This window comes from Delphinus delphis, chromosome 6 (assembly GCF_949987515.2).
Source record: "Delphinus delphis chromosome 6, mDelDel1.2, whole genome shotgun sequence".
NCBI lineage: Eukaryota > Metazoa > Chordata > Mammalia > Artiodactyla > Delphinidae > Delphinus > Delphinus delphis.
This window is the reverse complement of record NC_082688.1, coordinates 79,989,574-80,118,806: the sequence shown is the minus strand read 5'-3', so window position 1 is coordinate 80,118,806 and position 129,233 is coordinate 79,989,574. Positions and strand designations below refer to the sequence as shown.

At 46.0% G+C, this 129,233-nt stretch overlaps 2 protein-coding genes and 1 non-coding gene across 5 annotated transcripts; all 3 read left to right on the top strand.

Annotated features, from left to right (window-relative positions):
* The first annotated feature begins 1,699 nt into the window (after positions 1-1,699).
* Positions 1,700-1,868, top strand: LOC132427807 (U1 spliceosomal RNA). The gene has a single exon (XR_009520012.1). It is a non-coding gene; the product is annotated as a U1 spliceosomal RNA (small nuclear RNA).
* A 47,004-nt stretch (positions 1,869-48,872) lies between these two features.
* B4GALT1 (beta-1,4-galactosyltransferase 1) lies at positions 48,873-99,581 on the top strand. 3 transcript variants are annotated; one of them, XM_060014886.1, is made up of 6 exons: positions 48,883-49,421; positions 76,133-76,368; positions 89,965-90,152; positions 92,603-92,725; positions 96,330-96,434; positions 96,672-99,581. In XM_060014886.1, exons 1-6 carry the CDS (start codon positions 48,998-49,000, stop codon positions 96,802-96,804), a joined length of 1,209 nt encoding a protein of 402 aa, XP_059870869.1. In that variant the 5' UTR covers positions 48,883-48,997; the 3' UTR covers positions 96,805-99,581. The 3 variants fall into 3 exon arrangements, with proteins under 3 accessions (XP_059870870.1, XP_059870871.1, XP_059870869.1); XM_060014887.1 differs by lacking the exons at positions 89,965-90,152; positions 92,603-92,725; positions 96,330-96,434; positions 96,672-99,581 and adding an exon at positions 77,506-78,124 and having other exon boundaries at positions 48,873-49,421; XM_060014888.1 differs by lacking the exons at positions 89,965-90,152; positions 92,603-92,725; positions 96,330-96,434; positions 96,672-99,581 and adding an exon at positions 77,528-77,668 and having other exon boundaries at positions 48,876-49,421.
* An 8,034-nt stretch (positions 99,582-107,615) lies between these two features.
* Positions 107,616-128,285, top strand: SMU1 (SMU1 DNA replication regulator and spliceosomal factor). Its single transcript, XM_060014872.1, has 12 exons — positions 107,616-107,721; positions 110,792-111,002; positions 112,581-112,733; positions 113,834-113,944; positions 116,992-117,120; positions 118,826-118,945; positions 120,394-120,510; positions 121,139-121,266; positions 122,062-122,188; positions 124,515-124,682; positions 126,315-126,467; positions 127,767-128,285. The coding sequence occupies exons 1-12, from the start codon at positions 107,696-107,698 to the stop codon at positions 127,863-127,865; spliced, it is 1,542 nt and encodes a 513-aa protein (XP_059870855.1). The 5' UTR covers positions 107,616-107,695; the 3' UTR covers positions 127,866-128,285.
* Positions 128,286-129,233: the final 948 nt, after the last annotated feature.

Below are 129,233 nucleotides of genomic sequence, written 5' to 3'. Positions count from 1 at the left end.
GAAGTCAAGTTCCTTTGGCATAGGAGGACAGGCTTGGGTGGCTAAGAGCTTCCATGGGGCTGGAAACAAGTGTATGGAAGTCTGAAGCCTGCAGAGCCAGTTGAACTTTCATCCCTGGTTGGAGAGTTTTCAAACGGAAGGAGCTCGTCTCTACATAATTTTCTTTTCACTTCCCATTTTTAAACATCCCAGAGGGACCCTGGGTGATTTCCTTCTCCTTATTTAACTCAAATTGAATCTCTGAATAAACTATGTCCCTCTTAGGAGCCTCAGACACATATTTAGAGGAAATGTGTCATTTAAAGTGCTTTTTTTTTGAAGTCATGTGAGAAATTATCAGAGTAAGAATCTCCTCACCACCCTCTCTGCTCTGTGCCTTCTTTAGCTCAGAGCCAGGAGAAAAACTTTCTCCTCTTCCTCCCCCCCCAGTCCTTTTCCCTTCTGAGTCTGACACAGAAGAGACTTGCACACAGGTGGTAAGTGGCAAGCATAGGGCAGTTGCATGTGTTGAAGTAAGTGTGGCATGTGCAGGAGTGTGAGAGATGATAAAACGCATTCATGTGGGGAGTGAGGCTGAGCAATGATAATCAAGGGAGCTCTAGGGAGAAGTGGACATTTGTGGTCACCTTAAATGATTAACAGGATTTTGAAATACAGTAAAGGAGTCAGCTAAGTTTCTATCAGTTTCTACTCTGGCCTCACTGGTAGGTAGAGAATCCTGGTTCTCTGTGTTGATGCCAGAGACAGTTATCCATCCATCCACCATCCATCCTTTCATCCAACCATCCATCCACCCATGCACACATGCATACATCATCTGACATTTTATTCATTCATTTGTTCATTCTTCCAATGTTCCCTCCATCTTTCCATCCATTCTTATGTTATCTATCAAGGCCCTACTCTCTGCAGCACGCTGAAGGCAAAAATATATTTTTTTATCTTTTTAAAAAATAACTTCATTTATTTATGTATTTTTGGCTGCGTTGGGTCTTCGTTGTTGCGCGCGTGCTTTCTCTAGTTGCAGCGAGCGGGGGCTACTCTTCGTTGCAGTGCGCGGGCTTCTCATTGCAGTGGCTTCTCTTGTTGTGGAGCACGAGCTCTAGGCATGTGGGCTTCAGTAGTTGTGGCTCACGGGCTCTAGAGCACAGGCTCAGTGGTTGTGAGGCATGGGCTTTGTTGCTCCGTGGCATGTGGGATCTTCCCGGACCAGGATTCAAACCCATGTCCCCTGCCTTGGCAGGCGGATTCTATTTTTTTTTTTTTTTTTGCGGTACGCGGGCCTCTCACTGTTGTGGCCTCTCCCGTTGCGGAGCACAGGCTCCGGACGCGCAGGCTCAGCGGCCATGGCTCACGGGCCCAGCCGCTCCGCGGCATGTGGGATCTTCCCGGACCAGGTCACGAACCCGTGTCCCCTGCATCGGCAGGCGGATTCTCAACCACTGCGCCACCAGGGAAGCCCGGCAGGCGGATTCTTAACCACTACGCCACCAAGGAAGTCCCGGCAAAAATATTAATAAGACAAGAGTTTAGCTTTCAAGGAGAACATAGTCTAGTGTTAGGCTGGACAACTTAAAAATAGGTCATAATACTGTGCAATAAGTCCACCCTATAGGAGTTTGTTTAAAATAAGCCTCTATGAATGCCCCTTTTCCCCCAAAAGCCTTACCTGACCACTCAATCTAAAATAGGTTATTGTATACTTACCTGGCAGGGGAAATACCACGATCAAGAAGGTGGTATTTCCCAGGGCGACGCTCCTCCGTTGCACTCCGAGTGTGCCGACCCTTGCGATTTCCTAAAATGTGTGAAAGAAACTCAGTTGCATAATTTGTGGTTGTGGGGGACTGCGTTTGTGCTCTCCCCTTTAAAAAAAAAATAGGAAAAATATAAAATAGGTTCTTGTTACTATTCTTTTTCATGATATTCTTTTTCTTTTCCTTTAGAGTGTTTATCACAATTTGTTAATATAATAGTATGTTTATTTGCTTAATTTCCGTGTCCCCAGTGGGGGTAGGTTCTATGTCTGCTTTGCTTACAGTGAATACTCAACCCCTGGTCCCGGCTGGCACACAGCAGGCCCAAAGGAGACATTTATTGAGTGAATTAACAAATAAGCACTGATCGTACCCAGGCATGATGATTTCTTGCACTAAACCAGTGGTTCTCAAAGTGTGATCCTTGGACTAGCAGCATCATCAACACCTGGGAACTTGGTTTGGAGTGAAAAGTCTTGGCCCTACCTGTTCCTTCACAAACTGGTCCCATACCCAGAGGGCAGGGAGAGACCAAAGAAAGAGTCAGACCACTCCAGATTGGTAGGTGGCAGATTTAATAAGCAAGAGTACTTACTTCTGAGGCTTGTCTTTGGCGCCTGCAAGACGAATAGATCCCTGTACCTGCCCACCAAAACCTTAAAGTTAAAGAGACCTTAACTGGATTCAGTCATATATTCAGTCCAGACAGTCTCAAAAACACCTTTCTCTCTCAAGGCTACGTCCTTGAAACAGCTCCCACTGTGGGAAAGTAGGCTGAGCCTACATTCCGAAGACAAAGGGTGTGGGAGGAGCCTGCGACTGCCTGAGTCCAGCTGGTGGGTCAATCAGTGGTCATGCCCTCTCGATTCTTCCTCCAACACCAGCCCAGACCAGAATAGAATCAGAAACTCCGGAGTCAGCAGTCTGTGCTTTAACAAGCCTTCTGGGTAATTCTGATGGAGACTGAAGTTTGCAAGCACTGTACTAAAGTGATAAACGGCCATTCTCGTCTACCGTAGACATCTGTGGATTTTGGCACAGAGATAAGAGTAATTATGTCTGGACTGGGAAATACTTCATGGAGAAGGTGACATTTTTAAGGAAGCCTCAAGCTAGATAAGCCAGAGAAAAGCAATTCAGGCAGAGTACTGTGTACCCAAAGGCACATAGGCATGGATTAGCCTGGCCTTTGGAGGAGTCTATAAGTAGTTCTAAGGGAGGGTCCCGGACATGGCAGGGAGATTAGGCCGGAGATGGAGGCAGGCGCCTTGAATGCCAAGTTTCAAGCAGGTAAGTAACTTGGTACCCCGTTTCCCCTCCCCACGGCTGTCCAGACTGACCCGAGTCAGACTTCCGCGGGCTCACTTCCGTCCCCGCCTGCCTTTTTCCTCCTTCCCTCTTTTCCCAATTCTCCCACCTCCTCCCTTCCCCTGGGGGTGAGACGGCCTAGCTTCCAGGCCAACTCCACTCCTCCCCGACCCGTCCAACTCGCTGACGTCAGCTGGGCCGGGCGCGCCTGGTTGGCGGCTTTGGAGCCAGGCCCCGCCCCACTGCGCGGCTTTGGGGGAAAGCCCAGGATGCTGGTCTGCGTCGAGGGAGCCGCGCAGGCGCCGTTGGTACAGGGCGTCGCGGGGCTTTCAGGGCTCGCGAGAAAGAGTCCCTGCCTCAGGAGGCACCTTGCTTCCGAGGGAGCGGTCCGTGGTGTCGGTGTCGGTTGCTCGGGACCCATGCTTGCGTCATTTAGCGCCACCCCCCACCCCCGCCCAGGGGAACTGGCTTCCAGTCTGCGCCCTCTTCTCCGCGACCGACCGCGCTGGTGACTCACAGAAGGACTGGTCTCCAGGGTCCTCAACCCAACGGTGCCTGGAGGCGATGAAGGGTGATAACAGACTTCCTAAAAATAGGTACTGTTTACCGAGCACTTCTTAGTGTGCTGGCATTGAGTCACCTACACCTTGTAGTTCTCAACTATGCAACCCAGTGCCCTGTTCTTATAATACGTTTCAGTGCCACTTCAGCATTTATAGATAATGTAACCAGCCTACATCCCAGTTCAATAATATTAAACCACAAAATGCCACAATTAGTGTAAAGGGGGAAATAGAAAGAATTTATAATAATAGAACATATAGTTCATGCTCACTTGGGCAGCACATATACTAAAATTGGAACCATACAGAGAAGATTATATGCATATATACATACACTTGTTTTTTTCAGCAGGGAAATGCTTGGGCAGACCCTCACTAGAAGATATAATGAAGTAATTATTCCCCGCCAATCTGCAACAACTGCAAATGCAACCCTCACTGATACAGACATGTTATAGTAATGGCTCGAATACCACCAGTACTGTTGCAATTGCATTATGCTTTTCTGCAGTGGTGAACTCTCCTGCTGAAAAATTCCAAATAAAACAGAATCCAGTCTTCCCTTGATTGACATGGTGCCCTGCTGCCTTTTGTTCACCCCTCCAGATCCATTCTCCCTCATTCTCCCCAGGGCAGAGACCACTGGCACATCATATCTCACTGAATCCTTACAAACACATTTGGACTGGGTATCATTATTTTACACATGTAGAAATAGGCTCAAAGAGATCCAGAAAGCTGCTTAGGTCTGTCTGTGGTGGGTCTTGAGTTCAGACTCAGATGTGACTGGATTTAAGGCCTCTGTTCCTAATTGCAAAGCTGCACTGCCCCTTTGCAGTTTGGGTCTTTGTCAGAGTCAAAGGACAGAGAGAGTGTTAGAGGAGGTCAGGTCTAATTCTCCATAGAGAAGAGGGCCTTCACCAGAGATGTACTAGTCTAGGTATGCTGGGCTATGGATAATAACATATAGCCTCAAAATTTCAGTGGCTTGGAATTCCCTGATGGTCCAGTGGTTAGGACTCCGTGCTCTTACTGCTGAGGGCCTGGGTTTGATCTCTGGTTGGGGAAGTAAGATCCTGCAAGCCGTGCGGCAAGGCCAAAAAAAAAAAAACCAAACTCAGTGGCTTAACATACAGTAGAGATTTATTTCTTGCTCCAGTAAAGTCCACAGCAGATCTTCTTGGTAGGGTGGCTCTCTCCTGGGCAGCTCTCCTTCAAGCGGTGAAATGAGAGATTCGGCCTTCTTCCATTAGGAAGCTCTGCCACCTCAGAGCCTTTTGCTTCCAGCCTCACAGATGAAAGGGAGAGGGTGTGGAAGATTACTTGGAATATTTTATGGGCAAATGTGGAGGTGGCTTGCATTTCTTCTACCCTTCTCCTATGGGCTGAACTCAATCACATGGTCCATACCTAGATGCGAGGGGGCCTGGGAAATGTAGTCTGTGTTTGGTGAGCACAGCCATGTCTCTGCAGAAATGTCAAGCTCTTCCAGTCCCTATACTAAGAGCATAAAAAAAGGAGGCTTAAGTTCGTGTCATCTTTTTTTTTTTTTTTTTTTGCTATGAATACATTTTACTGAAATACTGTAGGACTCACTTTCACAGTAAGGTACCTAAACTGTTTCTAACACAGGAGCCAAGTAACATCCAACTCTCCATGTACAATGTCTTGCCATTTCTAGAAAAATCCTTTCACATTTTTAAAAATTAGCTTCGGCTGGAAGGCCTGGGGTAATGGTTGAAGCCCAGAGTGTCTCTGAAGATGCTGCATGAGAGTTTTCATTGCTGCTTCGGAGGCTGGGAGCCCCACTGGCCAATGAGGAGGCCAGAGCCCCACTGACGGATGAGGAGGCCAGGCAAGATGAGCTGGAACATGTGGGGGGAGCTGGGTTCTGCACTTATTCGGACTATGGATTTCTCATCATCCTTCCTAGATGGGCTCTGGAAGATGGTCTCTTTATGTCTACATGTTGTGCTGCACCCCACAGGCCTACAAGGCCTGTGCTTGCCCTGCTTCAAGACTGAAGAAAGAGCCCGGAGTCAGCAACAGAGACATCAATGATTTAATGGATGGGGGAGCTTATACATCTGAAGCAAGGTCCTGGAGCGACAGCCCACCATGTGCAACGGGCAGCAGGCAGGACATGGCGGCAGTCTTCACTCCAAGTGTTATCTTTGCTGTTGATCTGCTGAATGACTACGCCTCCTATCCTGCCCCCTTTCAGGGCCTTAGTTTCCTCATTTGTTACATGGTTGTGGAAGCCCAGCCCTCAGAGCTGCATGATGGCCAGATGTAATTGGTAGGATAGAGTGGTTGTTGGGGGAAATCATGGAGAGAGCTGCCTCCTCCTGAGGTCTGACCTTGCCTAATGTCTCTCCGGACTCCACTTTCCACCTTCTGCAGCCAGGAAGGCCCAGCAGGACCTCCTGGTTGTTGAGGAGGCCTTCCCTGCGAAGCCTCAAGTGCCCATGGTCCCTCTGAACACTGGCATTGTTGGGGAAGAACGGTTCTGAGTAATTAATGAAGAGTGAAATCCAGATACTAGAATCTACCAGAGGACTCCAGCAAGCTCCCTGGGACCCAGTGGAGGCCCCAGAGAACCTGGCATGAATCCAAGGAGATGCTGGAGCTGTGGCCGAGGAGCTGGGCTGGTGTGTGTTGGGGAGCCCATGCTCACTTCAGTGGTTGTCCACAGTTTGGTCTGCCCCAAACCTCTCTTCCAGGAGTCAGCTCTCCCACACCCAAACTACAAGGTTGCAGTGGGAACTGTCATGTTTCTACAGTAGGCCCCTGGCCCCTGGTCACTTGATTAGTCCAGGGTCAGGCACTTGACCCACACTGGAACAATAATTTTTCTGCTTGGGAATTTTGGAGAGAGAAAGAGCTATTTTAACTTCTCTCCAGCTGATTGGTCCAATAACATATAACCCTTAGGTTCTCTTGACAGTCATATTTTTCTCACTGTGTGGAAGTAACAAGCAGGGGAAGCTGGTCTGATGAGAGAGAATGAAAGATGAGGAGACTTCCAGTGGTGTTTGAGTTTCTGATTCTGCTCCATTCCTGAGGCTAGGCTGTAATCTGGACTCTGATATCATTAAAATTAAGTTTCCCCTTTTTGCTTAAGCTAGTTTAGATAGATTTTGTTGTTGTTGTTATTGATCCAAAGAGCTAAGGAATAGTATGAACTTCCTTATCAAACACATTTATTCATTCAAGAAATATTTCTGGTGCATCTACTATGTTCCAGGTACTGTGCAAAGTACTGGAAATTTGGGACTTCCATGGTGGCGCAGTGGTTAAGAATCCACCTGCCAATGCAGGGGACACAGGTTCGGGCCCTGGTCTGGGAAGATCCCACATGCCATGGAGCAACTAAACCAGTGTGCCACAGCTACTGAGCCTGCGCTCTAGAGCCCACAAGCCACAACTATTGAGCCCATGTGGCACAACTACTGAAGCCCGTACGTCTAGAGCCTGTGATCTGAAACAAGAGAAGCCAGCACAATGAGAAGCCCGCACAACACAAGGAAGAGTAGCCCCCGCTCGCTGCAACTAGAGAAAGCCCACACACATCAACGAAGACCCAGTGCAGCCAAAAATAAATAAATAAATAAATTTATAAAAACAAAACAAAAACGCCCCCAAAACCCTCAAAGTACTGGAAATTTAACTATGAATAGGATAGACCTTATACTTGGAGGCTAGGGCAGGACAGACCTGGAACAAGTACTATACAGGTAAAATCCAGGTTTATGAGAACTGTCAAGAAGGAAAAAAATTTTCCTCTACCTTTCTCTGCTCTTCTGTCTGGTCTAAGAATTAAGTTGACACGAGACGGACTAACAGGAGAAAATCAAATTTAATTACTTATGTACAAGAAATCCACATTAACATGAGAGATTCCAAATACAGGCAGCATGAGGTATATATGTCATTCTGGACTAAGGAGAAGGGAGCACGTGTCTGGGACTTCAAAGGGAAGGAAGGCAATTTGTAGGAAGATGAAAAAAGAGCAAATGTTTGTTAAATGTTTGCTGGGCCGTGTAGAAACAATGGGACAGAGAGAGGAATTTTAACAAACTGACTTTGCTAGTTTCCTGCCTGTCTACCACACCTAGTTCATATTATACTATAGATAGCTCTGGTGATAGTTCTCTTTCCTGGAGAAGGCCCTCTCTCTGAATTCTTTTAGGTAGTTAAGGGGGAGGTGAAAAGAAAACAAAGAAAAAAACTTCTTGAGTCTTTTGTTTCTTCCTCATGCCAAAGAGACGTATTCTGGGGTGGCAAATTTTGCTCCCCTACAAAGTATATCACAGGGTTGTGAGAACATACAAGCTGAGAACTGAAGGACGGGGCAGGGGTTGGGTGGAAGAAGATTGGAATTAGGATGTCGAGGAGGGAGAGCATCCCAGGCAGGAAGAAGAGCACGAGTGATGACAACTCCATCATGAACCAGTATCCTCTGGAGAGAAAACAACACTCCAGCTGAGCTGGACCAGCTAAGGGGCCTGATTTTTCACCTCCCCCCATTTTGAGCCCTCAGGTAATGCATTGGTAAGAAGACTCTTTCCTTTTCCCCAGAAGCAGCCTAGCAGGGACCACTCCCACCTGTCCAGACTGTTCTATTCCTTATTTATTTTTTTTTATAAATTTGTTTATTTATTTTTGGCTGCGTTGAGTCTTCGTTGCTGCACGTGGGCTTTTTCTAGTTGCGGCGAGCGGGGGCTCCTCTTGTTTGTGGTGCGCGGGCTTCTCATTGCGGTGGCTTCTCTTGTTGCGGAGCACGGGCTCTAGGCACGTGGGCTTCAGTAGTTGTGGCACACGGGCTCAGTAGTTGTGGCTCGTGGGCCCTAGAGGGCAGGCTCAGTAGTTGTGGCGCAGGGGCTTAGTTGCTCTGCGGCATGTGGGATCTTCCCAGACCAGGGCTTGAACCCATGTCCTCTGCATTGGCAGGTGGATTCTCAACCACTGGGCCACCCGGGAAGCCCTGTTCTATTCCTTATTGAGCTGTTGCATGGGGAGAAACACAAAACACTTCCAGGAAGGCCTTGACACACTGAACATGATCTGTATATGCATTCTTCCCTTTCATTCATACCCCTTTCTGCAGAGAATGCTAACTTTCATCCTAATAGCCATTATCCCCACCTTACTTACTCCTATGTTGGGGGCACCATGTATCTGGCTAATAAAACCACATTTCCCAACCTTCCTTGCAAGTGGGGGTGGCTAATGAGAGGTCAGTGGAAGTGATTAGGTGGGATTTTGGGAAAGCTGTTTAAAGGAGTTAACTCAGCAAGCACCCCTTTTCCCTTTCCCCCTATTCTTTCTTTGTCCCTGGGACATGAATTTGATGAGTGAGCTCCAACAGCCATCTTTCACTCATGAGGTGATCTTGAAGATGGACATCATGTGCTGAGGATGGCAGAGCAGATGACAGATTCCAGCTTCTGAGACCTTGTAGAATCCCCGTACCAGCCTGACCTGCCTGCAGATGGTTTATCATGTGAGAGGAAAATAAGTCCCTACCTTGTTTAGGTCGCTGTTGTTTTGAATCTCTTACCAGCGACTGGACAAAATTGCTCATTGGTGTAATCCTAAAAGCCCTCTTGTAATTCAGTTTCTCTCCACTAAATAGTCCCCAAGTCATCCATTCAATCATTTAGTCATTCGCTCACTCAAACACTCTCTGATTGAAGATAGCCATCCCATATTCTAGAATCAGATGAGATTATGTGGGTATAAAAGAGTGTTGTAGGGCTTCCCTGGTGGCGCAGTGGTTGAGAGTCCGCTTGCCGATGCAGGGGACACGGGTTCGTGCCCCGGTCCTGGAGGATCCCATGTGCCGCGGAGCGGCTGGGCCTGTGAGCCATGGCCGCTGAGCCTGCATGTCCGGAGCCTGTGCTCCGCAATGGGAGGGGCCACGGCGGTGAGAGGCACGTGTACCTCAAAAAAAAGAAAGAAAGAAAAAAAAAGAGTGTTGTAAATACCAAAGCATTAAACACATATTAGATTGTGTTATTATTTTAATTAATATTATGATTTGTTGTTGCTCAAGTGTCACAATTAAGGAGATTTTAGTGTGTAGCAATTTGCTAGAGGGAAACTCCCATTAAGTGGTGTGAAATTCAGTTCTATTTGATGTTGTAATAAAAGAAGCAAGGGGTAACCCAGTGCAAGTGCTTCTCAAACTTTAATTTGCACAGAGAAATACTTGAGGATCTTATTAAAATGCAGGTTCAGACTCAGGGGGTCTGAGGTGAGGCCTCAGATTCTGCATTTCTCACGAACTCCTGGACGAGGCTGCTTGCCGCCCTGGACCTTCGAATAGTGAGGACTTAGATCTTTGCCCGTGCTGGGGAAAGAAATGAAGAGAGAGGAGAAAGGGAAGCTAAGGGCAGAGAGGAGAGCATTTCAGAAAATGGGAAACAGTTTCTTTTAGAGGCTGTATCTCCAAGCAGGTTGGTAACTTAATAACAGCCAGGAACTCTGCAGACCTTATTTTGTTTAATTCTTACAACCGTATATAAGGGGAATTCTAATTCTTAGTCTACAGTTGAGAAAGCAAGTTGAAGCTCAGAGAAGTTAAGGGATATGACCAAAGTCACACAGCAGGTCAGTGGCAGGGATGGGATTGCCACCCAGGTTTTTCAGAGGCCAGAGCCTGTGTTTCTTTCCAGGCCCCTTGCTAAAATTCCAGGGGGACGTTTACTCCTTTTGCTGAATTCTTCCTCCTCACCCAGGAAATGCTGGTCAGGGGAGGAGGACGAGGCTGCCCTAGGGAACCAGGCCCCCGGTACTTGAATGTTTGGCTCAGCTCTAATTTATCTGAAAGGTTTTCTGTGGCTGCTAAGCTCTGTATTTTTTGAACACTGGGGCCTTGGTAGTGGGAAGTAAGGTGGGTGCCGGTGGGATGTTTATAAGTTTTGCTGGACAATTTCCATTTCGTAAGCCCAGTCTCCTTTCTGGAGGTTGCCGTGGTCCAGAGCAGCAGGAGTATGTCCTGGGAAGTGGAGGCCACAGAGGTGAGAGCAAACCCTGCTCCAGCTCTGACCCGGGACCATCGCTTTCTCCCTGGATGCCCTTGAAGGACTACTAAAACCTGACAGTTTGGCCCAGCAATCAGCAAACCGGCAAGTGCCAGGCCCCAGTGAGGATCCTTGCTTCCTCCCAAGATAGGAGATAAATGGGCAGTTTGTGTCCCCATAAAAGTTCCACCACTCAGGGTGGAGCCTCTGCCATAGGCTCCCACTGATGGTGCTGTTCCCCAGGGCTCGGGTGTAAATCAGCCATTTCCTTCTCCAGTTTCCCACATGTGACTAGCCTTTGTCTAATTTCAGCACCGTGGGGAGCTGGGGAGGGTTCCCTGCACAATAAATCTTTCATTGGGAAGGTGGTTTTATCATTAGAAAGGATGATTCTAAAAAAAGAGAGGATGTAAGTGACTAATGTGTTCAGGAATGATGAAAGGAAGGGCTCAGGGTGAGAAGAAAGGGATGAGGCTGGGATCGCAGAGCAGAGTTGAGGAGGTGTGGGTGGAGAGAGTCATGGAGACATGCCAGGAATGCCAGTGCAAGGCCTGATTGCAGAAGAGCATGAAGGAGCTTCCTGGTGAGAAGAGAAACCAGGATACGTGATGTGCTTCCCTCTCCTCTCCTGAGGACTGGCTGTGGTCTGCTTGGACATTAGCTCCACCGTTGTGTGGAGGCTATTGGACGCACTGGTTTCAGGTCTTGGATCCAGTCACAGCAGCAACACCAGAAGTGGGGACGGAGGGGCAGCAGGGGCAGTCGTCTCATGGAAGGATGTCCAGGGCACCCTAGTGTGTGGTGTCTGAAGGGGAAGGACTTAATTAATAGTATCTACTCTGACTGAGCCCAAAACATCCTCCAGCCTTCATTCCTTCAGGGACCTTTCCTGCTCCCAGGCTCCCCTTCAATGCTAATTTTTGAGACAGCATCAGCATTTCCAGGGCAGTGAAGGCCAAAGCCACCAGTTGGGCTGCAACACTGAGTGGTACTGGATATCTCAGATTACCCTAACTCTGGCTGGTCTAGTCCTAGAAGCAGAGGAAGGCTGGGAAAATGTTCCCTGGAGCCCGTGGCCTCCACTCTCTCCTGGCCGCCACTCTCTTCAGGGCCATGCTATTCTAAATAGTTGATGATCTTGCTGCCTCCACTTCCTTGATTCCCATTCTTCTGGCACTGTACAGTGTAGCTTCTGTCCCACCTCACCCCACTGCACTGAAACTGCTCCTACTAATGGCATCAGGAATCTGAAGCCAAATGCAGGGGCCACTTCCCAGTTCTTACTTTTTCTTTAAATTTTTCATTTACCTGTCGATTACAATTGTTTCTTCTTGAAAAATCTCAACTCTAGGGCTTCCTAACTAGGGATCCATGAGAGATTGCCTTAAGGAAGAAACAACATGCAGTCTTTAAAATTTTTATACCAAGTGTTGTACAAATCTGCATCTTTCTAGGGAGGATGGTCCAGGGCATTCATTGGATTCTCAGAAGGGATCAGTGATCTGCCAAAATGTCAAGAACCAGTGCCCTTGAAATCTGTATTGGTTAGAATTCGGTTCTGCTGACAGTGATCCAAGATAACCGTGGTTGATTTGTTCTTCATGTATACAGAATCAGTCATCAGAGCTGGAAGGGTGACTCTTTCTAGCTCTGCTCTGCCAACACCAGGGTGTAGTCCTCAACGTCATAGTCCAAGGTGGTGCTCCAAGCAGCATGTTGGAAGGAGGGACAAAGAAGAATATAAAGGACATGCTCCTGCTGTCTCTCAAAGATTCCCAGGAGCTGCTATGTGACACTTTCACTTTTATATTATTGGCCCAAACTTAATCTCATGGGTCAGATCTATCTGCAGAGAGGCTGGGAAATGTCCTTATACTGGGTAGTCTATTGCTATGGATGAAAGGGAGAATAGATATTGGGGGGCAGATATCAGCACTTATTAGAGCTTCTGTGACACCACCAGTGGTGGATACTGTGATTCACACAATATCCCTTTCTACTTCCTTCTAGTTTAAGCTGGGAAGACACACTACCTAGATGCCCTTGCAGCTGGCATTCCAAATGTGATTTAGGAATTGCTAATTAAGTGAACTTGCACAGGACTTGAACCTGGAGCTAAGTGGAGAGAAGGGGCAGGTGAGGCATCAATTTTGCAGGTGTGGATTGTGGCAGACTTGTTTCCTGGTCACTAGCTTCCTGGTTTAGCAGCTTCCTGTAGCAGAGTGGTCGTGGCTTCTTTCCTGATCGTGATGATAGAGGCATGATGATCCTGAGGGCTTACAGTTATCTCTGGAAGCTTCGGTTTTTGTTTTTTTTTTTGTGGTACGCGGGACTCTCACTGCCGTGGCCTCTCCCGTTGCGGAGCACAGGCTCTGGACGCACAGGCTCAGCGGCCATGGCTCACGGGCCCAGCCGCTCCGCGGCATGTGGGATTCTCCTGGACTGGGGCACGAACCCGCGTGCCCTGCATCGGCAGGCGGACTCTCAACCACTGCGCCACCAGGGAAGCCCTATTTTTAGTTTTTTAAGGAACCTTCATACTGTTCTCCATAGTGGCTGTATCAATTTACATTCCCACCAACAGTGCAAGAGGGTTCCCTTTTCTCCACACCCTCTCCAGCATTTGTTGTTTGTAGATTTTCTGATGATGCCCGTTCTAACTGGTGTGAGGTAATACCTCATTGTAGTTTTGATTTGCATTTCTCTAATAATTTGTAATGTTGAGCAGCTTTTCATGTGCCTCTTGGCCATCTGTATGTCTTCTTTGGAGAAATGTCTATTTAGGTCTTCTGCTCATTTTTTGATTGGGTTGTTTGTTTTTTTTTAATATTGAGCTGCATGAGCTTTTTATATATTTTGGAGATTAATCCTTTGTCCATTGATCCATTTGCAAATATTTTCTCCCATTCTGAAGGTTGTCTTTTCGTCTTGTTTATAGTTTCTTTGCTGTGCAAAAGCTTTTAAGTTTCATTAGGTCCCATTTGTTTATTTTTGTTTTTATTTTCATTACTCTAGGAGGTGGGTCAAAAAAGACGTTGCTGTGATTTATGTCAAAGAGTGTTCTTCCTATGTTTTCCTCTAAGAGTTTTATAGTGTCCAGTCTTACATTTAGGTCTTTAATCCATTTTGAGTTCATTTTTGTGTATGCCGTTAGGGAGTGTTCTAATTTCATTCTTTTACATGTAGCTGTCTGCTTTTCCCAGCACCACTTATTGAAGAGTCTGTCTTTTCTCCACTGTATATCCTTGCCTCCTCTGTCATAGATTAGTTGACCATAGGTGAGTGGGTTTATCTCTGGGGTTTCTATCCTGCTCCATTGATCTTTATTTCTGTTTTTGTGCCAGTACCATATTGTCTTCATTACTGTAGCTTTGTAGTATAGTCTGAAGTCAGGAAGTCTGATTCCTCCAGCTCTGTTTTTTTCCCTCAAGATTGCTTTGGCTATTTGGGGTCTTTTGTGTCTCCATACAAATTTTAAGATTTTTTGTTCTAGTTCTGTAAAAAATGCCATTAGTAATTTGATAGGGATTGCATTGAAACTGTATACTGCTTTGGGTAGTATAGTCATTATCACAATATTAATTCTTCTAATCCAAGAACATGGTATATCTCTCCATCTGTTTCTGTCATCTTTGATTTCTTTCATCAGTGTCTTATAGTTTTCTGAGTACAGATCTTTTACCTCCTTAGGTAGGTTTATTCCTAGGTATTTTATTCTTTTTGTTGCAATGGTGAATGGGATTGTTTCCTTAATTTCTCTTTCTGATCTTTCATCGTTAGTGTATAGGAATGCAAGAGAGTTCTGTGCGTTAATTTTGTATCCTGCTACTTTACCAAATTCAGTGATTAGCTCTAGTAGTTTACTGGTGACATCTTTAGGATTATCTATGTATAGTATCATGTCATCTGCAAACAGTAACAGTTTTACTTCTTCTTTTCCAATTTGTATTCCTTTTATTTCTTTTTCTTCTCTGATTGCTGTGGCTAGGACTTCCAAAACTATGTTGAATAACAGTGGCAAGAGTGGACATCCTTGTCTTATTCCTGATCTTAGAGGAAATGTGTTCAGATTTTCACCACTGAGAATGATGTTTGCTGTGGGTTTGTCATATATGACCTTTATTATGTTGAGGTAGGTTCCCTCTATGCCCACTTTCCAGAGAGTTTTTATCATAAATGGTGTTGAATTTTGTCAAAAGCTTTTTCTGCATGTATTGAGATGATCATATGGTTTTTATTCTTCAATTTGTTAATATGGTGTATCACACTGATTGATTTGTGTATATTGAAGAATCCTTGCATCCCTGGGATAAATCCCACTTGATCATGGTGTATGAGCCTTTTAATGTGTTGCTGGGTTCTGTTTGCTAGTATTTTGTTGAGGATTTTTGCATCTATATTTATCAGTGATATTGGTCTGTAATTTTCTTTTTTTGTAGTATCTTTGTCTGGCTTTGGTATCAGGATGATGGTGGCCTCATAGAATGAGTTTGGGAGTGTTCCTTCCTCTGCAAATTTTTGGAAGAGTTTGAGAAGGGTGGATGTTAGCGCTTCTCTAAATGTTTGATAGAATTTGCCTGTGAAGCCATCTGGTCCTGGACTTTTGTTTGTTGGAAGAATTTTAATCACAGGTTCAATTTCATTACTTGTGATTGGTCGGTTCATGTTTTCCATTTCTTCCTGGTTCAGTCTTGGAAGGTTATACCTTTCTAAGAATTTGTCCATTTCTTCCAGGTTGTCCATTTTATTGGCATAGAGTTGCTTATAGTAGTCTCTTAGGATGCTTTGTATTTCTGTGGTGTCTATTGTAACTTCTCCTTTTTCATTCCTAATTTTATTGATTTGATTCCTCTCCCTCTTTTTCTTGATGAGACTGGATAAAGGTTTATCAATTTTGTTTATCTTCTCAAAGAACCAGCTTTTAGTTTTATTGATCTTTGCTATTGTTTTCTTTGTTTCTATTTTATTTATTTCTGCTCTGATCTTTATGATTTCTTTTCTTCTTCTAACTTTGGATTTTCTTTGTTCTTCTTTCTCTAGTTCCTTTAGGTGTAAAGTTAGATTGTTTATTTGAGATTTTTCTTGTTTCTTGAGGTAGGGTTGAATTGCTATAAACTTCCCTCTTAGAACTGCTTTTGCTGCATCCCATAGGTTTTGGATCATCGAGTTTTCATTGTCATTTTTCTCTAGGTATTTTTTGGTTTCCTTTTTTATTTTTTCAGTGACCTCTTGGTTTCTTTTTTTTTTTTTTGGCGGTATGTGGGCCTCTCACTGCTGTGGCCTCTCCTGCTGCGGAGCACAGGCTCCAGACGCGCAGGCCCAGCGGCCATGGCTCATGGGCCCAGCCGCTCCGTGGCATGTGGGATCTTCCCGAACCGGAGCACGAACCCGTGTCCCCTGCATCGGCAGGCGGACTCTCAACAACTGCGCCACCAGGGAAGCCCTCTCTTGGTTTCTTAGTAATATATTGTTTAGCCTCCATGTGTTTGTGTTTTTTATGTTTTTATTCCCTGTAATTTATTTCTAATCTCATAACGTTGTGTTGGGAAAACATGCTTGATATGATTTCAATTTTCTTAATTTTACCAAGTCTTGATATGTGACCCAGGATGTGATCTATCCTGGAGAATGTTCCGTGCGCACTTGAGAAGGAAGTGCAATCTGCTGTTTTCAGATGGAATGTCCTATAAATATCAATTAAATCTATCTGGTCTGTTGTGTCATTTAAAGCTTGTGTTTCCTTATTAATTTTCTGTCTGGATGATCTGTCCATTGGTGTAAGTGAGGTGTTAAAGTCCCCCACTATTATTGTGTTACTGCCAATTTCCTCTTTTATAGCTGTTAGCACTTGCCTTATGTATTGAGGTGCTCCTATGTTTGGTGCATATATATTTACAATTGTTATATCTTCTTCTTGGATTGATCCCTTGATCATTATGTAGTGTCCTTCCTTGTCTATTGTAACATTATTTTAAACTCTATTTTATCTGATACAAGTATTGCTACTCCAGCTTTCTTTTTTTAAATATATTTATTTATTTATTTGACCTAGTTGGATCTTTGTTGCGGGACACGGGCATTCTCTAGTTGCAGCGAGTGGGGGCTACTCTTTGTTACGGTGTGCGGGCCTCTTGTTGCAAAGCACGGGCTCTAGGTGTGTGGGCTTCAGTAGTTGTGGCTCACAGGCTCTAGAGTGCAGGCTCAGTAGTTGTGGCTCACAGGCTTAGCTGCTCCATGGCATGTGGGATCTTCCTGGACCAGGGCTCGAACCCGTGTTCCCTGCATTGGCAGGGAGATTCTTAACCACTGCGCCACCAGGGAAGCCCTCCAGCTTTCTTTTGATTTCCATTTGCGTGGAATATATTTTTCCATTCCCTCACTTTCAGTCGGTATGTGTCCCTAGGTCTGAAGTGGGTCTCTTGTAGACAGCATATATATAGGTCTTGTTTTTGTATCCATTCAGCGAACTTCTGTCTTTTTGTTGGAGCATTTAATCCATTCACATTTAAGGTAATTATCCAAATGTATGTTCCTATTATCATTTTCTTAACTGTTTTGGGTTTGTTTTTGTAGGTCCTTTTCTCCTCTTATGTTTCCCACTTAGAGAAGTTCCTTTAGCATTTGTTGTAGAGCTGGTTTGGTGGTGCTGAATTCTTTGAGCTTTTGCTTGTCTGTAAAGCTTTTGATTTCTGCGTCGAATCTGAATGAGATCCTTGCCGGGTAGAGTAATGTTGGTTGTAGGTTCTTCCCTTTCATCACTTTAAATATATCGTGCCACTCCCTTGTGGCTTGTAGAGTTTCTGCTGAGAAATCAGCTGTTAACTTTATGGGAGTTCCCTTGTATGTTATTTGTCGTTTTTCCCTTGTTGCTTTTAATAATTTTTCTTTGTCTTTAATTTTCGTCAGTATGATTACTATGTTTCTCCTTGGATTTATCCTGCCTGGGACTGTCTGTGCTTCCTGGACTTGGGTGGCTCTTTCCTTTCCCATGTTAGGGAGTTTTCGACTATAATCTCTTCACATATTTTCTTGGGTCCTTTCTCTCTCTCTTCTCCTTCTGGGACCCCTATAATGTGAATGTTGGTGTGTTTAATGTTGTCCCAGAGGTCTCTTAAGCTGTTTTCATTTCTTTTCTTTCTTTTCTCTTTATTCTGTTCTGTGGCAGTGAATTCTACCATTCTGTCTTCCAGGTCACTTATGCGTTCCTCTGCTTCAGTTATTCTGCTATTGATTCCTTCTAGTGTATTTTTCATTTCAGTCATTGTATTGTTCATCTCCGTTTGTTTGTTCTTTAATTCTTCTAGGTGTTTGCTCTTTAATTCTTCTAGGTCTTCGTTAAACATTTCTTGCATCTTCTAGATATTTGCCTCCATTCTTTTTCTGAGGCCCTGGATCATCTTTACTATCATTATTTGGAATTCTTTTTCTGGAAGGTTGCCTATCTCCACTTCATTTAATTGTTTTTCTGGGGTTTATCTCGTCCCTTCATCTGGTAGATAGTCCCCTGCCTTTTCATTTTGTCTATCTGTGAATGTGGTTTTTGTTCCACAGGCTGCAGGACTGTAGTTCTCCTTTCTTCTGCTGTCTGCCCTCTGGTGGATGAGGCTATCTAAGAGGCTTGTGCAAGTTTCCTGATGGGAGGGACTGGTGGTGGGTAGAGCTGGGTGTTGCTCTGTTTGGCAGTGATCAGTAAAACTTTAATCCGCTTGTCTGCTGATGGGTGGGGCTGAGTTTCCTCCCTGTTGGTTGTTTTTCTTGTGGTGACCCAGCACCTGAGCCCATAGGCTGTTTGGTGGGGCTAATGGCAGACTCTTGGAGGGCTCACACCAAGAAGTACTTCCCAGAACTTCTGCTGCCAGTGTCCTTGTCCCCACGGTGAGCCACAGCCACCCCCCGCCTCTGCAGGAGACCCTCCAACACTAGCAGGTAGGTCTGGCTCAGTCTCCTATGGGGTCACTGCTCCTTCCCCTGGGTCCCAGTGCACAAACTACTTTGTGTGTGCCCTCCAAGAGTGGAGTCTCTGTTACCCCCAGTCCTATCGATGTCCTGCAATCAAATCCCGCTAGCCTTCAAAGTCTGATTCTCTAGGAATTCCTCCTCCCGTTACCAGACCCCCAGGTTGGGAAGCCTGATGTGGGGCTCAGAACCTTTACTGCAGTGGGTAGACCTCTGTGGTATAATTGTTCTCCAGTTTGTGAGTCACCCATCCAGTGGTTATGGGATTTGATTTTACTGTGATTGCGCCCCTCCTACCATCTCATTGAGGCTTCTCCTTTGTCTTTGGATGTGAGGTATCTTTTTTGGTGAGTTCCAGTGTCTTCCTCTCGATGATGGTTCAGCAGTTAATTGTGATTCTCGTGCTCTCGCAAGAGGGAGTGAGCGCATGTCCTTCTACTCCACCACCTTGACCCAATCTGTTCTTCCTGTGTTTGTCCCTTAATACTGGTGTATCCCAAGACTCAGGATTAGGATCAAACTACAAACTTCCTGCATGATCCCCTTCATTTTCCAGGCTTCAATCACTATCTGTATGTTTCTCAAATCTTTATTTCCAATTTTTACTCTCTCCTGAGCCCCAGATTCTAGTATCCACAGCTGAAAAGAACTGAGTTCTACAGACAAGTAGGACATGAAAGAAAGCTTCCATGGTCAAATAAGTTTGGAAAATGCTGGGTTAAATAGAATGAAATTGACTTTTTTGCTGAGGTGCTCCTAGAACTGTGAATGTGCTATTATGCATTGCAAGTGTTTAAGAGGGAGTGTGGGACTTCCCTGGTGGGGCATTGGTTAAGAGTCCGCCTGCCAATGCAGGGGACACGGGTTCAAGCCCTGGTCCAGGAAGATCCCACATGCCGTGGAGCAACTAAGCCCGTGCACCACAACTACTGAGCCTGCACTCTAGAGCCTGCGAGCCACAAGTACTGAAGCCCGCGTGCCTAGAGCCCGCGCTCTGCAACAAGAGAAGCCACTGCGATGTGAAGCCCACACACTACAACAAAGAGTATCCCCCGCTTGCCGCAACTAGAGAAAGCCCGTGTGCAGCAACAAAGACCCAATGCAGCAATAATAAAATATAAAATGAATAAATAAATCTTAAAAAAAAAGAGGGAGTGTGTAATACCTTGTATTTCTTAAACTTATTTGACATCTGTATTGAACATAATCAATACATTTCCTCAGATTCTCTCAGCCCTGCCTGAGACCTGGATTCTTGACTTATTGTTTTTCCTTAACTGTTTAACTGTAGCCAGTGGTGTAGTTCTGTGGCCAACCAGCTGCTGCTGCCTGCATCTTGCATTGCTTTCCATCCCTCCATGCCTCTCTTCCCTTTTATATCATTCTTTCTTTTCTTTTTTTTGTTTTTTGCGATATGCGGGCCTCTCACCGTTGTGGCCTCTCCTGTTGTGGAGCACAGGCTCCAGGTGCGCAGGCCCAGCAGCCATGGCTCATGGGCCCAGCCGCTCCGTGGCATGTGGGATCCTCCCGGACTGGGGCACGAACCCGTGTCCCCTGCATCGGCAGGCAGACTCTCAACCACTGCACCACCAGGGAAGCCCTATATCATTCTTGAGGCTTTGGTTTTGTGCCTCCATAAAAAGCCTGAGCATATAATCCTTGCCTCAGGCTCTGTTTTCTAGGGAACCTGGGCTAGTACAACCTGCAACAGACCCCCCCCCCCCTTTTCCTGGAATATTAACATCTCCTGGAACTTGGGGTTCCTAGAACACACTTTGGAAATGTGGCATTGGTTATTTTATTTTTCCCTGGATATCTGCAGGCACCTGAGACTCAGCGTGTCCAAGTCCGAATCAATCTGTTTTCCTTTATATCTGTTCCTCGTTTGGCCTTTCCTGTCTTAGTGACTGCATCACATTTGCTCATCACCCAAGTGACCTGGGCATTGTTCCTGACTCCTCCTTTTCCTCTTCCATCCAATCTATCACCCCCTCTTGCTTCCTCCTTTCTTCTTCTCATCTAATTAACAATTATTCATTCTTAAAGAGACAGTGTAGATATCATCTTTTTACCCTGTCTCCTCAGTCTGTTGGGGTCTGGGTGATATACCACTCTGAGTTCTCATAGGCCCTTAAATTGTTTCTCTTACAGCACTTATAACACTGTATGGTAATTGATCTTTTAAAAATGAATCTGTTTCCCCCACCACCTTTGGTGTCTTATTCAATTCTTAATCCCCAGCACCTAGGATAGAGAATTTACTGATTTATTGATTGATGGGAGTGGATGAGGCAGGTGGGAGAGAGAGAGCTCCAATTTGTAAGTCCTCAAAGGGAGGAAAAATAATTTCCCCTCTAACTTTCTGAGTTCTTTGCTGAGACCTCCGTAATAAAAACACAGATTAACAAGAGAAAAGCAAAGAGAAATCATAAACATGTATACCTTATGCATACATGGGAGATCCCCAAGGGAAAATAAGTGACTCCCTGAGGTGGCTTAGAATTCAGGATTATATACCAGCTTAATAGAGAAAAAAGAGGGGGAATGTAGGACTCTCAGCGGAGAGGAAATGATTTTTAGGAAAGATGAATGGGCCCTTAGAAGAGTAGAAGGGAGGTATGATAGTTTGTGACCAAGTTTGTCAGCATGTTGTATCAACTTCTAGCCTCCTTTCCTGTGATAAGACTCAATCTTCCCTTGTCGACGATGCCTCTAGGGAGGGTATTTTTGACAAATGAGTTCCTTTTGGAGGATCTATCTTTAGACAGACAAGGGGGGTTCAGAGAAAGCTCTACCTGCATTTGCCATTTTTTCAAGTGCCTACAGCTCAAAATAATCAATATACCAAAGCAGTATATTTTGGGGTAGCATGTCCTGAACTCCTGCAGTCATATTTTGGGGCAGCATATTCTGCTACCCTCATTCCCCACCTTTGAAAATTCCTCAAGAAATTTCACAGTCTAGAAGCTGAGTTGGTAGATCTCATTGAACCAGTCTCTTAGTCCTGAGAATAGGTCAGTTCAGTTAAACAACTGTGCCTCATTCCAGGAGGTGGTATTGCAGGTGGGATACTAGCAGGTATCTGATAAGAGGCATATCTTTGGAAACAAAACAAATAATAGTTGGAGCACACTATAAGTCAGTTTCTGAGTCCAGAAGGCAGCCATGAGAAGATTTCTAGATACTGGGCTAGAAGCACCTTTCACAGTTTAAATGTTTCTGCTGATGTCATTGGGTGTTCCAGTGAACTTTCTGAGTGATCCAGACAGCAACAGACATGAAGGTTGTCCATACATGATCTTTTGTGGTGATATCTCTGAGGTTTATATCAAGTTGTCCAGTTTCAGCTTCCAGGGCTTTTGGAAAAGGGAAGTTTTTGTTCTTAGTGACTCCAAGTCAGAAGGGTGAAAGAAAATTGCAAGCATTAGATTGGAGAGTTTTAACCAGATATTAGAGAAGACTAGAATTCAAGATCCAGTCCAGTTTGCAGGTAGATAACAAAACTTCAAAGACAATGCACAGGGCTAGAATCTCATACCCACAAGGATGTGTTATAATTTTCTATTGAAACATAATTTTTCTCTGTACAATCACCCCCATTTCTAGCAAAGGTAATCACGGTAAGATGAATCTGTTTGCAGACTAAGTCTAGTCTCACTAAACTTGGCCTGATTATTTACATAAGTGCAGCAAGTATAGCAATTGACCATATAGGTTCTTTTAAAATCTGCTTTGTTGGAACTTTCATAAGGAATCTCAGATTGGACTTTTAAAAGACTTTCAAGGCTAGGAAGCCAAACCAAGAACTCATCATCAGACTTCACATGCCTATCTATGCATTTGGGTGAATTCCTCTGTGCTCCAAGTCACCAAAATATCCTGAGGTTCCTGGGTCTGCCAGGAATTGATCTTCCTTACTCACCTGGTAAGGCTGGAAACCCTGAAATCAAGGAACCAGGAAGTTTCTCAGAAGGGGACTTAATAAGCATTGGCTCCTTAAAGTCAACCTTATTTCCATAAAGCTGTCTGGCCATATCTGATTCTATGTACATCATTCTCAAATTTGATATCCTAGTCAAAGCCTTAGTAATATAACCAATGTTTCCAATTGTGTCCTACAAGGAGAACAGATTCTTATCAAACTTACACAAATAGTTATATTGCCATGAAAATAAGAATACTCAATAAGAGTCTGAATTCTGGAGGGATCAAGTAGGGAGAAAAGATAAATGCCTCAATTCTGTTTACAAAGGTACACTTTACCAAAGTGCCATAAATCATAGATAGCTTAAGAGAAAAGAGAAAAGTTTTCTTAAATCTGGAAAACAAAACATTAAAGAACTAGCAATGTTTCAAACAAAAAGTCATAATTATTGTAATCATACTCATCAGTTTATTCAGTCCCAGGTAATTAATTCTTGTTTGCTTGATCTTGAGCTAGTTGTTTTATGAATCATTCTGTTTTTCTATTAGAGTTCTGGAAATTCCTACCCAGTTCAATGGTATGATCTCAAAGTTATTGGAAACTGATATTCTAGAGTACTTATCAAAGTCCTTTCCATGAATCTGAAGACAAAGTGTTTTTGGATCATAGCTACTTGCAAAAGCTTTCAGGAAACATCAGACTAAAACAATAACTGTCTGTGACTGACCAAAAGACTTAAAAATGGCCATGGTTAAAAACCTGATAAGAGTTCATTTAAACACAATTGACAAAGAAATTTGGTTATTTCTGTGTCGTACAACAGTTTAAGATGATAACTAGAGTTATGACTGATAACATTATACCAGGACATATCAGATTCTAGGAATTTCATATAATTTCTGGAACACCTATATTGATAATATAACACCCATACAAATATAACTTAAGAAGGTTAAACATTATTACTTTTTAAAAAATAAATTTATTTTTGGCTGCTTTGGGTCTTTGTTGCTGCATGCAGGCTTTCTCTGGTTGCGGCAAGCGGGGGCTACTCTTCGTTGCGGTGCGTGGGCTTCTCATTGCAGTGGCTTCTTTGTTGTGGAGCACAGGCTCTAGGCACGTGGGCTCCGTAGTTGTGACTCACGGGCTCTAGAGTGCAGGCTCAGTAGTTATAAGCCCAGCACTTATTTTTCTTTAAGCCAATTAAATAGAGCTCTTTTACAAATCAATTTTGGCACCACCATCCAGAGGTGGAAAAATATCACATATACATAACATACATGTATAGGCATACATAAACATACAGACAAATGCAAACTGAAATCTTACAGCTTTCATTTAAAAATTTTAGCCATATGTCAGGTACATTAATTCAAAACTCACTAGTACATGAAAGAACAGTTGGACCCAAATTGTGTTTCTGGCAGATGAATATGTTACGGTTACCCACTAGATGGCTAAAGTTTTCACTTGTATTTGTGGAGAAGTCTTTCAAGAGTTTTCACTTTCCCAACTTCCAAAAGCTCCTGTTTCCTTTTTAGCCCCAAGTAGTTGCTTTTATAGGTCTTTGAGCCCCTTGAGAGCCCCTGATGGAGGGTATGGGGGCCTAAAGTTCAAGTGACTGTAGGGAGTTGAGGGGCTGAAGTGGGAAGGGAAAGGTCTGGCAGGGTGGACAGAGGGCTGGAGGAGGTAGGAGTTTGAGGGGGGACATAGCAAAGGATTCAAGGGAGATGAATGGAAGATGGAAGGCAGCAAAAGGAGGAAGGAGGAGCAGGGGATATGGGAAGGAAGAGGTCTTAGAGGAGCCAGTCTAGGGAGATCTTAAGTTTTCCCAGTGAAGTTTCAAATTATCCTTAGCAAAATCATGTCAACAAAAAGGAAGTGGACACAACTGGCAGAGAATGCAGTCAGCAGGGGTCCGAGAAGAGGGTTTCAGTTGGGACTTCCCTGGTGGCGCAGTGCTTAGGACTCTGCACTCCCAACGCAGGCGGCCCAGGTTCAATCCCTGGTCAGGGAACTAGATCCCACATGCATGCCACAACTAAGAGTTCACATGCCACAACTCAGGAGCCGACAAACCACAACTGAGGAGCCCTCAAGCTGCAGCTAAGGAGCCCACATGCCGCAACTAAGACCCAACACAACCAAATTAAAAAATAAATAAATAATAAATTGAGTAAGAGGTTGCTAAAAAAAAAAAAAAGCGTTTCGGTTGACCAGAAAGTCCTCATGGGAGGAACACGATCAAATAGAGAGAACAGAGAAGTCTTTAAAAAAAAACTTCTCAGCTGCATCGCACAGGGAGATCAGCTTGGTGCTTTGTGACCACGTAGGGGGGTGGGATAGGGAGGGTGGAAGGGAGATGCAAGAGGGAGGGGATATGGGGATATATATATATGGGGATATATATATATATATAGCTGATTCACTAACACAACATTGTAAAGCAATTATACTCCAATAAAGACATTTAAAAAAATTAAAAAGCTTCTATCAGGCTCTGAATATCAGCTTCCAATTAGGCCATCTTCTGACCATAGAACTCTTAAAAAAAAATCCTTTCGATATTATATCAGATTTCAGCCAGGACAAACAGTAAATATTTCTGACAATATTGAACTTCTTTAAAACTTATCTCTTTCCCTTTTCTTTTATACCAAAGGTATAACTATCAAGTGACTCAAAACCAAAACTTTTATGAGTTAACTATGGACGCAAGAGCTGTCCTGAAAAAGGGTGCAAAAGATGCAACTCTCCCAAGATCCAGAACTACTCACAAATATCGCTGGAAAAAAAAAGGCTTAGCTCCCCTGCAACAGGAGGCTAGCTGCAAATGGGGTGTGACCCACAGTCTTGTCTGGCCACATTCTTGGGGCCCCCAAACTGATGTTTGAGCCACTTGTACACACAAGAACCAACAGCCTGCCTGCAAGCCAAGGTCTCAGGACACAAAGTAGACAAAAAGGAAAGCAGTAGTTGTTTCTGGGAGGGAAAGGATAGATAACCAAAGGGTACTCCAAAAACCAAATTCATAAGAGTCACAATTCAAAGAACTAATCCTTAGTAATGTTTTTCTCCTGCTAATCTGACATTGGAAAGGAAGGGACCACACGAAATTTTATCTTCCTCCCTTGATTGGGCCCTCCAGATGGAGATCCAGGAGTGCCAACTTTGGTAAGAATTCTCACCCTTCTGCCAGTGTTCCAAGGATTCCATCTGAGTAGGGTGTCTCAATGGTCCCATCTCATCCCCAGAAACTGTAGGAGAGGAAAAATGATTTTCTCTGTACCCTTCTGAGTTCTGGTCTGAGACTCACGTAATAAAACACAGATTAACAAGAGCAAAGCAAACACAAGTTTATTAACGTGTCTACCTCATGCATATGTGGGAGATACCCAGGGAAAAATGAATAATTCCCTAAGGTGGCTTAGAAGTCAGGATTAAATACCATCTTAATAGTGAAAGGTGAAAGGGGATTTAGGCCTAAGAGGAGAGGAAATGATTTTTAGGAAAGATGAATGGGCCCTTAGAAGAATAGATGGGAGGTATGATAATTTGTGACAAAGTGTGTCTGGATGATTTATGGCCTCCTCTCCTCTGATAAGAGTCAGTCTTCACTAGCTGATGCTACCCCTGGGGAATAGATATATGACAACTGAGTTCATTTCGGAGGTTCTGTCTTCAGACAGATAAGGGGAGTTCAGAGAAAGCCTCTCCTTGCATTTGTTGTTTTTCAAGTGCTTACAGCCCCAAATAATATATCAAAGCAGCATATTTTGGAGTGGCGTGTCCTAAACTCCTACAGCCACATTTTGGGGTGGCATATTCTGCTACCCTTCAACCTCCATCTTAAGCAAAACGGAAGTATTCTGAGATGGTGAGAAGTACATGTTTGCTCTACCCTGGGTTAAGGTGGCTGGAAACTACATTTTATAATTAGCTCCAAAGCACCATTCAAAGATTTGAAATAAAGCGTTCAAGAGGACTACTGCCACACACTCCGACATAGCCAGAGGTGCCCAGCTCTCAAGGAGGCACCCACCGTAAGGATCGGCCCTTGTAGGAACTTGAGAGTGATTGCATCCAGCAATGGTGGGCCCTGGCACCTTATGGGTCTCACCCTAGTCCTTGGGCCTGTTAGCAGTTAAGCTGGGAGATTCACTGACTCATGATGAAGATCAGAAATTCATGCCTGTTGTAAAATAAAGTTCCATTTAGGGGAGTGTATTAGTTTCCCCGGGTTGCCATAACAACGTTTCACAAACCAGCTGGCTTAAAACTGAAGAAATTTATTTTCTCACGGCTCTGGAGGCTAGAAGTCTGAAATCAAGGTGAGGGTAGGATTAGTTCCATTTGAGGTTCTGAGGAGGAATCTGTTCCATGCCTCTCTCCTAGCTTCCCATGATAGCCAGCAATCCTGGCGTTCCTTGGCTTGTAGGTGCATCACGACAATCTCTGCCTGCGTTTTCATGTGGCCTTGTCCCTGTGCCTTTCTGTCTTCACATGACTGTCTTCTTCTAAGGGCACCAGTCATATTAGATTAGGGGCCAGTCCTACTCCAATGTGACCTCATCTTAACTAATTACATCTGCAATGACCCTATTTCCAAATAAGCTCATATTGTTGGGGTTAAGACTTCTACTTTTCTTTTCTTTTCTTTTTTTTTTTTTGAGAGGGGATGACACAATTGAACCCATAACAGGGGGGAAAAAAAAGAATTTTATTTTACATCAATTTTTGAGAGCTGCTTTGTTCTAATTACCCTTATTTTTGTTTAGAGCAGGGGTCACAGGCTGGTGACCCAGGGCCAAATTTGGCTTCCAAGAGTGTTCATTAGGTCAGGGTCTCCACCATTCCCTAGTGTCTTAAGCTGGCCACTTCACAAATTTGCATTACCTGAGGGGCCCTTGAAGGCATCTGCATAAGTGACAGGGCCCTTAAAGGCATCTGTGTAAGTGACCCTTAGTTTAGAATTTGCTATCTCAGAACATCTTCGTTGTTTTACCACCTTAGCCTCAGAACTACGCTGAGAGGCAGAACAAATGTGTTCCCATTTCACTGACCAGGAAACAGTCTCAGAAAGTAAAGGTGATCTGCCTGGATCACACTGATCACACAGTTGGAAGTAGCGGAGCTGAGTCTCCAACCCAAGTCTCCAGCCTCCCAACGCAGCTTGAACACTGATCAGGCCCACATCTCCACATCTCCAACCCTGCAAGGCAGCAGTGGGCTCTCAGGACCCGCCTGAGAGCCCATTTCCCCAGCTAGATTTTCAGAGTAGCAAATGCCAATAGCATTCTTGAGTCTTAGAGACTTTTTAAAAAGCAGGCACATTCCTGGAGGAAAACCTCTGTAGATGTTCCTCTCAGAGAGAAGAAAATATAATAATGTGCTGTCTGAGTTAAGGGCAGTCTGGTTTTGAGCTTGGTCAAACATTCCTTGTGCAGGTATGCAAGAAAAAGGAGTGAAAGGGACTACACCCTCTCTTCTCTTATTCTGGAATTCCTATTAAACAGGATGGCAGACCTTCCGGATCTATCCTCCATGCTTCCTAACCGTTTTTTTTTTTCTTTTTTTCCCCTATGGCAGCATGAGGTATTTTTTTTTTTATTAAAGATCCAGATGTGGAACACCTTTGGGGGAGGGTGTCACTTAGGGGGTCAAGCCCCGTTTCACCAGCGCCCCTGTTTGGAGAAGTTGCCTTCACAGAGGCCGGTGGTTTTTCGACTTCCTTTTTGGTTGTTCTTTCGAGAACTTGATACTTGTTCTGGGCCCCCTTCCTAGAAATATGCACTTACAAATGTAAGGAGATGGAACAAAACTTCTTGGAATTTCCCTTATGCTCGGTATTTTGAAATTTCATCATAATTAATCCAGGTGTAGGTCTTTTTAAAAAAAATTATTCTTGGTGCTCAGTGTGCCATTTTACTGTGAAAGCTTACTCCTTTCTTCACCTCTAGGAAGTAGGACATAATTTACTTCTTTTTCTCCCCCCCTCCATTCCCTCTGTTCTCTCATTATGGAATTCCTGTAAAACAGGATGGTAGGACTTCTGGATCCATCCTCCATGCCTCCTTCTCCCCCCTCCCCCGACTTTTTTTCTATGCCAACATGAGGTATTTTTATTAAGAAATAAAAATAACTAAATGAAATCCCTTAAGTCCCTTTAAGACTTGGCCCTGCTGTGTGCACAGTAGTGCTGAATAAACATGACCTCCTTCTTCTTCATTCTCAGCACCTAGATGAACAAGCACATCAGCAACAACAATAGCTAACATTTATTGGCACCTTAGTGTGTGTAAGGCAATGAGCAAAGTACTTAACACATTACCGTATTTAATTCCCAGAACAACCCTATGAAGTAGGTATAATTATTGTCCCTATCTTACAAATGAGGGCGCTGAAAGCCATAAAGCAGAAGTTGGCAGACTACAGCCAGTGGGCCAAACTGGCTGCTGCCTCTTTTCTTTTTATTATTATTATTTTTTTAATTATTATTATTATTATTTTTTTTGGCCATGCCATGTGGCTTGCAGGATCTTAGTTCCCAGACCAGGCATCGAACCCAGGCCCCAGCAGTGAAAGCACCAAGTCCTAACCACAGGACTAGCAAGGAATTCCTATCTAAATTTTCTTTTATACTTCCCAACTCTGGTCTTTTGAACTGCATTTTGAGAGAATTTCTCCACTTGATCTTTCAACTTTGTTTTTCACTCTTCAGCCATATCTATTTTGTGATCAGTCCATTGAATTTTTATTTGGAAAACTGAGTTCTTAAATTTCCAAAATCTCCACTTGATTCTTTTTAATATGTGAAATATCCTTTCACATTTCTTGTGAACCTATTAATTACACTTAATCTGAAGGCTTGTTTTTTAGTAGTTATTAATTCTGTTTCTTGATGTTAGTTTTTCTGATGGTGGATTTTGATGGCCCTCTTTCATAGTCTTGACTTTACTCAAATGTGTAGTTTTCTAGACGTTTGTCCATGTTTTAATTGTGCATTCTTGTTCTGTTTGTTTACTGAGTTTGTTTACTGTTTACATGTCTGTTCTGTTTACTGAGTCTGCATGTAGCAACTTGGTGGGAGGAGAGGAACGTGCTGGTTGGGTATCGATGGGGTATGTAAGGAAGAAGAGGATCTGCCTTGTCTTTGGGGTACGACAATCCTTTCCCTTCCTGGGCATTAGTTTTTTGGGACAAGACTTTGCCTCTGGTCCAAGAGCCTATGCTCAGTGTTTTGGTCTGGGATGAATCCCCCCTGCAGCTGGCTCATTAGTACAAATGTGAGAAGGGGATAATTTCATTAGATACTCCAAATTCAGTTTCCAAATTAACCATCCCAAGGAATGGCCCAGGGCCCATTAAATCTGAAAGTCTGATATTGAAGTTCTTTCTTAATATTTCTACTTTTGTGCCAGGCTTCTTGTGCATGATTTTTTAAAAATTATTTATTTTTTGGCTGCATTGGGTTTTCATTGCTGTGCATGGGCTTTCTCTAGTTGTGGAGAGCAGGGGCTACTCCTTGTTGCAGTGTGCTGACTTCTCACTATGGTGGCTTCCCTTGTGGAGGAGAACGGGCCCTAGAGTGCGCGGGCTTCAGTAGTTGTGGCACGTGGGCTCCATAGTTGTGGCTTGTGGGCTGTAGGCCGCAGGCTCAGTAGTTGTGGCACACGGGCTTAGTTGCTCCACGGCATGTGAGATCTTCCCGGACCAGGGCTTGAACCCTTGTCCCCTGCATTGGCAGGTGGATTCTCAACCACTGTGCCATGAGGGAAGTCCCGATTTTTTTTAACCAATGTCAATCTTCTCTTTATTATCTGCCTTTGGTGTTAAACTTCTGTACTCCCCTTCCCCTGCAAAATGATAAATATTCATCTATCTTCTTCTTTTACTATTTTTATGATTTTACGTTTTACATTCAAAGCTTTTAGCCATCTGGAATTTATTCTAACATCAGCCATGACTTAGAGCTCTAACTTAATTTTTTTCCTAATGGTGAGCAAGTTGTACCCACCATGCTTTCCATGTGTGGGCTTTTCAAAGGCAGCCCAACCCCCAGAGCTCCATAAAAGCCTAAGAGCTAAGAATAGAAAAGCTAGGACTATAACTCAGTCAGATCCTAATCTCTGCTCCATTACTGCTCACTCTGGGACTCTGGCAGAGCTCCATTCTCCTTAGGGAAAAAGCTCTGGCCAATGATGTAAGGCCGAGTGGGCTGAGGCAGTGAGAGAAGGATTTGCAAAGTACCCTCTAGAGGAGATTAATAGTTGCTGCATCCCTGCCACTGGGCATGGCCTCATGGGAAACAGTTGCTCAGCCTTGCCAACTATTGCAAGGGACCCCAAGCTCTACCCCTTAACTGTATTTTCTTTCTTTAACCCCCGTGTCCTTTCCTGACTCAAAGCCCATCTCATGCGTCTCCTCTGTGAAGCATAAGTGCTCCTTCTCCGGGTCCCCACTGCATTTTCCACAGATCTCTAGTGCAACTTTTGCAATTGTTTGTTGATATGTCTATTAGATAACAAATAAACTAACTTACCAGGTATGAAGGATGCTACCTGCCACGTACAGGAGACAAAACCCAAAACACCAGAAGATAGAAGGTGCTGCTGCCCCTGTAGTATTTGCTGAGGCCCCAGGTGTTTGTGGCACCATGGTTGGCACCATGGAGTGGCTGTGACTTTGATTAGGCTACCTGAAGCTAAGGAGTCCATTCTTTTTGACAAGTGTCAGGCCCTGGAGAGAGCAAGAAGAATCAACTTTTTCTCTTTCCTCAGGGAACTGATAACCTGGTGTCTAAAGTGTGTAGAGAGAATCTTGGAAGAAACTTCAGGAGAGGAAGAAACAAGGCCATCAAAAGCTTCAAAGCGAATAAGGAATAAAGTTGAGTTGGAGAATGCTCCCTCATCTATAAAATATGTGCACCAGCCGTTCTTGTGTGCTGAGTGTGTGTGAGGCACCAGACTCTTAACACACCTTATCTCATTTGATCTTCATGAAACTGGGTGGCATTATCAGTTGCATTTTGTCAATGAGGAAGCTGACTTTCAGAGAGATGAGATGATTTACCTGTGGTCACCGTGAGGAGGCCACAATCAGAAGCCCAGGTAAGGAGGGGGTTAACTTCAGAGAGGAGAAGGACCCACCCTTGGCTGTTTGTACTCCCTCTTCCTCTCCTCCTTCTGCTTGGAAGTACCTGGTGGGGCTGAACAGAATTTTCAGTTTTGTTCTCTGGACCTTTGCTCGGTGGTTTCCTCTGCCTGCACTGCCCTTCACAGCACTTCTCCTCTGGTGAAATCTTAGCTTTCTCTTAGAGGCCACCTCTAATGTCCTGGTCCTGGTAGGGCCTCTTCCCCCTCCTCCTCCCCTTTCTGTAGCCCTTCAGGCAGGGTCCAGCCGGGCTCTGGTTCATGAGGTACATATCTCCCCAAAGCCTGCCTTCCCCTAGGCTGTCCTCACTGAGGAGAGACAGACTCAATACTTTTTGGTCTCTCCAGGGCCTAATACAGGGCCTGGCACACATGCTTGTTGACTAAGGGCAGGAAGAAAACCAACATTTTTTTGAGCAGTGTCAATGTGTCATTCTCAGAGCTTGTGCTGTTCAGAATTTACCCCTCTAAATCCTCCCCTGGAGATTATGTGAAACTTAGACAGTAACCGCAGAAATACTCATTCCTTTGACTTGTCTTTTGCACTATTTCCTTGGGAATTATCCTTTTTTTTTCTCTCCAAAAGATATTTTACACTTTGAGAATTAACTAAGAGAAAGTTTCTTAAAATACGTATAATATAAAATTTACCGTCTCAACCGTTTTCAAATGTACAGTTCAGTAGTGTTTAGTATATTCACATTACTGTGCAAAATATAAGATGAACTTTTTCATTTTGCAAAACTGAAAGTCTATACCCATTAAACAGCTCCCCATTCCCCACTCGTCCCAGCCCCTAGAAACAACCGTTACATGTTGTTTCCAATGTGGTGTGTTAATTTGACCGCTCCAGATACCTCAAGTAAGTGGAATCATACAGTATTTGTCTTTTTGTGTCTGGCTTATTTCACTTAGCATAATGTCTTCAAGGTTCATTCATGTCTTAGCATAGGTCAGAATTGCCTTCATTTTCAAGACTGAATAATATTCCATTCAGGTGTAGTTTTTTGTTTGTTTCTTTTTGCTTAATTTTCAACTTTTCTATTGCTCTTCAGTTTCTGTTTTTGCTATTACTTTTTGGTTTTACTGCATTGTGATTAGAGAACGTTATCTGTATTCATCCTACTTTTTGAAATGTATTGAGATTTTGTTTGTTTTTTGTGGTCTTTCATGTGGTCACTTGTTAATGATCTCATAAAGAGTATATTCTAGGTTTTCAAGGTACAGAGCTTGATATCTTTTAATTTGATCTACCTTACTAAGTTAACAAATCAAGTCCTCCATATCCTTACTTATTGTATGATTTATTGATCAGTCATGGGCTAAAAGAGGTGAGTTAGAATTTTCTACTATTACTGTATTTCTGTCCATTTCTCCATGTACTTCCTAATTGTTTTTGCATTATAAGTTCTGATACTATATTTTTGGTGCATAAATATTGATGCCAGATCTTCATTGTGGCTCTCAGCCTTTATCATTACAACATTTTCTCCTGTATCTTGTTTTCTGATTTTCTGTGAATTCAACCATGTCTGATGTTAATACTATAACCCTTGGGGTTTTTTTGTTGTTGTTGTCGTTGCTTGTATTTGCATATGTGGTATTTGTTTTGTTTTCTATTTTTTCCTTCTCTTTTACTTTCAGTCTTTCTGAGGAGCACTATTTTAGATGTGTCTCTCACACATGGCACTAGTTAGGTTTTACTTTATGAGTCCATGAGCTATTTCTAAAGAGTGAGGTGATCAGGTCAAAGAAAGCTCTTAAAGCTCTTGACCCTCATGGCCAAATAATTTTTTCACTGGTTGGACCACTTTGTCCTGTCACCAGCATTTAGAAGCAAACCATCTCCCCACCACTGCCAGCATGACTATTACACAGCTGCTTAGATATTTAATAGGTGAAAATGGGACCTCATTGTTCTTTCATGCTTTTCTTGGCTTTGTCTAATTCTACTTTAAGTAAATAAAGATGGAAGAAAAAAGAAGTTAAAATGAAATATTCCTTTTCAGATATTTTCAGTGAGATTAAGATGGGTGGTGGTGTTTCTTATTCCAGATTTCCATGACATTGGACCAATCACTTTCCACAAGCTCCTCAGCTCAGGCCTTGGATCTCCCCAGGAGAAATTGTGTAGGTTTCTTCCTCAGAGCCCTACACCTTGCTTTCTCGCCTTCTGTAGTGAATAGGCAATATAACAGAACAGGAAGATATAGGGTCTGGAGCTAGATTGAGTAAATTTAAATCTCAGCTCCATCTTTGCTATTTACTAGCTGTGTGTTCTATGGCAGTTACTCAACCTCTCTGTGCTTTGGTTTCCTGAGGTAATAATTCTCAAGGGTAACAATGATTACAATATTAACATAGTAACACCTGTTGGGGTTGTTGTGAGGAACAGTTAATTTATGCAAAGCACTCAGACAGGATTATTACTGTTGTCTCTTCCTCTGGGAAATACCCATTTACCACTTCTGCTAAGGTGGTTTTGGTGGAAGCATTTCTTCCTTCCATGCCCCTGCTTCCGGGTTAGCCACTGCATTTAGTCTTAGGCCAGGGGCAGGCTCCTGACAGAAGCAGAACCAATCAGAGTCCTTTCCTGGGAACTCTGAAGTTGGGACATGAGAAAAGAAGCCTTTGGTGCCTTTCTGGTGGGGAAGCTCCCTGAGGTGAGACCCAGGCTCCTGGCAGCCATGTTTCCAGCCTGTGAAAGGAGCCCAGCTTCGAGAGTGAGGCTGACTGACCAGTGGAGAAAAGCTGACATTAGAAATGGCAAGAGTCTGACATTACTGGAACCCTTAGTTTTGGCTGTCTCCAAAGGCACCGAATGAGCCAATGAATGTCCTATTTTCTCTAAGATTGCTTGCATTGAGCTTCTGTCACTGCAATCAAAAGAGTTTTAATACATTTCCTAAGGCACCTTAGGACAGTACAGATCATGGGGTCTCCCGTCCACCTCTCTCTGAAAAGCCCTCCCTGAGACATATGCGCACACGCACACACTCTCACACAGAGTCATGGCGATTGCCAGCTCCTAGGAGTGAGCTGTAGTTCCTTCCCCGCCTGCACTGCCCGCGCAGTCCTCTACTTCTCCACACACACCAAAAGACAGCTGCGCCAGTGCCCAGGCACGAGGAACTGCACTTGCTAAACAGGGTGTTATCCCGGAAATCTGTGCCCTTCTCTGTACGCTCCTTGTCCTTTTCTTCACTGCCCTATTCAGTAACTTTGCAAATGTAGAAGGAGCACCTGCCAAGAACCAAGTCAAGCCTGGGGCCCCAGAGAGGCAGTTCCTGCTGTCAAGGAACCCGCAGGCTGTGGGGGCCATCAGGCCGTCAAAAGACTGCTCTGAGAGAGACAGTGGGGTGAGTGTTGAACAGATGTGCTCGCCAAGTGCCGCAGGAGCTTAGAGGAGGCTCTGTCGCTGGTTGCCTGGGATGGTCGTCTGGCTGATCTACCCGCCTCGAGGTTCTCCCCACCCCGGCCCATCCTGCCCACTGCCGCCGGAGTGTCTCCCCGAACAGATGTGCGACTGCCTCTGCCCCCTGCAGGCCTGAGCCCACATGCCTTAGCCTGGCAAAACCCTAAACCAGATATTGCCTCAACTTACTTTCTCAGCCATGTTGTCCACTGTTCCCCGTTCACAAACCTTACCCGCGAGTCTAACCGCGCCACTCACCTTCATCAGATGCATTCAGTGTTTTCCCACCATGGTGCCTGTCCTCACTCTGTTCCCTCTGTCTCCCATTCCTGTATGTCCCGGCTGTACACACCTTCCGAGGTGTGGGATGGCAAATGCGTTTCGTGTGCCTGCTCTGATCGTCTGGCTGTGTTTCTGTGTTCAGAAGGATTCTGTAGACATACCTGGGCTCAGTGAAAGAGTAAGGGATCAGTCAGCAAAATCTACCATGGCCACCAAATTGGGTGTGTGCTGGGGATGGGTGTGGGAGGCAGTGGGTGGTGAGGAACAGCACACTTGGGATGCATGTGCACTTTGTCCCAGGTCCAGGTCTTATGCATCTCCCCATCCCCATAAAGACTTCCTTGCTCCTACAAGTGAAATTAACTTCTTTCTCTTCTGAACTTTTATAGCCTTCTCTCTGTGCCACTGTAAGAGCACTGGTTTCTCTTACCTTTTTATGGGTACATTTGCTTTTGTTCTATTTGAGGGGACGGATGGTACCCTATGGAGTATGGTACAAGGGAGAGATTCAAAGCACATTAACTGAATGGATGGAACCATGTGGAGCACTAAGATGGACGTACAAAGGGCTGCAAGGGGCCCATCGTGAGGAGCTGGCCTTCCCCATGGGCCTCGGCTGACTCTGGGGATGGTGTTGTTACAGATAAGTTCTCACTCCTGAACCAACTTCCTGCACTGCTGCTTCTGTCTGACCTGCCGTCTGCTGTCGTCTTGTGCATCTGTGACCATGAGGTCTGAGCTCCCAGCTTCTCTAATTCATTCCTTTACTCACTAAACCACAGCGATGCCTCCTGGGTGGCCAGTTCTGTGCTCACTGTTAGGGGCCCAGGGACGATGTCCTGCCTTTAATCCTATCACTGACTTGGGGAGAGTGGGGCAGAGGTGGTGGAAAGACGGAGACCTGAGTCCTGGGATTCAAGGAGAAGAAATGTGGGTCCTAAGACAGGAGTAGGGAGGGTGCTGTGGGAGAAAAACAGAGGCTTCTGGGGCGGGGGCAGGGTGGAGGTTGTTGATACATCCACATCCACCAAATTGCCTCTTTCTCTGTGCTCCTCAGCACCTCATGCCTGGGTTGCCTGATTGTCACTGCAAGCTCTGTGCTCCCAAGTTTCAGGGCCCATATAGATGGAGTCAGGAAAAAAAAAATTTTTTTAACATTTACTTATTTATTTATCTGGTTGTGCTGGGTGTTAGTTGTGGCAGGTGGGCTCCTTAGTTGTGGCTCGCGGGTTCCTTAGTTATGGTTCACTGGCTTCTTAGTTGCAACACGTAGGCTCCTTAGTTGTGGCATGTGAACTCTCAGTTATGACATGCATGTAGGATCTAGTTCCCTGACCAGGGATCGAACCCAGACCCTCTGCATTGGGAGCGTGGAGTCTTATCCACTGCACCACCAGGGAAGTCCCGGCGTCAGGAGAAATTTAAACAGCCTCAGTGCATCCTACCACTCCCCATCCCACACAAACACTCAGACCTCAAGAGCCCAGCGCTGATTACCATTCCAGGCCTGAGATCCTCATGCCACCCCTTGGACTCCCTTGAATCTCCTTTGCTGCTGTTCACACCTGGGACTCTGGGCCCAGGTAACCACCCGGGCTCCTGAGCTGCATGGGGGCCCTGGTGTGCCTGTGCCCTGGTGACCAGCATGGGCATCTGTGATGTCCCCAAATTATTACAGGGGCTCCAGAATGATTGGCAGATTCACTCAGGCTGCTCTGTCACTCTGGGTTTCTGGTGCCCACCTCCCTCACCCTCCTACCCACTTCCCCTGCTCCTCAACCCACAAATGTGTTTAGGCTGCAGAGCCAGCTGCAGAGCTGTATAGCACTGTTGGCAGGAGATGGGCTGGCTCGAGAGCTGCCTGGAGGGGAACGTGGCAGATCACATTTCTTCAGCTCGTGCCAAATATTATTCAGATGCAGCTTTTCAGACAGACACAAATTGCTCATCCAATAAACACAGAAGGGCTAATCCCAAGACATTTATCAGAGTGGGGAAAGATGAGAGAAAAGACAGACACGAGAGGCCTTTGAGAGCTGGCCTGGTGTGGCTGGCCTGAGGGGAGGTGGGGAGACCTCCAGGCACTCCTGGGGTTTTCTTCTTAAGGGCCTGAAACCCAGCACCAGGGCTTTGGGATTTGCTTTCATTGTGACATACAAAGCCGGCATTGGTGCAAACACTTCCCCATGGTGAACAGAGTAGAAGAAATGAACACAGGCCAGGGTGACTCTGTGGGTAGTCAGCTCCCACCTCCAGTTGTCAGTGGTCATGGGGATTAGCTGTCTGCAGAGGCTGCGTACGCTACCCCACCACGCACACAGAGAAAGTCCTCAAGGCATGCTGTGATTGTTCGCAGAGTTCTCAGGAGACAATGCTCCTGGCCTGGAATCTCTTACTTCTGCCTGACAAGTGTGAGGGCACAGCTGCTGAGAAACAGGTTGAGGGACACAGCTGACCACGATGGCAGGGGACCAGAGACATGGGGGCCCCCCATCCATACCAGAGCGCTGGCCAAGCCGTTGAGGTCCTTTGCGCGTCCCTTTCTGCTAGGACCTTCTAACGGGCCCCATGAACGTTCCTCTTCAAGGATTCTGCCCAGAAATGAAAGAAGTCAGGCCCTCCTCTGAGGCCCCATCTCAGAGCCCAGGGAGAGGAGGACCAGGTGAAGCCTCTAGAGTCAGGCTGGTCCTCCCACTGTCTGTGCCAGGGTCTGCACCAAATGTGCCCAGCGGAGAGGTGGGAGTGCCCATTGGAGGGAAGAGGCACTGACTAGATCAGGGTGAGGGCATGGGAATAGTTGCCAACATTTATACAGTCAGGGACTATTCTCACTTTTCTCACAGCAACACGACGAGCTAGCTGTACTATTATCGGTACGACTTTCCAGTGGGGCACTGAGAGGTTAGATAGCTGCCTAAGCTCACCCAGTTAGGAAGGCTTCAGAATCTGTGCACTTAACTTGCCATACTGCCTGCAGGCCTATGGAGAGATGCGGTGGTTTCAGAAATGCCAGTTGTATGAGAATCCTTAGGAGAGTAGGATTTGGAGGCTGGAGACCCCAGACCTGGGATGGTGCCTTTGAGGCACAATGCTAAGGCAGGCTTCCACTGAGGACCTGGGGGCTCTATAATTAGGCTGATTAACTCTCCTAGTTTTCCCACAACTGAGAGGGGTCCTGGGCTGTGTATTTTCAGTTTTAAAACTGGGGCCACTGTGGGCTAACAGGGGTAAGTTGATCATCCTACCTGTAACGAAAGGGCTGGGCTTGGATCATCGTCTTCAGGACCAACCTGCAGGCCAACTTCCTCCTCACACTCCCGGGCTAGAGACTGACAGAGTGACGTGCTGATGGGGAAGGTGAGCAGAATAACAACCAGCTGGCAGCAGCTCTTTCCAGACACTTAGGAGGGGAGGACTACAATATCAGGTGGCAACAAAGCAGGGACACTGTAGCCCTCAGAACCTAGTGGGAACAGGTGCCTTCTGGCGTGGCCAGTCTTACACAACTAGAGAAACTGGGAAGTTCCCAGGTGAGGATTGGCAGGCAGGCCAGGTGGCTTCCAAGGAAGTCTGGGCAGGGCCCAGCTCGCTCTGCCTGCTGGGAGCAAGTTTCTATTCTGGTTCCTGAAACTTCATTCCTGCCAGGATGGCCTCTCCTCTACTCACTTGCTCGGTGACCCACGTTGACTTGCATTCCTAGGCTCAGCAGCCCTTACCTTTCACCCTCTCTGATTTGTCCCCACCTGTTATATGACCATGGCTCTTTGTCAGTCTCTTTGATTGTAAAGATCTGAAATTCACTCGTGCAACACCTGGAAGATTCCAGTAGAAGGAGAATGGATCCTGAGGCACAGAATCCATGGGCAGAAATGCTATTAGGTCTCAGGAGGGACAAATGGGGCAAGAAGCCTCGGGAACTTGGGCAGTAATCACTCTTCACTTCTGGGCCCACTTCTCTTTGTGGTCTGTATAAAGCTGGAAGACATTGCAAGAGATTGTCCAGCTGCTCAAAATAAATTTGTTTCCTGGCCAAATGAAGTCAATCCAAGGCACTAAGAGAACTTCCAAATGAGATTGCTCAATCCCTGTCAGAGATTTTGGAGGATGAGTGCAGTAGGCAGAAGTCTGGAACATTGGTCATGTGCAAATGATCTTCCAGTTTTGAAAAAGGAGGGGTGGTAGTTAGTTTCTTTCTGTTACTTCGAACAGACTTAAGGGGAAAAAGGGAAAGGGGATTTGCCAGTTCACATAACCGATCAGTCCAGGGAGAGTCTGATATGGGCATAGCAGGGCACACCCCCCTGCCTCCTTTTTGGCTTCTTAGGCAGGCTCTTTCTGCATGGTAGCTGTAGGGGGCTGAATAGTGAACCTCCCAAATTCATGTCTACCCAAAACCTCAGAATCGATTTTATTTGGAAAGAGGGTCTTTGCAGATGTAATTAGTTAAGGCAAGATGAGGTCATACTGGATTAAGGTGGGCCCTATTTACAGTGATTTGTGCCCTAATAAGAAGAGGACGCATCAACAGAAGAAAAAGATACACACAGAGAAGGCCGTATGAAGACAGAGGCAGATTGGAGTGACGCAGCTGGAAGCCAAGGAATGCCAAGGCTGCTGGGAGCCACTGAAGATAAAAGAGGCAAGGCAGGATTTTTTCCGTAGAGCTTTCAGAAGGAGCATGGCCCTGCTGACATCTTGTGTTTGGACTTCTAGCTTTCAGAACTGTGAGAGCGTAAACTTCTGTTGTTTTAAGCCAACAAGCATGTGGCAGTTTGCTAGGGAGTCCTAGAAAACTAATACGATACCCTCAGCAACTCCAGGCTGGCCACCCTAGAGGAAAGGAAGAGGCTTTTTTCTCAACACATACAGAAATTTTGGGGCGGAGGGGATCTTTGCTTCCTGAACGTATCACTGTGGCTGAAGGGAAACAGTGCTCTCATTGGCCAGATATGAGTCCCACATCCATTAAGGGGACCGTGGTGAGGTTAGACTATCCCAACCACATGGGGAAGAGTGGACATCTTTTACCAGAATGAGGAGTGAATACAGGGAAGACAAAATTAACACCTGTCCATTACAGGGCGAAAAAGTTGATTCTGCAGACTATGCTCTCATCCAACAATAGATTTTTTTAAATATAAAGGAAGTAGAGGGACTTCCCTGGTGGTGCAGTGGGTAAGAATCTGCCTGCCAGTGCAGGGGACACAGGTTCGATCCCTGGTCTGGCAAGATCCCACATGCTGGGGAGCAGCTAAGCCTGTGTGCCACAACTACTGAGCATGCGCTCTAGAGCCCCTGAGCCACGACTACTGAGCCTGTGTGCCACAACTACTGAAGCCTGTGCGCCTGGAGCAACAAGAGCAACAAGCTCCTTAACAAGAGAAGCCACCACAATGAGAAGCCCATGCACCGCAATGAAGAGTAGCCCCTACTCGTCGCAACTAGAGAAAGCCCACGTGCAGCAAAGAAGACGCAATGCAGCGAAAAAATAATAAATAAATAAATAAATAAATTTTTTAAAAAATAAAGGAAGGAGAGATTTCTCAGAACAATTTAGGGCAAGGACAATCAAATTTCTTTTTTGACAGGTCCCTGAACTGACAGGTCACAGAGCTGCATTTGATAGCCTGTCTGTTAGTAAACTGGGTCTTCAGTAAGGCTTTTAACAATCTCTGCCATGATATCCTTGTGTGGATAAAATGGGAAATATAGGTTAGATGACAGTATGATTAAGAGGAAAAGTAACCTGCTAAATGAGTGAACCTATGTCATTACATTTGTCCACTCAGCATGCAAACCCCTATCTTATTTTGCAAGAATTTTCTAATAATAATTTAGTACTAGAGGGCTGTAGTGCCCTGGCTCCCACCATGGAAGCAGAAAGGGGAAGATTTTCCTTTTCACTTCCTTGCAGCCAGGACTCAATCATGTGAATTAGGCTCAGCCACTCCCACCAAGGACTTTTAATTTTTAGGAGGTGAATTTAAGGGGCAGATGTAGTGTAGGAAGTATTCATGGCAACAGCAACAGCAGCTTGACCAGTCCTGCAGTGGTGATGTTGAGTGTTCCCTGGCAGTGGTGGCCGTGGCAGAGCAGTGGTGTAATTAACTGTTTATGCAATCAAAAACCTTGATTGGTACAAGGACTGTTTTTAAAAGGATTCAAGTTTCCACTGTTCCAGGATTTGTCTTCAGCTCTGTCTTTTTTTTTTTTTTTTTTTTTTTTTTTGCGGTATACGGGCCTCTCACTGCTGTGGCCTCACCAGTTGCGGAGCACAGGCTCTGGACGCGCAGGCTCAGCGGCCATGGCTCATGGGCCCAGCCACTCCGTGGCATGTGGGATCCTCCCAGACCGGGGCATGAACCTGTGTCCCCTGCATCGGCAGGCGGACTCTCAACCACTGCGCCACCAGGGAAGCCCCTTCAGCTCTGTCTTTAACATGAACATCAAAAAGTGAAAGTTGTGTTAGAAGGCATTGGTGAAAGTACAGTATTTGGGACTATGGAGGTGAGTGATGGTCCTGTTCTCTTCCGTTGCTGAGACCCCAGCTGGAATGTTGAATTCAGTCCTGGGCACTGGTCTTTTATGGAGGAAAGTGACAAGCTAGAGCCTGGTCAAAGAAGAATGATCAAGACAGGGAAGGAACTCAACTATGAAGCATGAAGAACAGTAGAAATGATAGGTATTAGTCAGCCTAGAGAGGAATTGTCTTTAGGTTGGGAGAAGGCATATGTCTGATCTTTTTAAATAAGTTAAAGACCATCAAGGGACTTCCCTGATGGCACAGTGGTTAGGAATCTGCCTGCCAGTGCAGGGGACACAGGTTCGATCCCTGGTCCGGGAAGATCCCACATGCCGTGGAGCAACTAAGCCCGTGTGCCACAACTACTGAGCCCACGTGCCACAACTACTGAAGCCCGCGCACCTAGAGCCCGCGTGCCTAGAGCCCGTGCACCACAATGAAGACTAGCCCCTGCTCCCCGCAACAAGAGAAAGCCTGCACGCAGCAACGAAGACCGAACGCAGAAAAAAATAAAATAAAAATAAAGACCATCAAGTGAAAGAGGATTCAGTTTATCCTCTGTGGCTCCATGGAACATAGCTAGCATCACTGCTACTAGTGAGTTTCAGCTTAAAACGAGAAGGGTTTAATTGTTGGGTCTGTGATATCCACAACAGAGCAGGCTGCCTCATAATATAGTGAGTTCACTGTCGCTGGAGGTGTGCACACAAAACTGGATGAACTCTCAGAGAGTATATTGTGTTGGGGGATCCTACTGTGTGGGGGTGAAGGAAGAGTTGGTGTCCTTCCAACTTCTCTCCAATTCTTAAATCTGATCAAGTCCATAGGACAGGTTGGGAAGGGCAGGAAACTGGAGGTGGGGAGACCAGAGGAATTACAAATTGTGAGTTATTAAAAAAAAAAAAAGGAATGGAAGATTGCATTATTCTGAATTCTTCCCACTCCCTGTACCCAATCCCTTTGCCATGTGACTTTGAAGTCCCTCCCACTAGAGACAGAATACACTTTCTTGTCCTGCTAATGTTGGGTTGGCCAAGTGATTTGCTTTGGCTCACGGAGTGTAGAAGTGACCACTCCAAGCATAGTCTCTAAGAGGCAATGGATTTTTTGCTCACCCATCTTGTGCTTTTGCCATTACCATGTGAAAAACATGCCCTTGGTAGGTATCACAGAATAGAGACACATGGAGTAGACTCATCTAGCCAACTTACAGACCTATAGCCTTAAGCAGAGCTGCCCCAGCTAACACATGGACACATGAGAGAGAAATAAATGCTTTATTGTTGTATAGCACTTAGATTTGGTGGTTATTTGCTATGTAGCATCATTATGGCAATAAGACAGATCGGACATTCTAACAGACTTTCAGATACAGTATTGAAGGCAGTTCTCAGGCTTCTGCTGGCCTTTCTAGGATCTGAGGAAGTAGCACTTGAGGGAAGGAACTCATCCCAACAGATTGTGGGTATATCCTGTCCTGAGTATAGATGTTGCTGGGAATGGATGGCCAAGGTCACTTTGTGGGGCACAGACCCAGTGCTGGAGGCACTTTGTGGGTTTGGGGTAAAGAGTGAGAGGAGGAAGCCAACCTCACTTCAGGTCATGGGAAGAAGTCCAGCTGGACACTCAAAAGAAAGTGTGGATGGGAGTACCATCCTGAGAAACAGTTTGTGTTGTGGTGGATTAAAGATGACCACAAATTCTTTACCACATCTCTCATCAAGAGGTGAAGTCTATTTCCTCTCCTCTTGTATCTGGGCTGGCTCTGTGACTTGTTCTGACTGATAGAATGTGGCATATGAATGATAGAATGTGTCACTGAATAACTTCCAAGACTTGACCTTAACAGATCTTCCACTCCCTCCTATGCATTTGGAATATGCCTTCTTAGAGTCTAGCTGCCATGCTGTTAGGAAGCCCAAGCAGTCATGTGGAGAGGTCCACATAGAGGAAAACTGAGACCTTTGGCTAAGGGTTCCAGCTAAACACCCAGACAGCAACCAGCACTAACTTTTAGCCATGTGAATGAGGCCATCTATAACTTCCAGACATTCTATTACCCCAGCTGACACTATATGAAGCAGAAAACCACCTAGTTTTTCTAAGAAACCCCAATCAAGGTTTTTGACTGCAAAAACAGCTTACTCGGGTTTCCTTGGTGGCGCAGTGGTTGAGAGTCCGCCTGCCGATGCAGGGGACACGGGTTCGTGCCCCGGTCCGGGAGGATCCCACATGCTGCCGAGTGGCTGGGCCCGTGAGCCATGGCCACTGAGCCGGCGCGTCCGGAGCCTGTGCTCCGCAACGGGAGAGGTCACAGCAGTGAGAGGTCCGCGTACTGCAAAAAAAAAAAAAAAAAAAAAAAAAAACCCCAGCTTACTCAAAGTAAACTAAAACCTAGAGAAAAGATTAATTCTAGGGCACTCCCAGTAAAGTTTGGATAAAGTCAAGAATGTGACTGTGACTCTTTACGATCTCATAGATTTCAAGCAGTGTCTTATAGACCTCTCAGCTAGACAAAAGTGCTTCTAAGAATCTTAAGGATTTGTCCCATAGTACCCCGACTCACAGCCTAAAGAAGGTAGGAACTTATCTTAAGATTTGGGGATATAGTTTTTGTCTAATGGAGTGAAACTCAATAAGGTTCATGGGAAATGCACAATATTTTTGTTTATTTTCTTCCCCTCCAAGAGAATTGTACCAGCATAAGTACCACTAGCTTGGATTAAAATAGGCAAAGACAGTTCAAATGAAATGAGGACACTGGGCACTTAGCGAAGCAGACTGAACAAATTACTCTGCTGCAAACAAGGGAAAGGAGGAATGACCCAGAGGATGGAGCCAAGAGCCCGGAGGGTGAAGAGCCACAGAGAATCACATTCCCTGCTCCTGGAGCAGGGGGAATTGGTGACATTTGCGCTATTGGATCTCAGATTTCCTAAAGACCTAAGGACCGCTATGTACCTTTTATTACCCCTTTTTAAGTGGGAGTTTCTATTATGATTTTCCTGTCTCTGTCTTCCCATTGTATGTTGGATCTGTACGGGAAAAGATAACTTACAGGAAAGTTGCAAGTTTAGTACAAATACTTTTTTGGACTCTTTGAGAGTAAATTTCTGACATGATGCCACATTACCCAAAACCTTATGTGCATATTTCCAACATAACCACAATCATCAAAATAAATAAACATTATATGTTACTATCATCTTTTTTTGTGTGTGTGATGGCCCAACAGGGCAAATACTTTCATTTTTTTTTAATTAATTTTTATTGGAGTATGGTTGCTCTACAATGTTGTGTTAGTTTCTAATGTACAGCAAAGTGAATCAGCTATATGTATACATATATTCCCTCTTTTTTGGATTCCCTTCCCGTTTAGGTCACCACAGGACACTGAGTAGAGTTCTCTGAGCTATACAGTAGTTTCTCATTAATTATCTATTTTACACATAGTGTCAATAGTGTGTATACATCAATCCCAATCTCCCAATTCATCCCATCTACCCACTTCCTCCCTTGGTGTCCATTCATTTGTTCTCTACATCTGTGTCTCTATTTTGCAAATAAGATCATTTATACCATTTTTCTAGATTCCACATATATGCGTTAACATATGATATTTGTTTTTCTCTTTTTTTTTTTTCTCAGTACGCGGGCCTCTCACTGTTGTGGCCTCTCCCGTTGTGGAGCACAGGCTCCGGACGCGCAGGCTCAGCGGCCATGGCTCACGGGCCCAGCCGCTCCGCGGCATGTGGGATCTTCCCGGACCGGGGCACAAACCCGTGTCCCCTGCATCGGCAGGCGGACTCTCAACCACTGCGCCACCAGGGAAGCCCTCTCTTTCTTTTTTTTTATATGTAACTCTTTTTTTATTCTTTCATTTTTAAATGGCAGTGAATTGCTTTTTTTTTTCTGTTCCTTTTATAATTTTTTTAAATTGGGATATAGTTGTTTTACAATGTTGTGTTAGTTTCTACTGTACAGCGAAGTGGAGTTCCCTGTGCTATACAGCAGGTTCTTATTAGTTATCTGTTTTATACATATTAGTGTATCTATGTCTATCCCAATCTCCCAATTCATCCCAGTCTCCCCTTCCCCCCATTGGTGTCCATACATTTGTTCTCTACATCTGTGTCTCTATTTCTGCCTTGCAAACTGGTTCATCTGTACCATTTTTCTAGATTCCACATTGTTTTTCTCTTTCTGACTTACTTCATTCTGTATGACAGTCTAGGCATAGACTGTTGGGGCCAGCTTCACCCTCACCAGTTCCCTGGTGAACGACTCTTGAATTTGTGTTCTAACTACAATAGTTCTTCCCCTCTTCCCTTCCCACATTATCAAGATGATCATAAGCATTCATTAACAAGTATTTTAACAAATATCTATTCAGTGCCAACTACGTGTCCGGTTCATTTCTAGGAGCTGAGGATATAGTAGTGAACAAGAGAGAAAGTTCTTGCACTCATGCAGCTGATCTTCTATTGAGACAGACAGACAACAAACAATAAATTAAATGTATAATTCTGGGTAGTGATACCTACTCTGAAAAAAATCAAGCAGGTTAAGCAGCTTTGGTTGGGGGACTATTCTACATAGTGTAGTCTGAGAAGACCTCTCTCATAAGGTGACATTTGAGAGATCTGAATGAAGTATGGGGCTAAGTATTTCATAAGTGTTTCAGGCTAAGTGAACAGCAAGTAAAAAGGTCCTGAGGCAGGAAGTAACAGGGCAAGTTCAAGGAATAGCAGCAGGTAGGTCAGTGTGGCTAAAGTACATAGAGCGTGGTAGAGGGTGATAGGAGAAGAGGGTGGGGAATAGAGATAGAAACCAGATTAGACGGGGCTTCTACGAAGTTGGAGTTCGTTCTCAATAAAATGGCATGAATTGATTTACGCTTACAAAGATCTCCCTAGCTGCTGTTTGGAGAATAGACTGGGGAGGGGGCATGGTGGAGGTAGAAGCAGGGTGACCAAGTAGGAGGCTACCTTATAACCCAGGTCAACATGATGGTGGCTTGGTCCAGGACAGTTAGAGCAGAATTAGCAAGTGGTTAATTCTGATAATTTGAAGGCAGCACTGACAAGACTTGCTGAGGGATTGGAAATGGCATTTAAGAATAAGAAAAGCACATTGAGGACACCTTTTAGGTTCGGGGCTTGGGGGAAATGGATGAACAACAGTGCCATTCTCTGAGGTAAGTAAGAATGGGAGTGGAGTGTAGGGCGTAGGTGCTGAGTTTGAGATGCCAGTAAGAGGGAGTGGAATATGAGTTGTTTGGTCAGGGCTGGAGATGGAAAATTTTGCAGTCATCAGCATACAGGTATTACTGAATATAAATCACACTCTTTTCTGTGTAGACAGAAAAGAGCATGATGGACTATGGCCTGGGGCCTTCAACAACCAGGAAAAAGAGAAGCCCAGAAAAGAGACAGAGGAGTGGCCAGTGAAATGAGGAAGATCAGAAAAGCCTGATGTCCAGGAAGCCAAGTGAAGAAAGTAGATTCTGTGTGATCACAACCACATGTCAACTCCTGAGCCTCAGTTTTCTCATCCATGAAATGGTGAGAGTAACAACTGCCCACTTCATGGTGTTGTTAGGATTGAGGCAATGTATGTAAAGCAGTTAACACTTGTGTCTGACTGGTATATAGGAAACTCTCAGCCTATGGTAGCATTGTTATTATTTCCTCCACTTCAGAGTAGGCTGCCACAGCCCTCAGCTTCCCCATCCACATAAGTGACAGCACCTCCATGAGTCCTTCTCAGAAATGAAGTGTCCCTGCTCACTCAGGCAACCAGGTGGGCCTGACGAGTGGCCTCTGGGTCAAATTTGAACCAAGTGACTTCAGTGCCTAAACCTCTCACCCACACAGCTTCCAGCCCTTACTTGCAAATCAACAAGTGGTAAATAAAGGTTTTAGAGCCAGAATTCTGCCTCTGCCTCTCACCAGCTATGGGATCCTAAGCAAGCTTCTTAACCTTCCTGAGCCTTGAATTCTATCTATAAAATGGGAGCAATTCCTACTTCATGACATTGTGTCCAGGCCCGCGCGGACTGTAAATAAAGCCGGCTGATCTCCTCCTGCATGTCGGCGTGGGAGTCACTGGGGCTCTTTGACACCCTCCCACGCATCCCCACAACCTAGCTGGGCGGGTCTCTGGGATCCCCTAACCTGCGCTGTAGGACAGTGAGCTCAGAGAGGTGGAGACTCGTCCACTTTCTTTTCCGCAGGGCGCCGGATGAGCCGCGCCTAGTTGCTGGGCCCCCACCTCGGTAGAGGGGCCTAGCTCGGGCAAGGGAGGGGGTTCCGAACGCCCCAGAGACTCCCTCTTCCGCTGTCCTACCTCGGGCTCTGCGTCGAGGCCGTTTGCTGGGCAACCCTTCTCCGCCCCTCTTCCTGACCCTCCCCCCAGGTCTACCGAGGTCCACCGTCAGGAAAGCCGCCGCGGTCCCCGACCCCTCAAGACCACGACCAGTCTGCTCTGTTCTCCTCCCTCCTCTCTGACGCCGCGCTGCAGGCCCAGGCGCATAACCCAGCCCTTCAGCACCGCAGGAAGTGGCGGCTCCTCTCGGGGGCAGCTCGGAGGAAGAGGAGGAGGAGGAGGAAGAGTGGCTTAGTAGGGACCGAAGCCCCATGGGGCAGGCTGCGGAGGAGGGCGGCGTGAGGACCTGAGAGCTCAGCTCCAAGGCTGCGGGCTGCCAACTGCCGCCCCGAACGGCTCCGCCCCTGCGGCCCACCCTCCACAGGCCCCGCCCCGCACTCGGCCACGCCCCATACCGGCCCCGCCCCCAACTCCTGTCCCGAAAACGCGGCTCCTACGGGCGGCCCTGCCCCCGCTCCGCCGGCGGCCTCGGCCTCGGCCCCGCCCCCGTCCGCGCCAGCCCCTAGTCTGCACTTTGCTTGCTGGGCTGCTGAGTCGGCCAGAGTCTGAGTTCCGCCTCCTGCCCGCCGGCGCCGCTCCCTCGCCCCCTCCCCCGATCCGTCCCCCAGTCGCAGTCTTGTGGCAGTGTCTGGCCGGAGGCCCGCGGGCGGGCCGCCCTCCCCGCGGTAGCCCACCCCCCCTCTTAAAGCGGCGGCGGGAAGATGAGGTTTCGGGAGCCGCTCTTGGGCGGCAGCGCCGCGATGCCGGGCGCGTCCCTGCAACGGGCCTGCCGCCTGCTCGTGGCTGTCTGCGCGCTGCATCTTGGCGTCACCCTCGTCTACTACCTGGTCGGCCGCGACCTGAGCCGCTTGCCTCAGCTGGTCGGAGTCCCCACACCGCTGCAGGGCAGCTCTAACGGCGCCGCCGCCATCGGGCAGCCCTCTGGGGAGCTCCAGCCCCGAGGGGCCGCACCGCCACCGCCTTCGCGCACCTCTTCCAAGCCGCGCTTGGGTGGCGCCTCCAACCCCGACGCGGACTCTCGCCCCGGCCCCGGCCCCGGCCTCGGGAGCAACTTGACTTCGGCCCCAGTGCCCCCCGCCACAGCACTGTCGCTACCCGCATGCCCTGAGGAGTCCCCGCTGCTCGGTAAGGTACCATGCGCGTTCGCCCATGCCCTCTTCCTCGACAGCCAGTCAGTCTCCCTATTCCGGATCAGAGCCCCTAATCCCAAACAGGTTCCGGGCTGGATGGGGGTGAGAGGTTGGGAGGTGAGTCCCTTCGGATTCATGCTGGAGACTGGGTCGGGGACGGTTTAAGTAAGCCGTAGCCACCGCCACCCACCCACCCCCGATCCCAGAACCAGAGAAGGCCTTGGAGACTTCCCTGCTCTGGCCCAAGCCTCAAGAAGTTTTGGGAGTTTGAGTCTGCTTAGAACTCGGAGCAGCCTTCGCTCTGCTAACTCTGGTAGGGACTACGAGGCAGCTCAGAGTAACCCGCTCTCTCTAGTTTGGAACGCTGATGATGAGGCCTCCAGGAGGGAAGGGAGCAGACCTCCCAGGTCACATCTCCTGTCTTCACATAGAACCACTGTCTCCTGAGTGTGGGTTAACCCTTTTCCTAAGCTTTTGTGCAAGTGACTTGTCCCTAAACCTCTGGTTTTTTATCTATTAAATGGGAATAATAAGTGGTACCTGTTTGAGGGGGGTGTTTTGGAAGATTAGACCAAACAGTGTAAACAAGCATTTACAAGGATGAGGGTAACCCCTCAGTAAATTGTCACTATTGTGTTCAGTTCCTCCTCTGCTTAGATCCCTGCCCTGGGGCCCTCCTACCCTGCTTCCTGCCCTTGTAGCTTCCCAAGAGTAGGGCCCTCCCAGGGGCCGAGGGTATTTGTACCAGTATAATGTGTGTACCCTGGGGGCTGGAGGGCTAAAATATAATCAGTTAGCACCAAGTTGTCCTTTCCTGATAGCAGCAGCCTGGAGTCTCAGGTATCTTGCCCAGATGTTTTGAACCGGAACTCCAGCCTCTGTTTCAGCACAAGCAGAGAGCTTGGGTCGGTGGGTTTGCATTCCTTATGTCACGAGGAGGCTGAGCCCATGCCCACCGGGACCTCCCCTTGACCTGTAATCCACAGGCAGTCAGGCCCAAGGCAGCCACAGGTTGCTCCCAAGGTTACCAGACAGGTGGCTGCTCAGTTTCAATGCCAGGGTGTAGAGAATGTTGTTCTGAGTGAGGGGCCCTGGCAGGAGAGCAGGCATCCTGCCAGTGGGAACTCTGTCACTTTTTCACAGAGCCCAGACAGAGCAGGCCTCCTACCCACTCTTGCTCAATTTCTCCAATAATTACTTCAATATTTTCATATCAAGTTTGGGAGGATGCTCCTGGAACTGGTCAGACATGAATTGTGGTAATAAAGGGGACTTTTTTTTTTTTTAAAGCAGAAACTTGAATTCTTTTGGACTTGATGGTTAGTCTGGGAAGCAGACTGGTCCTGTAAAATGAAATGGAATCTTTGCCATACTGCTAAGTGTCTGACCTCAGGCATGTTAGAACTCAGACTCTGAGTTCCTCAGAGTCTCTTTCTCTTGTGTAAAATGGGGTTGTCCATGCTTCAGGACTAAATGAGATTGTGTATGTTAAGTACATGGCAAATAGGACCTGGGACTTGAAGTTTCATTTTTCTCAGACTCTGGAGATGGCTGTGAACAGCAGAGAAGGAGGAAGAGGGTTGGTGAGTTCTCAGACCCCAGAGAGGCCAGATTTTGATCTTTTGTTTTTAATTGTTGCCTGGATATTATGTAGAAGGAAAGAGAAATTAATTAGCAAGTTAAAGGAAAGTACCCCAAAGTTCATTAGATTGGTGTTTGAGGTGTAGGATCTTCTCAATGAATCATGAGAGGCAGTGGTGACCCACCTTGGTGTTGCCCAGTGACTGGGTGACGAGTTACTGCTGTTTCTGCGTTGACTCTGAACTGGTGGCACGAACAGACTTCCTGAGAGATACAGTTTTGGAGGGTAAGGGGAGAGGCCCTAGGCTTTCTGTAGCTTGTCCGCCTTTGTGTGACATGCATGGGACCGTGACGTTTCAGCTGCTGCGGAGGTAGCCCCGGAAGGTGAGGGTGGAGTGTTTTTCTTCACTTTTATTGAGCCCTTGGGTTTGAGGTTTGGGTGCTCTCTAAGTGGAGGCTCCTGGGTAGAAGAGAGCCTTGAGAAAGCTGAAAGTCTCCCGGGGAGTGTGTGGGCTGGGGGAGTCAAGCCCATCTGTTCAGCTGGGCAGGTGTCAGCCAAAGCCATTACGTGTTGGTTTCAAGGTTGGTGGGAGAAAGCATCCGTGGGGTTTAAAGCTGTGGCTTTTTCACTACTTGCAGTTCCTTTCCACAACTGGGCTGTACTTTCTGGTGTCCAAGGGTCTATGCCAGATGCTGTGATCCCTCCGGGCTGGTAGGTGGTGGGTAACGGGCATGCCCTTCCCTGCAGGAGCCAGGCACCAGACTGGGCTGCCGACGGGTCACTGTTGGATCTGTCCTGGGTTGTTAGAGCCTCAGGATAGACTTCAGATAGACTTGGGTTTGAATCCTGCTTGTGTCTATACTGTGCATTAGGGCAGGTTGCAGTGTTTGAAGCCATAGTAGGCTCTGCCCCGGGACACCTGCTGGGCTGCTGTGAGGCTTTCAGGAGTGAGGGCTGCAGGGGAAAGATGGGTCTTTCCTGAGGATTCCTGCAAGTTCCCCAGGGAGTTCTCCCGGGGAGTCCAGGCATGTAGGCGCTGTCGTCTTGGCCCTTGGGCTGTGCGGCATCTCACTGACCATGGCATTGAGGCTCCCTTTCTGGCAGCCTGGGTGTTTGCCTGAGATGTAGTCAGCCTGGGAGGAGCAGCAGCCTTGTGTTGAGTTACTTTTCCCGGAATGAATGTTTATCTGTGCTTAGATTTGGCGGCAGCTCCACGTGACTTGACTAGCACTGGCGCTGCCCGCCCAGAGGGGGGCTGGCTGGGGGCGGGGCGGGGTCAGTACCTCAGGTAGGACTGGTTAGGGGAGGCTGGGCTGACCTGGACAGTTGGTACAGTCTATGGGTGGGAGGCGGGTGGTGGTGAGTATAAGACTGCCTAAACCTGAGGCCGCTCTTGCCCAGCTATGCTTTGAATAGAGCCTCTTCCTTTGTTCAGAAAAGGACTCTGATCTAGAGGTGGACACCAGAGAGTCACGGGCACTAGAGAGTCATGGGCACCTGGGCCAGCAAACAGCCACAGGTAGCCAGGGCCCTGGGAGAGCACTTATCCGTGAGCCGTTTTCCCCAGGTTTCATGGGGGTTGTCAGCCGAGCCTCTGCCATGGTTTGTACCCTTGGCAAGACAGAGCACTTGCTGGGTGTCTGCCGGGCTCTCGGCTGTCAGGTGTTTCTCCACCAGCACACTGTTCCCGCTTCTCCCCCTTCCCCCATATGCACACATGTGGACACAAGCACGCTGCCTGGGACATAGTGTACTTTGAGGACATCTGTCTTGGCCTCAGCTCCGGAAGGGGCTCTCTCTCTTCTTTGGGATGAGTCCTAGAGCCTCATCACCTTCTGGCTTGCGGTGGAGCCTCATCCTGGGGGTTGGGGAGGCACCAGGAGCCTCCCCTGTGTCCAGATCTTTAAGCTTTGGGACGTTAGGTAACTAGTTTTTTAAACCAGTTTTGTCCTGTTGCTTTTCCTGGGGAAGATAATTTCTTGACCTACACACTGACATGCCTTCTTGTCTAACAGTCTGAGGTGGAGAAATACCCTCCATGACTATTTGGCTCACTTTTTTCCACTCAGCCTGATGGTCGCAGAAGTGTCTCCTGCCTGTTGTAATTTGTCCCAGACTCTGAGCAAGCACGGGGGCCTCCACCTGATGAACCAGGTGCAAGTTCCTTGGGTTACAGGTTGCAAGAGCCACATGTGAGATTGGAGTCAAACCGCAGCATCTTGGAACCACAGCATCCCAGGATGGGTCTCTGCAGTTCCCTGGCCCCCATCCCACATTGTGCTAGAGGGGAAGGGTCTTGCCTCAGGCCATACAGCCAGGCAGTAGCCAGCTGGGGCTGGAAAAACCAGGTCTCCTTTTTCCCAGTCTAATGCTTTTCCTTAAAGTTATTGCCCAGTAGACACTTAGTGCAGAGGCTCAGGGTGGCCTAATGTGGCACTAAGTTTGGGAAGATCCCTGCTAGGTGTGTCTGTGGGTCCATCTGAGAGGTCTGATAACGTGACAGCTTTCCTGGATTCAACAATATGCCTGTCCTAGTCTGGGCGCTAGAGCTACAGAGAGGGAGATGACAAAATGCCTTCTCTTTTGGAACTCACAGTTTAGGCAGAGGAGGCATAATTAAACCATGCCGATGTCATTTAGGGAAGCCAGAGTGTGTGTGTGTGTGTGTGTGTGTGTGTGTGTGTGTATGTTTAGTCTCTGCCTCCCTAGCCATCCCCTTCCCTTCCTTTCTTCCTTCTTTCTTTCCCTTATTCAGAAACCCAGAGTTGGTGTTAAAGTTCTCCAGTTCCGGTTTTATCTGATTGTGTGAAAATGTTCCTCTAATTTCTGAAGCCGTGCATTAGCTCTGGGGGTAATCTTTAACTTGCTGCTTTATAATGACTATAATGATACATCAGCAGCCATATGGTTGGGTATTACGGTCTTTGGATAGCAGCAGAGTAGGGGTTTCCAGGCTGGGGCTAGACTAATTTATGGTTTGGGAAAGACGGGACAGTTAATGCCCAGGTAGTCCCAGCCCTTCCGTGGATTCCACCCTGGGGACCTTCCAGACTTTGGGGGCAGGGCCAGGAGGCTCATACCCTTCGGGCTCAGCTGGGCTCTGGATGTGTGTGAAAGGGGCCCAGGCATCCTGGGGCCAAGCCAAACCTGGTGATTTCTTCACTGACCGTTTACCCAGTGCCTCCTATGCCTTATTCCCTCCTCAGTGTTCCTTGCCTGTACTTGATAAGAAGCAGAGACTGAAATTCTGCTTGAATCCATGTCCACCTGGAAATTCCAGTTATTCTTATCTGGTTAAGCAGCAGTCCAGTTGTTTTAGGACAGATAGTCTAACTCCCTTGAGGGCTTCCGCTGTGGCCATTTTACCTTTGCCTCTGGTACTGCCCATGTGGCCCAGGTGATGAGGTCACTGTAAGACAGACCCTGACTCCTGGGGAGTTAGCAAGGCATGAGATTGGATTCGGTGATCTCCACAGGGTCCCTCCTGTCCCTTAACTTGGCGAGGGATCCTGAGAGCCAGACTGTGGCTGTGATTGCAGAAGTCTCAGTTGTGAGGCCCTCTGTGTTTACCTGGGCCTACGCAGGTCGCCGGCTTGGGGGAGAGATCTTGGATACTTTTCTAAAGGTCAGAGACCTCCAGGTTGGAAGGTTGTGGTGGCTTGGCGGGTAGGGGACAGGGTCTGGCGGGGAGCTGGTTCTGGGAGAACGTGGCCTAAGGGGATTCGTCCTTAGGAGGCAGAAGGGCTGAGTCACACTCTCAGTGTTTCAGGTTCTACTTTTCAGCCTGGCTCAGCCCGCCCCTTCCTTGCACAAATGAAGGCCAGGGGCTGTATTATTGGCTGTTGCTGAATTCTTGGGCAGTGATTTTAATGTCTGGTCTGGGTGTGTAATGTAGCTGCTTCTCTTTCCCCCTGCCGCCTCTCCAAGCCCCTCACAAAGCCCTGAGAGAGAGGAGGAGGATTTGTCTCCCTGGGATGCCAAGGAGGCCAGGGTTGTGGGTCTTTGCTTTTGCCTGTTTTTTTAAGGAGTGGGTAATCTCTTCCTCCTTTTTGTAAAAAGTAATGCAGGCTCATTGAAAACCGTTTGAGAAGTTAAAAGAGGTTGAAAAGCACATCTATATTCCTATCACCTAGAGGACGCATGTTGGCAAATTTCCTGCTAGTCTTTTTTCTTGTACATGTTTCAGAATTTAGTTGATATCTTTATAAATGGATAGATAGATTGGTATAGTTAGATATAGATATAGATAGCCTGGTGTCCAGGATTTTTCCCTTAAGATTCTGTCACAGGCTTGGTCCTACACCTTTAAAAACAACAAAGGGTATAACTTTTATTATTCAGCTGTTGCTGAACACATACAGATAGTTTTTGTTTTCTTGTTAGTGGTCCAGTGAGGCTCACGCCTAAAGCTTTAGGTACTTTTTGGATTGTTTCCGTAGTAGAGTTTTTTAAAAAGGAAGAAAAGGGATGAATGCTTTTTGAGAAGGGCTTGGTTTTTAAACCAGTCTTACTAAAGGATAGACTCATTGAAAATTTCAGGTTTGCTTAGTGGTGGCAGATGAACATCATTTATTGCTGAATAAAAGATGTGTCTAGAATTCTGATTAAAAACTAGGTGCAGGGGCTTCCCTGGTGGTGCAGTGGTTTCCCTGGTGGCACAGTGGTTGGGAGTCCGCCTGCCAACGCGGGGGGCGCGGGTTCGTGCCCCGGTCTGGGGGGATCCCGCGTGCCGCAGGGCGTCTGGGCCCCTGAGCCATGGCCGCTGAGCCTGTGCGTCCGGAGCCTGTGCTCTGCAACGGGAGAGGCCGCGACGGTGAGAGGCCTGCGTACTGCCAAAAAAAAAAAAAAAAAAAAAACAACTAGGTGCAGGAAGCGATTGGGGCAGGGGCAGAGGGCCAGGCTGCAGGACGGACTGTGCAGCGGGGGTGATGCCCTAGGAGTCAGCTTCCTCAGGAATTGCTCCGTTTGTCTCCTTAGCAGCCAAGTCCCTGGGCCGGGCTTATGTGCATGGCCCTGGGGCCATGGTGCTGGGTGAGCACCAGTGCTAACCCAGTGCTGGTGATGTGACTGAGATGTGACCGTGTCCACAGGAGGTGTGGGAACAAGCTAGCAAACCAGGTTCTGAAACATACAGCACAGTTCTCCTACCTCCAGAGGGTCCGGAGATCTGGAGAAGGGCCAGGAGGTGAGAACCTGTAGGTTTCTGGGAACTCCTTTCAGGAGAAGCCTCAGAGACCATCAGAGCTGGCACTCAGGCTCTTCACAAGACGCCTGTTTTGAAGTTATGCCACTTTGTCCTCACTGGAGCTAAATTCACCTCTTCTGAGGGGCACTTTGGATTTGGGACTCTGCCGAGGGTCACTGGCCCAGAGGCTGTGGGTCAAGGGGGAGGCTGCACTGTGGGAAGGGGCAGGGTATGTCAGACCAGCGTGACGAGTAGGGTTGTGAGGTCAGGCTCCTTCCTGCCTCACCACGTGGGTCTCCAGGTCCTGGGGAGGGGCCCTGGCAGGGGTTTCAGTAACTACCTGGCCTCATGACAGGTTGCATTCTGAAAATGCCTTTAAACATTTCTTTAAAAGTTTCTTCCTGTTTTGCATAATGTCCTTTTGCCTTTGACGTTCCTGAAACTGAACTGCAGGGCTGTCGTTGTGTTTCAGGACACCACCAGCTTGAAAAAACAGGAAAGGACTCCCAGTTAGGGTGGACCTAGGGAAACTGGTATTTGCAATATAGGAACTCAGACACTTGGCATGGAGGTGTTAGGTAGCTCCTGTCATTCAGATGATTGCTTCAGGCAGCCTGGGCAGGGTGCCCCCCTGGCTGAGAATGGGTAGACTTGAATCTTCCCTCCAAAGTCAGAAGGGCACTCGCCCCTGAGGAAGAGGATGAATGGGGACTCATTTGCTCATTCAGCAAACTTTTCTGGGTAACTACACTATATGAAGCATAGGAGACAGACATGACCAAGGGCTGGCGCCCACTCCCGGGGAGCCCCTCAGCGGTGGGCAGATCCTGGCAAAGAGAGGACGAAGCGTGGGTGTTCCCAGGGCACTAAGGAGGTACAGGGAGCTGGATGGGTGGTCTGGGTCAGGGCCAGAGTCAAAATGAAGGGCCTTTCTTCCAAGCACTGATTTTTAGCATCCCTGTCTCTCAGCATGTTTGAACAGTCTCCCTGGTTGGGAGGGGCAGGGGTCTACTGCCTGTCATTTCCTCTAGTTGCTGTTACATGGGGAGACTGCCATAACTGAAGTCCCAGCTGTTGCATGCAGTTGCCGGCAAGGCAGGAGAGGACAGGAAGTAGAGGCGGCGTGAAGGAAAGATGATAAAAGAGAGAGATGGTGTAGCTGGGACTGTGCTGGACGAGGGAAGGCCGAGGATAGCTAGACTGAGGGACCAAAGGGAGGAAGGAGAAGGGAAGAGGTCAGAAGGAGGTGCTTGTGGTCTGCAGAGCATGGGGGCGAGCCTTGAGGGCCTCTGGAGCGAGGATTCTGAATTCTGGTTCTAGCTCATTATATCATTTAGGGCAAACCCCGACTGCCTTGGTCCCTTCTCCGCTCTCTGAAGTTTGAGTCATGCTAAACCTGTTGGTCTTTAGTGCCCTTCCTCTTGTTCCTCCTGGAGTCTAGGCTGGGGTGGAGGGAAATCCTGGTCATATCTGCAACGTTAAAGCCCTCTGAGAGTTCCTGTGAGGCTCGTTACCCACTACCCATTTCAGGGGTCTCGTGGTGAGGCTTCTGCTGAAGATTTTGTCGTCTCTGTTTAAGCAGGCATAAAGATTTTTAGGTGGGTGACCTTTGAAATGGCGTGGGTAGTGTTTCTTTCTATCATGCTGACTAGCTGTGTGATTTGGGAAAGCTGTTATCCTCCCCGTGCCTCACTGCTCTCACCTGTAAAATGAGGATAATAAAAGTACCTCATAGATGTTGTGAAGTTAATAGGCACAAAAGGGCCTGAAACAGTGCCTAACACAGAATAAGCTCCAAATATATGTTGTCTTTTATTGGTAGTACTAATAGTTCTTATTTGTGAAGATTTTGGCATTTGCTTTGTAGGATTGCTTCTTCTTCCATTGAAAATGCAATGTCACCACATTAAATGTTTAAAAATGTATCATTTTACTCCCTACCATTGTAACAAAACATGCATCTATCACTGTAACAAAACTTGCCATTACTTTCCAAATGCATACATGTTTTACACTGTTGCAACCATAGTGTGAACTATTTTGCCTTCTGCTATATTTGTTCAACATTATCTTATAAACTGTTATGTTGCTTATAATTGTCAGAATTATCTTTAGTAGCTGCTGTCTAAAATCCTTATGGCTATTCCCTTAGCGCTCAACATCACGTTTCACCGTCACAGATCATCTTGAACATCTTTGCTGCATGTAGCTCCTTGCTTCAGTTGAATTATTTCCTGGGGATAAATTCCTAGAGGGGAATTTCCAGGCCAGAGGATATGGTCATCTTTAGGACACTGGTTCACACTGCCACTTTGCTTTCCTGGAGGGCTGGAATAATCCACAGGCCCTAAACTGCAAATTCCAGGGACAGGGGTATGGGCTTTTAAAGAGTGTAGATTCCAAGAGAGAGTCAGATTTATCTGGAGTTTCACCCTTATACTCTCAGCTCTCTGTGTGTGAGCGTGTGTGAAGTTCCCTGTGTAGGACACTGCACCTGCTCTGGACATGAGGCTTTTCCTACAAGCCATTGCTTCTGGGCAGTTCCTGCTGAGGTTACTGGGTATCCACAAAGGAGCCTTACTGGTGGCTCTTTCTACACTTCACACGCACACCTTTGCCCCAAATGTTGATTTACACAGCATAAGGACCTTTCCTTCTTCCTTTATTTGTGGAGTCAAACCTGTAGATTGTGGACAGATCCTAGCTTTAAAAGCCTGGCTTTAAAATGTTGTTGATCTAAAACTTTGCAGGTTGGTTGCTGGAAACACTGCATGCAGAGCCCATGTTTGACTCTAATGGGTTAGCCTGGGCGCCTGACCATTTACCCCATGCGGACGAACTCTGATCTGACAGCCCTGGTTTATGGGTTCCAGACATGGGGCCCAAATGAAGAAAGGCCTTGAAATTATATTGGGTATAAATAAGTTGATCAGTAGCCCAAGGTCTGCAAGCATGAATTGCCGTTTCTGTCCCTGTAGCCACCCCCCATGCACATGCCTCTTTTGTAGACACACAGGAGCCTGCTACTTGCATAAATGTAGGAATGGCTTTAGAGCTAGTGATTTCAGTGACCAAAGGTTTACAGACTCAATAGACGGAGTGCATTCAACCTGTGACAGCTGCTCTATTCATCTTGTAGCCCCTCCACGTGTCCTCTCTTCTGCTGCATTCCTCAGCAATCAGCTGTGACTTAACAGGGTACTCTCAGGGGTCCATTTGGAGCTAGGCCAGAGCTGCTGTCAAGAAGCATCTTGCTCCTGGGGGACCCAGGGCAAGAATTCCTTCCTGTGTAAAGTGGAGAGGTAATTCCTACCTCAGAGGTTTGATAAGAGGATTGGACGAGATGAGGTACTTGGTAATGGCAGTACTTTGTCTTTTGATCAATGCATCCCCTTGGGCAGCAAAGGTATACATTCAATACAGTAGACTGCAGGGTAAAAGTTTTTTCAAAGGAAGTTTTTTCCCCCCGCTGCCCTGGGGCAGTGAAGAGGAGGAGGAAGAGGTCTGAGACTGTAACCACAGTTTAGGGACAGGATTTAGCCTGGAGCCATAGTTTGGTAGAGATATTGGCCTGGCTTATCTGAGCAGACCCCAGGCCACAAGGAGAAGCCTCCATCTTGTTGAATCCACAACACTGGGAACTTGGAGTGCAGGTTGCTGTGTCTTAGGCATGCCAGGATTCTGTGGTCGTCCAGAGCCTTCCCTTCTCCATGTGGCCATTGTTCGTCAGCGTCCTGGGGAGAGGCCATCACAGATTATATGTAGCTGAGTGGTCGGGGAGAGGAGCTGGAGGGAGCATTGGATATTTGATGGAGTCTCAGGGGGTAAGAAAAGGGCTGTGTTAAAAAAAAAAAAAATGACGGCTGGACATAGGTGGGCTTAGGCTGGGCTGCCCAGTGGCCTATACCGGTGTTGTTAGAAAACCTAAGACACAGGCCTGTAGATCACCTGTCTTTACTCTACCCAGGGGCTGGTGATGGAAGCCAGGATGCCAAGCCCTGAAGTTCAGTTTTGACATCAACCTACTGAGTGATCTGAAAGAAGTCGTGTTCTCTCACTGGGCCTCACTTTGCGCATCTATAAAACGAGATGAGGGGGTTGGCCTGGATATTCTCTGGAGTCTCTTCCTGCCTGGGAATTCTGATGTAGCCTTGTACTCCTGCCTAATACAGCTTAATGTCTTGGCCGCAGGTGGGCCAGCCGTGTAGAGCTGGGCTCTACACGGCTGAGCCAGGATTGAGTCAGTTACTGGACAAATCCACACCCAGCTGACCCTTCCAGCAATTCCAGTTTCTAGGCCCCAAGTCACAAGTAAATTGGTCAGCTTGAAAACCCAATCAGTGGGAGCTGCTGTGAATCTTGGGTTCTAGGCTCCAGCAATAATCATACCAACCACTCCCACAAGAGGTAATGCTTACTCAGCACTTACTGACATGCCAAGTGTGGGAAAAGTACTACATATGCATTATTTTCAGTAACTCTCACAGCAACACTTTTTCTTGCCTAATTGACCTGGTTAGACCTTCCAGCACATTGTTGAATAGATGCAGTAAGAGAGGACATCCTTGTCTTGTTTCTGATCTTAGGGGGAAAACATTCAGTCTTTCACATTCAGTCTTTAAGTATGATGTTAGCAGTGGGATTTTTGCAGATGCTCTTTATCAGGTGAGGAAGTTCCCTTCTGTTCCTAGTTTGTTGAGTGTTTTTTTTATCATGCATAGGTGTTGATGTGTTTTGTCACATGCTTTTCTGTGTCTGTTGAGATGGTCATGTGGTTTTTGTCATTTGTCATTCTGTTGATACGGTGTTTCTCAGGTATACATCACACTTGAATCCCTGGGATAAATCCCACTTGGTTGTGGTGTGTCATCCTTTTTCTATGCTGCTTGCTTCAGTTTCCTAATATTTTTTTTGAGAATTCTTATTCATAAGAGACATTGATCTATAGGGATTTTTTTCTGGTTTTATTGAGGTATAATTGGCAAATAAATCTGTAGTTTTCCTTCTCATCCTTCTCATGATGTCTTTGTCTGAATTTGGTATCAAGGTAACACAGCCTCACAGAATAAGTAGGGATGTGTTCCCTCCTCTTCAGTTTTGGGGAGAGTTTGTGAGGGTTGTATTAATTTTTCTTTAAATTTCTGGTAGAATTCACTAGTGAGACCATCTGGGCCTGGGCTTTTATTTGTGGGAAGCTTTTTGATTACTGATTCAATTTCTTTATTTGTTACAGGTCTATTCAGATTTTCTTTTTATTCTTAAGTCAGTTTTGGTAGTTTGTGTTTTCCTAGGAATTTGTCTACTTCATCTAAGTCATCGAATTTGTTGGCATACAGTTATTCATAGTATTCCCTATAATCCTTTTTATTACTCTAAGGTTGTTAGGAATATTTCTGCTTTCATTCCCAACTTTGATAATTTGGTCTTCTCTCTTTTTTTTTCCTTGGTCAGTCTAGCCAAAAGTATGGCATTTTTGTTGATCTTTTCAAAGAACCAACTTAGGGTTTGTGGATTTTCTCTATTATTTTTCTGTTCTCTATTTCATTAATTTCTGCTCTAATCTTTATTATCTTCTTCCTTCTGTTTTGCTTTAGCTTTGGGTGTAGTTTGCTTTTCTTTTTCTTAAAACCCTTTTTAAGGTGGAAGGTTAGGTTATTGATTTGGGATCTAAAGATCACATACTTTTAACATTTTAATACATACTGTCAAATTGCCCTCCAATTTAGCCTCATCAGCAGTGTATGAGAGGTGCCTGTTTCCCACACAGGATGTTATCAGTCTTTTTACATTTGTCAATATGATGGTCAAATGTGGCATCTTGTTTTAGTTTGTTTCTCTGATTACTGATGGTGTTGAGCAAATTTCATGTGTTAGTTGGCCATTCGTATTTCTTCTGTAAATTACTTGTTAATATTTTTACCCATTTTTCTATTATTTTTTGAAATAAGTTTATAGGAGTTTTTAATACTATGGATATTACTCCCTTATTATATATCATTTGCAAATATGATCTCCATGTGTCACGTGTCTTTTAATTTTACCTCTGGTATCTTCGATCATACAGAAGTTTTATGTATTTAAGTCTGTCTTTTCCTTTATGACTTCAGGTTGTTTTGCACTTAGGGAGGTCTTCATCATCCCAAGATTGTAAAAATTTTCTTTTATATTCTTTTCTTTTTTTAAAAAAAATTTATTTATTTTTGGCTGCGTTGGGTCTTCGTTTCTGTGCGCGGGCTTTCTCTAGTTGCGGTGAACAGGGGCTACTCTTCATTGTGGTGTGCGGGCTTCTCATCACGGTAGCTTCTCTTGTTGTGGAGCACAGGCTCTAAGCGTGTGGGCTTCAGTAGTTGTGGCCCATGGGTTCTAGAGCGCAGGCTCAGTAGTTATGACGCACGGGCTTAGTTGCTCCATGGCATGTGGGATCTTCCCGGACCAGGGCTCGAACCCGTGTCCCCTGTGTTGGCAGGCAGATTCTTAACCACTGCGCCACCAGGAAAGCCCTGTATTCTTTTCTAAGCTGGTTCTTTAACATTTTAGTACTTGTCCCTGACAATAAAAGATGAACAGAATCACTGTTCAACCCTCATATGTTGTAAGAAGACTTGTATCATACCCACAGGACCCTTTGAGGTCCCGGACTCTTTTTCCAAATCTATCACTTACGCTGGTGGCTTAGAATAGAAATGTGAAATTTTAGCTCTTGTGATTATAGAGTTGTAGTAATCTGTAGGCTTTGAAGTTCTAGGGAATCAGGGGAGAAGGCGGAGTAATATTTATTGAACATCTATTAGTACAACGTAATGCTTCTTGAACATCTGTTAGTGCTAAGTACTGTGATAGGAATGTATATGTGTTATCTCATTTACCATGTAAAGAGAACACATTATTATCTCCAGTCCTTAGAGGAAGAAATTGGAACTGGCTGCATTTAAAGAGGTCTTGATGCCAGAGAGGTATTGCTAGGAGTGCATGGCTGGCTGACTGCCCAGGTGGCCTATAGGGCAGCAGGCTTTCCACAGTGCAAGGTCTGGGTCTAGTGGGAGAGAGAAGGATGTACTTGGAACCAGCATTGCAGATCCAGAAATGCAGTCAGGGCTCCAAAACTGATCAGAGGGTCAGCTGACTCAGTAATAAAACTTATTTACATGCTGGAATGCTAAATCTCTGCACTAGTGCAAGATTGGAACTGTCAGGTGGCTTAGAATTCTCTGGCTGCTGGCAGCACTATAAGGGAAGCCATAGTATAATCAGGGCAGCTGCTAAGTCAGAAGTCACAGCAGGGAGGTGAGTTGTACTCTAATGTTGGATGGTGTCAGGCTGTCTGGCTGATGAACCCATCCCCACAGTGTTGCAGAACTCCTTCAGGGACCTTGGTCTGATCCAGAGGTCAGGGTTCCTTTCTCCCTTGTACACCCCTGGAAGGACACATCCAGCTCCAGCCTCCACCACTCCTCTATTTATTTCCTTGTGTACTTTCTTCCTTCTTTTCTTCCTTTCCATCCAGCCATCCAACTTTTTATTTCATGCCTATTATCATCAAGGACTCTCTTGCCTTATTTTCTTGTTTTATTTTATCCTCATTCCCCCTTCCATTTCCCAACCCCACCATGGGCAGCGATTCTAAAGTGTTTAATGTGTATCTGTTTTTGCTCTTGCTAAATGGGAGCCACTGCTTCATATATATGCAATTTTTAATTTAAATTCAATTTTTTAGATTAACATACAGTAAAATTGGCCCTTTTTTGGTTCTATGAATTTATATATATGTGTGTATATATACATATATATAAAACTACCGCCACAATCCAGATGCAGAATAGTTCTGTCACCCCCCAAAATCCCCCTGTAGTCACATTTTCCTCTCACCCTTCACCCCTGTTAACCACTGATCATTACTGTTGTTTTGTCTTTTTGAGAAGGCCATATAAATGGATCATACAGTATATGTATATATGTATTCTTAACTTATGTAAATGGTATTTTTTATAGCTCATTTTGATTCTATTTTTTTAAACCAGATCTGCTTTTTCTTTTTTTTCAATTTTTAAAAAATTTGACATAACTGCAAACTTACAGAAAAGTTGCTAGAATTATACAAAGAGTTTCTGGATATCCCTGGATCCCCCTAAATTCCCAAAACGTTAACATTTTACTATATTTGCTTTTTCTTCTCTCGCTCCACGGTTGTGCCTGTGTGATATTCCAAATCATGCCCCTTTACCCCTAATTATTCAGTATGTATTTCCTAAAAACAAGGATTTTTTATATAACCATAGTATAATGATCAAATCAGGAAATCAACATTGAAAATTTTCTATTATCTCATCTACAGACCTTATGAAGATTTTGTCAGTTGTCCCAAGAATGTCCTTGTAGTAAAAGAAAATTGAAGAGCACGCATTTTATTCAGTCATCATGTCTCTTTCGGCTCTTAATCTGGAACAATGCCTGACACTTCTTTGTATTACACGACACTGAAAATATTGAAGAGTGTGGGCCAGTTGTTCTGTAAAGGCCCCTCAGTCTGAGTCTGTCTGATGTTTCCTTGTGATGAGGTTCAGGTTATGCCTTGAATAAGAATACCAGTGAACAATGCTGAGTTCTTCTCGGTACATAATATCTGGAGGCACATGCTGTTAATTCGTTCCTTACTGGCCATGTGAACTTTGATCATTTCATTATGGTGGTGCCTGCTGTTTCTCCATTATCAAGTTTGCTATTTTACCCCCCCCCCCTTTTTTTTTTTTTTTTTTTGCGGTACACGGGCCTCTCTCTGCTGTGGCCTCTCTCGTTGCAGAGCACAGGCTCCAGACGCGCAGGCCCAGCAGCCATGGCTCACGGGCCCAGCCGCTCTGCGGCATGCGGGATCCCCCTGGACCGGGGCATGAACCCGCGTCCCCTGCATCGGCAGGCAGACTCTCAACCACTGCGCCACCAGGGAAGCCCTGTTTTACCCCTTTTAATTAAAATGTGTCTTATGGGCATTTACTTTGAGATTATGTAAATACCTTGTTATTCCTCATACTTTCATCCATTGATTTTTAGTGCCTATTGATGATTCTTACCTGAATTATTATTATCATGGTGGTTGGTGATCTATCATTGCTTCTACATTTATTAGTTGGCATTTTCCTGTGAGGAAGAGTTTTCCTATTTCCCTATTTTCATATATTAGCACAGAGTTGTGGATTCTTACTTTATTCAATAGTTCATAATCCTTTACTCACATTATTTATTTTGATGCTCAGACTGTCCCAGCTTTGGCCAATGAGATCCCCTTCGAACTGGCTTCTGTGTCATTTTGGCATATCCCTTCATTCTTTGAGTATTTCCTTTCTTTTAGGCAAATCAAGATGTTCCAGGCTCCTCTTGTTAATTCTCTGACCCAGCCCTGGAATCAGCCACTTCTCCGATGAGCACTATTTCTTTTTAGTAGATAATGGTATTTAGAAACTAAGAGATGGGCTGCAGATGCTCACCCTTGATTATAAGGTCCATCCACATTGCTGTGTGTAATCTAGTGTCTGTGGTGTTCATACCAATTTTCTCTCTCCATTAATGGTAGACTCCCACACTGCCTTCAACACTGCCTTCACACATAATGCTGTAAGGAATGGCCTTCTACATGTCCTTTATGGACCTATGTGTGTATTTATGCTGCTTCGAGGGTGCCAGATATGGGTCCAGAATGGCTGCCCCCATTTATGTTTCCACCAGCAGAGCAAGAGCGACTCTACAAATACTTGGCATTAACCAACTTCCTAATTTTTGCCAAACGCGTAGGTACAATGGGTGAGCTCTTTTTTAAAATAATTAATTAATTAATTAATTAATTTACTTGACTGCATTGAGTCTTAGTTGCAGCACACAGGATCTTTCATTGCGGTGCGCAGGTCTCTCTCTCTAGTTGTGGCACGCGGGCTCTAGAGTGCGCGGGCTTAGTTGCCCAGCGGCATGTGGGATCTTAGTTCCCTGACCAGGGATCAAACCTGTGTTCCCTGCATGGGAAGGCAGATTCTTAACCACTGGACCACCAGGGAAGTCCCTGGGTAAGCTCTTGTTTTAACGTGGTTTTCTCTGATTTCAAATGAGCTGGAGCATCTTTTCATATGCTTGATGGCCTTTGGGATTCTTCTTTGGTAAATTGTTTATTCGTAATAATTCTTTGGCTGTTTTTTCACAGGGACTCATATTTTTCTTGATGACATGGAAGGTTTCCTTATACATCCTGGATACTAATCCCTTGCGGGTCTCAGACACTGCAGACCTCTTCTCTCAATCTGTCAGCTCTCTGTTTGCTTTGCCCACGCTATCTTTTGTTTGAACAGAAGACTTTTCCCCATTGTTTTGTGCATTCTCTCACCAGTACTCTTTTTCTGTAACTATGTTAATACCTTAGTCCCTCTGCATTTTAAATGTGCTGGTATAATTTAACTCTACTGATTCTCCTCAGCAGTGTGTCTTATGACTTTTAGCCTCTATTAAATTCTATTAAGAATGACTTTGTCTCTTAGAGTGTAAGGCCCGCACGCAAGTATTATTCATATATTTACTCAGCAAATACATGTTGTAGACCTACTGTGTGTTAGGCACTGTGCTATATTACAGACAAGGTTTAGAGGTTATGAAACGTGCCTGTGGCTTTTCAGAGGTGGAGCCGGGATTTGAATCCTGGTCTGTGACCTTTCCTACCATGCTGCTTCCCTTGCAAATTGCATTTGGTTCCTGTAGAACTGTGTGTCAAATTTCTACATCTTTTCTAACAAATGGCCTAAGAAGGTGCAGAGCAAAGTGTTCTCCCACAGCATCCTGAGGAGGGGAAAATCAGGAAGGGAATGGAGGTAAATGTGGCTCTGGCCATCCTGGGCCTGGCAGGCCCGGGGCCTACCTGCTGGTGACTGACCCCAGGCTGAGAGTGCAAGACCCGGAGGAGACTGCGACGCTGCCTCAGCCTGCAGAGGAAGGTCTTTAAATAACGCCCAGGCCTGTATCATCTAATCCTTCCTGAGAAGCTCAAATCGTCCTTTCCAGAAGTGCTCTAGTTCTAAGGGGCGAGAGATACAGCACGATCATCCTGGGGCTAATTTCCAGGCAAGTTGGCCTCCCGAGCCTTTCCTGGTAGTGATAACTGTGGGCAGGCGCAGTTTTCACAAATTCCAGTGGAGGGAGGGCAGCCAGTCAGGAGAAGTGCTGGGTGAGGAGGAAATCTGCGTTTGGGCCGGAACCAAACAAAGCAGAAATTCCTCCTGGGACAGTTTTTCCCCAGAGGACAAAAACTGGGAAGCCTGTTTACTGGGCTTTAAAAGCCTTGATCCCTGGGCACTGCTTCTTGACCTCAGGCCTTGCATCTCTGTGGTTCCACTGCTGGTGGAAACCTCCTTGGGTCACCCCAGGACAGACATGTACTGTTATGCCCCGAGTTCTGGGGTCTCCCAGGGTTTCCCAGTGCTCTATCCTTGTTTCTACTGCCCCCTTGAATTCTGAGCCATGACCATGTATGTATAGAAATGCACTTGAGAAGAGTTTAGATCAGTGATGTCACATCAGGTTCACTTTTAGGCTCCTTGGATCAGTTGGTGGCTTGCTGGAATCCCCACGGATTCTGAACCCTAGGATTCTGAGATAGAATCCCCATGGGCACAGTGGAGGGAGAGTGGAGGGGCACATGAGCTGTAATCTGTTGTCTGCTGTGTAGATGCATCCATGAACATCAGAACCCTAAAGGATTAATAAGGAAAAGATAAGGATGGCTTTTTTGCAAATCCAAGAGTGTCCTTGAGGAAGGCTGTTAGTCTCTCTGGCCTTCAGTTTCCCTTATGTGTAATGCGGGGGTTGAAATATAATTCTCGAGGTCACTCCAGCCCTGGTCTGACAGGATTATCCACAGGTCTGTTTCAAGGTGGATCCTGACCCTTCGAGGTGATGGAATCTGACCTTGACTTTGCTCCCTTAGGTTTAGGCCTTGGTACCCTTGATAACAGGATCCTGGACTGAGTGACCACCCAAGGCTTTTCTGGTGATCTTAATGACCCATATTAGACTTTGAGCTTTGGGGTTATTCTCTCAGGGAACAAGTGGTATTTGGTGAAATGCCTGTTTGCTCTGGCAGTGTGAGGTTTAGGTGAGGAAATAGCAACATTTTCATTAGGAGGTTAGGCTGTCCACTGCCACACAGTCTCAAATTATAGGTCTAGAATCTGGAGGAAACTCATTTAAAATTGAGGGCAGGAGATGTGCCTGTAGATCATGAATCAGGTGCTATACCTGGAAACCAAAGGCATCTTTGGAGCCCGGAAAGGAGAGTGTTCTTGCCCTTGGTCGCCTTGGGTGTAGGTGTGTACTTAGGACAGCACTCTAGATTCTCAAGCATCACATAGGCAAGATGGTTTCCTACTCTGCTAGTTCACATTCTTACCTCGTAGTTGAATAAGTGCTGTGGGGTCACCACACGTTTGTGCAGCCTGTTCTGCCAGAAACTGTCCCAAGTACAAAAAGGAATGGTGTACAACTCCTGCCCTCAAGGAGACGAGGGTCTGCTGGAAGAAGCAGGGAGGTAGACTGGCACCCGCCCCCTGGCGGGGGTGGGGGCTTGGATGCGTGCTTGTGAAGGTTGTGATGTTGGTACGTAAAGGGTGTTTGTAGGCATCTGGAGCAGGTACCAGTTGGCCTGAGGGAGTTGGGGAAAGCTTTGAAGTTCAAAGTTTGAACTTTGAAGGACTGTTCCCTTACCTACTTCACAAAGGTTTTTGAGGTAACTTATAAGAATACACACCATAAAAAGGGTCAACATAAATAAATTAAAACAAGAGAAAGCGAAAATGTGGCTTAAAAAGTTAAGATTCGGGAAGAGTTAAAATGTAGATGTTCAGGCTCTGCAGCCCAGAATAGCTATTACATCTGTCCCTTTGCAAAAGCCAAAAGTGAAACATCGTCAGAGAGCAACCATACACAGTAAGTTGTTTTTCTTGGTGCCTCACTCTTAAAGAGCTTCATGGGGGTGGGAGGGAGGTGGTGGTGAACAGGTGAGCCTGTAAACCAGCGTTTCTCAAAATATACTCTAGGGACCTGCATTAAAGCTACATAGAGTACTTGTAAAAAGGCAGAGTCCGGGACCCCAGCCCCAGACTTTGCACATCAAAAGCTCTGGGGAGGAGGATCCAAGAATCTGCAGTTTTACACGCTTCCCCAGATGATTCTTTGTGTACTGCACAATTTGAGAACCTCTGCAATAGATGGAAACCTCAACAGTATCTTGAAAGCAAATGCAATAAAGCGAGTGAGGGTGCTTGGCCCTTGTTTGAAGGCTGGGTGAGAATTTAATGGGAGCGAGAGTAGTGCACAAGAAAAGGCATTTCGGGCTTCCCTGGTGTCGCAGTGGTTGAGAGTCCGCCTGCCGATGCAGGGGACACGGGTTCGTGCCCTGGTCGGGGAGGATCCCACGTGCCGCGGAGCGGCTGGGCCCGTGGGCCATGGCCGCTGAGCCTGTGCGTCCGGAGCCAGTGCTCCGCAGCGGGAGAGGCCACAGCGGTGAGAGGCCCGTGTACTGCAAAAAAAAAAAAAAAAAAGAAAAGGTTCATCCCTCGCCGGGTCACTTGCAGGTCATATTTTGGAAGACCTACACAGTGTGGCAGTCCAGGCACACGGCAGGGCCACGCCTCAGCGCAGAGGTGGATGAAGGAGCAGCTGGCCCCACTATGCCCTATTGGCCCAGCTTCCCCTTGGCCACCTGGGTTCTGCTCTGCAGCCTTCCTCTGGCAGGATCTTTTATTTTTTGAACAAATATTTTGTTTTTCTCTGTGCCCCCAAATGCAGGGTTCTGAGACCACAAATGTGCTCTGCTTCCTGTTGAAAAAGTGTTTTTCCCCCCAGGGTCTAATAGTGGCTTGGATGGTGAGTTGGCAGAAAGAACAGTGGGTGTTGAAATTGTATTCTGCACGCACTGTGCCCAAGACATATCAAGTCAGCCTTTGGAATAGATTATTCCTGTTTTCTGGTCAGGGAGTTGTATGTTTTGAAGTCTTTATTTTGGAAGACACTTCTTTATTGAGAAAGGGATGAAGGAGGGGTCACAATTGTTGTCCTTGGGTTATATTTTTAAATATTTATTGTTCAATTTTAAAGATATACCAAAAGGTATAAAGAAAAATACCCTGAACATCTGGTTTAAGAAATAAATCATTTCCAGTACTTTTGAAGCCTTTGTGATTTAGATTTTAAAACCCAATAAGACATGGTTAACGTGAGCCTTGAGCAGTCCCATCTGGTGGCCCTCTGTCCTGTGCTCCTCCATCAGGTTTTCTTGAGGTTTATTGAAATCCTCTTGGTTGCTTGCATTGGTGGCAGGGAGAATAGCTGTGCACCATTCACTCAGCTCAGAGTTGTTGGCGTACTCCGTGTCCATGGCAGCCAAGTGGACACTCACAACTCTTCTCCCAGAGAGGAGCTGAGGGGCCCAGTGGAGTCAGCTGCTTCTCTGCAAAGCTTTTCTTGACTCTGTTCCCTGGCCCCGGAGCTGACTCCCCTTCCGTTGTGCCATTTCAGCTGTTCTCACCACTGTCACCCTCACCGTCATTGTTTGCTTTGCTGGTCTCCCCCCTGACAAGGGCAAAGACCTCTTCTTAACCCAGCCCCACTGCTGCATGCCTGGCACCAACTGGCATGTGGTGTGTGCTAACCAGGTGCATGGTTGAATGGATGTGGTGCTATGGGTGTTTAAAGAAGGCGGAGGAAAAGTAAGAACCAACCTTGAGTGGTCTGAGAAGGCTTCCTAGGGGAGGTGATGTTTGAGCTGAGGCCAGGCAGCTGTTGGATTGGTGATAAGGAAGTCCTTGGAGAATTCTGGAGAGCTTCTCTTCCCTGAAGGACTGGGGAGAAGATTTGGAATGAGCCCCATGCAGTAGACAGTGCTTCTCATTTTCAGTGTAAGGGGTTACAAGGGGCATCATGAGTTGGTGGGACCACTGCAGACAACTGTCATTCCCAAATCTGGGGATTTAGTAGTGCCTGCCTTTGCTTCCAGCATACATCTGGCCGCCGGAAGACTGGTACAGAGAAAAATGGCTCACCCACAGGAGCCTGAGGAACAACACTGTAGTGGGGCTGAGGGGTGGGCAGTGGGAGGAATGGCTTGAAGGGGGGCTACGCCATACTGTTAGGTCTGAGGCTTGACCAAGGAAGAGATTCCAACATCTCAGCTTGTTGAACCACAAAGCTAGTTCCCAAATCAGTGAATTTCATTGCTCAAGAAAAAAATTGTTTTTAAACTTGGAGGCCTGACCCATGGCTGCAAGTAAGGGTTTTTTAAAAAATTAAATTAAAAAAGATCAATCCAGCATCAAAATCCACTGTGATCATTTCATAAAAGAAAGGGGATTTTAACATTTAAAGAGTAAGAAGCACTTCATCTTGGAAGAATGGGCATTCTGATATATTGATTACATTGAGCTTAATGAAGGACCACTTACATTATCTTTGACCATTTTGTCTCAGGCTCATGAAACATTGTCACCACTCCACAACAGGCCAAGGACTGTCTTGACCCATTGGCTGGTCAGTTGGGAAGCAGTGGCTAGACGTTCCAGCCTCTTTGGCTGAGGCTAGAGGAATGAACGAGTGGTTCAGCCAGCCTGGAAGTGAGGCAGGGAGTCTGTGCTGGGCTGGCTCTGGATTCACAGGGCTTTTGATGGAGGGGCATATGTGTGTTTGGGTTTGCCGTGCTGGGCGAGGGAGCAGTGGAATCTGTCTGAGTTGAGTTCACACATTGAAGTTATTGAGCGACTTACATGCAAGGCTGTGACCTAGACTCCCAGCTGAGAGGCCCACGTGGCAGGGCTTTAGTGGGGGGAGCCGAGGACAGGCTCACATCTGCTCATCTGCTTACGTAACCCTGCTTCCCAGCTCTTAGAGCCAAGAAAACACACAAGCCGGCCCAGCAGGGCCGAGGGCTTGTGGTAGCACGCGCCACGCGCTGCACAGCAAGGGGGCCTTGGCTCGCCCGAGGACCGTCAGGAAGCCTCAGCCCTCTGCTTCCTCCCCCACGCCTCTCCCGAGGTCCCTGCGGTGGCTCTGAGACCTGCTGGCAGGTCAGTGTGGTTCTAGGCAGAGCTGGTCACTGCCCTCTTGGAGTCTGAGCTCTTTGGACTTTCTAATTAGGGCAAAGCCAGGTGTGCCATGAAGGACGTCCCCTGCCTCGTGGCAGGAGGTGTGCTGGGCATGCAGGGCGGCCTCCCGGCTAGCGCCGGCTCCAGGAAAACATTCAGCCCCGGATCTGGAGCCAACACAGCTGCCAAGCGCTGACCCATCTCAGGGGTGTGAACAGGGAGGGGCGGTTCTCAGAGCGGTGGCAGCTTCCAGGGGAGAAGGCAGGGAAAAGAATTGCCAGATTGGGCCAGAAGGGCAAGATGGGGGTCAGGGTGCTCTAGATGTGTGGGAGACAGGGCAGGGTTGTGAGAGGGCACAGGGAGGAGGAGGGGAGTGAGAAAGAGGCTGTTTGGTGATCAAGCTCTGCATGGAGCCCCTGGGGCAGCAAGTCCCTCGGACAGCCTTGAACCAGGGTGGTTTTCACGTGGGTCCTGCCACGCTCAGCAGGGGGCTCCTTGAAGTCAGGAACTGTCCTGTCCATCCCATCTCCTCCCACCTCCCTGACCTGGCACACAGTAGGTGTCCAGAAAGTATTGATCGAAACGAATTGAAAGTGGCCTTGACACACCACAGAAAACGTTTATGTTAAACAAACTCTTCTGGCTTGATGGTTGAGTAGGCTCCCGTGGATGGACGGTCACATGCTGTTAACCCCTATGCAGGGGCTGAAGGAAGAGGAGGGGGATAGAAGATGGACCACCCAGGTTATCAGCTCCCATAATTGGGTAGACAGTGTTATCAGTTGCTGAAGGAACTCTGGAGCAGAAGCGGATTGACCATAGGTGGTGGTGGTGGTGGTGGTGGTGAGGTTAAATAAGTGTTCATGTGAGTTCCAATCCCTGCAGTTTGCAAATGGAAGCCAGTATCCTGAGAGTGGCTGGCTGGTAGTCGCCCGAAGATCATCCAACGAGTCACTTGTAGAGCTGAACTAGGACCCAGGCAGCATTTTTCCTGACCAGGAAACTACCTCAGGACCATCTTTCTGGAACTGCTGAAGGGGCGAAATTAAGACGCTTCTAGCCTGCAGGTGTCTGCTCCAGGGAGGGTGGGCAGACCAAGTGTGAATTCCTGTTTTCTGGGTTGGTTTCAGAAGTTGTGAGAAGTTTGGTGGGGTGACAGTCCAGATGCCTCTTGGGTTCCCCAAAATGGAGCTATGTTTAGCAGCATCTTCAGAACCAAAGGTGGGGCAGGCCGGGGATGGGGTGCAGATGTCGTGGGGCCTTCTGAAGTGAGAAGAGCCCAATGACAGGTCTTCTTTTCATGTTTTTCACAAGCACCCTGTGCAGCAGGGTCTCCCAAAAGGCTTTGCCCAAGGTTGGGGAGTAGAGCAGCCTAGGCCTGCTGGACCCTGTGGGAAAGGGCTCCCTCCATGAAAGCCCCAAGGCTTGTGAAGATGGGCGGTCCGGCTCCCCTCTGCCCATCTTGCCCAATAAGAATCCCTTGGGCTCCTTGTTATTTACGTGGGTCCTTCCCAAGATCTACCGAGTCAGGTTCTCTAGGGGAGAGGCCTGAGAGTCCATATTTTTACTGATGACTTCACATGATTCTGATGATAGAATGTGTTCACACTCCTCACATTTTTCTGTAGAAACAATGGCCAGGCTGACCCCTTACTTGGTTCTGGGACATAGTACCTACTCACCTGAGGGCACCCTGGGAGGTTGGAGCTGGGTCAGCGGGCAGTCATGTGAGGGACTGATCTGCGAGGCCTCTGTTCCTCCAGAGACCGAGGTGCACGGCCAGGCAGAGACTAGGGCTTTTGATCCCTGAAGACCCCCCTTCCTGCCGCACGGGGTCTGCCGTCTGAGCTCTGTGGGAATGAGGAGAGCAAAAGGACAAGGCCAGACTGGGGCTTTGATTTTAAGATCCTAGTCTCTCAATGATGTTAGAGGGAAGAGGGAAGAGCGTTTCTGGCAAAGGGAGAAGTGTGGGCAGAGGCACAGTTTATTGGAACGGGAAGGAGGGTAGAGCTGAGACTGAAGGGCCTTGTTGACAAGCTAAGAGGCTTAGCCCTACCTTGTCCAAGGCTATAGCCTTAGAGCCATCAGAGGGTTTTAGCAGGAAAGTGATAGGATCAGAGCTGTGTCTCAGAAGAAAATGAACTAACGTGAGCGGGTGCTGTGATGATAGAACTGGGTCAGCGTCAGTGGGAGGGAAGGTGTGAGGAGTCCTGGGGGTCCAGGAGAGGGGAGAAGAGGAGGAGATGCAGGTCCATACCTGCTGACAGGCAAGGGGAGCGAGAGTCACAGCTTCCTTTTCTTGGGCTGCCTCATTTCAGGAGGGTGAGTGATCCCTGAAGACAAGAGGTGCTTGGAGAGCTACATACTGTTGACAAACAAACAGGGCGACAGAGGGCTGCACACTGGACCCTGGGTGGTTCTCACCAGCATGTTTCAGGTGAACTTGCTCTGAGTTTGTGGCCTGGGTCTGGCTTCTGTTCTGTAATGTTTAGGTTCCTTCCTTTGTTCCTGTGGATAGTTCACTCCATAGGTAAAGCTGGTTATGCTAGAGTAACGGTTCCTAAAGTATGCTCCCTGATAAAATGATTTTATGGCCAAATAAGTTTAGGAAGTGGTGAGATAGATAAAGTGAACTTCTTGACTGCACAGCTTCTCAGAGCTTTTGGTATGCATTATGACTTCCCAGAAGCAAGATTTAGTATGCAGCGTTCCCAAACTTATTTGACCAGGGGATGTGTTCTTCCATTGAGCATCTCACTGGGACTAGTGTTTCCTGGAACCCACTTTGAGAAAGTCTGGCCTACAGGGAATACTGGGGACCTGGGTTCAAGTGTTGACTCTGTTCCCAATTCCCTGTGTGTCCCTAGGCTAGTCATCTTTCTCCTGCCCTCCCCATGTGTGCTGTGGCAGGGGTGGTTGTCAGACTTGGAGAAGTGAGGTCTTCTCTCAGCTCCACCTGTTTCTACTTAGGAGACGGGGACTTTCATGCCTGTATCTGGATCTTCACCCTTGCCTTTTCCTCTACTCCTAACCTGCCACTACCTCACAAGCCACCACCCACATCTCATCAATTTGTCTTCTGAGCCCAGAGCTCTCTTACTAACTTAGTTCTCTCATTTGGAGCCATGTTCTTCTAGGCCAGAAACTTTGGAGTTGCCCCTGACTTTTCCTCCCTTCTTCATCCCCTGCTGATTCTAAGCACTCTTCTTTGATGTTTGTTCTGGCTGTTTCTTCTCTCTGCTTCCCCTTAGTTCCTCCAGTCCCTACCCGTCGAGTTTGTTTCATCTGTGCATCACTTCCCTTCCTGAGACATGGGTTACTCATGCCACTCTCTGCCGCCTTGTAATTTCAGGCTCATTTCCTCCACAGGGACCTCCCCAACACACACGCACACTTTCCCCCGACTAGGTTAGGTTCAGAGAGATGATGTAAGTCATTTGTCCAAGGCCACACAGCTGGGAGGTGGCAGAGTTTCAACCTCAGGATTTCTGACCAAGTGCTTTCTCAGCCATGCTTTCTGATCCTTACTACAGCTTGTCAGGAAGTCTGAGCAGGAATTACTCCATTTCCATTTTTCAGTTGAGCAACATAGTCTGAGAGGAGTGGGTCCTAGGAAGGTGAAGTGCTTCAGGGTGACCAGCTGTCTGGGTTTGCCTGATACTGAAGGGTTTCCTGGGATGGTCAGTCATGCTAGTTCTGGACATGGTACCCAGTGCTGGGCCTGAGTGCCTTTTCCACAGCCACACTGCCTCCCAGGAGGAGATGCTTCCAGCGGTAGCGGCCTGGCCACCTGCAGAGTCCCGTGGCCTGATATCTTCTCCTTCCCTCCACCTCTCTAGTTGGCCCCATGCTGATTGAGTTTAACAAAGCTGTGGACCTGAAGCTTGTGGAGGAACAGAACCCGAAGGTGAAGGTGGGTGGTCGCTATACCCCCAAGGACTGCATCTCTCCTCACAAGGTGGCCATCATCATTCCGTTCCGCAACCGGCAGGAACACCTCAAGTACTGGCTGTATTATTTGCACCCAATCCTACAGCGTCAGCAGTTGGACTATGGCATCTATGTTATCAACCAGGTGAGGTCTGGGAAGGTGGAGGGAGGAAGGGAAGGAGTGTACACGTGTGTGCATGTGCGTGCGTGTGTGTGTGCACGCGTGCATGCGCGTGCTTGTGTACTCAAATATGTGAGTAATGAGGGGTGAAGGAATGGAAGTGATTTTTTAGACATCTGGCATTTTGCAACTCCACTACCACCCCCACCCCCCTCCTTATCTTGGTGCAAATGAGCTAAATGCCATACAGTGTTGTTTTGTTTTGTTTTTTCCCAAGAGTATAACTTTGGTGTTTCAAGTTTATCCTGAATACCTAAATTCCTATCTTTAGACTATAACCTCCCAGTTGGAATAACACATCTAACTTATCTGTATACCAAATTCCCTTGAAATTCATCTGAAGAGACAGGATGCATTTCCATTTCTAAAAGGTCCAGTGTCCATTTCATTTCAAGTTAAACTCTGGGTCTGCTTGTAGTAAGTTAGCTTGAGTAGTAAGATTACTAGCAGTTGACAGCTTCCATCAAAGTTGAGGGACTTGGTGGGCCTTCCTTGGACCAGAAGACTTGCTTAAGAAAAACCCTGCCATCAAGGAACACTTGTCTGATGCCAGTGAGCACGTGTTGACCATGGCAAGATTCAGGAGCCCGTTATTAAAGCAACGGCAGTGAGCGCCTGGGAGAGGAAGCCACCAGCACCAGGGGCCAGCAGAGATTACGAGGAACAGGCCACGCCAGCTGCATCTCCTTTCCCTCTTTGACAGTTGTTTTACCAGTAGATGAATGATACACTGTAGACACCGTGTCAGATCTTATTCATCAAGGCATCTGGTGGCCTCCCACAAATCTGCCTGAGCAGAGGAGAGACAGCTGTGGTCTGGATGGCATATAAACTAGATTAAAATATATACTTGGGTAAAGAGTGTAAAAGATAGTTAGTGATGATGCCAAGTTTTTGAATTTAGGTGATTGTGGTCAAGGAAGACTTGGTGTGGGCGCCCGGGGGGAGAATGCGTATCTATAGAAAGCTTGTATTTTAGGTGAATGTGAGATTTCCCTTTGATTATGAAGTCAAAACAAATATTGGACCAGTGAAATTTAGCCACTATCTTAAATTCCTATGACATGCTTATATAGATATTCCCCACGTTTCCAATAACAGATTTCCAAATGTCCTATACCAGCTCTTTGCTCCTGCCCGCCCCAGTCCAAGCTGGCAGAACAACTAAGCAAGCCAGCTTGGACCAGTGGCCCCGCTGTGCCGGCTGACACTGGACACTGCCTAAGATGGGGCTTCTCCCAAAGTGTGCTTTCCGAAATGGAGATCTGAGGCCAAGTGCATCTGAGGAATGCTGGACTGAACAACATGAAACAGGTTTCATTCCTGCAGAGGCTTCAGTGTACTGGTGTACATTACAGCCTCCAGAAGGACTCCACACATAGTGTTTCCTGAGCTCATCTGACTGGAGAGCTGTTTTCCAAAAACCATCTCAAGCGAAGAGTGTTCCGTGAATTGAACGTTGGGGAAAGCAGGCCTACATTAACACCTCCTCCCCTCCCACCTTCTTACTTTCCCTAGGACACTGAGAAACACCCCCAATTCCTATCTTTTCCCACATGTATCTCAGCATCGGAAGTATTTTATTTTTCGTTTTTCAAACATTTACGTCTTTTTTTTCTTCTTCTTCTTTATGCAGGTTTTTAATTGTAAAATACGATATGCCTACTGAGAAGTGCACAGAACAAAACTGTCAGTGTAACAAATAAAAAGAGGATACTTACATAACCACTACTCGAATCTGAAAGTATTGATACTTGTCAGCATCTTAAAAACCTCCCATCTCCTTTTCTCATCACAAGCTCCTTCCCTCTTCCCGGTTAAACACCATCCTCACTTCTTGACAATCATTTCCTTTAACCTGCATGCATCCCTAACAAAAGAGTTTAGTTTTGTCAACATCTAACTTTATTATTATTTTTCACACACACACTGTATTTTATTTTTACAAGAGAAAAGCATTGTAACATTTACTTCTTTTTTTCCTTTAGTCTTGTCTGTATTGTCATCTCTCCCCCACCCCATCCCCCCTACCCCTGCCCCAGTGCATGTCTTTTTGCTTCTTCATCTTTTCCTTCTCTTCCAAGGGTTAACTTTTCACCTTTGGTGAATAATTTCCTCTTTATCTCCCTCTCCCCCAGTTAATCTAATTTCTTCTGCTCCAGCTCCGCCCTGATTATTTCTTGGGGAAAATATGATCTGACTTCCAGGTAACCAAGTCATAAAGAAACTTGAAGTCTGCTCTGCCTTTCCAGTGAAGAATATCTTTGTATAAAGAACCCTAAGCCTTGAAAAGAAAGAGGTGGGAGGGGAAACATTTGGAGCGTGCCCCATCTACAAATTAGGACCTTCCTGTGTTCTCTGTTTTACTGTTATAGTAAGGGAAAGGGAGTTCATAGCATCTGGCTTGGGCTTTGTGTACCATTTGTTGAGCAAATAGGCTTCTCAGCGTCTTCCTGTCTCAGACACCCTGCTGTCACTTTGATGCTTCATTCACCACCACCCCCAACACATACCCCATTTAAGATGAGAAAGTGCTTAAAATAGGAGGGGCCCCTGAGACATCTAGTCCAGGGCTTCTCAGACAGGTTTTTAAGAACAAAACCTCTTCCTGCCACTTTAAAATCCTCCACAGCCCCCATCCACAGTGGGTCACAATGGTGCTATTCTACTTGAAGTGGGGGCCATGTCCCCATCTCTGTCCCCTGACTTCCCCTTCAGTCTTTGCTGGGATTCATGTGTACCCCTGAGGCCAGATAGTGTGAAAACTGTTCTGTTTTGCAGGTGAGGAAACTGAGGCTCAGAGAGGGGAAGTGACGGGTAGGAAGCCACATAAGCCACAGTAGGGCTGCAGCTCAGAGGCCAGTCCCCGTCTCCTAGTGCCCTCTCAGTGCATCAGCACTAACTCCCTCCTCCAGGCCATTTAGTCCCTCCTTCTCAAAGCTGGGTGTCCAGGGCTGGGAGTGAGCACCAGGCTCAGGCTGCCTGGGTTCCGGCTCTGCTCCTTGCCAGCTCAGTGACCTTGGGCTTGAGTCCTTCACACCTTGGTTTCCTCAGTAGTGGGAAGGCAAGGTTTTAGTCCTTAGCACACAGGGCTGTGACGTACCTGGCACACAGTGAACCCTTGGTAAACATTAGCTGATTTGAGTTCCTTCTCCCCCCCCCGCCCCATCCTGTCCCCTTCTTCCTGCCTATTTTCTCTGCCCAGGACTGTGGTGATAAACTCTTTACTGCTCTCTCCCCGCCTCCTGCTTCACCCCCACTCAATACCAGAGTTGAGACCCTCCCTCCCACTTGTGTGGCCTCCGTGGGCTCAGATAATGGACTTAGGGACCACGGCAAGCCCACCAGCTTCTTCAGAGAAGGGTTGTGTCTCAAGCTCCACACACAGGGTGAGCTTTCATGGGCTTTTGTGGCTCCTACCCTGTCCGTACTAAGCTATTAACCACTTTCGTTTGGCTTAGTCCCCTCCAATCACCGTAATAACTTCCATCTCACAATAAGCGGGGTAGAGGTGGTTGGTGTGCTTTACCGGTTGAGTAAACCTGGAGAAGCAGCAGCATTGCTGTTGGTTCTGTGTCCAGCTCTCTTCCTGCCCTAGCCGGCTGGCATCTGAACATCCCATTAGCCTTCTGGCAGGTCCAGCCTCTCGGAGCCAAGGGTGCTTCTCTGAGGCACAGGTGTCCTGCCCAAGGTCCAGCACTGGGACCTTGGTGCGGAGGAGGACATCAAGACGTCGTAGCAGATGGGAGGTGGGGTGCACACTACACTCCTTCATACTTTAATTGGGAAAGGAAACCATAAAACCACCAAAGGTAAGGGGAAGGCAGGTTGCCACCATGGCAGCACTAGCCCTAAATAAGAAATGCAGGATGTTTGTGGGATTAGCTGCCATGGGAATTAACAAACAGGTGAGGAATGCAGGCCAGCTGACCAGGTGGGCTCGTAATAACCATGGCAGCCCTTTGCCCCAGAAGCAGTGCCCAGGATCTGTCTCTCTGATTCTGTTTGTATATCCCCTGGTGCCTCTGATCTCACTCAGCTACCTACAATTTTTCTAGTTCCGGCCGTGTCATGCCCTCTCTAAACTCTTTAGTATGTCCCTGCTGTCCACAGGCGAGGGTCTAAAGGGCCTGAAGGCCTGAGCTTGGCATCTGAGGGAGGCCCTCTGCAGCCCACCCTGACCGACCTCCGGCCACCTCCTCTCAGGCCTTCTTCACACCTTTAGGCCACAGCCACGCTGGACTCGCCACCATCCCCGAGACACGCCCAGCTGCCCTCCTGCCCCTTTGCTTATGCTGCACCGTCCACCTTCCCCCTGCATGCCTCCCCTTCCCTCCTCTGGTTGCTCTCTTTCTGGCCACTATGGGAGGCCCTCCCCAGCCTTATTAGCTCTGTGAAGGCCTGGAGTGGAGAAGACTTCTCCATCCGAGCTGTCCCAGGCCACGTTGTGCTTTCTAGTGAGGCGGGGAGAGTGGAGGGATGATTCCCTGTGTGCATGCTCTCCCCACCCAGCAGCCCCTAGACTCAGGTCTGACTTGCTCGTCTCCCTGACCACGCAGCTCCATGCACGGTCCACTGCAGGGTCAGGGTTTGGAGCACGGAGTTGCTTCCCATGGCTCCTGCCCTTTTACTTACACCTGCTCTCAGGACCCCTTGCTCTGGGTTCTCTGGAGAGGTCTGTGTCTCTTAGAAGTCAAGCCTCCTTTCCCCTCCAGGCCAGGTCATGACCCTTGGGAACCTGCACAGCCTTCTCCCTCTGCTCCCTCCCCCGGGCCTCTCCCCAAAGCTTCCTGTCCCTAGTGGACCAGGGGTGACCTCCCTTTTCAGGAAAAATGCAGAGAACCTACTCTAAGCCCTGTGGTATTTGATGGTCATAAAACTTTGTGGTCTTTGGGACTGAACCTCTTTCACGGTCTCACTTTGAATTTTGACCCTAACAGCCCCTCAGTGAGGCAATGGGTACCCCCACCGTCCCTGCTGAGGGAAGGCTTCGGAGGTGAGCAGGTTGCTGGGGGTCCCGTGATGGCTGGGTGGCAGAGCTAAGATTTGGACAGAAATCACCCGAGGCCTAAGGAATGCCTCACCTTGCCACGTGTGTTCCCCCTCACTGGGGAACAGCTCCACATCCACTTGGCAATGCCCCCATGAGTGCCACTGGGTCACGAGAGGGGGGGCAGCAGCTTTGGAGTAGCAGCCTCAGAACCTTCTGGAAGGCTTGTGCAATTGTCATGCTTACAGGTAAAACCTGGCCTGAAAGGGAGCCCCAGCTCGCACCTGAGGAGTCTCCGTCTAGCTTAGGAATTTTTTCCCTCTTCCTTTTCATCTGTACACAGTCGTGAGGTGATTCTAGGCTGCTCGTCTGAGACCAGGTTTGGGCAGGTTTGGAGACCACCCTTTGCACGCTCAGTGAGTGAGAGCATCTGTCACCACCCCTCAGCAGCTTACCTCTGTCACTGGGCCAGGCAGCTGGTTCCTAAATGAGGCCAAGACGAATTAGAGTGAAGCAGGCTCGTGAGGACAGCTGCCTGGTCCTGAGGCCCCCCTGGTTTGGTTTCATCTTGACTGTGTCTATTTACCACCACCCCTTCCATTTCCTGCCCGAGCTGGTAGCACCCAGATTGATGTGTGCAGGAGTGGGGCTCGGGAGGGGTGAGGCCAGTCCTGTTCTGTAGCACCCCCTGCTGCGGATATCTGTACCCTACCTGCTTGCGTGCTGCCCCAGTGATTGGTCGTTTCCTTTGCTGTGTTTTTTTCCCCTCTCTCTGTCCTGTGGCTCGCTCCAGTCTCCTGGGGAATGTGTAGAAGCACTTTCAGGTACTCGCAGAGCTGGGGAATTGCCTCCCTGGGCATTGTTCTGGGAAATGTCATTTTCTCTGTTCACCGTTGACTTCGTGACAGGGAATGACAGCTTATTAGGAATTTGCCTTTGCCCTGGAACAAGGGTGGTCACAGCCTAGACGTTTGCCTCTCCTCCTTGCGTCTCTCCCTTGCAGCCATCTTTGTCTCTTTGTTCTTTTTCTTTTTTTTTCCTTCTAGTGGGGGCCTTTTGCTTTTATTTGTTAATCCTGTTTGTAGCAAAGCAAGCTGAAGGAGGACCTCCTCTCTGTGATCTGCTTCTTGCTCTCCACCTACTTCCTCTTCTGTGCCCTTCACCTCCTAGAGAGAGAAAGAAAGAGAGGAATGCCGACCTAACTACTGCTGTGACTGCTGCTGCTGCTGCCACCACTGCTGCCACCCTGGTAATGTCCACATGCCCCCAAATCCAACCCAGAGCCCAGGCCCTGCTGGTCAGGGGGAAGCTGTGTAAATAATCCTGAGAGGATGCCGTCTCGAGCCCTGGGGTCTCCCGGGCAAGGCCACGGCCTCTGTGGGCTCACTCAGAAATGCTGAGGCTGGTGGGAGCCAGCCTGTTGTGCAGAGGTCGAAGAGACTTTGCCTTAAAATCAAGCCACAGTTGTGCTCATACTGTATGTGTATATACTTTTGTATCTTGCTCTTTTTCTTAAATTCTGTATCATCAGCATCTTCCCATGTTATTTCATAGTCTTCATAATCATCACTTTCCATGCCGTCATAGTAGTTGAACATGTAGTGCTACCATAATTAACATAGACATTCCTATATTAGAAGGCATTTAGATAATTTCCACTTTCTCACTAGTGTAAATAATACTGTAATGAACATCTTTCAGTCTGCAGCTTATTCTGTGTTTGCTTCTTCCACATTTAGATTCATTTCCCCAGGCTAGATTTCAGATACGAGACTATGGGTTCAGAAATGGTTTAAACATTTTTCTGGTTCGTAACATAAGTGGCCAAATTGCTTTCTGAAAAAGAAGTCTTTATTTTCTAAGTGTTTTTCTGCAGAAAATATCATCTCAGTGCCTTGCGCCCTGGGAGAGAGGCAGGCATCCTGCTGTGGCTGCTGTTGAGCTGGGGTTTTAAAACTGTTCTCTGTGTTTACCTTGCCCAGAATCCCTGCTAAGCTGTCCTATTAGCTCAGTTCTCTCTGAAGGTACCTTATGGCTCTGACGTGCGTCCTAGTCTAGGAGAGGCCAAGGGTGTGCTCACTCTTGGGACTAATTACTTTGGCAAACAGAGAACCACCTCCTCAGCACCCTGAACCTGAAAGGGCCCGTTTCCTTCACTTGCTGGGAGAAGGGCTTAAGTCTCAGATCAGGTTTTACTGAGGGCCCTGTCCAAGCTCAGGGCTACCATATTATTATGGTTCAAAGCCTGAGACCCAACTGTTGTGAAATCCTGGGTGAGTGGATATTTGCCCTCCACAAACTCAGCATTTGTATAATCCCAGTAATTCTCTGGAGATCACCTCTCAGCCAGCCTGTCTACCATCCCAAGGCCTGCAGGTCAGTCCTGCCACAGGGCTGCCCAGCCAGAGCTTCCTCTGCTTTCCTACCACCCATTGGGCCTAGGTCTTTCCTTTTGGCATCTGAGTGGGCACAGAAAAGTATGAAAGAGGGTATTTCTGCAAACATTTGCACTGCCTGCAGACCTGCCTCTGGATCTGTGGGCTTGAGAGCCTGTGGGTTACTGTCGGGGGTGGCTTTGTGATGGGCAGGGCACGTGTACAGCAGCAAAATTGTCTCTCCCATCACATAGAAATTCTGATTCTTTGAGACCCTGGGCTTCCGGTTGATGTTTCCAACCTCACTGCTGCTGTGTCTCTTGGTGGAGGAGGGGCCAGGTATAGTCAGCCCCCAAGCCATCATGGTCGGGGGATATGTGTGCTGGCGTACACACTGGGGCCTGACATCCAGGGAAGCCAGGGTGGTTTGGTGGATCTTCTAGAGACTGTTAGAACTTGTACAACTGGGGCTGTGGTTTTCTGTAGTTGGTCATCTGTCCCCTGTTGCAATCAGGGAAAGGCTGCTCTTGCCATAACCACAGGATTTGCCTGGGGATTAGACCAGATTCTGGTACCTTTTCTGAAAGCCCCACAAAGGCTGCTTGCAGGTGCAGTACACAGGCCGAGGGAGCAGATGAGGCATGAAATGGGGAAGTGGAATCCTTGCCTTAGCCCTTCCGGGGAGGCGTTCTCTGCTTGCCCAATGCCATTGCCTTGTCTCCGATGTCTCTCACATGAATCATGCAACAGCTTCCAAACTGCCCTCATTTGGGGAGTAGGGCACAAATCCCTCCTTGACGCACAAAGCATAATTCTTGTTTAAAACCTCAAGGGCTCCTGAATAAAAGATGAAACCTTGAGTATTTTAGCAGAGTTCCCCGCCTCCCTCTCCCCCACCATGTTTTGGTCCACGTCCACCTTCGTGTCTTATTCTGGCTTTCCCAGTCTGTATTTCTTGTAGTTCCTTGAATGCTCTGTTTTCCTAACAGCCTTTACAAATGCTGCTCGCTCTTCTAGGAATATTCTTCTCATGCCACCCAACTAAACTTGGCTAACTTCTTCGAGGCCTTCTCTGATTTTCTAGAATTGGGTTTGTGTTTCCACCTCCACTTCTCCATATGTGCCGGGCTTCAGAGCTCCTTCTCTTCCCTCCCGGGTAACTGTCCACCCTAAAGAGCTCATCGCCCCATAACAATTGCCTGTTTAATTTGGAACTCCTTGAAAGCAAGGCTTGTGTCTTTTCTTTTTCTGTCTCCCTACTGCTAAGCATGGACTAGACACCCAATAAATGACAAGAATGATATATGAGAAAGAGGGAGAAACAGGACCCTCTGGTCCTCTCCTGTCTCTGGAGCTGGCTTTTCTTTCTTTTTTGACAATCACTTAATTGAGATATACCATACAATTTACCTATTTAAAGTATATAACTCAGCGGCTTTTTAGTATACTCAGAGTTGTGCATCTGTCACCACAATCAGTTTTAGAACATTTTCATTAAGCCAAAAAGAAAAAAAAAAACACCCTGTACTTCTTAGCTACCAATTCCTCCATTCCTTCCAGCCCTAGTGGCCACTAATCTACATTCTGTCTCTATGGATTTGCCCGTTGTGGACATTTCATATAAATGGAATCTTATATGTGATCCTTCGTGACTGGTTTTTTTCACTTAGCATGGTGTTTAAAATTTTTTGGTGGATGTGTTTTCATTTCTCTTGGGTATATACCTGGGAGTAGAATTGCTGGATCATATGGTGACTCTTTGTTTATCCATCTGAGGAACTCCAGACTGTTTTCCAAGATGGCGGCACCATTTTATATTCCCACTAGCAGTGTATGAGGATTCTGTTTTCAGTGGACATACTACTTGCCTTCCCTTATGTTTAGTATAAATGAGGGCTCTAGAAAAAGGTTTTAATGCCCTGGAGAGCCATCTGATGCTTTTTAAAAATTTATTTATTTATTTATTTTTGGCTTTGTTGGGTCTTCGTTGCTGCGCACGGGCTTTCTCTAGTTGCGGCGAGGGGGGGCTACTCTTCGTTGCGGTACGTGGGCTTCTCATTGTGGTGGCTTCCCTTGTTGCGGAGCGCGGGCTCTAGGCGCGTGGGCTTCAGTAGTTGTGGCTCAGGGGCTCCAGAGCACAGGCTCAGTGGTTGTGGCGCACGAGCTTTGTTGCTCCGTGGCATGTGGATCTTCCCGGACCAGGGCTCGAACCCCTGTCCCCTGCATTGGCAGGCAGATTCTTAAGCACTGTGCCAACAGGGAAGCCCCATCTGATGTTTTTTAAGACATTTGTCCCTGCCGCCCAGATGTGCCAGAAGGGCACTGGGTTTGCTGCGTGAAGAGTCTAAGGGTGTAGACCCTGCCAGGCTTCCCACCTCACGCCTCCTCCCTCTACCCCAGGCCAGCACGCCTGACCAGGCCCAGGCTTCTGTCCTCTCTGGATTGATCGTTGTTGGCTTCGCTTGACTGATACACCCACTCTCAGGATTGTGTGCCCCGTCATAAACAGTTTACAGGCTTTTCTGCGCGCTTTGGTCAGTGAGATAGTTGCCCTGTCCAGCTGTGGGAACGTCATATTGTTTTTTGGCCTTTCTTCTTTCTCCCTGTTCTCTCCCTCTGTTAAGCGGGGCCATTCCTAGAAGGAATGGATAAGTATAACTAACTCTTGTCTATCAGTGTAAGATGAAGCCTGCACTTAAAAAGCTCGGCCTTTCAGAGGGACACCTGCTCCCAGTGCACCAACTTCTCTATGCTGAGTATGACTTCCCAAGCTTATCACACATCTCTCAAGGTCTCTCTGACTTTTTTCTGCTGCTATAGAGGTCCTGATCATATGAGCCACAGGCTAACTCACTTGAGCCTTAATCCTTTTTAAAAACCCATTCCCCATCAGAGAAGCAGGATTTGGGAGGAATCTTAAAGCTGATTAGGAGGGACACATACAAACATGAGAGAAGGAGGAGTCTCCAGGTTGGATCTGAAAAGGTCTGACTGTTCAAGGTGGATGGGAAAACCTACTCCGGTGATAATGAGAGTAGCTGCCATTCGTTCATTGCCAGGCAGTGTGCTAAAGCCTTTTCATGCATTGTCCCTTTGAACACAACTCATCTGTTTTCATCCCTGTGCCCAAATGAGGAAATGGAGGCCTAGTCCCAAAGTCATATAGCTAATAAGTGAAGAAGCTGGCATTCCTGGGATAAGAGTGCATGTGTCTGTCACAATTGTGTATTTGGCTTTGCCAGACAGTAGGTGCTTGACCAGTGTTTCCCTGAGTGCATAAAGTAGTGGCTGCACTGGATGAATGTGCCCGATGAAGAGGGGCAGGAATGAGAGCTGGGTGTCTTCCTATTCCCTGGAGAGGAACGAGAACCTCCCGTTAATCGTGGTGATTGGCAGACTGCCCAGGGCCTTTCTTATCCAGAAAGTTACCCAAGGTGTTGTACCATTTCATCCAAAGAAGCCTAGAACTGACTTTTCTATAATCCCAGGGGAGGAAGAGAAACACACACACACACACACACACACACACACACACACACACACACACACACACTTTCCTAATCTACCGTTCTGCTGCTCTGGTGTTCCTAGGGGCCCTGGTAGGTACACCTGCAAAAGTGTACCCTGCCCTTTCCAGCTCCCAGGATCCCACAGGTGAGGCTAGGCTAAGAGGGAGGATGGGAGGAATGATGTATAGTTTTGGGTATTTTGGAAAACTGCCTCACTAGTTGTAAGTGTGGGCCAGACACTGCAGCACCTTATTGAGCTGAAGGAGTTGTTACGCCACACACGTGGAAAGGGGTAGAACAGGTCTGCTCCTTAGGTTTCTCTTCCAGGCTTCCACTGGTCTTGGGGTTTGGCACCAGAGGTGCCCACTCATAGTTCCATATTTCTAGTTCCCGAGAGAGGAGAATGCTTAGCGTAGTCTCATTCAGGCATCTGCTTAGATCAAACAGTCGTGGCCAGTAGGCCAGGTCCTGTGGTTCAGACATGGCCACCAACACCCTGCTCCTGTTATTGGGGAGTGGACCAAGAGAAGGGAGCGTTGGGCAGCCACCCTTGGGGCCCTGCTACACAGCTGGGAAAAGGCTTTGTTGGAATATTGCCTTTTCACTTGTTGGAAGAATGTTCAATGGGGCTGAATTTTATCTCACAATGTTAGAGAACGCTATCTCTTTTAGAGTCTTTATGGGGCAGGAGGAGGAAGATGGTACAGGCCTCTCTCCCCTCACTGGGAGGTAGAAGGGTGTGGGAGGAATGAAGTTAATCTGATTTGGGATGAAGGTTGTTACAAGACTGTTGAGATGATTAAGTGATGCACCATGCTTGAAAAGTACTTACCTGTGCCTGGTGTATCATATCCCCCAGAGAATATTAGCAATGTGTTATTGTAATAATTCCAACAACTTCATATTCTTCATATGCACTTCCTAAACTTCGGCTGTTTTTTTTTTTTTTTTTTTTTTGACCTCATGACTTACACAGAATTAGCTGAAGGCAGAATTCTAAATGATTCTTAACTGGTGAGGCAGCCAGAGAACACCCTGAGTGCCACAGGGCACAGCCTTCTCCCTTTACCACGCATGGTGAGAAAGCTTTGTCACAGACTGAAGAAAGGAGCTCTTGTGTAAGATGTTTCATTTACTCTTCTGGGCTGCTTTTTCTGACTTTCTGGTACTTGTCTTTCTCAAGTGGTTTGTTTCCCTGAGTCACCCTCCTGAGACAGGGGGCTGTGGCACTGTCTGTGCTCTCCGTACTCACACAGGCAGCCTGGTGGAGTCCTGGAGAGAGGATATTCAGCATTCTACCTTTGAGACTGTATAGCTACTGCAGGCCCTTCTGGGGCACATTTTTTCCCCAAAGTAGAGGGCCCTGATCTTGTTGATCCCAAGAGATATTGGGAACGAGCACTCAGTGAGGATTCCAGGGTGTTGGGCTCCAGCACCAGCTGTGTCATTTATGTGGCCTTAGTTTCTTCATGGCAACATTGGGAGAATTCTGGCCAGGATGAGAGCATGGGTATGGAAGGACTTGTGAACTAAGTGTAAGGGTGGCTGTGTCGATGCTGTTACTATCCTTACTAACCTGGGGTCATGGGAATTGGTAATTGGTAAGAGCACAGAGACCCATGGTGGTGACCCTGAGGGGCCCCTTAGGTCGGAGTCTCCCAAAAGGATTGCCATCTGCCATTGTATGTTGAAGTCCATCTTTGGTCTACTCATCCATCCGTCCATCCACCCATCCATCCATCCATCCAGTGGTTATTTACTGAGATATTATTCTATGCCAGGCAGTATTCTAGGCAGTGGGTGAATAAAAAGTAAAAAATTCCAGCCTTCATTGACCTTATGTTCTAGTAGGGGGAGACTGGAAATAAACAAGAGAATTAAATAAAATGTGAAGTACCTTTGCACCAACACACTTGATTCTGGGGGACCCGATGGTTGGCACCCTGAAGCAGGTGTCCTCCTCGCTCGTACACACTGTGTCTATCGTGCCGAGGATCACACTGCTCCCCACTCTACACTTTGAGCACTGCGAGGGCAGAGATTGATTTGGGTTTGCCGTATTTCTCTGGTACCTAGTTTAGTGACAAACACCTGGAAGGCACACAATGTGGTGATCAAACCATAGTCAACCACACAAAGCAGGTAGAAGTGAAAAAGTCCCATGGTCACCAGTTACCTGAGTGACCCACAATTAGCTTCTATATACTATATGAATAAATGACATGTATCTTTAAATGCCTTTCACCTAACAATACCACCTTGATGATCATTTCCTTTTAGAGCCTCCTTATTTTTTGTAAACAGCTCTATTCCATTGTATGGCTGTACCATGGTTTATTTAAGCAGTTTCCTGGTCATGCTTACGTCATTGCTTGCAATCTTTTGTGTTGGTGAACGTGTGATGAACAGAGTGAACACGTTCACCTGTCATTTGCACACTTGCAAGTCCTACAGGAAGTAGGACTAGAAGTGGGATTGCTGATTCTAGAAGTGGGATTGCTGATCCTAGAAGTGGGATTGCTGATTCAGGGAATGCCATTCGGTATTGAGTTGTAAAGTGAGGGCAGAAAATGAGGCCCAAGATTGGTCTAATGACCACGTGGAGTGGACAAGTCACCAGTCCCCATGAGCGTTCTGCTCAAAGGCCTTATAGCATCTGATACCACTTTTTTTGTTTCTGCACCAGGCTGGAGAATCCATGTTCAACCGTGCGAAGCTCCTCAACGTTGGCTTTAAAGAGGCCTTGAAGGACTATGGCTACAACTGCTTTGTGTTTAGTGACGTGGACCTCATTCCAATGAACGACCATAACACCTACAGGTGTTTTTCACAGCCACGGCACATTTCTGTAGCAATGGATAAGTTTGGATTTAGGTAAGAGATGTTCACCGGAATCTGCAGAAAACACATTTGTCTCTTATGTGACAACTAGGGAACGCAATTCCTCCAGCCCAGGAGGAGTGCCTCTTAGGCTCTGGAGGAGAATGCCTCCTCTGAGAACTGGGTGCTTTTTAAGCCCATAGTCAGTTATTATTTAAGGAGGAAAATGGAGTCCAGAAACGCCCATACCTCTGCACATCCAGGCAAGAAGAGTTTTTATATTTGGGATGGTGTTCGTCTTTAGGCTCCAAACAGCAGCTGTATTACCTCACTTTCTTCTCTCCCCTTCCCCACACAGTTTGGGAAACAAATTGGAATCATCTTCCCCCAGTAAATTCTTGGGCTTGGATACTTCAGTAGATGTTCCTTGGCACTTTAAGAAGGAACATGGTTTGGTGTCCCTGCAAAGCACAGGCTTCTGCTCAAACACTGGGGCTCAAACTTCTCCACCAAAATGCCTCTTGTGAGGAAGCTGGCTGAAGCCTGTCCCCAGGAGCAGCAGTGTTATCTAAAGCACATTGTCACAGGTGGAAAATAGCCTGGTAGTCCATTTTTTTTTTTAATCTTAAAAAAGAAATTTGCGTTTTGTTCCGTAATTTAGCCACGTTTGTATCAACACAAAATTGTTTTAAGTCACCTGTCAGTTGAGAACCCTGAGCTCTCCCTCCCTGTTCTGAGTCAACACGGGAGCTCTGGGAAGCTGCGCTGTGGGTACCCGTGTGCTAGGCATCCCTGGCCTTGGCTGACTACCGCAGTGTGGCGGGCCTCTGCCACCCAGCAATGCCTTGGTTTAGATACAACAACTTCTTTCAGACTCATTTATTCTCATCGTTCCTTTCTGTCCTCCCTTGCTGGGAGCATGAGAGCTGTGAGATGAATGTAGGTATGCTCTGAAGTCCTTCCTCCAAATTAAAGGCATTCAGACCATAAACTTACTGTCTTAAAGGGGGGAAATTTGACTACAAACGGCACTCTGTACCCTCCTATCTTCCCTCTCTCCCTCCCTGTTTGTGTATCTTCTTCCCTTTGAGATACACCAGCTCTTCTGAGTTCCTCCCTTGAAGCGTGGTGGTGCTTACCTAATTCTTTACCACAGCATCGTGTTTGTTTTACCCAGAACTAGTTAGGCTTGGGAGACGGGGCAGGTAGATAAGAGAAAGCAGCAGAGACAAGAAAACCAAATCTTGTCAAAATAGCATATACTTCCCCCTTGAAGTGGCTAAGAGTCCATTTCTATAAGAACACTGATTATGAAGAAGCCTTAATGGCCTGGCTACCTCTGGTTCAAACCCTCACATTACAAGTGCAGACTGTAATGTGCGGTATGCCAAAGGGGGATGACTTGGCACTTAAATGATGACACCTATTTACAAGTAGATTATTTTTGATTTGTTAAAGCAGGCTCCCAGGGATCTTTGCTTGTGTACGCTTACAGTCAGAATTCCGGAATATATTTGAAAATAATAATTGCATCTTTTTTTCATATGTTCTATATGGTTTGGCTGACTTCCCCCTCAAAGTCTGAGTTAGAGTTTTCCTTCATTAGTGTGATGGGTTTTGGTCTCTTTGGATTACAGTAAGAGCCCAAGTGTGGTTTGGAGCTGCACACAGGGTTGTCACAAAACAGCAAGCTTTAAAAGACCCACAGGAAGGCCTTTGCTTGGCCTCTAGGCATGTCCAGGTTCTTAACATTTCTTGTCAGTTCTTCCTCTGCGTCCCTCAGGAGTCCACAATTCATAACCACTAAAACATTGAAATACAAAAAGGTTTGGAAGGATGAGAGCCCAGATGCCCTACTCCTTGAAAATGTGTCAAAATAGATTCACCATTATACATTTTGCTAAGTCAGGATATGGTAGAATTTTCCAAGAAAATTTTATTTTAGCAAATTTTCAGAAATGCTGTCTTGACTGTTGGGGTCAGTGTTGAAGCCAGTATATCTCTGGAAGAATGAAAGCTAGACTGTAGATGGGCTGGGGGTGGAAAGGGGGGGTTGGCAGGGTGGGAACAGGAGACTCTAAAGCAGTTGCAGTTTCTAGGACCTTCTGGACAAGGATTTCCTGTGCAGGAGCAAGCAAGACACATGGGAAGCAGGTTCCTGAGTGGTGCAACAGAACTGGGCTTATGTTCTTGTCACAGACTGATTTTCTAGATAACCACAGGGGCAACACAATGTTCTTAGAAAGAGCAAGATTCTACTTTCTGGTATCTGTGTCTTCTCTAAGATAATCTTGAGTCTGATCTGAAAACAAAGCAAACAAGGAGAACCCGCATAAATCCCTAATTTAAAAGTTCCAGAGAATAAAAATAACTTTAGAAGTGTTTCTATTTTGAACAAGCTTTATTTCAAAAAGTCAAAACTTACTAACCACTGGTCGTGTGTGTGTGTGTGTGTGTGTGTGTGTGTGTGTGTGTGTGTTTTGGTTTTTGTTTTTTTCCCCCAGCCTACCTTATGTACAGTATTTTGGAGGTGTCTCTGCTCTAAGTAAACAACAGTTTCTCACCATCAATGGATTTCCTAATAACTACTGGGGCTGGGGAGGTGAAGATGATGACATTTTTAACAGGTAATGGTCACGAATTAGATCTCTTTCTTCCGTGTCTCCCTTCACTTCTGGTCTCTCTACCAGTGCTTGGTTATTCTGCAAGGATTGACCCTCAGGAGGAATGCAGCTCCCGCCCAGCCCAAATTCTTAGGTGTGCCCTGCTCTAGGTGCTATAGGTGATAAAGAGTGTCTTTAGGTGGGACTTCCCTGGTGGCGCAGTGGTTAAGAATCTGCCTGCTGGGCTTCCCTGGTGGCGCAGTGGTTGAGAGTCCGCCTGCCGATGCAGGGGACGCGGGTTTGTGCCCCAGTCCAGGAGGATCCCACATGCCGCAGAGCGGCTGGGCCCGTGAGCCATGGCCGCTGAGCCTGCGCGTCTGGAGCCTGTGCTCCTCGACGGGAGAGGCCACAACAGTGAGAGGCCCGCGTACCGCAAAAAAAAAAAAAAAAAAAAATCCGCCTGCCAATGCAGGGAACACGGGTTCGAGCCTTGGTTCGGGAAGATCCCACATGCCGCGGAGCAACTAAGCCCGTGCGCCACAACTATTGAGCCTGCGCTCTAGAGCCTCCGAGCCACAACTACTGAAGCCCGTGTGCCTAGAGCCTGTGCTCCACAACAAGAGAAGCCACCGTAATGAGAAGCCTGTGCACCGCAACGAAGAGTAGCCCCCGCTCTCCGCAATTAGAGAAAGCTCACGCCCAGCAATGAAAACCCAACGCAGCCAAAATAAATTGAATAAGTGTCTTTAGGAAAAGTAGCTTCTGTGATTTTTGCATTACCCTTTTGGAAAATGTACAATAAGAACCATGTGAAGGGGTGAATTTACTTTGACTCATGCTATATGGCCGTCCACACCCTGGGCCTCTTTGTAAGCTGGTAAACCTTTATCATGTGAGTTGTCATCACAGATGGTAAAAAACCATTTGTCCGTGGCATTTGAAACCACATTCTGCTCACTTCTTCCTGGCAATGGAATTTTCAACCCTGCTGGCTGCAGGCAGAAAGCACCTTCTCCCTCTGGGAGCCAGTCTGAACTTGTCACTGAGTTTGATATCAGAATACACCCTAGTGCCTTTCTGAATTGGAGTATGTTAATTGGATAATTAACGGAAGGTGTCTGTCAGAGCAGCACCCAAAGTCATTTAAGGTTAGCTTCGTGTGGGAACTTGACATCAACCCAAGTCTTTAATACAGGCCTTGAAGAAAACGTTTTGGAGTGTCCAGATTTGTTATCAGTACGCAGAGCACTGGGCCAGGAAGGCCCAGTGAGGAGGAGGACACTGAAGCCCTGAGCAGGGAGTCCAGACAGAAACAAACCTGCTTTCACAGCACCACACCTGGCAGCTGGGCCCGTATGATGGTGTACAGGGCTGCTGTGATGCACAGACCTGAGTGATCAGAAAGGCTGGCAGGAGCGAGCCCCGAGGACGGACTTCCGAGGGTGGAGGGACTAGAAGATGAGTGGTCTGTGGGGGAGCTTTCTTCTCTTCCCTTTTCAGTTTTTTTTATTTTTTAAGTTGAGGTATAGTTGATGTACAGTGTATATGTTTCAGGTGTACCATAGTGATTCACAATTTTTTTTCTTTTTTTTCGGTATGCGGGCCTCTCACTGTTGTGGCCTCTCCCGTTGCGGAGCACAGGCTCCGGACGCGCAGGCTCAGTGGCCATGGCTCACGGGCCCAGCCGCTCCGCGGCATGTGGGATCTTCCCGGACCGGGGCACGAACCCGTGTCCCCTGCATCGGCAGGCAGACTCTCAACCACTGCGCCACCAGGGAAGCCCCTGATTCACAATTTTTAAAGGTTAAACTCCATGTATAGTTCCTATAAAATATTGGCTATATTCCCTGTGCTGTACAGTATATCCTTGTAGCTTATTTATTTCATACATAGTAGTTTCTACCTCTTAATCCCCTACCCCTATCTTGCTCCTCCCCGTGGAGCAGCTTTCCTGAAAGATAAGGAACCTAACTCCTACTGTGTACCAACTGGCTGTGTGCCAGGCACTAGTTCAGCACTGAGGGAGGCCAGGCTGGGAACCTTGAAGTCATCTAGGACTGGCCATTCCTGCCTCTTAGCTTACTTTTGTATTCCTGCTGTCAAGGCTTTGGTTTTGGTCCTCATTCCTTTCTCCCCCAGAACCTACACAGAATCTTGCACCCCGTTCTGGCTGCCTCTAGTCTTGTTCCCAGCTCTCCATTCTGATACTGCTTATCAGAGACTTCCCTTTGACCCAAAACCTTTGGGAAACACTGTATACCGTCACCTCTCCATATCTGTGGATTCCACATCCACAGATTCAACCACCCTTCAATCGAAAATATTTGGGAGAAAAGATTCCAGAAAGTTCTAAAAAGCAAAACTTGGATTTGTTGTGCACGCGCGACTATTCGCATAACATTTACATTGTATTTACAACTAGCTACATATCATTTACATAGTATTAGGTTTTATTTTTAATTAATTAATTAATTTATTTATTTTTGGCTGCGTTGGGTCTTCGTTGCCGCACGCCAGTTTTCTCTAGTTGCAGTGAGCAGGGCTACTCTTGGTTGTGGTGCACGGGCTTCTCATTGTGGTGGCTTCTCTTGTTGTGGAGCACGGGCTCTAGGTGTGCAGACTTCAGTAGTTGTGGCACGTGGGCTCAGTAGTTGTGGTGCACGGGCTTTGTTGCTCTGCGGCATGTGGGATCTTCCCGGACCAGGCCTCAAACCCGTGTCCCCTGCATTGCCAGGCAGATTCTTAACCACTGCGCCACCAGATAAGTCCCTGTGTTAGGTATTATAAGTAATCTAGAGGTGATTTAAAGTATATGGGAGCTATACCCCAATAAAAATTAAATAAATACATAAGGCTTAAAGAAAAGTATATGGGAGGCTGAGGATGTGCATAGGTTATATGCAAATGCTACACCATTTTATATAAGGGACTTGAGCATCCACTGTGAAGGGGGGGTGTTTTCCTGGAACCAGTCCCCCGCGGATACCGAGGGATGACTGTTATATCCCTGTCCGACACTGGCACTGTTCTAGGGGATGCTAAAAGCTCTAAGGAGGCCTCCATGATGTCGTCTTTGCCCTTCCTTCCGGCTTCATCTCCGGCCACTTCCTACCCCAGACCCTGTTCACCAGTCCCCAGAAGCTTGTGGTACTCCCTGAGGGCACTGTGCTTGCTCTCGCCTCCCTGCCTTTGCCTGTGCTGTCCTGACTGCCCGAAATGCTCTGGCAAAAGCACCCACTCATCTTCAAGATTTGGCTGTGCCTAGTCTTGTTCAGGTAGAGTCGGTTGCTTCTCCCTCTGTTGCGCGCATCGCCACCCTTCCCTCGTCCCCTCCGTACTGGCACCGATGGCCCTGTGTTCTAAGCACACCCACATTATAAAGTCCATGAGGGCAGACACCCCCAGTGCTTGGCACAGGGTGGTCACCAACACGATCTAGAACCAGTGGTAAAATGTTATGGGAAAGGCATGTGAGTTTTAAGCAATGCCTGTACACTGGGCTGGGCCGTGGGCTGGGTGAGAACAGCTGACAGGATGGTGGACAGGACAAGAGTCTTGCAGCTGGGACTGTGGGACCCGAGCCTTATGGAAGCTCTGTAATGACGACTTGTCTCTTTACGCCTTACAGATTAGCTTTTAAAGGCATGTCTGTATCTCGCCCAAGTGCTGTGATCGGCAAGTGTCGGATGATCCGCCACTCAAGAGACAAGAAAAATGAACCTAATCCTCAGAGGTGTGTTCTGTGTTTTATTCTCTCCCCTGTGTGTGTTTCCTTCTTTCCCCTTTCAGGTGGGGCAGGCTGTAGGAATGAAGCTCTGGAATGGGCTTCATGCCTTGAGGGTTCAATCCACGGGACAGGATTGGAGTGGGAGTGGGGAGGAGGGGCCAAAAAGTACAAATGTTTAAAGTTTTTTTTTTTTTTTAAGATTTTTGTTTTGGCTTCAACCCTTTGCCCGTTTGTTCCTTGTAGGTTCGACCGAATTGCACACACAAAGGAGACAATGCTCTCCGACGGTTTGAACACACTCACCTACCTGGTGTTGGACGTGCAGAGATACCCGTTGTATACCAAAATCACAGTGGACATCGGGACACCGAGCTAGCATTTTGGTGCAATGATAAGAGACCTGAAAATGGCCAGGGACCTCTGCTGTGTGTCTCTGCCAACCTGCTGGGCTGGTCCCTCTCATTCTTACCAATCAGAGTGATAGACCCTCTCGGCTCATCATTCAGACGCCTTTCCAGATGACCAGGACGAGTGGGATATTTTGCCCCCAACTTGGCTCGGCATGTGACTTCTTAGCCCCACGAGGTGTACGTAAGCATAGCAACTGTCAGCCTTTGGGGGGTTCTCAACATGTTCACAGTGTCACCCCAAAGAATCAGAGCTATACACAGCCCCAAATTTGGTGACTGTGGGACTCATTCCCTGTGAAAAACTGCTAATTTGTTGTGATATAGGTAAGAATTTTGCTTTAAATTGTGGTATTATTACTTTATGAAAAATTGGAGAGTGCTGCTGAAATTGGATTGGTGTGATGTTTATTCGGAGTCACATTATAACAGAAAAACACACGATTTCAACCATTCTCATTTTACCCCCTTCTCCCCACCCTCTTTCCGTGGTATGCAACTGTTACAATCACTGTGTGTGTGTGTGTGTCTTTCCTTAGCAAAAGAATTTTAAAACTTGAGCCTTGGACCTTTCACCCTGCTAACGTGTAAATTCCAAGGCGACTTTAGCCACCAGAGCAAAAGCCTTGGGTGTTCTCACATTCAGTGGCCTTTCTCCAGATTGTCTGATTCCTGAATGTAAATCCTTTTTTTAAATAGCAGTTTGTAGTATTTTAAAGAAAGAACAAATCAGGTTCTAATTACGAGCTAGCTTGATTTTGTGTTGATCCAGAATTGCATAGTGTTTAGCCGTGGCAATTTATTTTTCTGAGCATGCTATATAAACTTGAACTTCCCATGTATTTTTATTGTGGTGTTTTAAATGTGGGGAGGGGACTGAGCATTTTTTAAGGGAAAAAATGACGTATGCTATAGTGGCCACACATGGGCCCTGATGTAGCTGGCAGGCCAGGTTTTCTGAAGAGCAGAGTCATCTTTGGGCCCCTTGATGAGAGCTAGGCCTCCACATCAGCACTACTGAGCTGGACTCCTGGGGGAGACAGAAGCCTCCGCCTGCCTGGCTGACCTCTCCACCTCCCTCCCCTCCCCCCGGTGGGCAGGGCTGAGGGAACCCTCACCTCCTCAGACTGACCCCAAGACCTCCCGCTAGGGCCCTAGGCTGTGGAGCTGTAAATGACAGCCATGAGGTTGTTCACTGGCCCTTAGCCAAGGCAGGAGGAGGAAGCCTCCCTCTGGCCCCTGGGTGCTGCCTCCTGGGCTCTGATGGCCACGCTGCCTGGCCCACCTTGCAGGACCGGTTCTCCTTCCTCTTTCTCCTTCCTCCCTTCTGCTGCCTCTCTCTTCCCTCCCTCCCCCTTTTTGTTCCTTTGCCTCTTGCCTGTTCCCTAAAACTGGCCTGTGGCGCTCAGGGTCAAACATTCATTCTCCAGCGTGAATGTGCCTTTTCATTAGAGATATAGAAAGAAGTTCGGCTGAAACCACCCACAGTCCCCCACGACCACTCTGGTGCCTAAAGCCTCCCATTCCCCCTCAGGTTTTTAGCAGGTGCTCCCACTTCTGGGAGGCTGACCCACAGCGGTATCTTCCCCAAGCCCACCTCTGCTGCCAGAGGTTTTAGCCGGCCTGGGTTGAGATGCACAAGGCAGTTCCTGCCACTGGGTGCCCTTGCTGGGTCCAGCCTGGGCTGAGGGCTTAAAATTCAGCTTTCTAACCTCAGAGTGGACCTTACAGCTGGTGGCAGCCTGGAAACCAGCCCTCAGTGTAGAGGCTGAGCTGATGCCTGGCCCCAGTCTGAACCTGTGCCTTTATCACTTTGAGCATCTCAGATGCTAATGTGGTTCTTTTTCCAGAAGCCTTTGTATTGGTTACAAATTATTTTCCACTGCAGAAGCAGCTGGGCTATGCAAAGAGTGTTCCTTCTGTCAGTTCCCCACTCCTTAACAGTGATGTTGATAAAGCCAGGAATGTACTGTCAGGGAGTTTTGGGAAGTGCAAAGAATGAAGGCCTCTTTTTCTATCCCCAGATCCTGACTTTTCCAAAGTGCCTTAGAAGAGAGGAGACAAATATCCTGGGTGGTAACCTCTTTGTTACTTACTTTACTCTTAAAACAAAATTCTGACTTTTTTTTCTTTTTTGTTTTCCTATTGCATTTTCTTTCATGTTCCATTGTAATAGTCAAGTATGTGGTTCATTCTCAGGACCAAGGGAAATCCTGCTGCACCTCTTCCCCATTTGCTGATCTTCCGGTGCGCTAATGGAGTCCCAAGGTTAGGCCTGGACCTTGCCTGGTTCATGAGATGCTGCAGGTCCTGTTTCCTCACTGGGGAGTTCAGGGCTGAGGGTTCAGGGACCATTTCCTTCACCTGGAAGTTGTCACCATGAAGTTGTCATGTGCTGTGACTTTATTTCTGTCCATTCTGTTGCTGGTGACCCTGTAAAGTGGCCTTTGGGAAAGATCGGAGGGCAGAGGTGGCATAAGAGGGTAAAGGAAATGCTGGTGCTGACTCAGCCTGGGCAGGATCTCTGCTGACCTGAGGGCTGGATGTGGGGCACCCCACACGGCTGGGAGGGGAGCGTCCCTGTCCTAGAGACCTGTTGTGCTGTGTATTTCGATTTCCCGTGTATGCAAATGTATGTATTTACCATTGTAAGTGGAGGAATGTCTGACCTTGGTGTTCAAAACAGAACTGTATTTTTGCCTTTAAAAGTCAGTAATATAACGTGAATAAATGACCCTATCTTTGTAACGGCAGGTGGTTTCTCTTCTGATGTAAGGGGTTTGGGTTCTCCCAGAGCTGGAGGGCAGTGACTGGGGCTGCCTGCTGGGAGGATGTGAGGAAAGCAGAGGTCTGCCTCCTGTGCCTGCCTCATGTGGGAGGCTGGGGGATTGGGTGGGGGGAGGAGGTGGCGCCTCACCTGGCCACGCTCCACAGCCCTGCCTGGGATCACACAGGGTGCACACACCTCACTGGGATCACACAGGGTGCACGCACCTCACTGGGATCAGCCGTTCCCCCATCTGAGCCTCATATTCATATCTGTAAAATGGGAATAATAACACGTAGAGACTTTTTGAGGCTTAAAAGGGATGATGTGTCTGAAACACAATGACTGACACCTCACAGGTACTCACTATGCAGCAGCTGGTGCCACTTCAGAGTAGAAGTTTCCCTAGCAGTTCTCCGGCCACATTCTGCTGTTTTCCACCAATGCCAGCATGGTTCTGAGATAGTTCTCAGAGCCACTTACACAAGGTGTTCACAGGGTAGCTTAGATAAATAAGCTTTCTTGTCAGCCCCAGGAAATTTAACCAGACGCTCTCAAAGGTCTTAGCTGTGATCCAAGGACTTGAGACAGTAAGTACCCTGGGCACCACCTGCTCCTCCTCTGCAGCGCCCCTGGGGTCAGGCATCAGCAGCCTCTGACATGCTGCTTCGATTGAATTGGCATCTGGAAGAAATGGGCCGGAGGAAACCAGTGTGCAGGAGAGGTCACTCCCGCCGTCCAGGCTGAGGGGGCTTCAGGCCCTGCTGGGATGGAGCTGTGCTTGTGGGACCGGTTGGGAAACAGAGCAGGAAGGGCAGCCCCTTGTAGCCCCACCAGGGCCATCTGGCTGTCTCCACCCATCCCTGTAACTGCTGGAAGGAGCCCTAGTGGCCTCAGGCTTGAGCAGAGGTGGCTGGTACTCAGATCTGACTTTCCAGCCAGGAGACTCCTTTGGACAAAGTGCTGCCTTACAGGGCTTTCCAAACTGTAAGGTCCGGGTTAAGTGGGGCACCCTTCCCTCCCTAAAGATGCACATATCCACGCAGATGCATATATGCTGACATGTGCCTAGGAGAGGCCAGAATGCTCGGGTTCAAATCCTATTGCTCCTTCTTCCTGGTTCCACGACCTTGAGTGAGTGATTTAGCCTCTCTGTGCCTCGCTTTGTTCATCTGTGTAATGGGGATAACAGTACTTCTTTCATAGGATTGTCAAGTAAATTAATCTTATAAAGTACTCAGACTGGCTCATAATAAGCATTATACATGTTACAAATATTTGTTAAATTTTTGAAAGTGCAGGTGAACACACTTGCTGAGATATACATAGAGACTGCTGTGCACACATTACCCACATATACACATGCACACACCAGGTGTGCTGGGGATCTTCCTTTTTTCCTCTTCTAGGGCACGTGTCTGTGGCAGATGGGTGAGTGGATCTCAGGGCAAGTGACCGCTCCTCTTCTGGAGACACCCAGGACCTCACCAGTGCTGCTTCCTCACCCCTTCCTGCCTCCCCTGAGTGAAGGTGTTTGGACTGGCGGCCTTGGTGATGGAGGGGGGCTTGAACCCCGCCTTGGTGGGCTCCAAGGTGCCAGGGAGGAAGGGGGCCAGGGCCAGGCTTTTGGGGTTGCCATTTCCTTGAGAAGTGCCTTTAGTCTCCCACTTCACCTGAGAACCAAACCAAGTCTGAGCCAGGCAGAGCCCAGTAGCCGTGGGTGTGGATTTGGTGGACACCAGACCCCCCCCACCCCCCACCCCCCACCCAGTATAGTATCTCTTTTCCATGGGAGAATGTGACCTGGATGCCTAATCACTAATGTCCTTTGGAAGCAGGGCTGTGGTGTCCAGGCGGGTGGGTGCCCATGCAGGTATTGATATATGAGTAAAACCTCCCCAGGCAGGAGCGTTTGCTGCTGGTGACAGAGGGAAGCTGTGTGTGGGAAGGATGGGGGAGAGGTTGAGGAAATGAGAAGATGACTGAGTTCTAGGTTGGCAAGTCTCCACCACACTCCCAGACACACTCTCCTCCTGTTTCTTCCAGGAGGTGGGAGTTCGGACATTCCTAGAGGCTAATTTCTTCTTAGAACTGGAACTTCTTCCCCCATCAGAAAGGAAATGAGGTTTGCCTGGCTGAGCCGGTTGTGCCAGACAAGCCTCATTTCCTTCTCTGGCACAGTCCCCGGGCAGGGAACGTGGCTGCTGCCTTCATCTGGGCTCCAGGACCTGTACCCAGGCTGGGAGGCAGAGGAACCGGTGGTGTATGGATGTCATGCGAAGTGATAGGGTCAATGGACCAGAAACCAGAGGACCGTGGCATTGCCAAGAAAGCTGCCCTTGAGCAAGTTGTGTGCCAGGTCACTAGGGAGGGGGCCCGGGAAGAGGGCCAGAAGAAGCCATACAAACAATGGTCATTATGTCTGGCTCTCTGCTTTCCCATTTGCTGTGTCACTCTGGGCAAGTCCACTCCCCTCTCTGAGCCTCAGTTTGCTCTTCTGTTTTATGAATCCACCTCTGGTCTCTCCTGCCAGAAGGAAGTGTCGTGGTCTTGGGTTTCCCCTTGTCCCTGAGGCTCATCCTTCATACTGCCTTGAAGAAAGTCATTTTATCTGAGTCTTTATTTGTAAAAATAGCAGGATCACCCCTGCCTTCCCCCTCTCCTTTCCCAGGAAGGCCTTGAGCATCACAGGATAATGTGCTAAAGCTCTACCTGGTGGGGCAGGCTGAGATGCTGTGGCTTTGCCATCGCCCTCTTCTGCCAGTCCCCTCCAAGCTCCGGCAGACTCCTTTCACCTGCTCCCCCTTAGGTTTTCCAAACTCAGGCTTCCTGATTATCCCATCGACCCTGAGGGAGAAGCACAGGAGGGAGTGTTTGTTGCATGCAGCAGTGTTCACCCTGCCATTCCTCGTAACACTGAAAACCTAGAAGCCACCATCAGTGGGGGACTGTGCTGAGTAAAATGAGGATCATCCAAACAATGAAGTACTAGGCGACCACTGAGAATGATGAAGTGGATCTATACTTATTGATTAGAAAGAGGTCTGAGGGAAAAAAGCAAACTACAGAATGGTATTTGCACATATGGCAGGAAAATGTCTGAATAATTTAGTGCAGAGATTATTCTGCAGTTGTTTGTGGGAGCAGATGCACGAGCGATAAAATGAAGAGATGATCTCCCTTCTCCGCACAGACAGTGTGGCCAGGCTCCCATTCTGGGGTAACAACCTTTAGTGTTTTGGGGGCTGCCTGAGGGCCGAGGCCTTTAACAAGTACTAGCCCCATTGAGAGAATAAGCTGGGTTGCTCCCCAGGGGAGTTGCATTCCATGAAAGTGCCCAGACTTGGAAGAGAGACGGGGGCTTCCTCCTATGGGGGGAATGATGGAGGTCTGTGCCCTATTCACATTGAGGGGGGACGTGGCATGCTCTGGGGATGTTCATGGAGGCTGGACGGGATCAATTCCGGCCAGAGAGCTTCTAGCAATTCTCTCGGATTTAGAAAAATAAAGTTAGGACAGTTTTGCCACTCTTTCCTGAGTTCCATTAAATATTCGTGCCTGTTATACTTGGGTAATAAAAATGTTAACCAACAGAAAAAATGGCGGGGATGGGGGCACTGTGCCCTGGCTCTGGAGGGGCAAGATTGGCCTGAGGCACCTGATCAGGGCCCTGGGAGGACTATGAACCCAGCAGGAAGCCGGGGCGATCCCACTGCCTGTGGATCTCTGGCCCTGGAATCCAGGTGTCCTGCTGCTGAGGGAGGCCCTGACATCTGGATTTTGACACAGACCCAAGCTTGCAGCTATCGTAGATTCATTTCCGGGCCAGATGTGAGTGCCAGACAATTGGCACGTCCTCCTTGACCTTGTCCCTGCCTGGGAGGCATGTGCCACAGGAGGGAGGGTAGCAGGTTGTGACCAATAAGAGTGCACGCCACTATCTTTGACGCTCTCTCTGGTGGGGTGCCAAGAGCTGGGTGCCGAGCCCTGCACCCCACCCCCTCGCTCATCTCCACAGGGACCCAGACAGCTGGAGCTTCCTGCACTGAGAGCCTTGGTCAGGGTGGGCCACCAGCAGTTATCCAGCCGGGGACTTGGGCCATTGGTGGGGCCTTCAGAGTATTCCCTTTCTGTGAAATGTCCTGTTGCTTTGTGTTCAGCGACTTTGCTTTCCCCTGATGACAGCAGCGCAGGAGACAGGCCAGCTCCCAGGCCCCAGCTCTCTGGTTCCCCACTTCACCAAAGGCACGTCTGTAATGAGAGAGGGAACAGGAGGAGTTGGCGAACTGCTGCACCACTGTGATCCCTCACACGGCTTCTCCCCTTATGAGCACACCTGGCCCTTTTTGCACTGCGTTGCTCATTACAGTAATCCCCATCATGAGAATCATACGTTCAGGGAGGTCATGTGACTTGCACAAGGTCACATAGAGTTAGTGTCTGATCCAGGAGTCCCAGCCCGGGGTTCTGGCCACAGAACATGATCCAGCCACTCATCCAGCCTCAGCTGCTCTCCCTCCACAAAACAGTGTGAGAGCTGGAGGCCTGAGGCCGAGTGGTGCCCAGCCTCAGCCAGAAGACACAGCCCTCGCTTCGAGCCTGGCCTCAGCAGCATTGCCAAGAGAAGTGCAGTGTAGACAGGGGGCTAGAACCAAGACCTGGTTTCTGTTTTGTGTTGTTTGGGTTTTGTTTGGTTTTCCTTTTACAGTTTGTGAGCACTTGGGAATCTGGCATACTTTGTGGCAGCAGCTCCCTATACCAGGGACATTAGTGCGGCCTCCATCTGGGAGACACATGGGAGTGGCAAACACTGAAATAATCCACCAGGATGCAGGGGGCCTGGATCATGGGTACAGGGAGGAAGGGAGACCCCTGAGAGCTGAGGACCCACGTAGACCTGAAGAAGAAGCTGGGCTCCTTTTTGCCTGTGGAAGCGTCGCTCTGTGAGGCGAGAAGCAGCCCCTGGTTCACAGACAGTACAGCTGCTTCATTGCAGTGCTCAGTCCTGTCCCTTCCCTGGGCTGACACTTGGTGTCCAGGGGAGCTTGGCACAGTATTGTCCCAAGGCTGCTGGGGACATGGGGAGGACAGAGAGACAGGCAGCTCTGCTGAGGCCTGGACTCCTGCTCAGCTCTCCCTTTTCCTTCTAGGCACCTCTTCTCCCCCCTCCCCGTGCACCCTCTCCCCAAAGGAGGGCAGCGCAGCACCATTCCCAATCCTCCCAAACCTTCTTAGCCAATGGCGTTTTCCTAAATGAAACCGGGGGCTGTGTCTGATGATTCATGGTTTTTAGACAGGCTGAATCAAGAGTTCTAAAAAGCTCTGCTGGGTTTAACTTCATCAGACTCCAGACCTCAGTGATTTATGTTTTATGCGGTTTGCTCTGGATGGAAGCTGACCCAGCCACAATGAGACATGGAATGAGGAGAACTGACCATCTGATGCTGAGGAAGGAAGAAATCTCCACCGTGACCAATTTGTTGGGCAATGTCTCTCAGATGCTAGCCTGGGCCCTGCCTGCCAGCTCAGAACACTCTGTCTCTGACTCAGGTGCTAGGGCTCAACTTCGTCTCTCGCAGGCCCTGGGCTTGGTACCTGGTGGGCTTGGCTAATGACGTTGGCCCTGCTGGCTCCGTGGGGCCTGTGGGTACTCTCGCCACCTTGGGTCTGCCCTGTCTTGCAGGTTCACTGCCCACACTCTCCAGAAGACCTTTCCAGAGCTTTTCTTCATAGGAAACAAGGCCTGCTAGGTCTTTCCCTGGTCCTCCACCAACCCTGAGGTGAGCACACATCCTAGCACACTGCTGGGGGTGCCTGGCTTTGGGAGGATGAAGGCAGGAGAGAAACCTGAGGAAGCCCTGGACTGGAAGACCAGTGTTGACTGGCTAGGTGACCAAGACCAAATTATCTCTGATCCCCATCCAGAAACTGGGTGGGGAGGCTGTGAAAGCCTGCTGGGGCTGCCAGCTTGTGGTTCTAGGAAAACTCTTTAGGGTGCTTTATTCCGCCTGGCCCCTCTGCCTGTTTGAGGTTGTTGCTAGGGCACTTAAACTAGGACTCAAGGCCAGAAACAAAAGTTCTCTTTGTCAATCCTGGAAACGAGGGAGGGGGAGGGTGGAAGGAAGGGAAGCTCCGGGCAGTCCCGAGGCACTCCCAGGGGCATGGTCCAGAGTCCAAAGGGAATGAGCCTTTGCTGCAAGCCTTCCTGGAGAGCTCTATTGCTTTTCCTTCTTTTTTAACATCTTTATTGGAGTATAATTGCTTTACAATGGTGTGTTAGTTTCTGCTTGATAACAAAGTGAATCAGCTATACATATACATATATTCCCATATCCCCTCCTTGTGTCTCCCTCCCACCCTCCCTATCCCACCCCTCTAGGTGGTTGCAAAGCACCGAGCTGATCTCCCTGTTCCATGCTTCCCTGGTGGCGCAGTGGTTAAGAATCCCCCTCCCAACACAGGGGACGTGAGTTCGAGCCCTGGTCTGGGAAGATCCCACATGCTGCGGAGCAAATAAGCCCATGAGCCACAACTACTGAGCCCGCGTGCCTAGAGCCCGTGGTCCGCAACAAGAAAAGCCACCACAACGAAAAGCCACCGCAACGAAGAGTAGCCCCTGCTCGCTGTCGCGCAGCAACAAAGACCCAACACAGCCAAAAGTTAAAAAAAAAAAAGATAGCTAGCTTTTTCTTTTTTATAGCTATTTTTTCTTCCCACTAGCTATGTTTTACATTTGGTAGTGTATATATGTCAATGCCACTCTCCCACTTCGTCCCAGCTTACCCTTCCCCCTCCCTGTGTCCTCAAGTCCATTCTCTACGTCTGCGTCTTTATACCTGTCCTGCCCCTACCTTTTTTTTTTTTTTTAGATTACATATATGTGTGTTAGCATACAGTATTCGTTTTTCTCTTTCTGACTTACTTCACCCTGTATGACAGTCTCTTGCTTTTCCTTCTTCCGTCTGCTTTATCACCTGGACTGAAGCTGCAAGAACACAAAGTTCAGCTCACAAGGTGAAACACAAAACTTGTCCCCAGGGTCTCTGGTGGCATCAGATAAGACTGACAGCCAATAGGAACTCTCCAAATAAATCATTTCAATATGTAATTTTCACAGCAGAGATTTCTTATCATTGTGCTGCAAATATTTTTTAAAATTTATATAGGATGGCAATAAAATATTTTTAAAAAATAATCTTTATGAAATTCATTGATATCTTTACATTTGTCTCTACTAATTTAATAATGTATGGTTTAAAGTCTATTAAAGGACGTCTCAAATCGCCCTTTACACATATGCATTTGGTTTCATGTTTTTCCAGTAATTGTACCACTGCTGTGAAACCATTTTCAACTAAATACTTAGTTGGAAACGTTACAAGTAATTTAGCTCGTTCCAAGAATTGAGTATGCAAATCCTAAGTCCCCAACTTTTCATAATTAGATTAATTAAACTGTGTTTTGGCTTCAAAATCTTTCATTTATTTATTTAACACTCAAGGAATTTTCCTGCAAATGTTGCCTAGTGGCCCACTGGTTTCCAATGTATTAATCAACCCTACCTTTAAATCTAGTCAACTAATTAAAAATTTAAAAAGCAAAATTTAGGGCTTCCCTGGTGGCGCAGTGGTTGAGAGTCCGCCTGCCGATGCAGGGGACACAGATTCGTGCCCCGGTCCGGGAAGATCGCACATGCCGCGGAGCGGCTGGGCCCGTGAGCCATGGCCGCTGGGCCTGCGCGTCCGGAGCCTGTGCTCCGCAACAGAAAGGCCACAACAGTGAGAAGCCCGCGCACCGCAGAAAAAACAAACAAAAAAACTAGTCCTTTAAAGGCAACTTTTCCTCTAGGGAGGAGAACGGAAAATTCTCTGCAGCAGGCGCCCAGGTTCCGACTTTTGACGGCCCCTCGAAGCTCCGCCTCTCAAAACCCCGCTCCTCACGCACTCCACGCCCCTCTTCCGTACAGACCGCCTCCAGAGCGGGCGTCGGACGTCGAGCGGAAGTGACGTACGGGGGCCGCCGGAGGTGTCGCTGGTGCGGTCCGCTACTGGGCCTGAGAGTGGAGTGGCCTCTGCGCCAGGGAAGATAGCGCTATGTCGATCGAAATCGAGTCCTCGGAGTGAGTCCCGTGGTGGTGGATGCTCGCGAGGTTGCGGGGGCCGGCAGGCGAAGGGTGGGGTCGTAGGAGCTGCTCGGGGGAGGCGTTCGAGAGGCTGGGGAGTGGAGGGGCATTTCCTTTCCCTCAAAGAAGCTTCTTGGATCTGGCTACCTCGGAGGCGGGCCCACAAGAAAGTAGCGGACGGGAAGCCCAAAGCCCGGTGGGAGGCGGCGCGGGGTTGGGGGTAAGACATGCCTGGAAGACCTGAGTTCTAGCCCTCGCCGACTCCGGGTATCTGTGACTGAGCAAATTAGCCATCCAATCTGGACTCCGGTCTAATCTGCACAAAGGGGCCGCACTCGCGGCCTTCTTTCTCTTCCCGCCCCCAGTGAGCAGTGTTGTTTGTTTCCTCCCCTGTGCTTACAGGGCCCTCTGCTTTTTTCTGCCCAGCACTTAATCCAGTATTGTCACCGTTTGTCCACCCTACTAGCCTGTGTAGGCGTCTAGGGGCTCCTTTTCATTACAGTCCCAGTTCCTAGCACATCGTCGAGGCTCAATGATGGTCTTTGGAATGAATGAGTGATTGTCTTTGGAATGAATGAGCGACTAGCTATTTTATGAAGTTCCACGTGGCGCTGAATTTTGGTTAGTCTGTGAGCTCTGTGTAGCCCAAAGGAGGGACAGAATGTGGAAATTGGGCCAGGAGAATGATAGACTTGGGGGAGAGGGGGGCTAATGAGTGACTGAAGGTCTTTAGTGAACTTTTCCAGGATTCCATCCTCTACCTTGCTCTTGCCAACACTTAATAATTAAATCAGCAGACGTATCATTTGTGTCCTGAGTGTAAGGGAGAGAGGACTTGTCCTCAAGGTCTGCCATAGGAAGAAGGGAGGTTTATTCATTCAACAAATATTGAAGTCTGCTGTGTACTTGTATTAGACCCTGGGAATATAGTAGTGAACGAAGCAAACAAAAATCCGTGCCCTTATAGAAAGTACATTGTTATTGAGGAAGGCAAACAGCAGGCAAAAGCAGTAAGTAAAATAGGCTTAGCAAATGGTGGTAAGTGTTTTGGAGAAAAGTAAAGCAAAGAAGGGTGATGGAGAGTGCTGGCGATGAAGACACCTAAGTCAGGGCAGGAGTTGGAAAGGATTCCATGCTTTGAGCCTGAATCAAAGTGGGAGCTAACCATTCTCCCAGCTGCATGTTTTCATTATCAATAATTGCTGCTTTTTACTAAGTATTTTCCATGCTAGTCACACTATATGCAGTGTAGTCAACTCTTTGACCAACCCCTACAGAGTAGTTATTTTTCTTAACAGATGAGGAAACAGGCAAAGAGATGTTAACTGACTTGTCCATAGTCACAGTAAGTGACAGAACTCTGACTCAAATCCCAGCCTATCTCCAAAGCTTTTAGCTCTTTATGTATTACACTGTGTTTGAAGGACGTGAATTTGATTTTGGCTATGTCAAATATGAGTTCTTTCCAAGCGTGAAGTGTGGTGTTTCATTTGGGGAGTGTAAATGGAAGCGTGCTATGGAAGACAGTGTGATACTGGAACAGCAGGTATCTCTTAAAGGGGCCATGAGAGAAAAGACTACTGTGAGTAGCAGTAATCAGTTCCCTTCTGCAGGAAGGGAGCCCTTTTTAAGAAGAGGGTGTTTGCTTTCCTGTCCAGGGTGTATGTTCACCTGCCACGCTGCCAGTTTGAATCTTCATTTTTCCACTTATCTCTGTTACCTGGTCAAATTCTCATCTGTAAAATGGATGTAAGAGTAATGCCATCCTCATAGGGTTGTTTTGAGGAGTAAATGAATCCAAAATGCTTAGAACAGTACCTGATATATAGTGAACACATAGAAAACATTGGTTATTATTTTTTATTATTTCTCTCCTGGGAAAGAGAATTGACTAAATTCCAGTCTGAAATCCCTTCCAACCAGGACAGTGTGACCCCTGATACTAGTGCTGTCCAGTAGAAATATCTTGTGTGCCACATATTTACTTTTAAGGCAAGAGAAGAACAGTGTAGTATAGCCTGTAAAGTGAACTTTTACTGTCTATATGAACAACATTCTTCACTAGACTCCTTAACACTAAGCCGAAGATCAAGAAGCTTTAATTATATCGGGCTTCCCTGGTGGCGCAGTGGTTGAGAGTACACCTGCCGGTGCAGGGGACACGGGTTCGTGCCCCGGTCCAGGAGGATCCCACATGCCGCGGAGCGGCTGGGCCCCTGAGCCATGGCCGCTGAGCCTGTGCGTCTGGAGCCTGTGCTCCGCAACGGGAGAGGCCACAACAGTGAGAGGCCCGCGTACCTCAAAAAAAAACAAAACAACAACAACAAAAAAAGAAGCTTTAATTATATATATTTAACTCGAAATGACGTGTCACATGCTGAAAACCGTTGCTTGTTCTCTGAGTATTTGGAGATTGTCTGGGTCCTCTTTTCCTTGGGAAACTGAATCCACATGTTTTTATTTCACTTGTCTTGAACATTTGGTAATAAAGGCAGTGGGTAGGTGTTATTTTTGCAAGTGAGGACACATAGCTTTGTTTTGCTTTTACATACAGTATAGCTCTACTTATTTGTGTTCAACAAATCCCTTTTAAGAAGGTCTCAATTCATATTTTTTGTTGTCATTTGAAAAATGGACCAAATCGTCGAATCATTTATTTTGTGTCAGTGACTAGACTTGGTTTAAAGTATTTTACTATAGGGTGCAACAGTGTAATCATATGAATTAATAAGAAACTTGGCATAATAAAAAGATCTCTGACCTTGGAAGTAAGAGAGTCTTCTTGGTACTAACTTGCTTTCTAGCTGACTGTGAGACATTGGGCAAATTATTTCCCTTCGCTGAACCCTAGTTCTCCTATTTCTGAGTTGGAAGTAGGACTGGATGATATCTTGTAGCTTAGGTTCTGTGATTTTTTTGGAAAGTTTTACTCACACGATAAAGAAACGGAAAGTAGGTAGTGAAAGGAGGATGGTTGTGTAGAAAAATAAACTGGGGTGGGATTTATTTTGTGAACTCTTTGGTGAGTGAGGATCCATGAGCTGAATGACTTGCTTTCTTCTTTCAGTGTGATCCGTCTTATCATGCAGTACCTAAAGGAGAACAGTTTACATCGGGCATTAGCCACCTTGCAGGAAGAGACTACTGTGTCTCTGAATACTGTGGACAGCATTGAGAGTTTTGTGGCTGACATTAATAGTGGCCATTGGGACACTGTTTTACAGGCTATACAGTCTCTGAAATTGCCAGACAAAACCCTCATTGACCTCTATGAACAGGTAAGAGTGGGGGTGATGCTGATCCCTGTATGTTGGTTTATTGTGGGCCCCCTGACTGGAAAGCATCCATGAACATTTCTTCAAGCATTATGGGGCTTTAACAGCCCTAAAATTTACACTGTCAAAGCTTGAGTGCTACTCTATTTTTTTTTTTTTTTTTTTTCTGCGGTACACGGGTCTCTCACTGTTGTGGCCTCTCCCGTTGCGGAGCACAGGCTCCGGATGCGCAGGCTCAGCGGCCATGGCTCATGGGCCCAGCCGCTCCGCGGCATGTGGGATCTTCCCGGACTGGGGCACGAACCCATGTCCCCTGCATCAGCAGGTGGACTCTCAACCACTGCGCCACCAGGGAAGCCCAACTACTCTGTATTTTTATTTCTCTTCTTGGAAAAGCCAAGATTTTCCCAAATTGAAATTCTTTCTTAAGTGACCATTGAATGATCTATTCTAACACCAACTGTTCTGACACCAAATAGTGTGCTGCAATTTAGTTCTGACACTAACCACCCAGAGTTAGTGCAGACCCCACTAGTTAAGGGCTCGGTCCTCTACAAGACTGTCTTTACTTCACACACCAGCCACACTTTGGGGTTTTGGGCCATCTATACTTCTGACCAACTGGCTACAAATTTGAGGGTCCCCATGACCCCCTCAGAGTTGATAATTCACTAGAATGACACAGACCTCAGGAAAGTGACATACTGATGATTGCAGTTTTATTATCAAGGGGAAAGATCAGTACCAGCTGAATGAAGAGACATATAGGGTGAAGTTTGGGAGGGTACTGAACCAGAATTTCCAGTGCCTTCCCCCCAGGGAGTTAGGGTTTGTCTCTTACCTGGCACATTAAAGTATTCACCAACCAGGAAGCTCCATTGAGATTTTTCATTCAAATTCTAGTTCCTTGACCCTCTGCAGGGTTGGGCTGGCTCAGAGCATCAATCCTCTAATCATATGGTTGGTCCTTTTGATAGCCAGCCCTTGTCCTGAGCCATCTCCTTAGCACTAACTCAGGTGTGATGCAGAGGGCTTATGAATAACAAAGATATTTCTATCACTGGGGAAATGCCAAGGTTTTTAGAAGATGTGTGCCAGGAAACCAGGACATAGATCGTAAAATTACTTATTATATAACAGAACAGAGTGGATTTTCTGGAAATAAGAATGTCATGTGGTTTAAAGTAAAAATAGGGAAATGGGTTTGTTTCTTTACAGTCCACGTGAGTTTAGTTAATTCCCTAAAGAAAATTTTGGTAATTGGAGAAAGGTTTCTCTGGAGCCTATAGAGATATTTCCATCTTTAGTTTTCTCTAGCATCTACATTCTGAGTAAGAGACCTAAGAGGAGAGGAGATTGGTAGAGGAGAGGAGATTGGTAGATAAAAATGAAGGACTGAAGTTATTACTTTATAATTACTGTAGTTGTCTGCCTGAAATTGCTTGTGAAAAGGAGAAGGGGCATTTCCTGATTTGTGATTTGGAGATCATTTTGATAGGCCATTTCTATGTCAGAAATAGTACTGAAAAAGAAAAATTAATAAGCGAATGCATTGACAGCCATTTTCTTTCAATTATACAGGTTGTTTTGGAATTAATAGAGCTCCGTGAATTGGGTGCTGCCAGATCTCTTCTGAGACAGACTGATCCCATGATTATGTTAAAACAAACACAGCCAGAACGGTATATTCATCTGGAAAACCTCTTGGCCAGGTCTTATTTCGATCCTCGAGAGGTATGACGGTGGTAATGAAAAGAAACTGTTGTTAACTTTGAGCAATAATGTGATCTTTTTAAAACATTTTATTGGATACTTTTCGTATTTTTGATTTAATTTTTGAAAATGATACTTTTTTGTTTATTTACATTGGTTGAAATTTGCATATGTTGAAGAGAATAATCTAATTTAGTATTTGAGGACCTTCCCTCCCCCACACTCCTCATCATATAGGATTGTGTGTTGATTAGTAAAAAAGTAGACAGTTTATTTTGGTATCATTTCCACATTAGCCCATGTACTTAACTGGCCCAGAAGTGCTGCTCTACTGCTGGTATGTTCACTGTGCATTTGTGTTCCTTTGGAAGTGCAGAGTCTTAACCACTGGACCACCAGGGAAGTCCTGGTTCTTTTAGTTCTTAAAAGCTTGTGTTTTTGCTTCTCAGCTGATTATGCTTACTGGAGCATGATGATTGTTATTCTTTTATTCTTCCAAAACCATATATATATATATATATATATATATATATATATATATATATATATATATATATATATATATATGTATGTATATATAGTTTCATTCTTTTTCACCCAGCCTTTTACTAGAAGCTTGTCTAAATAGGAGGAAGAAGAATTTAATAGGCACTGGATAATGGGAAGTTGTTAGAGTAAACTCACAGAAACCGTGAGGATAAAGGAAGGAGTTTGGATTGCCAGGACAGGATTTAAGTTAGAGGTGGTGAAGAACTTCTGGGCTGGGAGTCATTTGACTGAACAAAATTATTAAAGAATATAAAAGAATCCTTGGCTCTGCAGATTTTTCAAAAATTGGAAAAACAACTCTGGCTTTGACATAGTTTACTTAGGCTCTTTTCAGAAATAATGGTGTGGATTGGCTGACCTCAGTTCTCTCTCAGCTCATACTTTTGAAATGCAAGTGGGTAGAATTGAGAAGTTGTTTTTAAAAACTAAATGGTTTGATTAATCTTCTGTTTAACTTTTTATGTTTTCCTTTTTGAATGTTTCTGCTTGATTACTGTTACTTTTTTAAAAATAAGCACATTTATGTCTTTTGCCATTTCTTGGAAATGATGCTACTGCCGCTCCTTTTTCAGGCATACCCCGATGGAAGTAGCAAAGAGAAGAGAAGAGCAGCGATTGCCCAGGCCTTAGCTGGGGAAGTCAGCGTGGTGCCTCCATCTCGTCTCATGGCATTGCTGGGTCAGGTAATTACAGTCTGTGGAACTGAAATGACTCTGAACTCCTGGTAGTGTTTCCTGTACCATATAAAGTCTATGTATGAGCTAAAGAAATCAGACATCCTAAGAACTGGGAAATACCTGTAGAGCTGCTTGTACCAACAGCTGTGCCATGCCACATTCATCTTTCCTGGGAGTGGCAGTATAGATTAGTGGTTAAGGGCATACACTCTAGAGACAGAATTAGGGTAACAATAGAATTTATAATCCAATCTTGAGGGCATTGTTGATCATCGTGCTGGAACACTGTCTGAAACAAATTGGAACAAATGTTTACCATAGTTAGAATCTGAGCTCTCTCACTTACCAGCTATGCGGTGTTGGGCATATTACCTAACTTTTTTGATCCCAGTTACTCATCTTGGTGTTGTAGTAAGGATTAAATGAGATAAAATGTACTTAAAACAATTATATTTTGCCTGGCACCTTGTAAACACACAGTAACTGGTAGCTGCTGGCGGTGTTTCTTTTTTCTTTTCTTTTTTTTTTTTTTTAGTAGTAGTATTACTAGCATTGTCGTTCCAATTTTAATGCGACCTAGAGTACAGACTCCTTTCTGACCTCATCTTCCCCATGCTCTTGGTTGCTCTCAACCATGATAACCACTCGTCTTCATGAAACTCCACTCTTGGTTTTTCTAACCCTTTTCTTCTTGGCTTCCCTTTTCATCTCTCAAGTTGTTCCTTTCTTGGTTGTTAAAGGAAGGAGATAGGGGTGATGTAGAGAGGGGTTTTCGTTTTTGTTTTTTCCTTTTAAAGTTGGGAGTGATTTGAAGTTGCTGTAGACTAAGGGTAAAGAGCCTGTAGAGAATACCTGTTGATTGGAGACAGGTCAAGTTCTCCAGTCATTAAAGTAAAATATGAAAAATAAGCAACATATGAATTTTGGAAAGAAATAAACAAAATTAATAGTATTTATAAACATTAAATATTTAAACTATAATCATAGAATTAATTTAAAAGTTTGGTAAAGTTGTGAGATATAAAATATACAAAAGTTGATTACATTTCTACATATCAGCACTGGCCAGTTCGAATATTCAGTGAAAAAAAGAGCTTTTGTTTATAGCAACAGCATACAATGTAAGAATTCTAGCATTAACTTTTGTGGGTAATACATGATTTATTTCCACTTTTTAAAAAAGCAAAAGCCTTTCAAAGCTTTCAAGAGAAATGAAAGAAGATTTGAGTAGATGGTGAAACATTGATTTTCCTGGATAAGACTGATGTTGATGCCAGTTCTTCTTAGATTTAAGGCAGTTTATAATAAAGATCACAATAGGATTAGAACTGTTTCACAGAAGAATTCTAGTGTTCACTTGAAAAAATAAACTTGGAAGTATATTCATCAAAGAAATTTTGGAAAGGAAGAATGTTGAAAGCACAGTAGCCCTAGAAGTAGTGAAGCTTTTAACAGGTTTATAGTTTGAATCATTTTGGTACTTGGCATCCAGTGCAACAGCAGTGCAAGAAATTGATCCTGTTATTTATAAGAATTCAATAGATGTTAATGGGAATGTCACAGAACCTAGGAACAGGGAGGAATTATTAAGTGTATGGTGTTGGGGCACCTACTTTAGAATGGGGGAGAAATGTCAGATTAGAGCCTTCTCTCATATTTTATAAGCATAATTTCAGATAGAGTGAAAGTTATGTATTTTAAGAATATAGAAAAACTTAGGTGGTGATATAAATGTATCAAACCTCTTGATAGAGAAGGATTTCCTGTGAGTAGGGAGTAAACACCAAGGTAAAGGTCAACAAATTTCATTACTTGAGAGTTTAACTTAAGATAAAAAGAAAGCTTTAAAGCTATAATAAAAAAAATGGGTAGATTGGGAAAAAAATTCTTTTTGGCGAACATAAACAACAAATACAATGTCTTGATCACATTAAAAGCTCACAAATTGATAAGAAAAATAGTAAGACCACAATAGATGAGTGAGCAAAGAACATGAATAAACAGCTAACAGAAGAAATATATGTAGTTAATAAACATGCAGAAAAGCTCAAACTCTAATAGAGAATTGACTAAAGTAGGGCATAACTTTCCACTCATTAGAGTTTTTAAATGACATCCAAAATTATTGTTTTCTTGCTATAGTAAAGGGAAAAAGGAATCAACATTGATCATGTCCCTGTGTTATAGACTTTACATATATTATTTTATTTTATCCTTTCATCAGCTCTAGGAATTAGGCTTTTCCCCTGAATTTAGTTGGTGAAATTGGGAGTCAGAATAGCATAGTTGACAAACTAGGACCATTTGTCTTCAAAGTCCATGGTTTTTCTACTCCCCATAATGCAGTCGTGAATGCTATTGAAGTTGTGTCTTTTGGGGAAAACACTTTGGCAGTGTATATAAAGAGCCTTAACCATTTGTGTTCTTTTCTTGATTCAGTAAGTCCTCTTCTAGGAACCTATTGCAAGTGGGGAATATGCTCATAATGGAAAAAGCCTTATGTCCAAAGGTGTTCACTGCAGCATTATTTAGATGAGTGCAAAAATTAGAAGCAGTATAAATGTCCATTAATATATTAAATAAACTGTGAAACATCTACTACATAGGATATATTGTACAGCCATTGAAATGTTAGTCATGTCATAGCATGATCTAATGATAGGTGAAAACAATATAAAATTTTACATATGGTATAATTACAGCTATATAAATTAAACATATATGTCAGGGGAAAAATACTACAAGGTAACATATGAAATGCTAACAGTAGCTGTGTTTGGATGTTGGAACTATGGGAGATTTCTGTTTTTCAAATTTTATTTATAATAAGAGACACCTATACGAAAATAGGTGTAAAAACATGGCCCTGTTGGCTCTCAGAGTCCCCTTCTACCCTGAGATCAGCCTGTGTTCCTAGGACACAGAATAGCCGAGCTTATGTTGTGTTTGGATGGCCAAAGATGGTTGGGTCTGGATGGCTCACAGTTTCAGGCTTTGTCTGAACAATCAGGACCAGATCTTAAAAGCACCCAAGTGGATTTCTTTTCTCATAGGCACTGAAGTGGCAGCAGCACCAGGGATTGCTTCCTCCTGGTATGACCATAGATTTGTTCCGAGGCAAAGCAGCTGTCAAAGATGTGGAAGAAGAAAAGTTTCCTACGCAGCTGAGCAGGCATATTAAGGTAGGATCCTTGGACACTCAGCCAGTCGGTAATCATTTGTTGGGGACTCCGTGTATGCTTGCTTAGCCAGGCCCTGTGCCAGGAGCTTGGGTTGGGGAGCAGAACTCATTCTCCAGCTCTGACAACGTTCATGGTTGCTGCCGGTGATCACTGAGGTCTCCCTGCAGCCAGGCAGTGGCACACCTCAACTGTATTACCGAGTGGACATACATTGGACATCTGGCCCATCATCTGCCCTTGGACTTCCTCCAAGGAATCCTGCATTTGGAAGACTGCTTAGCTCTTTGGTTAAGCCTGGGACTAAGAACCATGAAATTTGTCCTGTTCAACATTTGTGTTTTTGCTTGCTACATGTTAGGCAAAGTACCAGGCATGGATTGTAAAGTGGGCTTGAGTGGTGTTTGAGGAAAATAATTTTATCACCTTGATGGCTGGTTCTTGGTGTTTTTTGTTTTGTTTTTTGACTTTTCTAAGAAAAAGCATAATGAAATAATTGTTGCAGTCCTCAGAATTACAACCATATTTGCTACTTTAGCATCTCCTTTTTTTTTTTTTGCGGTATGCAGGCCTCTCACTGTTGTGGCCTCTCCCGTTGCGGAGCGCAGGCTCCGGACGCGCAGGCTAAGTGGCCATGTCTCACGGGCTCAGCCGCTCCGCGGCATGTGAGATCTTCCTGGACCGGGGCATGAACCCGTGTCCCCTGCATTGGCAGGCAGACTCTCAACCACTGCGCCACCAGGGAAGCCCTAGCATCTCCTTTTTATTAGTTTCTTTCTGGGTTTGTGCTCTGATTGAATTTATAGATTTAAAAATAATTCATATTCCTCAAATCTTTGACTTTGGCTTAGTGTTTTGAATTTGTCTTTTCTGGATTATATGTTTTGATTTGCATGTAAAGGTATTTTGGGGCAGCACTTTTATTTACCCTGGTTAAAACCTTGCGACAAATAGAAATCCATTATAATTATCCTGCTGGACTAAGATTTTCTGTTATAAACACTTCTTTTTTTGGCATTTAAAATGAAACTCATAATAGAGCTTTTCTCTGTTCCCATCTGTCTAACGTTCTGTAGTTTTTATCTGTTAATGGAAGCATCTTTGCTGGTAAATGCTCAGGATACATTTCCCAGGCAAACAATCTGTCAGCTCTAATCAGTTCTCCTAGAGTTAGTCAGCCATACATTATCACTTGATTAAATGAAGGTCATGAAAAGAAGCAGTGATAGAAAATTTGTTTAAAAAATAGTGGAGGAAAATAGCCATTTATTTTGAAAAAAGAATTTTTTCCCCCAGATGAAAAAAAAATAGGAACATATGCCATATTTAGTTGAGTGTGAAAGTCATGCCAACAGTGGCTGATTCTGGTAAAACTTTATTGCTTGAGTTAACAGGATTATTTGTTCTAAGTCCCTTGCTAAAATAGTTTTTTTGCTTTTCTTTGGAAATACCAACTTCATTTAAAAAAAAGAAACAACAAAAACAAGAACAAAAACTAGTTTCAGTGGAGAGCCTAGACGCTAAACTGTTTGGAGAAAATATATCTAGCATCTCTTGGTGTCTGGGTACAGAAACACCCCTCCCAAACTCCATGATACAGGCTAGCTATGGCTTTATGCTAGGACAGAGCTCTCAAAAGTTTAAAATGGGAATTGTTTTAAGGCCACTACATAAAAATGCATCTGTTTCATTGTTTCATTTGAAACAGTTTGGTCAGAAATCACATGTGGAGTGTGCTCGATTTTCTCCAGATGGTCAGTATCTGGTTACTGGGTCTGTTGATGGATTCATTGAAGTATGGAATTTTACGACTGGAAAAATCAGGAAGGTAAAGTATTTTAAATACATTAATTTTTCTAGTGGGAGAATTATCTGTTACTGTTTTTAAATTATCTGTTAGTTTTGCAATTTAAATTTACTTTTTGAATGGGTAATATGTAAATCTGATAAAACATTTTATAAAATAGAACTGTTATTCAGTAAAGAGTCTTGTTCCCCACCTTGTCCCTCAGCCAGTCAGTTCCCTTCCTTCCTTGGTCCACTCAGGGTTACCAGTTTCTTATGTAACTTTTCTGGAATATTCTATGTGTATATGTAAGCAGTTGCTTATTGTTTCCACTCTAACCTTATTGTAGGACTAATTGTGTTTCATTCTGAATGAAGTGGAATATCTTTTTATATGTGAAAAGCCACCAGTATTTCCTATTCTGTGAAGTCTTTTCATGTCCTTTGCCCATTTCTCTTTTGGATTGCTTCTGATTCAATATTTGTGTATATTGCAAAATGATCACCACAGTAAGTCTAGTTAACATCCATCATCACACATAGTTAGAAGCTTTTTTTTTTTCTTGTGATGAGAACTTTTAAGATCTACTCTTTTAGCAACTTTCAAATATACATACAGTATTACTAACTGTAGTCACCATGCTGTACATTACATCCCCATGGCACTTATTTTACAGCTGGAAGTTTGTACCTTTGGACTTCCTTCATTATGTTTCTTTTTATGTTTAATTTTTGATCCATCTGGCATTTGTTTAGGGTGCTAAAATTGGTGTAGACCCAACTTAACTTTTTCCCAAATAGCTACTTGTTGACTAACCCCTGATTTAAAATGTAATCTTGATCATAGAGTACTAAATTCCACTCCATGCTTAGTGGATTTATGAGTGACTTTCACTTTCTACATTGTATATTTCTTTATAATTTACCTTTTTTTTTAACCATGAAGCAGTCTCTTTCTATACTTTAGAAAAAATATATTTCAGCAGAAACTAACTCACCATTGTAAAGCAATTATACTCCAATAAAGATGTAAAAATATATATATATATATATATGTAGTTCAATATGAACAGTAATAGATGATAAAAGAAAAATAACAAATAAATGGATTAATCAATACATGGTTTTAGGAAAGGTAGCTGACAGTATGGACAAAACATTAATTTCTCATGTCATACCCTAAAAACAAATAAATTCAGATTTATTAAAGATGTACAATATGTACTGTAGGGAAATTTTGCTTAGAAAGGATCATAAGCAAAAGATGTAGGCTAATATGTTTGCATTTTTTATAATAGTTACTTGAATTGTGTAAAAATGTTATTCCCAGTATTATCAGTTGTTCATCAGAATAGTGTGCATGACACTATTTGCTTTGCAGATTTAGAGTTGGCATAGTCCAATTATCCTGCTTTTAGTGAGTTTGCAGAGACCTGGGGTAACTGGTGTTTTTGTGTTATTTTGATAACTGCTTATCATTGTTTCCTTTAGGATCTTAAGTACCAGGCCCAGGATAACTTTATGATGATGGATGATGCTGTCCTCTGCATGTGCTTCAGCAGAGATACAGAAATGTTAGCAACTGGTGCCCAAGATGGAAAAATCAAGGTATGAATTAGTGGCATGAACTCTTGTATGTAGACATTTTGAGAGTTCTGTAATGAGTTAGTGTCCTACATAGGTTTTTTGCTTAATAACAGCTACTCTTTATGGAGCATCAGCTTTATGCCAGTGACTTTAGTTTTTCTTGTTTAATCCTAATAATAACTCTGCCTAGGGAGGTCCAATAATTTAAGGTCACACAGTTGGTAAGTGACAGATCTGGGACTTCAGTCCAGATCTGCTTGTGCCCTTTCTGCTGTGCCACTGTGGCTCACCTTATGGTGTGTTGTGCTTACGGGATGGGGTGGTCTGCAGGTGATTAGCAGTTGATTAGCTGTGGCTTGTATTTAATTGCTGTTAAAATCCCCTGGGCTAGATAAAATACAGAAATGGTCTCTGCTAAGGGAACTTAGAGTCGAATTTTTGTTTTAATAATTTAAAAGGAAAGAGGTTTAAGTTTCAAAGGATTCAAGTTATCATTGTACTGTGTGAACCAGACATATCATATTCAGCTATTAGCATGCATTTTTAATGCTGTTTTTAGCATATTAGTGAGCACTGCATCTTGCTTGGCTCTGCAGAGTAGAGTGGGACAGTATTTACAGGTTTTCACTATTCTTTTTTTTTAATAAAGGTATGGAAGATTCAGAGTGGACAGTGTTTAAGGAGATTTGAAAGAGCACACAGTAAAGGTGTCACCTGTCTAAGCTTTTCTAAGGATAGCAGTCAGATCCTTAGTGCCTCATTTGACCAGACAATTAGGTAAGTAAGAATCCCCAGGGGCTTCCCTGGTGGCTCAGTGGTTGAGAGTCCGCCTGCCGATGCAGGGGACACGGGTTCGTGCCCTGGTCCAGGAAGATCCCATATGCCACAGAGCGCCTGGGCCCGTGAGCCATGGCCTCTGAGCCTGCGTGTCCGGAGCCTGTGCTTGAGGCCACAACAGTGAGAGGCCCGCATACTGCAAAAAAAAAAAAAAAAAAAAAAAAAAGAATCCCCAAACTGCCCTCACTTGGGTTTAATATGGTGAAGCCTTACAGGGAGGTACTAGTGATTCCTTATGTTTTCACCAGGATGCTTTTATATGGAGAGTGAGGGTATGTGAGACCTTATTTCCCCAAAGTACAGCTGACACAGTGCTATTGTGTTGTCCATTTGGGTCTTTACCTAGAAGAGAGATTAGAAAGGGATTATAGCAGTACTTCATATTTCTCAAAGTGTGGTCTATGGACCCACCTGCCTCAGAGTCACCTTAGAGGACATGTGACAAATACAGATTCCTGGGACCCGGCAGAGACCTAGAAATTCGTTGCTGAACAGAAGCTTGTGGTATTATTGGCATATTTTCTTCCAGTCTCTGTGCAAAGCTTTTGTTGTGGTTTTGTTTGATTGTTTGACATAATGAAAATAATATTGCATACATAATTGCATAGCCCTCATTCTTCATTTAATATTTTAACATGAGCTTCTATAATTCATCTAAAATCCTTTCAACAGTTGGTCCCAACCATAATATATAGAATATTAATTGTTCTTTTCATTTGCTTTTATTTGTGATAGAATTCATGGTTTAAAATCTGGAAAAACCCTGAAGGAATTTCGTGGCCATTCCTCCTTCGTTAATGAAGCAACATTTACACAGGATGGGCATTATATTATTAGTGCATCCTCTGATGGCACTGTGAAGGTTAAGTATTTGCTACTGGTTTGTTTTGGGGTGTCTGTTCCACTTTTGCCCTTTGAGGAGTTTTCAGTGGTGATAATGGTGATAATTGTGGTGGTTAAACCTCTTTACTAAGTATTTTAGCCATAATTGAGGTGAGTCTGTGACAGTAGTAATATTCTGTGGTAATTCTTATTGGCCTAGGGACCTCAAATCTCAAACCTACAGACACTATCATGTGTAGGAAAAGAGGAAAGGTGTGGAGTTCTAAACTTAAGTCCACCCCCATTTACAGTGGTGAAATTCTATCTTGCCATAGGTACGGTCCACCGCAACAAGTTCACGAAGAGCTCAGTAGCTAAATAAATAGGCCAGCCTCATCCCACCCCGAGCCTCCACATTGGGGCCTTTCTAATAGCCTTTAAAGAGGAGCAGGAGGGGCATAGAGTAGAACCAAGTCCTCTCAGATACTTATTTATTGCCTTCAGCTCTCATCTGAAAGTAGTGGCTCTTCGGTACCTTAAGAGATTTAGTTATTTCAACAGAGGGCCTCATTTCCTATAAAAGATGGGAAATCCAAATAGAAAATCGCTAGAGATCTTTGAGACACTCCATTTACATTCTAGATCTGCTTTTAAATTGCCTTATGTAAGTGAGTGTTACGTGGCAGAAGACCTAAACATTCTAACACAAATCCCTAACAGTCAGACCACCTTCTGCAGTGGCTTCTTCTGGCTTGGGAATTGAACCAGAAACCTGAAGGTAGGAGATGTACTCTTCCTCAGGATAGGTGGCGAAATACACAGAGCTCTTAGTGCTTTAGTCATGCGGTTTGCCCTCTTTGTGCTATGTATCAATATATGGGCCTCACAACTTGTAAAAATACCATTGGGAGGTGGCTTGTGTAGGTCTCTTTGTTTTGTGGTCTTTTCGTTTAGTTCTGCAATAAGTGGGGTAAAGCATCTCACTGACCTTTTGGACAGAAAACTCTAGAAGTCTTAGAACTCTTGATCCCTGAAATGTTCATTTCTTTTCTAGGCTGCTGGGCTTTGGAGAGGAGATTGGGGTAGATGATACAGTATTTATTAAGAAAATAAATACTGGGACAACTAGTGGGACAACTATTTCCTCCTCTCTATAGGTGTTCATTCAACATCTGTTTTGTGCTGGGTTCCTTTGAAGGCACAGAAGAAACACAACATAGTCCATGCCTTTGAAGTTTTTATACCTCATGAAGTGAGTGCTGTCCAGACAATGCCAGGCAATAGTTGGTCCATCCCTTCTCTAAGCACATTTCAGATTTTAATAACTGTGATGTCTGATTTAACCACTTCAGTTCATAGTAGCTCAGAAGGGCCAGGTGAAAAGCATTAGGGTGGAGAACTATTAGCAGAAGAAATGTTGGACTGGGAGAGGTCACACAAGTGGCCAAGAGTAGCTTCCGCTTCATGGATCCTCATGTGTGTCTGTTAACATTGTGACTTCTGCAGTGGTTCTCAGTACAAGCTGAGAATCACTTGTGGAGCTTTTAAAAAATGCACAGGGACTTCCCTGGTGGTGCAGTGGTTAAGAATCCACCTGACGATGCAGGAGACATGGGTTCGATCCTTGGTCCGGGAAGATCCCACATCCTCGCTCTAGAGTCCACGAGCCACAACTACTGAACTCTCACACCACAACTACTGAAGCCCGTGTGCACTAGGGTCCGCCTGCCGCAGCTACTGAAGCCTGCATGCCTAGAGCCCGTGCTCTGCAACAAGAGAAGCCACTGCAATAAGCCACTGCAATCACACCGCGATGAAGAGCAGCCCCTGCTCACAACTAGAGAAAGCCCGCGCACAGCAACGAAGACCCAACGCAGCCACATAATTAATTAATTAAAAACAAAAAAAGATTAAAAAAATTGCACAAACCTACATCCCACTCCAGACCTACCAAGTCTGAATCTCAGGGTCCTGAGCACGTAAATCTAAAAAACCCTCATTTCATTTTGGTGTCCAGAGAAGGGTAGCTTTCTGGTTGTTTATGACAGTAGCAGTGTTGACACATAGCTGATATTAAAGATAGGTAGCTTGTCAGCCAAGGAAAATTTTGTAGGAAAAGATCATAAGTTTTAAAAGGGTTTTATTATTTCACTTTCTGATTTTTATTTTGTTTATACCAGTTAATCAGCAAATGGGGAGCTCTTATGTATATGGCAGTGCTAGGTATTTGGACTGTAAGAAGCTTTTTTTTCTGAGTCAATTTTTTTCTTTTTTAGTAATATAATTTTCAACTGCAAAACATTAGAAATTGTTAACCTTCCTCCTCCGCCCCCCAAATGTTTATGCCTTATATTTTTGTGTTGTAGATCTGGAACATGAAGACCACAGAATGTTCAAATACCTTTAAATCCTTGGGCAGCACTGCAGGGACAGACATCACTGTCAACAGTGTGATACTGCTTCCTAAAAACCCAGAGCACTTTGTGGTTTGCAACAGATCAAACACAGTGGTCATCATGAACATGCAGGGACAGGTGAGTGCTCAGAAAGTGCCTTTGCTCAAGCCCTGTGGGCTGTTCCCAAATCAGCGTGTCTTGGTCCTGGCACTTTCAGTAACCAAATATGTGTTCACCACTTGGAAAACCATATACACTATATTTGTTTTTCAGACACATATTTAATATTTTAAATTCTATGTCTACAAAACATCTTTTTGGCACCTCAGTAGTTAATCTACTTTCCCCAGGATGTTTGTATACTGTTCTCTTTTGCATCCTTTGGATAAATGAGACCCTGATCTGTCTTTAAGCCTCCTGCAGAACCTCACTGAAGATTTTGATATAACAATCCCTGTGTGAGTGAGGGAGATACAGTGTATGGATTACCAGCTTGGGACATCTGCTAGCTACTATGTGATCTAAGGTGGAACTCGAATAGGAGAAGGGCAACAGTGTCTTTATGATGTGTATTTATAATCAGAACACCTGCTGGTTCCCAAGGAACCTCACTTTTATAGCACCAGGGACATTAGGAGTATCAAGGTTGAGGTCTCAAGCCCTGGGAATGTGTTGTGATGCTACTGAAATGTTGGGCTGGGCACTTGGGGATCCTGCTGAGCATGGAGAAGACGCAGGGGCTGGTGTATGGAACTCTCTCTCCATTGCTTGAGTCCCTATAAATGATAAATTGGTAGTGACAAACCTATGGTTGAGATGGCTGGTCTGCAGTACCTGTTGGGACACTGCATAATAGCCATAGTTGCCCACTTCCTAGTTTTCTGCTTGGCTTTTTAAAAACTTAAAAAAAGTTCTTGTACACCCTTGACCTGCATCCCCCAATGATAACATTTTACATAAACATTGTACAGTTGTCAAAACCAGGAAATTGACATCGGTACAACACTGTTAGCTCACATACAAACCTTATTTAGATTTTACGTCTTTACATGCATTCATTTTGAGGTGGGACATGAATAGTTCTGTGAAATTTCATCTCGTGTTGATTTATGTAACCACCACGATTAAGATACAGAACTGTTTCATCACTCCCAAAGAAACTCCCTTGTGCTACACTTTTATAGTTAAACCCTTCCCCCACAGCTCTAGCCCCTGGCGGCCACTAATCTGTTTTCCATTATTACAGTTTTTCATTTTGAGAATAGTAATTAAATGGAATCATACAATATGTAGCCTTTTAACCTTTTGAGATTGGTTTCTCTCCATTGATTTATGGTGATCTTAATGGTATGCAAAATAGAGCAAGCAAGGTCTTGGAGACAGTTCCATCATGAATGGAGAGGGCATCTCATGCTGTTAGAAAGAGGAAACTGGGGAGCATGGGTCCACAGAGCACTGAGAACCAGTAGTATGTTGATTTAGGAAACTGTGTATGCTAACGAATTTGCTTCTGGGTAAAATGGCTCAGTAGACTAAAGAGTAGGATTGGTGACTTGGGACAAGTGAATTGTAAATGTCTGTCTGCCACTGACTTAGGATAGCTTATCCTTTGAATATTTCAGGACATGGTGAATGGAACTGGTAACCTAATTATAAATGACAGTAAACCAAAGTACAAAATAACATAAAGATGTCAGTTTAAACTGCTGCAGTAGAACTGTTGCTAATCCAGGTGTTTTATTTTTACCTTGGGCTGTGTTAATGATCTAGATTGTCAGAAGCTTCAGCTCTGGTAAGAGAGAAGGTGGTGACTTTGTTTGCTGTGCCCTCTCTCCCCGTGGTGAATGGATCTACTGTGTAGGGGAGGACTTTGTGCTCTACTGTTTCAGCACAGTCACTGGCAAACTGGAGAGAACTTTGACAGTAAGTATTACTGACTTACGGCCATCTACAGAAATTGTTAATGCTTATGTCTCTCTGAACTCTGAAGTAAACCTTTTCCAGACTGCTATCTGTGTGAACCTTGGTATAAAAAAATGTAAAAATGTTATCACTAAATAAAAAAAGGCCCATAAGTAATTGTATGGAATTAACTCCTGTATCAGGAAAAGTCATCCTTTATAGTGAGCCTTCAGCTTCACGTGGATAGGATGGGTGTACATAAAGCAGAGAAGGAGGAAGGGAACACGCCTGTCTAGCCAGCTAGATTGGTTAGACCTTATCCAGGGCGATTGGAGAGTGGCAGATATAGCTAGTCCTCTCCGTGTCCTTTCAAAGGCAAGTTACTTGTATATTATCCTATCAGATTATGTTTTTTAAGCAGCTTTGTGTTGTAAGAGGGCTCAATCAGTAACAAGGAATAATTAATGCTAGCTGCTGTAACAAACAATCTTTAAATGTCAGTGGTCTAACACAGTGAAAGTTTCTTACTATGTCACAGTGTGATATAAATTGCATCGTCCTCCTGTCTTTTAGCTGTGCCATTTGGAATATGTGGCCCCTGAGATCTTAGAAGGAGAAAAGATAGTTGAAGGGGTATACTGGATGTTTTAAAGACCCACATCTGGAAGTGGTTTGTTTACATTACTTTGTCATTCTTTTTTGATTAGAATTAGTCACATGCCGCCCACAGCCCAAATGCAGAGGGGTGGTTGGGCAGGGAAAATGAAGTCGTCTGCAGTCGAGGAAAAAGAAATGGTCTGCTGAATGTATAAAAAATTATACACATAGCTCTGTTAGAGAATAACCTCATCTCAAACTGTTCTTGAGTGAACTGTTGGCACGTCTGCCTTGTGAAGCCTCCAGTATAGATCCAAGATGTGAACAAAACAAGATGAGGTGGAAGGTGTCCTCTAGTTGAGGAAAATACTAATAAGTTCACTGAGCTGAAGGAATTGTTTGGTCTCAGCCACTGTCTTGGCTTAATATTTATAAAATGGTGATGATGACTAGGACCCACTGTAGTGCAGGAGTGGTTTGGCTCAAAGTGTTATTTATACATTATGAAGAAAAGTACAGAAAATGTCATCAGCCATGTGATAGCCTCGTTTGAGTTTTTGGTTTGTGTGTTTGGTTAGCACTCTCTGAGGCTGCCTTGGGCTTGATTCCTTTGGTGAGAAGTAGGAGCTTCACTCTTCTTCCCTCCCACTCAGCTCTGGAAGCTTCTTCAGAGTGATTTGTTGGAGACCTGTATACCCTAATCCTGTGCTTTACCTATTCCAGGTTCATGAGAAGGATGTGATTGGTATCGCACATCACCCTCATCAGAACCTGATTGCTACTTACAGTGAAGATGGACTCCTAAAACTCTGGAAACCCTAATTCAACTTTTCTTTTTAAACTAGCTTGAGAGCATGTACTTAAAATGAAGACATATTCATGTGTTGCTTTTTTTTTTTTAGGCCAGCTTTTCTAAGTAAATTGTCTGAATTAGGCACAAGAATAATTTTGTGAAAATTCATGTTTAAGTAGCAGTTACTCTTTTTTATATATTTTCAAGGTATTCGCTTATCCGTTTCTAACTGGGGCAGTCACTCAATGTTTTCAATAGTCTTTTACCTGGAGAGTGAAATACTGATATTTCTAGGGAAAAACTGTACTCCTTTGATTATGTGAAATGCTGATTAAAACGGGCCTCCTGCAGTAAAACTTGTAAATAAGGAACTATCCCAAATTCAGTAGCTGTTTACTGTCCCATCTTTTTTTTTAAAAGATGTTAATAAACTTTACACCTTTCTGGAGGCTTTGTTTTTAAATGTAAATAAGTGCTCATCTAGTTAACATATTTACTTAGAATCAGATGAAGAGGGTGGGACACTACATTATTATTCCTGAATCTTAAGTACAGCCGGAAGTCAGTTCCTGGGTAGGACAGACTGAATGTAAAGTCAGGTGTCACATAGGATCTCTCATTTCACTGCCCTCCCCCAGGCATTCATTTTTCTTAGCAGTGACTTTTCCAGGGAATATCGTCTTCATTTAATGGGTAGAACTAGTTGCAGGATACATTATATGAGAATTCAGTTTTGGCATATTTGGAAATGCATGTGGGTGTCTCTTTTCTGTTTCAACCAAAGATGTATATGGAATGCCTTTGTTGACGTGTGATGGTACTATGCTAGGTACCATTTCAAGAAAGTGAGCTTGTTTGCTTGTGTGGGCCTTTTATGCCCCCTTTTAATTTTCCCAATTAGTAGGTACAAACAAGTGGGGAAAGTTTTGTATAGTCTTATAAACCTTTGTCCCTTGAAATATAGCCTGATCCTGTATTTGGGATCAGCTAGCTGTTGCCTAGCACATAAAAATGCTTAATATCGGCTGAATAATTCTTAGCAGCACTATGAAATCCATCTTTCCCAGTCATATTCCCAACTGTCTTGCTGCCACAAAACCTGCAGCTTTTTCACAGAATGTCATTTGCTGCCGATTTGAGAGTTGAATAGCGGTGAGTCTATATGAATGTAGTCTGCCATTCCTCCCAGTGAAGAGGCTTTCACTTAAGTAAAAAAAGTTTAAGGTGCAAAGAGCTTATACTAAAATTCCTTAGAAAAATCTTCAAGAAACTGGTTTTGATTTAGCCCATGACCTTGTGAACTGGCAGTTGTGAGATGCACACTTTGTGCCAAGGCTCATGGAGAGCAAGAATCTTTTCAGCACATGTACACTTACTTATTCTAGGAATTTTCAGCA

What these genes read in the sequence shown, in the direction of transcription:
- B4GALT1 (XM_060014886.1), top strand. Translation starts at nt 48,998, where the DNA reads ATGAGGTTTCGGGAGCCGCTCTTGGGCGGCAGCGCCGCGATGCCGGGC. An exon ending in GATGATGACATTTTTAACAG is followed by an intron (nt 92,726 to 96,329) that starts GTAATGGTCACG and finishes TACGCCTTACAG; the next exon opens with ATTAGCTTTTAAAGGCATGT. An exon ending in AATGAACCTAATCCTCAGAG is followed by an intron (nt 96,435 to 96,671) that starts GTGTGTTCTGTG and finishes TGTTCCTTGTAG; the next exon opens with GTTCGACCGAATTGCACACA.
- SMU1 (XM_060014872.1), top strand. Translation starts at nt 107,696, where the DNA reads ATGTCGATCGAAATCGAGTCCTCGGA. An exon ending in CCCAAGATGGAAAAATCAAG is followed by an intron (nt 120,511 to 121,138) that starts GTATGAATTAGT and finishes TTTTTAATAAAG; the next exon opens with GTATGGAAGATTCAGAGTGG. An exon ending in AACTGGAGAGAACTTTGACA is followed by an intron (nt 126,468 to 127,766) that starts GTAAGTATTACT and finishes TACCTATTCCAG; the next exon opens with GTTCATGAGAAGGATGTGAT.